Raw genomic sequence first — 144179 nt, 5'->3', positions numbered from 1 at the left:
TTACAGGTTCCAGGGAGTGAGACATGGGCATCCTTTGGTGGCCACACCTGGCTTTCATGACATTACTCTGTCCTAATCCAGTCTTCCCTCTTTCTTTCCTGCCTGCCTTCCTTTCTTCCATTAACTCTTTCTTCTAAACACACTATTGAGAGTCTGCTGCCACTATGTACTTATATGTATTAGCAGTACAAAGATGACGAAGGCAGAGCCCCTGTCCTCAAGTTACTATCTGCTGGTCTTCTCTGACTCTTCTGATCACTGCTTTTCAAAAATCATCCATCTTTCCGACCTCCTCACACATGGAGCCTGTCAGTGTCCTGTGCCTGGGATATCTCATTCAGTGCTGAGCTTTTTGAGATATGAGCCTATTAAAGTACATGAACCTTGATTCTTTTTCTTATTTTTGAATATTAAAAAATTTTCGCCATTGATTTGAGAGTGGGGGAGGCAGAGAGAGACAGAGAGAAAGAAACATCAACTCGTTGCTCTATTTATTTGTGCATTCATTGATTGCTTCTCATACATACTCTAACCAGGGGTCGAACCTGCAACCTCTGGTGCAGCGGGTTGACACTTTACCACTGAGCCACTCAGCCAGGTCTTCTTCTCTTTTTCAAACTCCTCTCCTAAATTCCAGTTGTACAGCTTCACATCAATATGTTAACTAATTTCATAATCGCCTCTAACTCAGTCAGGATGAACTCCAATATTCTCCCAATCACAAAGGTAGAAGACTTTGCAATCAACCTTGATTCCCTCTTTCCCCCCTTATTTTTAAATACATTTTGGAGAGAGGATATTAAACTGATGTGTGTTATTTCTAAGAATCCCTAATTCCTGGTTGTCCCAGAGCGTTCACATCCAAGTCTGGCCAACTTATAGAGTTTTCTCCATAGTATAAGGACACTTTCTTCTGCCTATAGAGGGGAGGCTTTGAAACTCTGCTGTAGGTAGAAAAGGGTTATGATGTATATGAAGTAAGAGAAAGAGGAAAGCCCTTTTAAAAGGCAGGATAATATCCCATTGTGTACACATATATATACAGCATGTTTTCTTTATTCCTCTGTCAATGAACATTTAGATTGTTTCCACATCTTGACTCTAAGTCTATTTTACCCTATTGCCATGATGTCACATGAGCCTTGCTAACAATGAGATGCCATCTTGGGGAGAAACAGGGAGACAATCTGAAGGATGAAGAAGCTTTCGAAAGAAGACTGATGGCCCTGGCTATTTGGCTTAGGAGAGTGTCGACCTGGCATGTAGATGTCCTAGGTTCAATTCCCGGTCAGGGCACACAGAAGAAACGACCATCTGCTTCTCCACTGCCCCCCCCCCTTCCCCTCTGCAGTATTTCTACACTGGTTTAAGCAAAGTTGGCCCCAGGTGCTGAGGGTGGCTCCATGTCCTGGCCTAAGGTGCTAAAATAGCTAAGTTACCAAGCAACAGAGCTGTGGCCCAGCAGGAAAGAGCATCACCAGGTAGGGGTTTGCTGGGTGACTCCTGGTTGGGGCTCATAAGGGAGTCTGTCTCTGCTGCCCTGCCTCTCACTTAATTAAAAAGAATTAAAGAGAGAGAGAGAGAGAGAGAGAGAGACTGAGTTACAGCAAAGTTACTTTAAAACAGGGAGACAAAGTTTTTTTGACCCCGGATTTATACTTAGGGCAGGAATCTCATGGGAAAGATAAGACTGGTTATAAAAAAATGAAGAAACAGAATTTTTTCCCTGCACATATAATCTGCAAGTTTGAAGTCTTGCTATATTTCTCCATCTGTGGAAAATAGCTTGAAAAGATGGCTCAAATTTTCCATCCCTCTTTGTATACACTTCCTTTGTAATGCAAAGTTACAGCCCCTTCCATCAGGAAGTAGAATCTATGTTTTAAATCTGGGCTGGACTTGTGACTTTCTTTATCCAAAGAACATGGGAGAAATGATGACATGCCAGCTTCAAGCCTAGGCCTCAAGGAGCCTTTCATTGCTTCTGTTCACTCTCCTGGGCTTCTACTGTCGTGCTGAGAACAATCCTGCCTAGCGTGCTGGGGAAGAAGAGCACATGTAGACTCAAGTCACCTCGGAAGATGTCATCCTACATCAGCCAGCCCCCAGCTGACATAGCAGATGACTCATAAGCGAGCCCAGCTGAGATCAGCCAAGTCTGGCCCAGCTGAGCAGAATCCTTCAGCCAACTCATAGATTCACAAGAAATACTATATTGCTATTTTCTGCCACTAGAATCTGGGCTATTTTGTTTTGCAGCAGTAGTTAACTGATACACCTTTAGGAGTAATGTGTCCTATTGCCTCTTTTCTTTCTGTCACCATGTCACAGTAACCACTTTATCTTCTTGCCTTTCAGCATTGTCCCTAACCCATCTTGTAAGTCTAAGCCAGATCAAGCCTTTTGTTCACTTCTTTTTTCCCCTGAATCCCAGGCATCAAAATAGTAGTGGGATTTCATACCAAGTCCCTCCCTGGTTTTATTTCCAGGGATGCAATTCCTTCTCCTCGCTGCAACCCTCACTACCTCCTGGCCTTCCTCAATCGTGTGGTAGCTTCCACCTCGCGGCTCTTCTGGGATCACCTTCCCCACTGCAGCCTGGGATGCAGGCTGCTGGTCCACCATCCTCTGTATGCTCTGTTCTCATCCCTCCCCCCCCAATCCTGTCTCCAAAGGGGAGGGTTTTTTTTAATGTTTATTTATTGATTTTAGTTGAGAGAGGAAGGGGGAGAGAGACAGAGACAGGGACATCAATCTGTTCCTGAATGTGCCCTGACCAGGATCAAACTGGCAACATCTGCTCTTCCAGATGATGCTCTAACCAACCGAGCTATCTGGTCAGGGCTGAAGGGGAGTTTCTTGACAGTCTTTTTTTTTTTTTTTTTTTACAGAGACAGAGAGTCAGATAGATAGAGACAAACAGACAGTAACAGAGAGAGATGAGAAGCATCAAGCATCAGTTTTTCATTGCGACACCTTAGTTGTTCATTGATTGCTTTCTCATATGTGCCTTGACTGCAGGCCTTCAGCAGACCGAGTAACCCTGTGCTCGCGCCAGCGACCTTGGGTCCAAGCTGGTGAGCTTTGCTCAAGCCAGATGAGCCCACGTGCTCAAGCTGGCAACCTCGGAGTCTCGAACCTGGGTCCTCCGCATCCCAGTCCGACGCTTTACCCACTGCGCCACCACCTGGTCAGGCTCTTGGTAGTCTTTATATCTACTCTTAGATATAGAAGACCTTTACAGGGTCTTCTCAGTGACTACAGCTAAACCTCCAGTAACTTGGCCTCCCCGTGACTATAGTACACTAAGGCCTTTGAAAGGATGCCTACACTTTTAGTCTCTAGCTTTAGTTATCAAGACAGTAGAAACAAGAAGGAAAGGCTTGATACAGTGAAATATTTCTCAGCCTTAAAAAGCAATGAATTTCTGACACATGTTATGACATGGATGAAACCTGGCATTACACTAAATGAAATAACCTAGACACAAAAGGACAAACATTTTATGATTCCATTTATATGAGGTATCTACAAAAGTCAAATACCTAGAGAGGGTGAGAAACAGTGATTGGCAGGAGTTGGGAGAAGAGGGGAAGGGTGGTTATTACTTAATGGGTAGAGAGTGTCAGTATGGGATGGTGAAGAAGTTCTGGAGGTCAATGGTTGTGATGGATGCACAACAAGGTGAATGTATGGAATGCCACCGAACTATTCACTTAAAATGATTAACATGGTAACTTTTAGGTTATGTATATATATTTGACTAAATAAAAATATTTTAAAACCCACAAGATGCCACTTCACATGCACTAAAATTGCTAACATAAAATATTTTTTAATGGAAATGGAAAAAAGCAGAAGGTCCCAGTGCAACCATCAAACTGGCCAAAAGTTGGCACAGGTCTCTAAGCTCTCCCCCTCACCCTTTGAGACTGTATTTCTCTTCCGTTCTTGAAATCTTACTCTGTGTTTTGATGCAAGTCCTCATTCCCAAAGCCTCTTTCTTGTTTGGGTATTTTTCCATCTCTTCTCCATTGAGTCAAAACCTTCCCATCTCTCAGGGTCCAGTTCAAATCCCACTACCTGTGTGAAACCTTTCCTTCTCACCACCCCAATCTTTCTTGCATTTGAACTACAACAGACCTTATTGTTCGTACAATTATTTAGCCCTTTCCGGAAACTGTTTCACATTATTAAAATATAGGGTGGGGCAAACATAGGTTTACAGTTGTGAGTAAATGAAAGTTTATTCTAGTATTATTATTTATTAGTTATTGTGTTATTTTCCATATAAAGGACTGTAAACCTACCCAAACAAACCTGTATTTTAAAAATTCTTTATATATTCAGATGTTGCTATCCATATCAGCAACTATTTATTCTGTGCTATATTCTCTTTATCCAACTAATCTAGACACACACCTTAAAAGAAGGAACCAGGCCTGACCTGTGCTGGCGAAGTGGACAAAGCATCAGTCTGGAATGCTGAAGTTGCTGGTTCGAAACCCTGGGCTTGCCTGGTCAAGGCACATATGGGAGTTGATGCTTCCTGCTCCCCCCTCCTCTGTTCCTCCTCTCTAAAATGAATAAATAAAATATAAAAAAAAGAAAAAGAAGAGACCACATTTTGTATCTCTTTGGTTCATATAGAATACTGCATATATTGTTCAATGTTGTTCAATAATTCTTGGTCAGTCATTTGATTCTGTGTTGTTACTGGTAACATAATCTTAATAGAGCTTTTTTGAGGAAAATGCCTGAACCCAGTGTTTCTCAACCTGTTGTTCATCGTTATACCCTCCTTCCCCCAGGATCCTTTGCATACAACTTTATTCCTAATCTCCTTCCCCATGAGATTTTATTTATTTATTTTTAAATATTTTATTTATTGATTTTTTTAGAGAGAGAGGAGTGAGAGAGAGAGACAGAGAGAGAGAGAGAAGGGGGAGGAGCAGGAAGCATCAACTCCCATATGTGCCTTGAGCAGGCAAGCCCAGGGTTTCGAACCGGTGACCTCAGTGTTCCAGTTCGACACTTTATCCCACTGCGCCACCACAGGTCAGGCCCCATGAAATTTTAATACCACAATCAGCAGAATACCTCTTTACAGAATACTTGTATATATACATATATCAATATATGTGTATATATTATATAACATATATTGTTTTCTTTTTCTGCCCCCAAGAACCAGTTTGTGCCCCCTTGGAGGCAATAGCACGCCCACTGAATATATCATCTTAGCCCAGAGAGGGGATGAACTTCCAGGGTTCTGCAGCAAGGCAGGGAAGAAGTTGTTGGTTCAGGTGGTTATTCAGGCATTTGAGGTTCCTCGAGCACAGCATCATGGGAAGGAAGTCCTTCTACCCCACACTCCGAGAACTTGCAAGCCCAGCCCTTTCCAGCCTGTGCGACAATGCTTTGCTGCTAGTCACCAGCATTCAGGGTTGAGGACCAAGCATGAAAATTATCTTCTCTGAAATGGACCGATTTCTCCAAATCTCAGAGTTGTTCAGTGACTAACATCTTCACTTATTTTAAGAAGTTATTATTTAATAAGTTATTAATTTAGCCATTCTTCCAAATGTCTGATTTGGGGTGGGGCGGGGAATAAGTTATATAGAGTTTACACAAGGAAATGCACAATGCTGCCTCCTCTCTTGCGGTGCATGGGCCGCATGCGACTGAGCACAGTGCCCGGGCTGGAAGGCTGCCACTAGCACATATAGTGCCTTGTTTGAGTCAGAGCAAGCAGCCCCTTCCCTCAGGTCCCCCAGCCCTGGCCGGCGCTCAGCCTGCTCACACCTGAGCCCCCTTGTGAGCGTATCCTCATGGAGGGCCCCGCCTGCACACCCTCCAACAGTAACACCCGAGAGGATCAACAGATGTAAATGTAGCAGTTAATATATTTAAAATACGTTTTAAATGCCGTGAAACAGTTTATGAGACGTGCTCTGTGCAGCCACAAGCTCCTTCTCCCCTCCTATGGACCGTGCAGAGTTTGGATTTCGGAAAGCCAAGCCAAGCTCTTGATTTCCTATCCCTTCTCTTTGCTCGGATGTGGTGCGCAGCTGGCCCGGGGCCACGGTGGAGTGTGGGAGCATCCGGAGGGAGAGTGTTTCCAAAGAGAACTCCAGACCAGTCCTCATGTAGAGCACGTATCTCCGGGGACGCCTTGCCCAGGGTTTTAATTGCTTTTTCCCCTTTAATCTGGGCTTTTCAACTATCAGTATATTAAATCTTAGTTTAGAGTAAGACATTCCATCGACTTCACTACCAACAACAAATTGTTAATTTGCAGAGACATTTTAATATAGCTAAACACAAAGTTGATTTCTTAATTTTATTTATTTATTTATTTATTTATTTTTTGAGTTAACAGTGATCAAAAAGTTCTTCTGTTTCTTTAAGCTTAAAGCTGGGATTTCCGCCAAATGTCTAATTTTCTATTGTTACCACATTTTGACCTCCAGTGGAAATAACCATCTACATTACAAATATTATTGCATTGTATAAATTAGAAAAAATTTGCATGGCTTCTGATAAAATAGAGGACTATAAGTCGTTTCTTTTGATTGCTCTGAAGTAGCCCACAGTAGAATTAACAAACTCTTGAAAGTTTGTTAGTTAACATGATTCCTAATGGAAAATATGTAAACTCTCTTTGTGAGTAAACATTTTACCTTATAAAATATAGACTCCACAGTATCAGTGGGTAAACAGTTTAGTTTATCAAATGGAGACTCCACAATATCAGTAGGTAAATATTTTACTTTATAAAATATAAATCCCACAATATCAGTATTTTCAGATTGCTTAACTTTTTCTGTCTTGTTGCTATAGAAGAAATAACAAAGATAACTGAACAATTATAAGCATATTTTGAAATTTATAAATCTCTGATTTATATATAATTCATGACAAGCAGAATAATTCTATTTTTGCTTCAGTATCAAAAGTTATTTTTAAAATTATTTCGATTATTTTAAAGTTTCATTTTATTTTTCCAGTATAAATATTTCTTTTTGAAGCTCCATTTTTACTTAAAAAGAGAAATGTATGTTCATTTTTTGAAATTTAAACCAATATATAAAGATCTGAACATAAAAAGCAACACAAAGAACAGATCCCAGTGTATATATAATGTTTCAGAGAAGTAAGTCTCTGTAGAGCATTTGAGATAGAGATTGATGCACCTTTTCACATCTTCTTGGTACATTCAGACAGGTAAACTTTTCTTGTCATTCAGTTCCGCATTGCACAGATACTGCTCAAGGAATTTGTCAGCTTGAATCATTCCCTTGGAAAGAGTTAGATTAGATGGAAAGAAAATAAGTTTTCTTTGGAGGGCATGAGGCGGGGAGAGAGAACATCTTCCTCTTGTATAGTGCAGTGCCCCCAGAAAGCTGGTGGCTTGCACACCACCTGGCCGGAACATCACGTCTGGGACCTCGAAGGCCTTTGCTCTCAGAATCTTCTGAATTCTCTGCATTGCTCTTGAACCTGGAATGTCTAGTGTGCTGAAATCATAGTGTGAGATGCTTTAGAACATGCTGTGAGATGAGTCTGATTTTGTGTTCTTGGGAGTCCAGTTGAGGAAGTGACCAAGTAGTTCTCCAGAGATGCATATGCCTGAAAAAAAAAAAGATAATTTTTTCTACAAGACACAGAATTCTGGTTGCATATGCTTTCCAAAGTTTCTGGGGGGGGGGGGGAATCGGGTTTGGAAGTATCAAAACCTAAAAAAGGTATAATCACCTTAATTCAATGAAACTGTACTTTGCAATATCCCATCTTTAGCTTCTTTACGGAATTGCAATCAGAGATAGAAACAGGAATTGAAATCACACATGTCTGTTAGCCCCCCAAAAACAGGAGATGATATAAAAATAATCCAGATACTTAAGATGGCTTCCGCTTTAGTGTGTGGCTGGCTTCTCATCGCCTTAATTTAAATAGTGACTTTGAAGAGTATAAAAAGGCCCCAAGAATTTGCATTAAATACAAGTCAGTTACCATAGGGGCTATTTACAAAAAATACATACAGTGCTACTTAGCCTTCATTAGGCATACAAAACATATTGTACAAAGCTAAGTTCAGAACATAAGCTCCAGCCTAAACATGTAGAAAAATTTAAATATCCAAAACATCATTATAGCTCAGTAATGAGGACTGTGTAAACAATGGGATAGTGTGCTCTGAGCTTCCAAATTGCCCACTGTATTAAATAAAAGCTACATTGTGAAACAGTGACATAGAGAATTCTGGGATTCTGCTGTAGCAATGGATGTGAGACACGTCACTAAATTAAACACTCCAAATCGGATATTAAAGATGAAATATTTAAAAATCATTTGAAAAAGAACTAATTCACTAAGTTAATATGGGCAGGTATGCTGCTTCAAAAGCGACAACCAGCCCTGTACACAACACTGTGTGGAGTGCTCAGGGCCAAGGAAAGAAGCTGTATTAGAAATACAAATGCAACCACTGCAGCCAGCTTATCTTAGGAATTATAATATGCCCTCATGCTGATAGTCTGAATTTGTCGGTTGGGCATAGATTTGATTTGAGGGAGAGCTGGGTTGAGGAGTTTTTTGTCTGTAAGTAGTATGGATTTAAAATTTTCTCTTGCTTTGAAAACTCAGTTTATATTATATTAAGACCACTGAGGTAGGCTAGCAAGAGTGACATCTAGTGGTCACCTCTCTCTCTCTCTCTCTCTCTCTCTCTCTTTCTATTTCTTTCTCCCTTCTTCCCTTTCCTTCCCTCCCACCCTAGCCCCTTCCTTTCTCTCTCCAAAGAAAGAGTGTTATTGGAGTTAAGCATTTAAAGTTGAATCTCTATTAATATCCACACTTAAATGGTCTTTCTGGGGCTCTAAGTTGCTTCAAATACATCTGTTGATGGATGAAGACTGAAATGTTTAACTTTGACTATTTCTCTGACTTGCATGAAAGTCACCTAGCAGTATAGCAAAGGAAGAATAATTGGGCTCAAATAGTTAAAAGGACAGGTTTGACAGCCCAAAGCGTTTGGTGATGGATAGAATGCTCACAGGTGCTCCCTGGGCCTCAGCCCTGCCCCCTCCCCCTTCACCCCATCCACGCAGGAGGCCGCCACCGCACTAATCTTCCCAAATTGTAACTCTCATCAATCCTTCAGTCGTCCCAGTTGTCCACCACAATGAATCCAAACGCCCATAAGAAGAGTTCACGTTCCTTACCTCTCATCGCTCGTCAACTCTCTATTCCAGCCAAGTCAGTTTCCTCTCTGTCATCTGGACCTACTATCTTCCTTTCTTCCATTCTCCTATGTTTTTCTCTTCCACTCTCCCTTTCTTTTCTTCTGCCCATTTTTTAAGGTTCACTGTAAGCCCATCTCTCTTTTTTTTTTCATATTGGACAGTGACTTTCATAAAAAAAAGTCCTATCTCAATACTTTATTTTTTTATTTTATTTTTTTATTTATTCATTTTAGAGAGGAGAGAGAGAGTGAGAGAAAGAGAGAGAAAGGGGGGAGGAGCATGAAGCATCAACTCCCATATGTGCCTTGACCAGACAAGTGCAGGGTTTTGAACCAGCAACCTCAGCATTCCAGGTCGACACTTTATCCACTGCGCCACCACAGGCCAGGCCAGCCCATCTCTTTATAAAGCCATCTCTTCTTTATTCTTTCGGTCTAGACTGACTTCCGATTTACTGTTTTATTTATAGAGTACCACACAGTAAAGCAATTAAGTGCATTTCTAGTATTTAATGTTTCTTTGTCTTGTCCTATCTGCTAGAGGTCAAACCTTGCAAAAGCAAGGGTTGATGCCTTTATGTCTTTTTGTATTTTCCTTAGGTATTTTTTGAGGGGTGTTACTAAATAACTTAATTTGACAGTAAGGTACAAATGAAAGAACTTAAGTGGATGTTTTGGTACAACCTTAGTTTTTTAACAGTGTCAAAAATGTAAAACCGGCCCTGGCTGGTTGGCTCAGCGGTAGAGCGTCGGCCTGGCGAGCGGCGGACCCGGGTTCGATTCCCGGCCAGGGCACATAGGAGAAGCGTCCATTTGCTTCTCCACCCCCACCCCCTCCTTCCTCTCTGTCTCTCTCTTCCCCTCCCGCAGCCAAGGCTCCATTGGAGCAAAGATGGCCCGGGCGCTGGGGATGGCTCCTTGGCCTCTGCCCCAGGCGCTGGAGTGGCTCTGGTCGCGGCAGAGCGACGCCCCGGAGGGGCAGAGCATCGCCCCCTGGTGGGCAGAGCGTCGCCCCTGGTGGGCGTGCCGGGTGGATCCCGGTCGGGCGCATGCGGAAGTCTGTCTGACTGTCTCTCCCTGTTTCCAGATTCAGAAAGAAAAAATAAAAATGTAAAACCTATATACTCTTCTAAACCATTCTTTAATCCTTCTCATGTTTTGGTGGAAAAACTCTGTCTCCTTTTATCCATCTAACTGCCTAATGGACTATAGTTTTTGGAAACTACTAGTATAGTGTTTAACTGTGGTGCAAATCAACAAAATAAGCCTGAGATTGACTTGGGTTGTTGTGAAAGCTTACCTACTCCCAAGAGAGTCTCAAGGCAACATAAACATAGAATAAATTCTTTTACAAATATTCAATTCTACACAGCAGAGCAGAATGACATAGGATTTTGTGGAAATATTTCTCAGCATTTGAAAAGCTCTATTTATTTTCCTTTAGGAAGCTCCTCTACTCCAAAAATGTTATCTTGTATCTCCGACTCAAGTTTTATTCACCATTGTTTGATATCTCATAGCTCTTCAAATACTCTGGTATACAATCCTGTGGACCATTTGAAGAATACTGAGTATCAAATTAAAATTTCTATTATTTTTTAAGTAAAAGAACTTCCATACCAGAATTTGGATACATAATATTTAAGGTTCTATTACACATTCACTAAGCATTGGCCAGGTTAAGACCATGTTAGTTAAGATTCAACCGGAGGATTGAATTCTCTCCTGGGCACCACGTTTTGAAAGAGACAGACAAATTGGAGAGAGTTCAGAGGGGAAGGACAAAAATGATCAAAGGTTTGGAAAATCAGCCCTGTGAGGAAAGGTTAAGAGAATCAGGCCTGTTTCGCCCAGAGAGAAGAGGGGCTGAAAAGGCCATAATAACTCTCCAAAATACATAAAAGGATGTTTTCAGGAGGAAAGGGACCAATTATCCTCATTAGTCAACAAGGACAGGACCAGGAGTAATGGGACTTAAGCTACAGCAAAGGGAGGAAAAAAAAAAAAAGATGAAATATTATGAAAACCTTCATTTCAAGGCTAGGCCTAATGCTGTTTCCGAGTCAGGAATAAAGAAATCAGTCCTGCTGTGATGGTAGTGGGGATATTAGAAAATTACCAGAGAAAACCTTAACAACTCAATAATTCTAAGGAAAAAAAAAAAAAAGGAGGGAATTTTGATGTTACTTTTAAAATTAACATATGTCCAACAGCCCAATGAGGGAGTCTCTTTTCACCAAAAGTCACATGAACACAGATATGCGCACACAAAGATACATCAAAATGGAAATCACAAAAGAGAAAAGACAATCTAATACCCATTCCTAATGCCGTTTGGGCTCATTCTTTCAGAGAATTAACACATAAGATATAAGTTCTATCTTAAAAGAATATACTTCAGTTCCCTTTGTTGCGGGGCATTGTTCCTATACAATATAATAATCATATTAAGTGGTGTTGGGCCTGATAGGACAGATAAATCAAGCATGAATACAATGATGATAGATTGGAAGGGAACCGAATAGAGCTGAAAAGAATCCAAATTTGTTTGCCCGTGATTTCTTTTTATTGCTTGCCACTTGCTCACCGTGTTTCTAACCTCCAGCCTGAGTGCTCTGTACACGTTCCATCCGCTGAACATCCACCTACGTCTCCTTTCTGTGCAGCTCCGGTTCTAATCTCCTTTTCTTCCTTCCTATCTTCTCTCAACCCATATGTATGGCATCTGCTTTACAGAAATTAAGAACTAGGTAAGTGCTTTTAGCCAATTTCATTCACTCACTCACTCGATCGCTGATTCAACAAATGTTTCCACATCCTGAGCCCTTTGCTGAGACTCTGGCTGTCACGAAGGACAAGACATAGCCTGTCCCCGCCCTCGTGGCGTGTGCAATCTAGGCGTAAACACATACACATCATGTGCGGTGAGGGTTGAAAAGGAGAACCGAAGTTAGTGGAGGTGAAAGGGCCTTCCCAAGAAAGTGAGATCTGAAAAACAAATAAAAGTCAGCAGGTAACTGTGGGAGGAAGAGGCTGCGCAAGTGTTCCGGTGGGCGGGGCGAGGGAAGAGCATGTGCAGAATTTCAGAAAGAGGAGAGAGAGCAGAGCAGTGATGTTTATGAATTTGTGTGTCTTATGAAACTACCTTAACGGGCCTTTCAGAAAAGCAAACTGGGAAGTACCTGCTTCTACACCACTTCTTACCCTTCATGAGAGTGGCCCCATGGACGCTTACTGACTTCCCAAAGAGAGATATTCACCTGTACGGAAAAATCTCATCTTTACATTCACCCACAAGTGTTATCTATTTGTCTTTTGAAAACCTTTTTATTATTGTATTACATCTGTAAATGGAGTGAGCTCAGTGCTATGAATTTCTCACCTAGTTTCATTGATGATCAACACATGGCCAAACATTTTATCTGTGTACCCCACTTCCTCCAATCAGCTTGGTGCTGTCATAATTGTTGTGAAGTAAATAAATGGCCTTGTTTTTAATATGAAATAATATTGTAAGTCTGTTGTAGAGCAGAGGTTATTTCGCAAAACATATTTTAGAAATGTTGAGTTTTCTCTAGCAACTAGCGAGAGAGGGTCTAAGGTGCCCTCTTTGACCTGAAAGAGGAGGAAATTAGAAAAAATTGTATGCATCAAGGAGAAACAGGTCCTCCAAAATATGGTAGAAAGTGGGGCCCAGGGAGAATACTGCCATCGCAGAAGTCTCTGGGGCTGGGGTGGCTAAGAATAGTTAAATTTGTGCTGACCTGTAATGTATCTCTGTTTTCCTCAAATTCTAATAAAAGCATGATTTTCCATAAAGCTTTGCATCAATGATGTTTGAGAAATGAAGATAGATAATAGTGCAGAAGTACTTGAGGACATGTAGAAAGCCCTGGCTGGTTGGCACAGTGGTAGAGCGTTGGCCTCGCATATGGAAGTCCTGTGCTTGATTCCCGGTCAGGGCACACAAGAGAAGCATCCACCTGCTTCTCCACCCCTCCCTCTCTAGCTTTTCTCTCTCTCTCTCTCTTACCCTCCTGCAGCCATGGTTCAATTGGAGCGAGTTGGCCCTGGGCACTGAGGTAGGCTCCATGGCCTTGCCTCAGGCCTAAGAAGAGTTCAGTTGCTGAGCAACAGAGCATCTCCCCAGATGGGAAGAGCATGCCCGCTAGTGGGCTTGCTGGGTGGATCCTGATTGAGGTGCATGTGGGAATGTCTCTCTGTCTCCCTGCCCCTCACTGAATAATAATAAATAAAAAAGTGCAGAAAAGGAGGGCAAGATGATGAATGTAGATCAAAAATAGAGCTAAGTGTCTGTTGATAGATGAGTGGATAAAGAAGATGTGGCACATACACATAGTGGAATATTATTCAGCCATAAAAAATGAAAGCTGATCATTTCCAACAATATGGAGGACAATTTTTTAAAAATGGTTTTTTTGCTCTATTCACAAAATGTATAGCATCTTAAAATGTCTACTTTAAATAATATTCTTTTGGATCTACACACTTGCTATTGCTTACTTTTCTTATTTTTTATTTTTATTTTATTAAGTGGGAGGCAGGGAGGCAGAGAGACTCCTGCATGTGCCCCACCAAGATCTACCTGGCAAGCCCACTAGGGGCGATGCTTTCCCCATCTGGGGCCACTGCTCCATTGCTCAGAACTGAGCCATTTCAGCACCTGAGGTGAGACCATGGAATCATCCTCAGTGTCTGGGGCCAAATTGCTTGAACCATTCGAGCCATGGCTGTGGGAGGGGATGGGAGGAGAGAAAGAGAGAGAGAAGGGGGCAAGGGTGGAGAAGCAGGTGGTCGCTTCTCCTGTGTGCCCTGACCAGGAGTTGAGCCCAGGACTTCCACATGCAGGGCCAATGCTCTACTGCTGAGCCAACCAGCCAGGACTATTGCTTAGTTTTCAAGTCTCGTTATTTTATGGTTAAATTTTGATATTACAAATAAACTGGAAAATGAAATAGTTACTTGTAAGTCTCCAGTGAAGAATTTTGTCTCTAGAGGAATTTTGTCTCTCAGAAGATCAATCATGGAAAGAGAGTTGATTGGGTAGCAACTGAGCAAAACATGACCACTGTTTTATTAACCCCAAGTCTTCCCCACCCCTCTCCATCCCAAGGCCCTGTGGTGACTTGACAGGAGGCAGTCAGACCCTTACTTATGGGAAGAGTTGTAAGAAGAAATCTTAGCACATTGAAACTACTGGAGATTAGTCAAGAATCCTCAGTTGTAGATATTATTAACATCAGTGAGACATGTGATTGAGTTGCCTCACTTTGGACTATAGCAAGTTCAATGACCACTCAAATGGGGTGTGTGTGTATGTGTGTGTGTGTTTGAAAAAAAACCTTGGGATATTCTTAGCAGTATCTTCTATCTAAAGAGACATACCTTGAAACCTATGTAATCTTATTAACCAATATCACCGCCAGTACATTTAATGAAATTAAAAAAGTAAAATGACATACAGAAAAAGGAGTGACCAGGACTACATGTGTCACAGATTTTCTCCTTTTTAATTATAGTATTTTATAACTTTGTTGTGAAATTAAGGTTACAGTACTATTTGGTATTATTTAGGTAAGTTAGCTTAGTATTTAGACTAAAAAGGTGCGGTAGCTGTATTAAGTAGAGTCCTCTGGTTGCAAGTAGCAAAAAAAAAATCAACTCGAGCAAATTTAAACAAAAAAGGAAGGGTCGTAGAAGGCTACTGTTACCAGAACTCAAAGAGCCTGGCCTCTGAAAGATGGGAATTCAAGTCGCCCCAGGAATATAGGTAGCAAGAATTAATGGAGTTTTCAAGATCACTGCCATCAGCATGAATAGACTCGGTTTTACTTTAGTCTTTGTTACTTGCTCAAGATTCAGATTCTAGGAAGAGACCTTCTGATTGGTCTAGCCTGGATCACATGCTCATTTCCTTGGTTTAAGTCCTATTAAGAAAATATCCAATGGGTGAGGCTTGGTCCCCCAAAGAACAGTTGCTGAATGCTGAGCAGGCAAAAACAATAGATGTGTCCTTCTCAAAATCATTTTCTCTTGCAAAAATATAAAGTGCCACATAAGTAGCATTTCTGCTGTATTGTGCACAGTGATTCTTGAGCTTGAAATATTGATTAAGATTTATGAATGTGAAACTATGATCTTTATGGGTTTTTTTTATCCATCAGAACTTAGGTCTAGGTTCAAATAAATATGGTCCAGAATGCATACACCCGAATGGAAGAGACACTTGTGTCAAACAATAGTCTTATATACGTGCAAGTCACATTCTTACCTTGCAGACTAGGGGGGGAAAAAGTGTCCAGTGTCACCTGCTAACATCTTTTTAAAAGATAAAGCAGTTTCATTCAAGTTACAAAAGGGGTTGGGAGGCGGAACCATGGTCTTTCAGGACTTGGAGGGAAACTTAGCAAGAAAGGAGGCAGAGATATGAATATAAGTGGAGAGTGCTGAAGCAGTCTTGATATGAGATCGTATCACTTTAGATTAGAGCGATTATGACAAAGATGATGACAAATATGTAGATTTGAGAGATTTTATGCAAGTGAGATTTATATGATTCTATGTTGTAAATGATTTTAGAAGTGAGAATCTGAAATGATGATAATAACACTACTAAGTATTTGCTTTTAAAGTCCTCCTTCCCGGTAGCCATAACATGCCCCTCTGAGTCTGAGCGGCGTTATTACTATTCCAACTCTGCAAGCACAGAAAGACTACCGGCACGTATTCAGTGACTTATCCGAGATGAAAAGCCGGTCCTTGTCACCCTGTTGATTCTCAACTTGTTTGATACTGTATTTTGGCATAGGCGGCACCTCATTTTTCTGCATTTTTCTTAAGTATAGGTTTTAAAGGCACTTCCAGGTACCCCATTATCTTTGAAATCAAGAGGCATGTGTTCATCCATCTGTCCAAAAGCCCCCATTTTTTATGCTCACGTTGGAATGGTCGACAACTGTATGTGTGTTTTAAATGAGGAAATGGACATCATATCACAGAAATCAAGACCTTTTCAGAAACCTACTTGGAAATTCTATTCCTTTTTTTTTTTTTACCTATTTTATTCATTCAGACAGAAGTTAAGATGATGGCAATTTTCATGAGAAGTGTTTGTTAGGGAAGAAAACAATCACGGTTCCTTTTTAGCACATCTACCACGCGCAGCCTACCGCTACAAAGACAGATGGCAAGCCCGTGTCTGCTCCACTGAAGACGTGAGGTTTCTTCGCATTTGTTTAATTAAATACGGCTGCTTCCACAGCTTCCGAACCGATGTTTTGGAGAAATAAAACTCTCTTGAAAGAAAAACTTATTCATTTCATTTTATTTGCACAGTTGCTGCCAAGTTCTCTAAGCAGCTCTCTTTCCAGAGCTATAATAATAGCCAGGAGAACTCAGGGAAGTATGTGGAAAATGGATTGACTATGGCGTGTTCAGAGGAAGGACTTGAGTTCAGCTCTGGATGCTCACTAGTTCTTGTTTAGCTCGGGCTGGTGGCATTTACAGTTTGCCTGATTTCTAGCCATTGGAATGCGCAGAAAACCCAGTTGCTGAGGGGTATGATGTTTCTTGGAGCGATTTAGTGGATTAGACTAGAGGAAACAGGATTTGGGTTTCTGGCTGTTTGTAATTGTCTGTGTGACTTCAGAGAACTTACTTGACTTCTTTGTGCATCCCCTGCCCCCACACTTTTATTTATTTATTTTTAGCAATGAAAGGGAGCCGTGAAAAATATAAAACTAACATACATTCCAGGTCTGACATAAATAAATCTGAATTAATGTTTTATGACATGTGGTCTCTTTGTGATTAAAATATAAGTGGAAAAGAGGATCATTAAGGAGACCGAATAACTAAGAAATAATTCCATGAGATGTGGTCATTCTGTTTACACATTCAGAGAAGCCTTTTATTGTATACTTTGCATTATTGAACTTGAAGATTTCAAAATTCATCTCAATCAGCTTCTTTTGCTGATTGAGATCTATTCACTTGAACCCTATAAGCTGAAAGGGTATCTCTTAAAAGAGATGCTTTTCCATTATTATTATTTTTTACAAAGTTTCCTATGACAGACTAATTTCACTCAGAGGAAAAGATCATAATGACTAATATGTCAAGAAGGTTTGTTTGGACATACATTAAGGATACAACTTGATTTTTTTTTTTTTATTCATTTTAGAGAGGAGAGAGAAAGGGAGAGAGAGAGAGAGAGAGAGAGAGAGGAGAGAGAGAAAGAGAGAGAAGGTGGGGAGGAGCTGGAAGCATCAACTTCCATATGTGCCTTGACCAGGCAAGCCCAGGGTTTCGAACCGGCGACCTCAGCATTTCCAGGTCAACGCCAACTTGATGTTTTTCATAAAACACTATGTACAATTGATCTAGTCTTGCTTTTAGCAGATTCTTAGTTCTAAAAGGGAGCATTAGTTTTTTGACTGTGGAAAGTTAAATACTTGATAATTGATCACTGGAAGTACATTTGGCTTTTGACTTTGTGATTACGCTGAATTGAAAGTGTGGAAATACACGTATACCGTATGCCATCATGTCTAAAGTTAGGGACCATGTAGTTTTCCTTGGTCCAGCTTAGGGACTTGTACTGAACAATGATGTTTCTTGCTCTCAGCTCAACTGGGCTGACTCTGTGCCCTGGTGTCATGGTTGGCATATGACCCAGGCCTCACAGATGAAGGTACTGCTCTATCCTTTGCCTGTGGTGACTGGTTTAGAAGTATGTGTGTTATTGTACTCAGGCCAGTTATGGTCAGTTTGGGAAAGAGAATTTCTCTTTGTTGGCGTTGCTATGCTGCCAGGGTGGAAGCCCAGAGTAATATTGCCCATCTTTGCCATTATAGCCTTTTCATTCTTGTAGAAGGACACCAAGACAGCCTGTTAAAGAGGTATTAAAAATGACTAGAAATAGTCTTATTAGCAATAAAAGCAAAGCAAATTAAAACAATGAGCTATGATTTACTTTTAAATTGGAAAATGACTACTTGATGCAGTAGATGATAAACCTAAGATTTGGAAAGAATGCTGTAAAGTGCTCAAGATTGTAGGGGTAGGAATTTTTATAACATTTTTTGAAAGCGATTTGAAAATATTTATCAATATTATAATTTTTATCCCAATAATTGGGAATCTAGCCTAAAGAAATAACCCTAAATCCAGAAGAATTTTGGGCACAAAACCGGAAAAAACTAATATCCAAAGATAAGAAAGTAGCAAGTAAATTAGAGCAGGCACAGTTGACAAGTGAAGAAAACAGAATACAAAATGGTCAGCTCGTAGTCCCTTAATGCTATCTAACTATAATACAATTATGAATGATTTATTGTAATGTGATTTGTCTCTATAATATTTCCCTTTAAAATATAAATATATACAGTGTGTCTGTAAAGTCATGGTGCACTTTTGACCGGTCACAGGAAAGCAACAAAAGACAATAGAAATGTGAAATCTGCACCAAATAAAAGGAAAACCCTCCCAGTGTGTCTGTAGGATGATGTGGCAGCATGTGCGCATGCACAGATGATGACATAACACCATGTATACAGCGGAGCAGCCCACGGCCGTGCCAGTCGAGATGTGGACGGTACAGAGGAAAGTTCAGTGTGTTCTGTGGCTCGCTAAATTCGAATCTGTGACCAGAGTGCAACGTGAATGTCGGTGTGTTTATAACGAAGTGCCACCACATAGGAATAACATTACTCGGTGGGATAAGCAGTTGAAGGAAACCGGCAGTTTGGTGGAGAAACCCCGTTCTGGTAGGCCATCAGTCAGTGACGAGTCTGTAGAGGCTATATGGGATAGCTACCTAAGGAGCCCTAAAAAATCTGTGCGTGAGCCCACATCGAACTTCACTGAATAGGTATGAAACTGGGAGAATTTTCCTTTTATTTGGTTCATATTTCACATTTCTATCATTTTTTGTTGTTTTCCTGTGACCGGTCAAAAGTGCACCATGACTTTACAGATACACTGTATTACGGAATGACTAGTGAGCACCTTTAATGTCTTTCCCCCGCCATGTGCCAAGGACAATTGTACTGTCTCACCAGTGACTCCCGGGCTGGGGGGGGGATAGTGAGCTCAGCCCCCCATTGTGAAGGTATGGCGCCACAGGGGCTGTTTATTCTTCCAGGGGCCCTCTTCCTGCCATTTACAATAGTTTGTACTTAGTGAGTAGTTTGGCCCCCATATAACTGATAAATGTGTGCACGTAGTTAGCGGAGCAACTGTTTCTGAGTATCAGTTATTAAAACTCAAGTTTTCTGGAAGTTTGAGGAGTCTTTAAGGACATGGTAGAGGCAATAATAAAGTAAAATAAATAAAAGAAGATTCAGAGATTAGGAATTAGGGTAATTCTTTTTTTGATTAATTTTAATGGGGTGACATTGATAAATCAGGGTACATATGTTCAGAGAAAACACCTCTAGGTTATTTTGCCATTTGCTTATGCTGCATTCCCATCACCCAAAGTCCAATTAGACAATTCTTTAACCTTCTGAAAATACATAAACATGGCTGCAACTCAGTAAACACTTTTTAAGCAGGAATTCTCCTTCTGTTTGTAGGAAAACAACTTTGTGACTACACAACTTGTAATTCACAATAAAAACGATAAAAAAAGTAATTTACATAACACATTCATCATCTAACATGTTACAGAAAGCATCCTCTGAGCACATCATGTGTCAGGCTCACTCCTGGACGCACAGGTGGAGCCCTTGTCTAGAAAGCAGGGAAGGTGCCCTTAAAGGGATGCGGGAGGCTTTTTCCTTTCGGTCGTCGTCTTTCTCTTGACCCTGCCAGTGTGTGGTTTTTTAAAAATTTGCTATTTAATGCCATTTTAAGTAAAGTAAAATCGAGATATTGAATGGTTAGCATGAATTTTCCTATTTTTATATTGTGCTATGCTGATTTTTAAATGCAAATATCAGAACCCCTTATAAAAATAAAGGGCAAGTTTCCTGCCTCCAGGACACCAGAAGGGACAAATCTAAGCCTACTCAGGCAGGGTGGAAGGAGGAAGAGAGGACACCCCCCACCTCCACCCTCCCCCACCAACCACCCACAGGGGCAGGGGCAGGGGCAGGGCAGACCCTCCCAGCTGCCCAGGGGTCTGCGTGCTGGTGGCCAGACAGGTTCTGTTTCTGCTCCTGTCAGCCACTGAGCCCAGGCAAGGTGCCGCAGCTGCAGGCACCACCCGGATCCACAGCAGATGGGTGACCCCAAAGGATCTTTAAACCTCAAGGCCAGAATGTGCTCAGGATCTGCACAGGGGCGGGGAGAGGCTCGCCCCCACCCAGATGAACGCACTCTCGTGCTGAGTGCCCAGGGCTGGGTGGTGGCTACCACTCATCCCACTCATCCCTCCTCCCCCACCCCAGGCTCAGGCCAACAGCAGCGAGCAGCAGTCGTCGTGGGGAGGGGGAGGGGGAGACTGGCTCATGTGTGGGTGCCCGAGAGTGGGGAGCAGGCCACTGAGAACACAACCTGGGAACATGAAGGGAGATGGAGGAAGAGGGGATCTCATGGGAACTGAGGGCCAAGATCCTGGCCCCTGCTCCATTACCCCATTACATTTCACTCACAACATGTAAGTCCAAAGGTGATATTATTAAGGATTTTAAGCAAGCCCAGAGCATTAAGCCCCAGTTGCGAGGTACTTCTGAGCACCTAGCCCTGTGTTACCACACTGGTTTCATTGATCCTATCTGTTTGAAGGAGGCCCCTGGGCTAGCTAAATTGTAGCAGTCTTCCAGTTTCAGGTTATGTGGTACTAGTCTAGGCCTCACTGTCTATAACACTAACATTAACATTAATCTGCTGCTCCTTGAAGGATAGACCAGCTGATCCCCCCCATTTATTCAGCGCATTTAACTCAACACCTTTGTGCTGAAAACCTATGCTGTGTTAAATACCATAGAGGACATAAAGATAATTAAACAAACAACAAAACAAAACACCTCATTTTCTTTTTTTTTAAAGAAAGTAGAATGTGTTTTTTTGTTTGTTTGTTTGTTTGTTTTTGTGTGTGTGGGAGAGAATGACAGACAGGAACAGACAGACAGGAAGGGATAGAGATGAGAAGCATCAATTCATAGTTGCAGTACCTTAGTTGGTCATTGATTGTTTTCTCATATTGCCTTGACTGGGGTCTCCAGCTGAACCAGTGACCCCTTGCTCAAGCCAGTGATCTTGGGCTTCAAGCCAGCAATCTTTAGGTTCAAGCCAGCGACCATAGGGTCACTTCTGTGATCCCACACTCAACCCAGTGATCCTGCGCCCAAGCTGGTGAGCCCGCGCTCAAGCTGGCAACCTCGGGGTTTCGAACGTGGGTCCTCCGTGTCCCAGGCTGATGCTCTATCCACTGCGCCACTGCCTGGTCAGGCACAGCCTCATTTTCAAGGAGCCCAGGAACAAGGAAAGGGGATTCCAGGTTTATTTGCTATTTTGTTTAATCCAGGCCACTGCTATCTCTTATTATGACTAATCAAAAGTTGAGACGTAAAAGAAAAAACAAACACCAGATGGGGAAGCTGGAGACATAGAATCTAGTTCTTACTCAGCTTTTAATTAGCTGTGTGACCTTGGGCAGGTCACTTAATCACACTGGATCTTCTTCTTTTTTTTTTAAATCTCTAAAATGAGAGGTTTAGATAGAAAATAATTTCAAAGCTCCCTTCAAAGTCTAAAATCCCAATTTATGATTACAATATATTTATGTGAGCTAAGCAATCATCTAATTCATTCCAGATTATGCCAAAATTAACTTATAATTAACCGATGTTAACCTCACTTTAATTCAGAGCACTGAATAAAATTGAAACTGCAAATTGAAGTAAAAATGAAACAAAGCTCTTAGTGTTGGTGATGTTGGCAAGAAAGTCCGTAGTTAAGGTTCAGATGACTACTATATATTCTTTTTGTTCAACTCTTGCCTAATCCATGGTTGCTGAGTGGAAAAGCCTTACTGTTTTGTGTCCCTTTTTTCTGATCTAAGGTACAGAGTGTACGCACACATGCACGCACACACACATAGGCACACATAAATTCTATTTAAGGACAGAGGAAGGTAAAAGAAGGTATTTTGACCCAGGGCTCACAATTCACCTAGTCTTTGCACCAAACGAGGGTTTCCTCTTTCAGCTGTGGTTAGTCTTGATTTCTGTGTGGAGCACCGGGCAGGGTGGCACATGTGTGTATACGACTTTGCCACAGAGCATGCCCAGAGCCCCAACAGCGAAAACCTGCACATTGGTGGTCCTGACGCTTGGAACCCGATTTGCAGGGTGCAGTAGGAGAACTCACATTCTTGTACGTGTCCTCAAGGTTGGTGGGTCCCCCCCCCCCTTTTTAACATTTCAGCATATCTTTGCTTTCCTTTGATTCTTCTGAGGTTTTGGGGTGGTCACTGGCAGAATTATACAAATAGAGTGTTCACAGCTCAGCAGTCCTTGGACCCACATTTGGAGCTCTACGTGGGTGGCACAGGAATAAATGCCAATAAGGAGCCGGGACAGATCTGTTACCAGAAGTTAAATGACTTAGGATGCAGCTCTGAAAGCTTCCATTAAAAGGTCTGAAACACTTAAAAATTATAATAGTAGAAAAAGAAAAAAAAAGAAAGTTTGATTTAAAAATTGCTTATAGTTGGACTCTTTTAATCTTTTAAAAATACATCTTTTTTTATGTCCAACAAATAATGTGTTTGATACCTTTAAAATTAGAGGCAAGGTAACTGTCAGAATCAAGATTTTATTTTCATATCAGATTTTTAAAAATTGAAGCCAGAAACAAAATATCTTCATTTTTCTCCTCTGGCCTGGGGTTGTGGGAAGCAGACTACAAGATGAGAAAACTATCACCCAAAACATAGCCCACGAAATGCAATCGATTCTTCTAAATTTATATCTTTCTGTGGGATGTGATCTTGATTCAATCAAAATCAATTTCACTACATTCAACAGACCAAGTCAATTAAATTTCCAGAATTCTAATTAGTGCAGTATCAATGATCTGTGCCCATCTTTCTTTTTTTCAAAAATATTGAGCTTGGCTGGCCTTATCATTAATGAATAACTTGCTCAAGATTTTTTGCTCAAAACTTGCAGTGACTGAATAATTCGTATTGCATATGTGTAAAAGTATGGACTTTTTTTTTCTTCAAAAAATAGTCTCAATTTTAGCTTATAGGGTTGGCAGCTATTTCAGGTTCTGCTTCTCTTTGGTCTGAAGCAGGATAAATACCTGAATATACAGTAAAGTAATCAATTTCCAATATTTTCTTTTAACCACTGGACATTGAAAGTAACGTAGGTTGAGATCTGTCCCACCTGGGTGTCAGGGTGCCCGTGTGAGCAGCCACAGAGCCTGGTTTCTATATCAAAGCAATATTTCTCTTGGGGAGTCACCCTACCTTGCAAGGACTGGCATTCAGTGATGGCCGCAGACAAGGTTTTCCCAGGACACAGCTAGGTGCTCTTCCCTGCCTCATTGCTAAGGTGATTATTTTCAGGGAAAAGCTATTTCCAAAGGGGTTGTAAGAGCCTTTCTGGCTGCCAGGGGAGAAATTTTGCAGAGAGGTGTGGTGCTGGAAGAAATGACCCTGACCACATAGGTTCCCTGAGATCTCACAGGGAGCAAAGTACATAAAAGAGGCCCTTTGGAGAGAAGGATGGCAAGCAGCAGTGCCCTCTGCGAATCGTGGAAGGGGCAGGGCCTTGCCGATTCTGCTGGAGCTTCACTAGAAGAAAGGCTACCCATCGAATTATTATATATTTCAAGCAGCTTTGACTTTTTTAAAGACCTTCATGGAGATATGCGGGCATGAAGAAATCAAGCCACAGGTGACATTTGCTGAACACTTTCCTTGGGGGAATTGTTCTTACTATGTCCTGTTGACCCTCGCAGCCTTCCTAAGAGCCACGTAGGCTCTTTGCGGATGTGGAATCTAAAAAGGGGGAGTGAGTTGCTTAAAGTAATTTCTTATAAGCATGTTGGTACAAGGGGTAAAGACTAAGCTCTTTACTCCAAAGCCTGGGGTCTGTATGCTAAAATTTTCAGGCAGCACTCTGGTCAGAAAGACCCCCTTTTCCCTCAGGGACCCAGCAAAACAGTGTAGTGGGCTCTGTATTTTGGGGCATTGTTCTTTGTTTTGTTTTGTTTTTAAGGTGAGGAAAGGGGAGATAGTGAGGCAGACTCTTGCACGCACCCTGACCAGAATCCACCCAGCAACTCCATCTGGGGCCGCTGCTGAGTACCAAGCTATTTTAGCACCTGAGGCTGATGTGTCCCAAGGACCTATCCTGAGCACCCAGGGCCACACTCAAACCAATAGAGCCACTGGCTGCAGGAGGGGAAGAAGGAAGAAAGGAGGAGAAGAAGAGGAAGAGAAGCAGATGGTCATTTCTCCTGAGTGCCTTGACCAGAAATCATACCCTGCGATGTCCATACACCAGGCCGATGCTCTATCCACTGAACCATCAGCCAGGGCCGGGGACTGTTTAATGATCTATTCTGTGTATTAAGCTACACCAAGACTAGCGGATAAAAGGAACGACATATTTTATGGTATTTCATGGTTTCTGTGGAATAACAATTCCAGAAGGGCTCAGCTGGGTAGGTCTGGCTCAGAATTTCTCATCTGACTAGTCAGATACTGACTGGAGCTAGTGCAGTAGGTGGCAGGAACATCTGGAGACTGACCAGTCATCTCTTTCCGGATACAGTCTCAGAGGCCTCTCCCTGCGGCCTCTGGGTGAAGTTCAGTCTGGGCTTCCACTCAGGACAGCAGGCCTCAGGGTAGGACTTGCTGACACGGCATCTCAGGTCCCCAGTGCAAATGTTTCAGCAAACTAGGTGGATGCCATCTGAGATCGAGAGGTAAGACATAGGCAGCTTCCGGCTTCTCTGACTAGAACGCCCTCCACTGGACTCTGGTCTTAAGACATACTGTGTTCTTGGAGAATATGTCATGTGGTAGACCTCTTAGACAAAATTGGTGCCTTGGACTGTTGGGACATTGGTGAAAGTCATCAAATGTATGCATTCATGTGGTAAAGGTGAAATCAAATTTCTGTTGGCAAAAGGAGACAAAATGAAAAGAGGCCAAATTGTGGGTACTTATCCTAGAGAACCCATACTCTGTACCTCAGATAAGGCTCCAGTGGGTGAAGGCAACACGTCCCGTCTATATTGTTACTATATCCTTACGCAGTGTTGTACATTCAAATGAGTCCAGACAGAAGGCAGATCCTGTGCAAAAGCTTCTGAAAAGTGAAGTGTATGGTGTAATCAAGGGTGAGCAGTTGCTCTTAAGGAGTCCTATTCATCTGGAAAATTTTCATACTAATTAGGGTGCAGGCTAAGTTACTCTTATAAAGAGATTTGAAAATACAGTTGTTCAAAGGAGATGACATTTTATATTTCCCCCATATGTCAGTCCAGAGTTAATTGGTAATTTAGGGTGTGTAGGTTGTTCTGTTTCATGAATTAATTCAGGGGCCAGGGTTTCTTCTACCTTGTTAGTATGATAACCTTTAGGGTGTTGTCATCTTCAAAGCTGGTTCACAGCTTTATGCTGTACATTTGAGCCCGGGCAAGGGAAAGAGAGATAGACTAAATAGAAAGGAATTCAAGTAGATTCTTTCTGTAGAGGATTTGACTCAAAACTTGCACACATTAATTTTGTTCACATCCCACTGGCTGGGCGTTAGTCATGCCTCTGCCTAGACACAAAGAAGGCAAGACAATATGATATCAGCTCGGCAGCCAGGTGTTGTTCAGTTAAAACGTGAGATTTCTATTTCTGTAAGGGCAAGTGAGGATAGTATCAGCAGACAATAAACAGTCTGTCACAAACTTATCATGGAGTTACAGAAGCTACTTAGAAATGCTAGTCGGAAGGATAATTATGCTAAAGATATCATACTCTCCTCACTCTCACTTTTCTCATCTGAGTCAGTGCAACCAATCTATCCTGACTATCATTGGAGAACACTTAGGGGTCCAGCTGAGGGCCCAAAAGGAATGGAGCCTGAGAGCTGATCAGCTCCAGGTTAATAAGGCAAATTTTTTACTTTGTTATATTTCTATGGGACAACTTTGTCACTGATAGTGTTGAATAACAAGTCAAGGAATGTATATCAGTTGATCACTTAACAATTGCAAAGCATCACCTTGGGAACTCTGAGAGACAGGGGAACGTTGAGATGATCTTGCCTCTTAAGAGCACAATGTCAACTTGGGTGGACACAACCTTGAAAAGTTCAAGAGCAATGAGATCATAACATAACAATTGAACATTTCTTGGATTAGTTGTTGTGTGCTCCATAACACAGGAGAACTCTGTGGCCCACTGAAGGTCCACCCAGGTTCTCTATTAGATGGACTGCCTTACACAGGCAGAAGATAAGGAAAGCCAAAATAGTCCTAAATGGAAAGTTGCTCCAAGAGTGTGTAGACAGGGACTGACAGACCCACCCAACCCAAACCATCTTCCCCCTTATGCCCATTCAAGGCCTAATGAGTTCTATTGAGAGAAGCACATGGAGTCCAAGGATGTAAGGCATTCTGGGGGTTGAAGTCCTCTTAGGCAGTTTTCCTAAAGAAATATATGCCACCTATCATTGAAGGATGGAGAAAAGAAAGGAGGGCTGTTGGGATAAAGAAACAAAAATGGGAAAGTGAGAGACATATTCTAGGACTAGCTAGTTAAGCCACTAGACTGGCCTGAAAGGTTGTGCAGAAACGAGAGTGGGGGGAACTAGGACAGGGGTCTGTGTTGGAAGGACCTTATATGCACAGCCAAGAAGTCTTTTAATGTGCTGTCTATTGCGGAAAGCAACAGGGTGGGCTTGGCAGCAGATGTTTCTAAATAACATGCTACACCTAGACAGTGAAGGAACACCACTCTGCTACATTAGAATTTAAATGATAGCTGGAAGTTGATAATGACAGTGGTTTCTCCTGGAGCTGGGGGCATACACAAAAGTCCCATTCTGAAGATCTATATTTAACCAGCTAAGCATCTTTTATAGGCTTTGGTCTCTGAGCGTTTGATCAGTCTTTGTTTATTCTGCTTGATGAGCCTGGTCTCACACAGTTTTCTTGGGGGCTTCCTAAGTATGAGTGTCTTCAAAGGGGAGACGAGTAGGGATTCACTGATGCCTCCCCAGGGTTGCCTCTGCCTTGGAGGAGTGTTGGGGCTGCTGTACTGTTTCCGGGTGTTGGCACGAAGCTACAAAAGAATGGACACGATGGCTGTAACTTTGTGTTTTCATGGTTGAAGGCTGTTGTGGTGTAATATCAGGTGACATTACTCTCACTAGAGATCAAAACAAAGTGATGAAAATCTTGCTTTTAGAAATTGTGCTCTCAGGGACATTAAGGAAAGGTGGAGAATAAGGAGAAATTTGGTGAAGGAGCAGGAGTAACAAGGAGCCTGCATTTCTAGCATCTGCCATAGGTCAATGAAGAACACTTGGCTAGATTATTTGTTTGATGAAAACACATATGCATCTATTAGTGCCAAGCGTAGGGCATGCCAAGCACAGGAGATCCCTAATAAATTGTACTGAATTAAGTAATTTATGTAAAATAGTTGTGGAACAAATATCAACAAGAAGAATTATTAATTATACTTCTGTTTGTAGTATAGTCCTTTTTGTTTGGTTGTGTTTTAAACGGCTCAAATTCTGACGTGAAGGGAAATGAAAAATAGTTAAAAGTCATCTCTAATTTCACTTTTCAGAGATAACCACTTCTAACACTTAGGTGTGTATTGCTTACAGTCATTTTTTTCTATGTATATCTTTGCTCACATATAAATTTAAAGTTATTTAATCCAAGTACACAACCTGGAAAACAGAAGCATAAAGACTACCTCATGGGCCCTGGCCGGTTGGCTCAGCGGTAGAGCGTCGGCCTAGCGTGCGGAAGACCCGGGTTCGATTCCCGGCCAGGGAACACAGGAGAAGCGCCCATTTGCTTCTCCACCCCTCCGCCGCGCTTTCCTCTCTGTCTCTCTCTTCCCCTCCCGCAGCCAAGGCTCCATTGGAGCAAAGATGGTCCGGGCGCTGGGGATGGCTCTGTGGCCTCTGCCTCAGGCGCTAGAGTGGCTCTGGTCGCAACATGGCAACGCCCAGGATGGGCAGAGCATCGCCCCCTGGTGGGCAAAGCATAGCCCCTGGTGGGCGTGCCAGGTGGATCCCGGTCGGGTGCATGCGGGAGTCTGTCTCTCCCTGTTTCCAGCTTCAAAAAAATGAAGGGGAAAAAAAAAAAAAAAAAAAAAGACTACCTCATGGGCTTACTAAGTTTCATTCCCTGGTATCGTCCTAAGACATGAGAAACGTGTGCGGATGTTTACCTGGACCTATGTGAGTCACCGTTATCTCAATCACACATATTGGGAGCCTGTTGTATTGACACACGCTTCATATTACACTTGTGCTCTTTTTTGCTCTTGATTTTTAGCACCATTAAATTAAAGTCTAACTCAGTGTTTTTTAACTGCTGGTCCATGGACCGGTCCCCCAGAAATTACACACTGGTCTGCAAAAGAGTTAGCCACCGTGATGTTGTATGAAGATGACAGACCCAATGATATTAGTTCAGTTCACTTGTGCTCAGGGTGATTTCTGCCTTAGCGGTCCCGAATAATGCTCCTATTTCGCTGGTCCCCAGGTATAAAAGGGTTGAAAACCACTGGTCTAATTAATATCAAACTAAAACAAAACAAAAGGGCAGGCAAAAACCTCACAAGGCCATTCAGCTCTCTAACTTAAATAGCCATTTAGCAGCACATGCCCATTAGTCAAACTGGCCTTCTGCACAGAGGGGGCCTTCTGCACAGAGGGGGCCTTCTGCATGGAGGGGCCTTCTGCACAGAGGGGGCCTTCTGCACGGAGGGACCTTCTGCACAGAGGGGGCCTTCTGCACGGAGGGGCCTTCTGCACCGAGGCTTCAAGAAGAAAGGGAGACGTTAGGGGCCTGTGTAGTCCTTGCCCCCATATTGGTTATTTTGCTAAGACACGATTGCGGCCTCTGAAGTTGGCTTTTAGAGGAGCCTGCAGTCCCGAGATCTATGGTGAAGATAGCACTCGGGCCAGCAAAATATTTTAATGCATTGGCATGGGACGCTATCCTTGTTTTTCATGAGCCTTGAAGGGCTGTCTACATACATACTTGAGGAGTTTTGAGTCTCCCCCGCTCTGTCAGTAAGCTAGGAAAGTAACGGGCTTTTCTTAAGCGTGCTATAAGGGGGTTTCTATGAAGGGCAGTCACTGTGTACTTGGGATGTTTCCTCCTCCTTTTTCTTTCGGTTTCCTATCTGCTGCACAGGAGGCGCGGTGCGGCGCCCAGGAGGGGCCGGGCGGCTGGTCTGAGCTCTCCCAAACCTTCACCACAAGCCCCGCTGCCTAAGCCAAAGCAGCCACACAGAGAGCAAAGGAAACTTTAAAAACTTAATTAAGGGAAAAAAAGCAAACAAAATAATATTATAGTGGATTTACTGAGTGCTGCAGCCTCGCCAGGGAAACCGCAGAGCCTGCATTTATATGTTTCTTATATAAGACATATCTAATTAAAACAGGAGACGGGACAGCAAGCTTTCTTCTAAGTTCATTTAAATACATGTTTATGTTGTGTTTCAATTCCCTGTGGGGTAATGTAACGCTGATCCAAAAAAGCATAGCAGCAATTTGATTAGGCGGCTGTAGGCCTCCTGAATACTTTTAGCCTTAAGTACTTAAGACTTAATCCGTCCCAGTACCGCACACAGCAGCTATGGGCTGAGGCAGGCAGGCCCCGGACCTGAAGAACTTCCCCTGCCGGCCGGTTCACCTTTGCCTTCGTCGTGTCCTTTCTCGCTGCCTGGGTCCTTGAGCTCAAAGACTATTACAGCCTAGCCTTCTCTGTGCTCTCGATAATTCATGTGATACTCTCAGGTGTTATATTTTTTTATTGAGGAGAGAGAGAGAGAAAGAGAGAGAGAGAAACACCAATCCATTCCTGTATGTGCTCTGACCGGGAATCGAACCAGTAACCTCTGAGCTTCGGTACCACACTCTAACCAACAGAGCTATCTGACCAGAGCTCAGGTGTTATTTTTATTTAAAGAATAGTAATTCTCCTTTCACTTCTCATATTGCTTCTTTTTTGACAGTCACGAACATATTTTAAATTGGACTTGAATTTTGAGAAATTTAAAAACATTTCCGAGTCACCTCGGAATAAGAAGTCATATCTGAATAAGAAGTTGGGGGAAGGAAAACGCTCCTCTCTGTTAGCTTGTGTACGGATTCTGTTTTACGACCCCGCTTCTTCAAGTGTGCTCTGCGGTCTGCGGCATCAGCGGCGCCTGGGAGCCGCTTAGAAGCAGAGGCTCAGGGCCCTCCCCCCAGACTGCCGGCGTCAGAATAGCAGATACCCAGATGACTGGTGAGCACATTACAGCTTAAGAAGCACCAATTTAGGATAAATTTTCCTTCTGGGCAAATCATTCTTAGATTTGAGGCCCATCTTCTCGAGACTGTATATAGGTTCTCCTGTAGGAAGGGTCCTTTCTTAGGCACCATCAGCTGCCTTTTATGGACTTATTAGGAGCCTGCTAAGTAGGATACAGATGAAGAATCACTGCATACATTTTTTAAGCCTGTCCTTTAATTTGGTCTAAATTTAATTTATAATGATTCTAGACTAAAACTAGATATCTTTAAAATGGATTTATTGTACATTAATGAACATTTTTCAATTGAATGTGAACAAAAAATTTTCTTTACTATCATACATCTTTATGTGGCAATGTAGATTCTCTACAGAATGTTTGTTCTGCCACGGTTCTTGAGAAAGTGTATATATAGACTAGATTTAAGTTCTTTTTAAAAAAAAAATGTATTGATTGATTTTAGAGAGAGAGGAAGAGAGAGAGACAGACACATCAATCTATTTCTGTGTGTGCCCTGACCAGGAATTGAACCCACAACCTTTGTGTATCAGGACGATGTTGTAACCAGCTAAGTGAACCAGCCAGAACTAGACTTAGTTCTTCTTTTTAAAAACTTGGCTGCATATGTTGTGACATTCTTGAGAAGAGCCTAATTTCATCATATATCCATTTTTTAAATAATCTCATCTGCTTAAGAACATTACTGTACTATCTAAGAGGCCATCTGGGGTTCAACTAAATAAAGTAATTTTAATTTATTTTAATTTACGATTTGCTCTAAAACTTGAGCCTAATTCTAAGACTGCTGTGACACTTGCTGTTACATTTTTAAAGAAATACTGTAACCATTCATTGCTAAAGTCTTATTTTATGAAAGAACAAATGCTCCTTTGTTTAAACACCCTTAAGGCAAACCTGAAAATAATTTTTAATAAGTTACTGGTTCAGAATAATGTAGTTTCCAGAATTATCCAGGCCCTACTTTTCATTCTGTAGATAAATGATCCTTCTTCCTCATCATCATAGCTATAGAATGGTAGACAGAGACTAAACACTAATTTTCATCTAATTTGTCAAAGTCATACTCAACCAGCATGAGTAATAGCAACTCAAGTGATTTCACAAGTCCAAGACTAAAACTTTCCTGTCATCGATACTGAGAGTCTAACAAATACTGTCAGATTTCTCTTTATTCCGTAAACTCCAGATTTACAAGGGATTATCATTTCAAGAACAACTTTCTGGTTGCTTAAAGGAAAGCCATCATGCTTATGTACAACAGAGGCTCAGGTATAAATTCTAGTTAAATTTAGGTAGTCACAGTGTATTCGCATTACATCATTTCAGTAAATTTAAGTTTCATACACCTAAGATTAATGGCATATTCTAAAGAAGAAAAGTTAAAAAACAATCTTATTTCTTAAAATAAGAAATGTAGTTTTTACAGATATCAATTTACATCATCATCATCATCATCATCATCATCGTTGCTAACACTAATCATCACTTCCTATGTGCTATAAGCCAGTATTTTTCAACTACTGGTCCATGGACCAGTTCCAGTCCACCAGAAATTTTGTGCCAATAGACCCAATAATCTTCATACAACATCAGTGCGGTTAACTCTTTTGCGATCAGCACAAGATTTCTAGTGGACTTGCAGCGGACCGTGGACCAGCAGTTGAAATCTATTGCTATAGACTTAACTAGTCTGAATCCTTTTTACATATTAAATCATTAAAATGAACAAGAAGCTTGCACCTGAAATCGATAATTTTGTTCACCAGTGTCACCCCAATAAATTCAGTAAGAAGGAAAAAAGAAGAAAACGAACAAGAAGCTTTTGAGGTACATAATATCATTCTCACTTTAAGAGGAGGAAACTTAAACCAGAGAGCTTAAACAACTACCCCAAGATCAAGCTGGAAAATGGCAGAACTAATCTGGCTAAATGTTAATATGATTTGGTCATCTTAAATTTGTGGGCATGAAGAACACATATCATGAACTTATTCTAATTTGGGAAGGAGGAGGGAGGACTTCCCTTATCAATTTTTTTTGCATTGTTTATATAAATATTTACCTACTTTTGCTTTCTGAGGGTTAAAAGTATAATGGCATCATGAAGTCGAAATATTTGTCTGAATTCACCATTTAGAATTTTCTCTTTAATTAAAACAGTGTGTAATATACAACTGTCACCTCCTTATAATATACAATTGTATATTATAATGAAAATATATTTTCATAAAAAAGTGATTTAATACTAGCTCAGCTGCAAAAGTCTTGTCTTTAGTTGTAATGGAAGTTTTTATCCAATTTTATATTCTGGGGAAACAGACTTTACCCTGAAGACAGTGTTTTGAAGAAAGGGAAAACAATCAGAGGACTGTTGTAATCATTTAAATGAGAAATACAGCCTGACCTGTGGTGGCGCAGTGGATAAAGCGTTGACCTGGAACGCTGAGGTCGCCGGTTCAAAACCCTGGGCTTGCCTGGTCAGGGCACATATGGGAGTTGATGCTTCCTGCTCCTCCTCCTCCTCTTTCTCTCTCTCTCTCTCTCCTCTAAAATGAATAAATAAATAAAAATAAATGAGGGATACAGTCTAGGCAGGTGGATACATGACATGGGGAAAAAGCGACTGATTTACAAAAGAAGTCTCAACAAGGATTTCTCAATAACAAGTTATATAATGAGAGTGGCAGATGGAATAAATGCCTCCTGAGTTGAGTCCAGGTCAGTTGAAGACCAGTGACGAGAGAAGGGTCTTTGGAGAAAAATGATGAGTTTAATGTGGGACATGAATTCTGAAGGGATGACAAGACATCCAATTTGAACTTATCCAGTGATTAGGTAGAGAGGAAGGCTGACACTTTAGAGAGGTCAGGAGCGTGTGGATTTGGTAACATGTCTTGGCACTTTTCCAGGTAAGGGCCTCTGAAGTGATTAGAATGGGCTCGGCCAGGTGGGGGCAGCAGAGCATCACCGATTGCTGGGGACAGCACACTAGGACAAGGGCACTGACAGAGAACGAACGTTTGGACTGAGCCTTTGGATGTGTTCACATTTGGGGGTGGGAAGAACTAAAGCCAGCTAAGGACACAGAGGTAATGGGACCCTAGAGGTGGGATCACCCGGACAGCACAAATGTAAGGAAGCCAAAACATGGAAAGATTTCTGGAGTAGATGAGTGAAACAGAAGCAAGTGATTAGTGACTTTGAAGAAAGTGACTTTAGAGGAGTAGTGAGGACAATAATAGCTTGAAAGAGCTTACGTGGAGAATGAGAATGGAGATGGAGAAATATATATATATATATATTTTCAAGTTTGTCATGGAAGAAAGCATAGTGCTAGGATGGTAGTTTGAGGGTTGGTAGAATAGATGGAGGAATTATTTTCACTGTGAATTATTCTTCTAAATATTGATGAGCCCAATGGAATCTTCTCATGAAGAGAATAACTGGAGGTGCCAGTAAGAGAAAAAAATGAGGGGACAATTGTGAAGCCACCTCTCGGAAGAGCTGGGATATAATCAAGAGTTCTGGTGGAAGGCTTGGGTTGAAGGAGGTTAGGGAGAAAGAAGATACAGATAATAGAGATTTTGTGGATCTTTATTAAGAGGCAAAGTCTGTATAAGTAGGCTGTGTCCTGAATGTTCCTTAGTTATTGGGAAAGCTGAAGCCATCCCCTCAGAGAGACACTGTACGTGTCGGAAGCAGGAGATTCCAGAAGGGGCTCTTCAGCCTGCCCTTCAGGTATGAATCACCCCCCACATTATAAATGTGGCTATAACCCAGAGTAATAGCCTTCCTCTGTCCACCGTTACATTCTCTTCCTCAGAGATAACTTTTACGATTTAGAATAGCATCGGCTATATAAAATTCTTTATCCTCATTGTTATAGGAACCCTTTAGTGTTGAAGATATTTAGGAACCAGTTTTTAACACAGTGCCTTGATATCTTGGGTACTTTTCCCAGAACCCAAGTGTCTCCAAGTTGGAAATTGAGACCACTGGCTCTCGATCCTGGCTGCACGTTAAGGATCACCTGGAAGAGCTTCTTCTAAGCAATACCAACGCCTCGCCCCATTCTCAGAGATTCTGATTCAAGTGGTTTGGAGTGGAACCTGATTAACAGTATTTTTTAAACCTGTTTCCCAGGGGATTCTAATATACAGCCTAGGCTGAGAACCACTGACGTAGACTAATAACAACTCACACTATTAGGCAACTTTTTAACACAATGTTTAGTGTAGAATGTCCCTTCTAACTCAGTACAACTGAAGTAAAATGCGTTTCCGAAAGCAGTATTTTCTCCTGACTTTTCTGTCTTTGTCAATTGCACCTCCAGCAGGGAAAGCATAGAGACCCCTTTGGTTCAGCCATTTCCCCCATTTCTGTTACTAAGTGTCCTTTACTAGAGTCTCAAGTCTGTGCTGCTCTCGGAGCTCTGTTTACCTCCAGGTCACCAACTTTAGGGACTCTCTTGCTCCCTTTTTTGACTCAAGTGCAGATAGTTGAGTTAGTCATATTCCTTTGTGCCTGGCACATTGTAGTCACGGTTTATCATTCTTGCCCAATTGAAGCTTTTATGCCAAATCTGGCCTATTTTGTCTGATCTTTCCCCATTAACTGTGATGCTGGCTTTTGTGTTAAGGAATCCATTGATTTCTACTTTAGTATTATTTTAAAATCAGAAATTAATGGTGAGTTTGTCTAATGATTTTCAGCTTCTGTGGCAATGGTCAGTATTCTTTTCCTTAGAAAAAAATATCACCAGTACTTTAAATGATCGAACATGACAATTTACCTGGACTTTGGGTGATTTTCTATTCTTGTTTATTGACAACAAGAAACATTTAAAACACCCCTTATAGTTGACTCTTTCTCTCCAGGTACAAATATGGTACAGTTAGTCCCTTGTTGACATTTATGTAACATGTTTCAGAAATTCATATATATACTGATTTTTCCAAATTGCCTCTCAAAAAATAGGCCTTCCACAGATTTATTTGCTTGAAATTCTGGATTTCAAGACTTATCTGTTTTCTTACCATTGCATTTCAATAATTCATATACCAAATAATTATGTTTAAAGAAGTCCCTCCTCTTTACAATCTCACCTCCACATAGTGATGTCCCTATTTGGGAATCCAAGGTAAGGTGGAAAATGATAGACCATCTCTGGTGTTGTTTTGGGGACGACACGTAATGACCATGGTTAAATCAGACTTGTTCATCTTTACAGGCATCTAAGCATGTGAAGGTTGTTTGGGTCAAAGACGTATCTTGTCCCAGGCTTTTTCTTTCATTATTCTCAGTGATTTAGAATTTGGATTTAGTAACCATAAATTCAAAGCTCAGCCACTAGTGCCACCAAAGCCAAGCCTGTGGGCTCATTGTTTCCATATCCAATGACATAAAGTAGTTTCCAAATCATCCACCCCAGCCTGTCCCACTTATCAATCCTTTCTTTGCTGGAGAGGGAAAAGCTATAGCATTATTTACAAGTAAAACTTACTTTCAACATAGGAATGCAAAGACTAGGGCATAATACAAAGTAACAATTAACTGTGCTTCCTGTCACTGTTTCCTTTTTCCTCCTTTCCGTTTATTTTTTCTTGTTCACTGATTTCTATCTCTTTTAACCTCAAAGTTCTCTCTCTGGTTGTTAAAAATTTCTCTAGCCGTCTCTTTCATCTCCATCTGTGCTGTTGCTGTGTTGATCTTCCCTATGGGCACGGGTATATTGTGGATGTTATATTTTGTGTACCCTGAAAGGCTTAGGTGATAAAGTTTTGAGAGATTTCCCCTTTCTTCTTTAACAAAAACATTTTCAAAGCAATTACTTCAGAGTTGATATGTATCTGTTCCTGCTGTTACAGAAAATTCTGAAGGGCATCTGGGGGAAATCATGATCAGACCGGTAGGGTTGGAAGACAGTGAGGATTGCCTAACCCAAGTTCTTGGATATGTGAGAAAATCTCCGCACAGGGTGGTTGAGTGACTTGTTGAATGACAGACACAAAGGAAGAGGAAAAGTGGGGAGGAGGGACAAAGGAAAGGCCTGCACAGAGTGTACTGTTTAGGATTAGTGTCAAGGAATCTAACTCAGATTTTATTTTCAGTTCATGGCTATTTTGACCACAAGAAGAAAACTGGTCTGCTTAAACTGGAAGGCCAATGGAAAGTTTTGACAAAGAGGAAGATTTGTCCACAAGACATAACTCACTGTTCAGCCCATTGAAAAAAAATAAATACAGGCCATCTATTATTATTTTCACTGCTATTGCTTGATTTCTCACCGCAAGGCTTCGGCACAGCACTATGTCTCGGCTTCTCTCTTACCCATCATTAGCCATTTCTGAGCAGCTGCCCAAAGCTCTGTGGACCATTTCTGCTCCCTTGCAGCTGAATTACTTCTTTTATTGTTACTTTCTTATTAATTTATTGGCAGAATGTTTTTTTCCACATTTTTATAAGAGTTCTGGCTCTAAAAGAAGAATTTATTAGACATGTACTTTAACCCCAAAGGAAACCAGAAAAAAAAAGTAAGCTGGAACAAGAAATTAATTTTCAATTTACAGGGATATTAAGAGATGAAGTATGGTTAGAAAAAATTTCCTGAAGTAAATAACCACGTTGTCATTCAAGCCTTGCCATTAATGTGGTTTGTCATAATACCAAATTAAATTCATTTTTTAAAAAATATTCTGTGTGCTTTTAAATAAATATTTTTTCTAAATTTAAGCAACATGAAAAAGTCCATTCAAGGTAATAAATATTAGAGTGTTTACTGTTTGTAAGGCTCTGTGGTAGGCCCTGATAGGATAATAAAATAAGTAAGTACCAGCCCTGGCTGGGTTGCCCAATGGATAAAGCATTGATTTGGTTGTGAGTTCAATTCAGAGCATGCAGGAGAAGCAATCCATACGTGCACGAAATGGAACAACAATCCCTCTCTCTCTCCCTCTCCCTCTCTCTCTCTCTCTCTCTCTCTCAAATCAATGGAAAATTTTAAAAATAAAATGAGTAAGTCTCTGCCCTTGGTAGCAGGGTATGTTTCTTTGTCTTTCAAAAAGTTTGCACAGACAAGAGTCTAGGGCAGGGGTCCCCAAACTTTTTAGACAGGGGGCCAGTTCACTGTCCCTCAGACCATTGGAGGGCCAGACTATAAAAAAAACTATGAACAAATCCCTATGCACACTGCACATATCTTATTTTAAAGTAAAAAAACAAAAAGAGAACAAATACAATATTTAAAATAAAGAACAAGTAAATTTAAATCAACAAACTGACCAGTATTTCAATGGGAACTATGCTCCTCTCACTGACCACCAATGAAAGAGGTGCCCCTTCCGGAAGTGCAGGGGGGGGGGGGCGGATAAATGGCCTCAGGGGGCCGCATGTGGCCCGCGGGCCGTAGTTTGGGAACCCCTGGTCTAGGGTCTGGGAGAGAATCTCCCAAATTCTCACATTCTTGTCCCTCCATTATCAATAGATTATGAGTCACTTGACATCCTTTAAGTCACAAAATTCCTGCCCTGGTGAAATTTTTTAAAAAATATTTTTTATTTATTCATTTTAGAGAGGAGAGAGAGAGAGACAGACAGACAGAAAGGAGGAGCAGGAAGCATTAACTCCCATATGTGCCCTGACCAGGCAAGCCCAGGGTTTTGAACCGGCAACCTCAGTGTTTCCAGGTCAACACTTTATCCATTGCGCTACCACAGGTCAGGTGAAATTCTTATTCTAGGGTCATGGCAGTGGGTGGGTGGGTGGGGAGACAACAGATAATAAGCAAATAAGCACAATATGTAAATATTATGGGAGAAAACTTAAGCAGAGACAGGGGTGGTTAAGGAGTTCTTGGCACCATGATGTTGCAATTTCAAATGCACTTGCCCGGAAGGTCTCCTCAGAAGGGTGCCTGAAGTAAGGAGCTGAGTGAAACGTGTCAGCCAAGCAGAACTATGTGGTAGAGCATCCCAAGCAGAGGGAACAGCCACCACCAAGGCCCTTGGTTGGGACTGTGCCTGGGCTGTGCCAAGATGAACTAGTAACTAGAAGGGCAGTGTGGCTAGAGCTGGCCAACTGGGGACAAAGCACTAGAAGTCAATTTAGAGAGCTGGAAGTGGAGAGACTTTGGGATTTACTCTGATGGGAACCACTGGAGGATTTTGTTGAGCAGAATGACATCTGATTTACAGTTTAGGTGGATAATGACCGAAGTTGGTCATAGCCGGAAATATCCAGCTAAAGCGAGACAGTTGTGGTGGAGGAAGTGATGAGAAATGGTCGAATTGTGCGTATATGTTGGTGGATTTGCCAAAGGACCAAAGAAAGGTGTGCCGGGGAAGAACTAGGCCACGTTGCTGTCAGCGTTGGAAACCGCTAACACTCTCATCACCTTTGCAGATTTGTAAACATCCTGCTTCTTTTTATCTCAGACTATTTAATCAGAATTTCCAGCATCTTGGCCCTAGAAACAATACTTCTAAAATGCTTCCTAATGATTTTTCTGCAGCTAATTTGACTTGAGCCAACAAAACTGGCTGAGGGCTCACTAGAAATTACACGAAAGAGGCTCCACCTTCGGGAGAGAAATTAGGAGCACGGCACTGTGCGAAGTACGTGCGTTGGTGGGCTCGCGGATAACCCCACCTGATCCCTCTCGCAGAACGCTGGAACACTAAGAAGCCTGAAGTGGGTCGAGCTAAGCATGGAGGGCTTCCTGGAGGAGACTGATTTCGGCGAAGGATTTCTCAGGCCTTTATTAGGAGGGAAGGGAAGAAGATGAATGTAAAGGATGATGGGGTGTGACTGGGGTGACGACCGGCCCGCGCCGGTCCTCGCCTCGGCTCGGCGCCGTCTCGGAACCGGGCGCAGCCTTCCCGCAGTGGCCGCGCTGCCGCGGCTCCACGAAAGCCCCGCCCCGCCCAGACCGCGACCGGCCCGTCTCCGCCCGCCGCCGCCGCCCCGGTTTCCGGATGGTCCTGATTTTAGGGCGGACCAGACCGGATGAAGGTCGCGCGCCCTCTTCCGCCCGGGTTTGGGCGCACTAACGCCTGGCCCGTGCTAGCACGCGCCGTCCCTCCGCGCAGGCGTGGCCTGCGGTCCACGCGCGGCGCTATGCCGGCCGCACACGTCTCGCGTGTCCGGGCCCTGTATCGGCGCATCCTGCTGCTGCACCGGGCTCTGCCCCCACACCTCAAAGCCCTTGGCGACCAGTACGTGAAGGACGAGTTTAGGAGACATAAGACGGTCGGTTCCGACGAGGCACGGCGTTTCTTGCAGGAGTGGGAGGCAAGTGACTGCCCCCTTTACATCGCCCCACACCCTAGGAGTCCCTAAGGTGTCCCGGTTTGTCCCCGTGAGAGACCGCCTGTCCCAGCTGGCTTTTCCGGGTCCCACGCAGCGGCAGCCTGTTTTGTTTGAATCAAACAGCGCAAAGCTGTTGGGACAGAACTTCCCTAAGTCACACTTCCAGCCCGTCTGTCCCGCGGGTTCCGCGCGGGGGCAGATCCCGCTCCACCAGCGCCTGCAATGCATGACATCTGTTCGCGCTCTTGCCCGTGCCAGGCGCTGGAGGGGGCAGGAGGGGAGGTGACAAAAGTGAATAAATCACCGTCAGGTGCGCAAAGAGCTTTTGTCCCTTCCAGTGCCTTGCACGGAGCCAGCGCCTGTTAGCAAACTAGTGGTTTTCTCCTTACCTCTAAGTTTTAAGACTTAAAGGCTTGTTTCCATATTTCCTTAACGGGTCTTAATAATGTTCTCAGTTGACTGATACAGAAATCAGGTTAAGCCTAGGGGACGGCAAGCGTTGAAGGAGAAAAATGCTGGTCAGTGAAGTCAGGTGAAAGTTGGTTTCTCCTGAGTCTTGTTACTTTGTTACATTGCCCTGCATCATTGCACTAAATTTAAAGCAGACACATGCATTAGAATTTAACCCCCTTTCTCCCTCCCTCCTTTTATTTAAGTGAAGGAAAGATATTCAGAGTATTTCGTGAGGTTGGGGGCCCTGCAGAATTGCCCCTAGTTCTCATTTGCAGATATCAGGAAGTGAATGGAACTGTAGACTAGAGCCACATCTCAGGTGTTTGAAAGCATGAAGTAGTGTTTGTACAAACACAGAAGTAAGCGATTCTTCAGCCTAAAATGTTGATGGCTTAAGAGGTGACTGAAGTCTGTTTTTAAAAAATCTTAAAAGTCAGGGTGAACACAGAACCTTGTCGCTGAAACCCAGAATTCCTGATTGTAGAATCATTGAAGCTTGTAAGAAGGACATTTAAGACAATGGTGAAATTTAGGACTTTCCTAAACATCATGTGTATTAGATGTAATTAGCCTGCCTGGAGCCAGGGAAGTTGAATATTTTTAAATGCAAACTGGTATCTTTTAATATGGTATCTTGGTCCTGGAATCAAGAACTGGATTCAAGTTCAGGGTTTGGCATTTATTAAATCTCAGATCACTTCATTTTTCTTTGTCTTTTTTCCCCCCTTATCTATGAAATAACAATACTTACAATACGCACCTCTAAATTTTCATATGTAAATGTACTTAAAAGCACTCTGTAAATTGTTACTTGGCAATGACACTATAAGATATTAAGGTGTTCAAGTGACATCTTTTAAGCCAGGCCAGTTTGTGGCAGGACAGTAAGGCGAGTCTAGCTCTGTGTTGGGAAGACATAAAGGCACTTTGAGAGGTCCTAAAGTATAAGAATTTGGAAGCTTTTTAGAGAAAAAATAGGAACTCAGTATAAATAGTAGGCTGGAGGAGAAAGAGGCATTAAAAAAATGGTTAAAAAATGTGTTGCTCTACCCAGGAGGCTTGGTATCAGGTATTCAGCTTATTTTTTTTCTCCCTTAACTCTTAAAATAATTTTAGACTTACAGAAGTTACAAAGACAGTGAAGAGTTCCCATACGTCCTACATTCCGCTTCTTCTTATATTAATATTTTATATAACCATTTACCAAGACTAAGAAATTAATATTGTTACAGTACTATTAACTACAGCCTTTATTACATTTTGCCTGTATTTCTACTGATGTTCTTAATGTAATCCAGGATCTTACATTGTTTTAGTCATACTGTCTCCTTAATCTCCTGACAGTTCCTCAGTCTCTTATATATCACGTTCTTGACACTTTTTTGAAAAGTATTGGTCAGTTATTTTGGAAAATGCCTCTCAATTTGGGTTTTCTGTTGTGTTCTCTTGATTAGGTTGGTGTTAAGCATTACTGGGAAGGATACCACAAGGGCGATGTGCCCTTCTCAATACATCATTTCAGAGGGCATATGATATCAATGACATTACTGGTGTTGTAATGTATCACGTGGCTAAGATCACTTGGCTAAGGTGATACCTTCCAGGTTTTTCCACTATAAAGCTGTTTTCCCTTTTGTAATTAATAAGGCAGCCCCTGGGTTATACATGATATCAATGACTTATCACTTGGTGAAGGCGATCTGTTCCAGGTTTTTTTCCACTATGAAGTTATTTTCCCTTTTGAAATTAGTATAGGCAGTCCCCAGGTTCAGAATGAGGTAGGATCTTTAGGCTTGTTCTTTAGTTGAATCTATTTGTGAGTTGAACAGTTACATTTACCTATCAAATACAACTTAGATGTTTGTCTTACCATAGTATTTATTTTTATATTTCTGTGCATATAAATACCTAACATTTTCAAATACAACCTTAAACAATCTTGGATGATGCAGAAGATGATGGACTTGTTGGAGAGGGTGGGAATGGTGTTAGAGTCAGGGTTTGATTCTATTGCTGGAGTCAGTTGCTTGAAGTAGGCATCAAGGGGGTTTGTACAGAGCTTTTCTTTTGCTTGTTATAAATGGCCCCGTAGCATCTCAGGCCTTCATTAACTGTACAGTAAACCTTGATGAACCTCTCAGTATCAGGATCTTGCTCCTCTAAGTTAGTTGTTCCTGCTTCAGTGAGACAAAAAGAATCCGTTAAATCTTTTGTAGAAAACTTTTTTGGTTTTAGAGTTTCTAGGTCCCTGTTTTCTTTCCTAAATGCTGTTATCTGGTTCATAGTCTTCATTGATTAGTTCTTTGTCATGGGGGTTGAGTAACTATATGAGATCATTTTCACTGATGTCCAGCTGCACCCCGACTGGGACCCATCCCACAAGCCCACTAGGGGGTGATGCTCTGCCCATCTGGGGCGTTGCTCCATTGTTCAGCAACTGAGCTCTTCTTAGTGCCTGAGGTGGAGGCCATGGAGCCATCCTCAGCACTGGGGCCAACTCACTCCAATGGGTCTAGGAGGGGCCTGGGGAGAGAAAGAGAGAGAAGTGAGAGGGGAAGGTGTAGAGAAGCAGATGGGCACTTCTCCTGTGTGCCCTGACTGGGAATTGAACCCAGGACATCCACATGCCAGGCCTGTGCTCTACCACTGAGCCAACTGGCCAGGGCCACTTATGGCATTTTAAAAGTTTAACTAGGCTCAGTTTTGAAGCCTAGTTGATTTAGGTAATGCTTTCTGTTCTTCTCTCTGTGTTTACCTGGTTGTGGAGAGAAGGAGTTCTCACCGCTTATTTTCTGGGAAGTCAGAATAAATGTTGAAAATTAAATAGCAAGTAAAAAACACATTTGTGACAGAATATGAGACACAGAGTAGAAAATGGTGAGCAGCTTTCTCTGAAGAGACTGTTTCATTCTCCCTTTTCTGTCCCATTTGTTTATGTCTATTGCTTTCTTAACTGGTTTCTGTTGTTTTTCTTAAGTAGCTGCTTTGCTCTGTGTCTGTTGGGGATGTTTGTAGTGGAAGTTCTGTTTCTGGAAAAAGCAAAAAGGCTTAAACATTCTATAAATAGTTATTGATCACTTATTGCCAGGTAAAGTGCAATGTATATGGGACACAAAATGGATAATAATTGTATTTTATTTTCATGATGTCTAAAATTTAGTAGACTATAATCCACAATTAATAGCATGAAAAGGTGTCTCTTAAATGCGAGGGTAGCAAGGAGGGAATGGAGGAAATTGAAGGCCACATATGATGTCAGAGCTGAGTCGTGAAAGTGTCAAGAAAAATACTTTTTAGAAAAAAGGAATAACTTATGCAGAGATATTGAGGTAAGATACAATATAATTTTTTCCCAGGATTTTCAGTGATGTGTTTGGAACTTATCGTGTATGGGACATTAGGAAAAGATAAAACTAAAGAGGGACATTAGGAAAGATAAAACAAAAGAGGTAGCAAGAGACAGGCTGTTCTGCTAAGGATTACGTTTTTATTTTGAATTGTTAAACGATTTTAAGCATTGGTGGAAATGATTCAAATTATATTCTAGAAAGATTACTTTCGCAGCAATATAAAGGAATGATTGAAAATGAGCCAGACTGAAGGTAGGGAGAACTGATAGAAGAGATGTAGTAATCCAAACTATATTTGTGCCTGAACCCAAGACAGGTGTTGAGACTAGAGAGAGTGGATGTAGGTGTCACCCTTTATAAAGCAGAACAGGACTTGTCTCGGTGACTGATAGAGGATTGGAAAGGAGGGAGGAAATAGAATGAATAGCTCAGGTTTTAGAACATACCATAATCAAAATAGGTACGTAGGAGGAGCAGGTGGGGAAGAGGTTCATTGTGGTACATCTTGTGTTAATTCTGGTGGAGCAGTCAAGTGGAGATGTTCTGAGCTCTACATTGGTCTGATATGAAAAGAGACAGATTGTGGCTGGAGATAGAGATTTGGAATTCCTTATCTGTAGTTGGTGGTCCGCAGGTGGTGGATGAACGTATCCAGGTTGGGTATTACATAGGGGAAGGTGGTCAAAGGCCACTAACATTTAGGAGTAAAAAAAATGAAGCTAGTACAATGCTGGTACTTGTCTATTCTCTTCTTCTGTATTTAGTTGTTTCTGACTACTTCTGCAAAGGAGCATACTTTTTTCCTTCTTGATAATGTTTAATTCTTTAGATTTGTGTGATAGTTTAGATCTCATAACATTTACTTTTTTGTTTTATTTTGTATTTGTTTTAGAGAGGAGGAAGTACTTCAGATTTAACATAATCACTTGTTTGTAACTCACATGGGACATCTTTTTCTTATTTATGACTTTGAAGTGGACCATCAGATAAAAAATGTATGATTAAGTTGCATGTCACCTATATTTAAAGGTTTTTTTAAACTGAGTATAATTATGGTTGGATAGGTATTTTGCAGTTTTTATAATTGTATGCCTCTCTTACCTAATTTGAGGACCTCATTTTGTTGCTTTTGAATATCCTGATTTGTAGTTTGTATTTTAGGTTGGGGGAGAAAAGGAATGAATTACCTCTCTGTTCAGTAAGACAGATTATGTGTGGGGGGATATATCCACCAACTATGAGCTAGTCATTTGGGACCTCTCAGTTGTACTGTTTATTCTGCATGTTAATCGGTGTGGTGTTTTTGTGATGGTTTATTGAATGGTGATGTGTCACACATGTATGTTTTCTGCATTACGCTTTACCTTTTAAAAAATTTTAGCCATGTTGTGGTCCTTAATCAATGATAGAAAAGGGATGAAGGAGAGCATATGAAACAGTGTATCCTTGGAACATAAAATGTTCTAATTTTCCCACTTCTGAAGCATTTAAATTGTTAGTGAAGATTTTAAGAACTTTTATTGGTGTCATGAGATATGTTATAATAATGTTTATGTATAAAGTAACTTAAGGTGTTTTAAAAAATGTTATCAATATTTGATTAATATTGCATATATAATTGACTTTGTACTGTGTTACTGGAACACAGAAGTATGTGCTTTTTTTTTAACTGATTTAAAATTTATTTGCATTTACAGATTTAAAATAATGGTAATAACATGATAATATAAATATGCTAATGATTATGTTCTAAAACAGGTCTGTATGCGTGTGTGTTGTATGTATGTATACATTGCATGTAGTTTTAAAATAAGTTTTTGCACAGAATTTAAGAAGATAAAGGATTATATATGCACAACATTAATTTTACTGGTTTTACTGTTTTATGAAATATGTTTTATGGTTGCATTATAATGTCTGAAATTTTAATAAGGAGTACTAGAATTGACTGAAAGAGAGATCCACATTGCTTTAGTAGACTCTTCATTTTCTATTTTCAGTTAATGCACTTAAACTTAAAAAAATCAAAGCTAATGTATGCGTGTGGTTAAAAAATTAGGGTAGGAGGGTTTATAAAGGGCAACATATTTTTTATTAATTTATCTCTTCTTCTGGGGACATTTAAAATTTTATTTTGGTCTCTTTTATGTATCAGATATCTTTTGAATTTGGTTATCTGTCCATGTTTACAAGCAAAGCAATAGAACTGACTGAGAACTCTGCATGTAGGTAGGCTTGTTGATTGGAACGTTGCCGTTTGGGTTACAGAGTTTCCGTTGATCTCCTCTGATTTCCTTACCTGCCTGGTGTTTGTGTTCAGTTGGTTTTGGCCACTTGGCTTTATCTTCAGCCATATTCTGTTTTATATTCTAAACTGTGGCTTCCTCTTTTTGAGCTGTTTTGTTAATTTCCTTTTTCCATCTTGAAAAATTTGTTGAATCTCTTGGCTGCTAATGGCTCCACTCTTGTTCTTTAGTCATTAGGGATTATTCTTTTAATTAATACATTTCTTTAGTATCAATTCAATGGGGTTTTGGAAGGAAGAGGAAGTAATGTGCTGTGATTTCTGCAGTCTGCCACTTTGGGCTGGAAATCTGCAGTTCTTTCATTTTAAGGATGAAGAAACTAAGGCCTATAAAATAAAATATTTAGTATCACACAGCTAGGTAGACAAAAGTCCTGTGCTCTTACCTCGTGAAATTCGAATTAAGGTTTTGGAAAATTATTTTCCAAAAGCTATTAAGCTTTCACAGTGTAAAATGATTATAGACTTTTCTCTTTGAATTTTACTTGTTTGCTTGTACAATTTATTTGTATATATGATTTTTTCTCTATTTTTTAATTTTCCTAAGGGAAAAGAAAGCTTAAGTTTTTCTAGCATTATAAATGTTTAAGTTGTGTTTAAGCCATGAGTTATTTTTGTTTATGACTCCAATGCTAATTACTACACATTCCTCTCACAAGGATATTTTTCAATAACAAGAATGGAAATTGCTGCTGTATAACAAGCTGTTTTACTAGTCAAGCACATATATTTTTCCTTTGTAATTTTTGGAAGGTTTCTTGGTGCCTCAGTTGTTTAAGTAGGGGAAATAATATTTTCCCCCTGATATTGGGGTGGACCAAAACATTCTCTTTACCTCTAAGATACAATTTTATTAGGAGATGGTTTAACCCACTTTATACTCCGCGTTAGCACCATTGATTTTTCTCTTTAACCTTTTCTCTTAGATTTAGAGCTCTAAGTTATTATAATAATAGAATGGATAATAAAAATACAGTATATTTTGTCATTGTAATAGTTATAATTAACACAAAATTTATAACTTATGGATTAAAAAATAGCTAAAATATAATGGCAAATAGAGTATATTTGGGATTAGTATTTTATGTGATTGATAGCATAAGTATAAAAAGTTTATTTTGCTTGGATAGGGAAAAACACAGCTTTAATAGAAGAACGGGCAGGCCCTGGCTGGTTGGCTCAGCGGTAGAGCGTCGGCCTGGCGTGCGGGGGACCCGGGTTCGATTCCCGGCCAGGGCACATAGGAGAAGCGCCCATTTGCTTCTCCACCCCCAACCCCTCCTTCCTCTCTGTCTCTCTCTTCCCCTCCCGCAGCCGAGGCTCCATTGGAGCAAAGGTGGCCCGGGTGCTGGGGATGGCTCCTTGGCCTCTGCCCCAGGCGCTAGAGTGGCTCTGGTCGTGGCAGAGCGACGCCCCGGAGGGGCAGAGCATCGCCCTCTGGTGGGCAGAGCGTCTCCCCTGGTGGGCGTGCCGGGTGGATCCTGGTCGGGCGCATGCGGGAGTCTGTCTGACTGTCTCTCCCCGTTTCCAGCTTCAGAAAAATACAAAAAAAAAAAAAAAAAAAAAAAAAAAAAGAAGAACGGGCAAAATGACCTCACATAAGAGGTCATTCTGTGGTTTATACACAAAGATATTAATTGCTGTGCTGCATGTATATGCTAGAAGTAAAACATTTAAAGCACTATAGATGTCCAGTGATGGAAGAAGAAAGAAATTATAGCATAGCCATATGATGGGTGGGTTAATATGCAGCTATTAGAAATGGTGTTTTAGGAGAATTCGTGATATGGAAAACTGCTCATGATATAATTAAGTGGAAACAATGTTTATTTTTGGGTGATACGATTAAAGATGTCATTTTCTTCCTTGTACCTCACATTTTCCAGGTACTCTGCAAAATTCCATGTGTACTTTAGTAATTATAAGAAAGCCAATAGACGTTATTTAAAAAATGCAGTTTAATATACTCAATATTTTTGTTACCAGTCTTGTGTCACAAAGCACTTGAGGCATCTGATACATTCAATGAATCCAATACTAGTACCTTATAAATACGTTTGCTAATTTTCCTTTTTAAATTTTGTAGGTTAAACTTAGACTTACTTATAAGTAATGTCAGCTATATATTTTATATAATTTCTTGCTGAATTTTATAAATGAATGAAATGAAAAAAGTAGAAATGTGTAGACATTTATTAAACTTTGTAAATGGTCACTGAAGTAAGGAAAAAGCAGTAAAAGGTATCCAGCTTGGAAAGAGAAATAAAACTGTCTTCATTGACAGAAACTATGATTAGCTATGTAGACAATCGAATGGAATTTCCCAAAGAAATCTGGAATAAGTCAGTTTAGCAAGGTTGTATGACACATAATCAATATATAAAAATTAACTATTGTGTACTTGCAGCGAAAACTGGGAAATTAAAACTTAAAAATACCACTTACCACAAAATCTATGAAGTACTTAGGGATAATTCAAAGGATGTATAAACCTGTACATTGAAAACTATAAAGAATGGCTGAAAAAAATGTGTAGACTCAAAACGAAACTACTCTTTTTACCTAACCTCTGGAAAACTTAGACTCTTAGGACTCTACACTGAGATCGCCAAAGAATCAGTGGGACCCTCCATCTGGCACTGGAGCATGAAGAATCTTCTCATGTTTCGTTTCTTAGGGGCCATACTTAAATACAGTTGATTGACTCTCTAATAACCTAATATGATAAAAATTAAGTTGCTACTTAATAACTGTTAAAAATCAATTGTATTTTCACTTTTCATCTTTTTCTAAGTCAGGGGTCCCCAAACTTTTTACACAGGGGGTCAGTTCACTGTCCCTCAGAACGTTGGAGGGCCGGAATATAAAAAAAACTATGAACAAATCCCCATGCACACTGCACATATCTTATTTTAAAGTAAAAAAACCAAAACGGGAATAAATACAATATTTAAAATAAAGAACAAGTAAATTTAAATCAACAAACTGACCAATATTTCAATGGGAACTATGCTCCTCTCACTGACCACCAATGAAAGAGGTGTCCCTTCCAGAAGTGCGATGGGGCGGGATAAATGGCCTCAGGGGCCCGCATGCGCTGGCGGGCCGTAGTTTGGGGACCCCTGTTCTAAGTATTGTAGAAGGTTGCCAGGCTGGCAGTGAGGTAGGATTGAAAGGGGAAATTGGTTAACTGTCGGTTTGTCTCCTGACAGGTCAGTCAGAGAGGATGGAAGACTGGTCAACAGGCTCACTTAGTGGCTTAGAAACCAGTAGTCTTCTGGAAGAAATTCTAGGTAGGCACGTGCCACTCGGGATCGTGATCATAAGTCCTGGGAATTGATCGTGTAGGCCTGCAATTAGACTTTACCAGTACACAGAGACAGTCAGATATTGGCATCAGATTCACACTCACTGAATGTATATAATATTGCAGTATAAACCGGAATGCTGATTTACCCATTTCTGTGGGTGGGGGATGGGCTGGAGTAGAGGGTTCTCCTTTTCTGGGAGTCAGAATCCTCACATGTAGATCTGGGAACTCTCATTCAGATGTCTCAAAATTCAGAATTTTTTAGATTTTAGAAAGATAGTAAGGCATATTACTGCATTTTAAGAAACGCCCAATGGAATCTGGGGTTGTCTACTTTGTAATAAAATATTTTCTATTTCTGCAATAAACATTTGACTCTTCATATTAAGAACAGTAAATAAAGGCTTTGTGTCTATTTTAGGTCAGGATTTGCTGCCAGGTAAGTTCTGAAAGAGCTTTTGGTTTTTTTGAAACTAATTTGACTTCAGAATTGCAAGTAAGGTATTGTGGACTACCATTAAGCCTTCTGGGAAACTGAATTGGTGTTTAGAGGGTTGCTGGGTAAAGCTAGAATTAAAACAACAGGAAACGGGTAGGCATGAGAGATTTTCATCCGGCCTTACTGCGTCTGCGCCTGCGCGGGAGAACACCACAGGCCTGCTCGCTGCTGCGTGTTCCCGGATAGCGCTGAGACATATTGGCAAGTTTGCCGTTCTACTACTTTATTTTAGGCACCTTCTTTCTATCAAACTATTAGTATTATTGTTATTAATGTGTTAAAGAATTACGCTACTTAATTTGTCCTCTGGACCTTAGAGAACTCAGATACTTTTCATTGTGTGTTGATTTAACTAGCTTAATTCCCAAGGGAGGATTATATTTCTCTTATTTACAAATTTTTGCTTTTTAACTATTAAATCACTAGAACTTAAAGCATTTCTAAAACTTGAATTTTCATTTTTAAGCTCTCAAACACTAAAATATTTATGCTTTATTTGGATAGATTTTACATATATACAAATGAATAGTTTATTTTCTTTAAAACATTTCATCATTATAAACATACAATATGCAACATTCTATTTTTTATTTTGTGTGTTTAAGTAGCAGAGGTTTCTGGACTTTGAAGCAGTGACTACTTTTCTGAAGAAAATGCTACTGAATAAGAAAATGCTACTGAATAAAAAAATTGTTTAAAAATGCTACTGAATAAAAAAATCTATACACGTCTCACAGGAATTCCCACCCACTTCTAAACAAGAGTGGCAGCAGATGGCATGGCAAATCTATGTATACACACGGACAAAACCACCACAACTTCAGCATGTCACTGGGCCTGGCTTCACAGCACCTTGTGTGAATCATGATTCTTCCAAAAAAGGCTTGTTCACTGCCTCACACTTCCCAGGTGGGGCTTTGGCAGTTTATCTGTTACTCATTCTATAAGCTATAGATATGTGCAATGGATAATTCAGGATTTCTAAGTAATAATCAGAGTTAACATCACTTTTAAAATATTTAATGAACATCTTTAAATGCCTTTACAAGGCTAAGAGCAAGATGAGCATGGAGTGAGAAACTTCTTTTAAATGGAAATATTTACAAGTGTGATATAGTTTCAGGATGCTTATGATATCTTTAGCTACTCATGTAATTCACTTCAGATTTCTCAGCTGCTTTTGGAAATTGTAATATGATTATATTCTAATTTTGTAATGAAATCTAGGGAAGTTAGAGACACCTCAAGGCGATATATCATGGTGCTTTCCCTACCCTGGAATTCATGTTGAGATAGATACTTAGTTTTATTTTTCCATCCTCCTGTCTTCCTTAACCCCCTCCCTCTCCTCTTCCTCATATCTGTCATCCTCTTATATTGTAAGGCTGCATTTTTGCCATCAGATTACTCCACCTCTATTCGGTCTTCAGTAGAGATGCAGGGTTTGTGAATTTGATCTTAGGCGGAACTCTGAACAGAACAGGAAGATGGCCACTTGGTGCCATTAGGATCCTTCCTGCTTCTTTTTGTTGGTCCAAAATACTCCAGTTCAGGATCATCAAATCTGGGTTTCCCTTCCCCAGACATTGTCTTCTGTATCTCAGAGCACTTCTCAGCAAACTGCGCAAGTAAAAAGCAGAAACAAACCCTGCAACACTGGTGGGGATCGCTGCACTTCTCTTCCTTTGTGCTCCTTGTCGCCGCGAAGGGGGTGCCGCGGGCTCTGCTCGCTGGTTCTCGGGTGTCGTGGTTATTAGGACAGGTAGAAAAGTACATATTTAAGGACAGCTATAATATACATTTTTATGCCATTTTCAGCTATTGTATTTAATCTATGAGTTTCACCTGCTAGGTTTGTCAAGCTGTTGGGACAAAGATTGTAAATAGTAGAACTTTTGAAACTTGATAGGTTTGTAACTGCTTTTATACTGAATGTGTTTCTGAAAAGCTGTTTATAAATCGATTTTTACATTTTTAACTATTTTAAGTTTTAGCAAGCTTACTATTTAAAGAAATTCTTTAGTGAATCCTTTTGTAAAGTGAATATTCAGCCCATAATTTGTTTCTTTGTGCAAACCTGTGTTTGCATACATCAGATATGTTTTAAATAGGGTGTATCTACAATTGTCAATGCATGTGTCTGCAAAGAAGATTTAATTTCTGTTTGATGTGAAGAACTAAATGCCGTAAAAATATGCTCTATACCCTAAATTAAGGGGTGGCAAAGGTTCTTATATTAAGGTTGAAGTATATTTTTAAACTGTATTTTCTTAAATAGTAACAGGGCTAGTGTGAAGTTATACAAAATTTAAACATTTAGTAGTTTTATCTTTTCTTCGCTAAAAGCATAACTGGAATACCAAATCTTAATTTGATTTTCTTTAAAATTTTTACTTTCTCTCTGTGTAGTTGTAGAAGTAGATATATATGTTGCTTTTAATGATGTGTTTGTTAGCTTTCTACTTACTGTACTTTGATTATATGATATATACCAATTTATTAAGCTCTGTTTAATACTGGGAAGATACTAATGATTATTCACTCTCCTTTTAGTTTGGATATTGTTAATTAGAACTAACCATAAACAGATATTTAGTTCATAATGTATCAAATATGGTAGATTTATAATGACAAAGGAAAATGTGATTGTCATTGTATAATATGTTAACTCCACTGTGGTTAAATAGACTTTTTTTTCTGCAGGGCTCTCAGGGAGCTAATTACTATTTGTTATATTGTTTCTCTGGAAAAGAATATACAAATTAAAGCTTACAGCATTAGGAACTTGACCTCATCTCTCAGACTTCCTGCACAGAGTACTGTCCTGGAGAGTCAGTCAAAGGAGAATCCGCTCATGATTTAACATGGGTGTTCTTAGATTCCACGGAAACTAGAGCCTTTCCTTGATAACTGAGGAGGAAGTCAGTGGGTTAGGGAACCCTTGGAATTGTACTGAGATTGTGTGTGTGTGTGCGCGCTCGTGCGCGTGCATATGTGTGTATGCATGCCCAGCCATTTGTCCATGGCCTTAACAAGTTCAGTGTCAGGACTAAGCCACAGGACATTATTAAGCAAGGAATCAGGAGCAGAGATTTCAGCAGCAAGTTCAAGGTGAGATGTGGAGATACTGCTCCACGTGTAGGCCTTGACCTGTGTGAGGATGTTGGTCACGCTATGTCAGGGATCAGCCCAGCTGAGTTTGTTCACTCATTTACTCAGTGCCTACTACTTTTCAGAGGATACAGAGATCAATACATGGTCGGTGCTGTTAAGAGTTTATAAGAGGGCTATAAGTCTGTATAAGGTAGAATGAGACTCGTACCCTAAAGAATAGCAGTTGAGAATGTGATCTATTGGCAGTGGGGAAATGATGAGTAGTGTGAGTACAGGAGGAAGACTTCTTTCCCTGAGCCATTGAATTTATGGTCCCGCAGTTCTCTACCTAATATAGCGACCCTGTCACCTGCCATTCCTTTTGAGGATCTTTTTAAAATAATCTCTGTGAGAGATTCCATTTTAAACTATTATCAGCTAACTCTTAAATATTTAGCTGACATTGGTTGATGGCCAGCCACTTACCATGTGACTTTGAGTGATTTGATTAACCATTTCAAGCATCAGTTTCCTTATCAGTAAAATGGGAATGAATACCAGCAATACTTTCCTCTAAGATTAAAGATTAAATAAAATAATACATGTGTAATAGTTGCCTTGCACATAATACATTCTCAATAAATGTTAGCTGTTTTAGCTCTAGTGTGAGAGAGGGGGGAGGCTGACAGGAAGGAGGAGGCAGGATTTCTAAGAAAGCTTTGAGGATGCTGAAAACAAAATGATAATTTCCTTATTCTTAATTCTGCCTTCACTTATGTCCCATATCCAAATAGTTACCCAATCCTGTTGATTGTTTCCTTTTACTGTATCAGAATCCTGACCCGATGTCTCCATTTTTATTACCTTTGGATGTTTGTAGTGATTTCATAAATAATCTTGCCTTTCGTCTGTTGTAACTGGCAGCTCATACCATACAGCTTTGCTCAAATCATTGCCCTGGTTCAAACCTTCATGGTTTTCCCATTGATTTGTCTTTAACCTGGAATTCAAAATTGTGCAAAATATGACTCAAATCTGTTTTTCCTATCCTACAGCTCCGTATTCCTGCACGTATTCTATGTTCAGTCATACTCATCTGAGCATTATTCTCTGAATGTGGCCTTACGTTATTTTGATTCTACTGTTTTTCTGTCTTTTTCTGTATAGCCAAATCCTAAAATGTCTTTCAAACAACTCTAAGCCTTTACTATCAACTCTTTCTTGATTAAGTCTTACAATAAAAAACAGAACTCTATGCCTTCTAATTTTCTAAAACATTCCTGTGTTTTTGTACTTAATGCTTTCTACAGTGTTATGGTCATTTGTATACATCCTTTTTGGCACTAGTAGATGGTGACTTCCTTGAGGACAAAAACTGTGTACTTAGAAGCTTCTAGGACAGTATTTTGTTTATAATAGATGTTGAGCAAATCTTTGTCTTTTTTCCTAAGGAAAAAAAAATTGTGTGATTAGTTTTCAGATAAAGACCAATCATACTAATGTCCACAGTTGGATAACCAGTCAAATGTCTTAATTATAGTCTTTTTTTTTTTTTTTTTTTTTTTTACAGGGACAGAGAGAGCTTCAGAGAGAGGGATAAATAGGGACAGACAGGAACGGAGAGAGATGAGAAGCATCAATCATCAGTTTTTCTTTGTGACACCTTACTTGTTCATTGATTGCTTTCTCATATGTGCCTTGACCGCATGCCTTCAGCAGACCAAGTAACCCCTTGCTCGAGCCAGCGACCTTGGGTCCAACCTAGTGAGCTTTTTGCTCAAGCCAGATGAGCCTGCGCTCAAGCTGGCGACCTCAGGGTCACGAACCTGGGTCCTCTGCATCCCAGTCTGACGCTGTATCCACTGCGCCACCTCCTGGTCAGGCTTAATATAGTCTTTATAAAGATGACTAGTTTAAGCAAAACCTTTACCCTGATTATGGAAATTCTTAAATTGTATTTCATAAATATATGATATTTTAGTATTGTATTTCATAGGGTACGAGGCTCATTCCAAACATTTTATTTCATGTTTTTATCTAGATATACTGTCAAGTCACTAGACATTTGAATGTATGAATAACTGTTCTGGTTTTTTATTATTATTTTACTATGTAGCTATTAGTAAGCTTTTGATCTTAGGAAAACTTATACCAGGCATCTGTGGTTCCTAATTATTCAAGACAAGTTGAAGTGCTTTAATATTATTGTTCTTTTTTTTTTTTTGGTTTAATAAACTGTTTAAAGAGCCTAAGGTAGGGGAGAGATAAGGGAACAGTATTAAAAAATTTTTAAGATCATGAACTGGCAGAAACCTAGAATAGTCGTAACTGCTTAGTCTTGAAAACAAGAAAGAAATTGAGTGTCATTCAGTTTCCTTAAGTTACAGTGAACACCAGTTTTCTCTTAGGAAGAGAAGAGAAACCAGGAACAATAGTGCATGATCACTTTCACTAAAGTCTAAGAATGTTTACCTTGTTTGCAACTGGAGTCATACTTTCTAATATAGGGAAGCACTCTCGTCAGGTACAGGAATTTGTGTAATTTCAAAAATTTCCACACGATGGCAGAAGATCCTTATATCTGGAAAGACGAAAGTCAAAACTATATTTCAGTTTTATCTGAAATAATATTTTTTTCATATTTCAGCTAGCAATCTTCATGTTTTTAATGTCTGATATATATTGTTGCCATTATAATATTTTAAATGTTTTTTACCAGTTTAAAAGTGGAACACATGTTTTTTCCTATTTTTTGTATTATAACCCTTTTTTTTTGAAGGTTTTATAAATTTCCCGAGGGGCGTTTTAAGTACTTTTTTGGTAAATGTGTATTTTTTCAAATAACTTAGTTTAGGGGAAATGGAGTGCAGTTATTTATTATATATAAATAAATGTATGAAGCCCAAAATGTGTACTTTTACTTGACCTTATTTTAGAAATTAAAGAATTGATTCAACATGCATTCTTTCGTGTTAATTTGCCTAGAATTTGAACGGCCATCTCTTGCTCTCTTGACTGTTTTGTTACTGTCTGCTTTATCACTGTCAAGTCTTCTCTGACATTTTCCATCTTAATTTAAGAAATTCCTTCATTCTGTAAATAATTATTAAATGCTTACCATGTTTTATGTACCACCCTAGACACTGATAATTTGTAATGGTAAAAAATTTCTCAAGATATAATCTTTGTTTTTTTGGAGTTCACGATCTTTTAAGACAGATAGCTACCAGATGCATTGTGTTTAATGTTTGTAGTTCTTATTAAAACATATATACTTTTCATGAAATTTTAAAGAATATGCAACTTCTACATAGGTACATTAGCTTTATTGTGAAAATATTAAATTATGTGAATGATAACCTGGAAAAGATCAAAATAGAAAAGATCAAAATAAAGATCTGAAATTTTGTGAAAAAAAAATTTAAGGTGGAAGGAGGGAGGGGAGATAATAAGGCAGACTCCCACACGTACCCCACCGGGATCCACCTGGCAACCAACCCCAGCTGGGGCTGAAGCTCCAGTACCAAGCTATTTTTAGCTCCGGAGGCTGCTGTGCTCCAAGGGAGCTATCCTCAGCGCCTGGGGCCACACCTGAACCAACGAGACCCTGGCTCCAGGAGGGGGAGAGAGAGAGAGAAGTGGGGGAAGCGGATGGTCGCTTCTCCTGTGTGCCCTGACCGGAAATTGAACCCAGGATGTTCATATGCTGGGCCAGTGCTCTATCCACTGAGCCACTGGCCGAGGCAAATTTTGTGAAAACTTAAATAGGCCAAGATAGGGGGAATAACATGACATTTTTAACTTTTGACTAGTGACATTTTGGCCCTTTCTAAGATGTACGTGATTTTTTGTTACATACTATTATATAGTTTGTATAATTTGTTGTCAAAACAGGGACACCAGCAAGTAAAGAAGTACTAAAATAAAATCATCTCACACATGTACTTGCAATTTATGTTTATTGACTTAGCTCTAGACCACTAGTCTCCAGTGTCAGACGGGAGCAGCTCAGGGATGCAGAAATTACTGGAGGCAGTCCACTGGAGCAGGGATAAAATACCAGCATTTTTTTTTTGTTTTTTACTTTAAAAAAATAAGAGGCGTTTTCTTTTACTGATACTTAAATTGCAGGTTGTCGCGGCCATCCTCAGTGTTGTGGAACACAGTGACAGTCGTGTAGGATTCAGGCAAGACGTACTGTAATACAAGGGTAGCTTCCCGGACCCCTGGCCACAGTACTGAAAGAGACCGCCGCGGTCACCCCAGGCGGCCTTTGGAGTACCGTGTCTGGATATGCTATTGTGTGAAACAATTATTTTGGGGACCACTAATGCTGAAATAACCCTGAGCATAAGCGAATTCAACGAAGATGATGGGGGTCTATAATCTTCATACAACATCAGGGGATTAACTTTTTTAGGACAACATGACAGTTCTGGTAGGCCAGCCTCAGTCCCGGGACCAGTGGTGGAAAAACACTGGTCTAGAAAAGTAGAAAAATTTTCAGAGATCATTTACTGCCTCCCTAAATTGATTCTTTTCTGTACTCTCCAAGCTTCCTCAAGTTATTATTCCTTTATGACAGTTCCCTTTTATTTCCTGATAACAAAACTGGCTGTATACTGGTTCCTACATCCACTTAGTAAGAACCTTGGAATCCATATACAAATCCAAGCCGTTGCTAGATTACTTGTCTTAAATTTTTTCTTGTGGGGGCTAGTTAACTATGACAGTGCTTCTAGGAGATTTAACATTTATATTCTCTTGCAATATAGAATTTGAGTGCTTTTATGCTTTTGAATTTTAAAAATAAATGTTTTCATCTTATAAACACCTTTCTAGTTTCCCTATATTTATGAATAATTATTTAAATTGAGAAGATACATGTGCTGTAATGCTAGAAAGAAATTATTAGAAAATAATATAGACCAGGATTATATTAAGGGAACCCAGTCTATAGAATATGAACCTAAACTGTGATTAATTAGGACTGATTATTTTGTTTCCAAAAGGAATTTTAAACATTAACAAAGTTTTTTAAAAATAAAGCCTTTCATTCTGTTTATTTACCATAATTTAGTGTATAAAAATTTGATTCATGAAACTTTTAAAATACTGTTTGTTATAAAGTGAGGCACATATACCTCTTTGGGCATTTCTGACAGGTTCTTATTGTTAATGTGTTATGTAATACAATATTATATGTTATATACATGTTTTATGTTAGATTTATACCAGGGGTCCCCAAACTTTTTACACAGGGGGCCAGTTCACTGTCCCTCAGACCATTGGAGGGCCAGACTATAAAAAAAACTATGAACAAATCCCTATGCACACTGCACAGATCTTATTTTAAAGTAAAAAAAACAAAACGGGAACAAATACAATATTTAAAATAAAGAACAAGTAAATTTAAATCAACCAACTGACCAGTATTTCAATGGGAACTATGCTCCTCTCACTGACCACCAATGAAAGAGGTGCCCCTTCCGGAAGTGCGGCGGGGGCCGGATAAATGGCCTCAGGGGGCCGCATGTGACCCGTGGGCTGTAGTTTGGGGACCCCTGATTTATACAGTGCATATTACATATTTCTGTGTTACTTTTATTTTAGCATTTATGGGCTATAAATCAGAAAATCGGTGTATATTAAAAATAGTAAAGGCTAAGTCTCTAAGAGTGGTAAATTGCAAAATTTAGTAACGCATTTGGATGCTACTGTGAGAAGAAATTTATGATAGTTTTAAGTATGGCATATGACAACATGCTCAAAGAAGGTATATTTTATGTCTATTTGTCATGTTTTGAGATACCTTTTCAATTTTTTTTTGGCTGTATGTTTTAGCTCATTTTGTGAAACTTGTTATTTTTTTGTTTAAAAATATGTATTCAAGATGAATTTAGGTTTAGGGCTATTCCAGTTAAACTTAACAATTGCATGTTTCTCCATTTGTTATTTTTCCTTCCCATTGTTTCAAATGATTCTTTTTGTATTATTCAGATCTATTTTCTTGTCAGAGATTCCTTATCTGCAGCATTATAATCCAGGGGAATAATTTCATGGTGTGGAATACAATATGAATAAATTTTTATTGACTGTTAACTTCATTTTTTTGCTTGAAAGTAATCCATACTTATTTTCATACTTAACTGCTCACAGATGTTAACTCAGATGAAATTTTCTTTTTTTTTCTTTTTTTATTTTTCTGATGTGAGAAGCGGGAAGGCAGAGAGACAGACTCCTGCATGCGCCCGACCGGGATCCACCTGGCATGCCGGTGGCGACACTCTGCCCATCTGGGCCGTTGACCATTGCAACTGGAGCCATTCTAGCACCTGAGGCAGAGGCCAGGGAGCCATCCTCAGCTTCCGGGCCAACTTTTCTCCAATGGAGCCTTGGCTGTGGGAGGGGAAGAGAGAGATACAGAAGAAGGAGAAGGGGAGGGGTGGAGCAGCAGATGAGCACTTCTCCTGTGCACCCTGCTGGGAATTGAACCCAGAACTGCTGACGCTCTACTGCTGAGCCAACCAGCCAGAGTGAAATTTTCCTTATTAGATAGCTGTATTGTAACAATTGATTGTATATAATTTCATTTATCTAATGATTTGTATTGTGAAATTTAAGATTTTGTGAGGGCTGGCCAACATATACATATACTTGCTCTAAATAACTTTTTGAACTATATGTATACATATGTAAATGGTGTATTTGTGTTTTTCTTTTCAATATTTTTGTTATTTACTTAATACAAAGAAAATTTATTTGCTGAGAGTAATTGAACAGAACATAGTATAAAGAAGTCATTTTTCGGCCCTGGCCGGTTGGCTCAGTGGTAGAGCGTCGGCCTGGCGTGCGGGGGACCCGGGTTCGATTCCCGGCCAGGGCACATAGGAGAAGCGCCCATTTGCTTCTCCACCCCCCCCCCTCCTTCCTCTCTGTCTCTCTCTTCCCCTCCCGCAGCCAAGGCTCCATTGGAACAAAGATGGCCCGGGCGCTGGGGATGGCTCCTTGGCCTCTGCCCCAGGCGCTAGAGTGGCTCTGGTCGCGGCAGAGCGACGCCCTGGAGGGGCAGAGCATCGCCCCCTGGTGGGCAGAGCATCGCCCCTGGTGGGCGTGCCGGGTGGATCCTGGTCGGGCGCATGCGGGAGTCTGTCTGACTGTCTCTCCCCGTTTCTAGCTTCAGAAAAAATAAATAAATAAATAAAAATCTGTTGTATTTCCTCTGATGCTGGGTACCTGTCCTGGAAACATGAGCTGGAGTCTTTAGAACCACTGCCCATCTGTAGATCGTGGGACAGGACCCGAGTGACTTAAAATGCCACAGAGCTCTCCGAGAGGCAGCTTTTTTCTTGACTAAATGTTTACCTAGTTGCTGCAAGCTTTCCATTGGTTTCCAGAGTTCTGAAAAAGTTGGTTTTGACAGTTCTTGCCAGTGTTGTGTTGCTTTGTGAAGAGCTGAACCATTGGGAGTTCCCTACTTCAATATTTTGCTGACATCTGATTCTAAAATTAAAAAAAATTTTTTTTCTATTGATTTGAGAAGGAGAGAGAGAGAGAGAGAGAAGCATCAACTCACTGTTTTCAGTTAGTTCATTTAGTTGTGCACTCATTGATTGCTTCCCATATGTGCCCTGACCCGGCATTGAACCTGTGACCTCTTGCATGCTGGGGAAACACTTTATCTACTGAGCCACCTGGCCAGGACTCTTAAAATGTTTAATGTTTGAGAATGATTTTATCCTGAGAACAGTGGGAAAGAGATGATAACAAGGACATGTTACCCATCGGATACTAGTAGAAGAGTATCAAATGGAGATGCAGTTGAAAATGCGGGACTGTAGTGAAAGGCAGAGCGTTCAGGGTTTGAGATTAGACTTTGGATTTGGTAACATTGAATCTTTAGAATTTAGAAGTGAATTTGTAGAAAGAATAGCAAAAGGCTGCTAAGACCTTAGGTTTGGAGAATAGTCTAGAGTTGTGTAAAAGGAAACGTGTGAAATTAGTGCAGTAGAACTTTCTTTTTCTTTTTTAAATGGGAAAATTATTTTTAGGGTTTAGTGTAAAGTAATACATCATTTGTGTCAATTGCTTTATCAGCTCTTAAAAAAATATGTTATAGTCTGTGGGACTCTATTTCACAATTGGTGGCTATTGGGTGGGAGTGGGAGAGGGAATGAATACAATAGCAGTGTTTCTCTGCTTAGTTTTTATCAGAGATTCATTAATTTGTACTAAAGGGAATAAAGACCTGAATACTCAGTGTCTTTTTTATTTTGTTACCATTTTTAACTTTGCCAATTTCTTTCCCCTCCCCAGACTCAGGTAGCTTATTTCTAGTTTCCATTGGACTAGAGCTTGAATTTCTGCTGAAGCAACTTGAACAGTAATTTCTTCTCATTCTCCCTTCCCTTTCAGTCTTGACTTCTCGCATATTTCCCACTGTTTATCGCAGGCCTGCAGCATCCATGAAAAGGACATGTAATGAAATTTATTAAAAAATTTCCAATTTCTAGGATGGAATACCAGAGGCTTTAATTATTTGGCACTGCCAAAAACCTCATTAAAATTTAAAAGTGTAGTTTATAAATATAATATAGACTGAATCATAGCTCTTAGGAATCTCAAAATAATTTCTCTCTAATGACTTACAAGTTATTTGTCTTTTAAAAGTCAATCCATAATTAGACTGGAAAAGAAAGGATATGATCATGGAAATTTTAATTGATCCCTAAGAGTATTTTACTAAAGTAGTAACTTTTTTTTAAATTGGAAAAGGGGAACACTCTACTGTAGGCTGTGTAATTGAAAGTAGAAACACGAAAATCATTTCCACTAGTGTATTAGTTTAGATGATGTAAACAATTTGTCTGTTTACTAATGAAGTGTAGAGACTTTTGAGGAGATTCTGTGTAGAGTTGAACATTCAATTTTGTGAATGTATTCTTCAAAACATTCTTGTTCTATTACTGTATGGGGATATAGTATAAAAACTTATATTACCTAAATGCACTGGAGATTACACACCTTGAGAGTGGTCTCATAACAGGGCCAGGGCCTGATTCCGTGAAATGGGGAACCTTGCTAAGGGATATAGGAGCATGAACCCTATCAAGTTCAGCATCCCCACTTCTCTGCATTTCCTTTTTTTTTTTTTTTTACAGAGACAGAGAGTCAGAGAGAGGGATAGACAGGGACAGAGAGACAGGAACGGAGAGATGAGAAGCATCAATCATTAGTTTTCGTTGCGACACCTTAGTTGTTCATTAATTGCTTTCTCATATGTGCCTTGACTGCAGGCCTTCAGCAGACTGAGGACCCCTTGCTCAGGCCAGTGACCTTGGGTCCAAGCTGGTGAGCTTTTGCTCAAACCAGATGAGCCCCCGCTTAAGCTGGCGACCTCGGGGTCTCAAACCTGGGTCCTTGGCATCCCAGTCCGATGCTCTGGACTGCGCCACCGCCTGGTCAGGCTCTGCATGTTCTTAATGTCTTCATATAACCTTACAAAACTGGGGCATGAGAAAGGTGAGAATTAAAGCATGGTGCTAGAGTTCCTCTTTGCTCAGTAGGCAGCATGAGAGAGACACAGCCTATGCAGTCACTGTCTCCTTCTCCTTGGAACCTGTAGTGACTAAGATTTTTAGCAGCTACAGTGGTTCTCATCTCAACTTGCTTAAAACTGTAGTCTGGTCGGTCAGACTACTTCTGGAAAAAGATCCTAAGGTCCACCTCAGCTGAGTGGAGTGTATATCATTTAACCATCTGTGACCTGTGTGTCTCTTCATTATTATGATAATTGAGAATGGTTTGCTACAGAAGTTAATTATTTATACATTTTATTGAGATTTTATAATTATATTTATGACCCCTTTAAGATAGGTTCCTAATTCTGTTTGAGAAGTTATTTCACTTATAAGAATTAGACTGTATGAAGTGACAGATTGGTTTTGTAAAAGGGAATTATTTTCCTTAAGCTGATTTTACTACAGTGTGCTACACCATTTATGAGAAATAAGCCAGAGCTTACAGTTGGGTTTGAGACCTGCTATATAGGCAGCTACATTATAAATGCTCAGAAATTATATTTTCATAGTTTTCATTTTGAGTTGTTTTAGGGATTGGCCATCATGGAAACGTGTCCAATTTTTAAAATTTTGATGAAAGATTAGAATTTTGACTTATAATGGTACAGTTATTCTATGTAACATAATATGCAACTCTTTGTTTCTAGTAAATCTAGCTCACGTTTATGACCATAATTCCCCAGAAACTTGACTGTGCTAGACTGTCTACTGTAAAACAATTTCCATAACAAACAGTTCTCAATCATCATAATAATGAAGACATACGGGTTACACATAGTTACATTAATTTTTTTAAAAAAATTTCTTGATTTTAGAGATAGAAAGGGAGAGAGTGAGACATCAATTTATTCCTGTATTTGATGTACACTCTACTCAGCTGAGCTGGACCTTAGGATCTTTTTCCAGAAGTAGTCTGACCGACCAGACTACAGCTTTAAGCAAGTTGAGATGAGAACCACTGTAGCTGCTAAAAATCTTAGTCACTGCAGGTTCCAAGGAGAAGGAGACAGTGACTGCATAGGCTGTGTCTCTCTCATGCTGCCTACTGAGCAAAGAGGAACCCTACCAGCATGCTTCAGTTCTTGAGTTATAACTGTAGGTCTATTTTTTTCATCCTGAGTTCATATTGAATACATTAAATTTCCATTTTAACATAATAAGTGAAGATTTTATTGAAGAAAGTAACCCTCCTTCAAGCCTTCTAGCCCTTTATATTATCTGAATATATATATATTTATATATATATATATATATTTTTTTTTACAGAGACAGAGAGTCAGAGAGAGGGATAGATAGGGACAGACAGACAGGAACGGAGAGATATGAGAAGCATCAATCATTAGTTTTTCATTGCGACACCTTAGTTGTTCATTGATTGCTTTCTCATATGTGCCTTGACTGTGGGGCTACAGCAGACCGAGTAACCCCTTGCTCGAGCCAGTGACCTTGGGTCCAGGCTGGTGAGCTTTAGCTCAAACTAGATGAGCCCGCGCTCAAGCTGGTGACCTCGGGGTCTCGAACCTGGGTCCTCTGCATCCCAGTCCGTTGCTCTGTCCACTGCGCCACCGCCTGGTCAGGCAGTATATTTTCATTTCTTTTAAGTTTTTAGAAATTTAAGATATTCCAAAGTTGAATAAAACTACATAAAAATCTTGCTAAGACACTAATCTTTATAGTCATTTTAATTTTATACTGATATTTTTTGAGAAAATGGAACTATAAATTATGATAACCCCTACTGAAATTTGCTTTGCTACTAAGCTAAGGTCCATTTAACCATATTGCTTCCTTCTCCAACAAACATTCAGTTGATTTCAGTAATCTTTCAGGGTCCATGTTAGCTTTTTATCTTTAGAATGAGAATTAATTTTTGCACATATTTACCTGTGTGAAATATTTAACACATACTATATGATATTAAAATATTAGCATTTTTATTTGAATCCTTTATTAAATCTTAAGCTGTCTTTCTGGGCTATTATAAAGTTGTTTAACCTTAAATTAAAAATAATCCTTAGAAGCTTTATTTTGATTAATTGGCATTTTTGGACATGTGCTACAGATGATGCTTTGTGGGTTTTTGTTTGTTAGTTTTGGTTGTAAGAATTAAGAGAGCATGAGTCAAGGCAGTCAAAAGTCTGTGACACAGTGGTACCTTGAGATATGAGTTTAATTTGTTCTGTAACCGAGCTCATAAGTCAATCAACTCGTATATCAAACAAATTTCTCCCATTTAAAATAACTGAACTAGATTTAATCCATTCCAACCCTGGTAAACATCTCCAAACCATCCTAAATTATGAAAAAAGACATGTTTTTAATTAACACACATGTATACTTTACCAGTGCATAACAAAATATATGAAATAAAAAAAAGTGTTATTTACTACTGTATTCTTACCTTGGAGACAGACTAGTGCGGCTAATGGAGGTGAATGGCGGAGGAGGAGGGAGGGAGGAAGGGATGCAGGCACTGTAGACACGTAAACTAAAACTGCACTTTCTTTACTTAAAATGAAACCACAAAAACTTAATTGTAAAAAAATGCACTTTCTTAACTTTAAACTTAACCTAAGCTTAACATTACATATTTTTCATTTAATCATCACCTGTTTTTGCCTTTTTGGCTGCACTTTCAGCACTTTCACTTGCAGGACTTTTGAATAAAAATCTATCCAAAGAGGTTTGCTTTTGCCTGCCTTTTAAAATGTTACGGAAATGTGACAAACAAGTGTCATTAAAAAGTGCTGAAGCACGACCAGTTGAAACTTTTTCTGGGTGTTTCTTTTCAATGAAACTTGAAAGCTTCTCCCACATTGCCAGCATGTCTTTAATTTCACTTGTAGAAATCAATTCCTCTGACTCTATCTCCTCCTCACTACTAATCTCTTGCAGAAGCTCCGTATGTTGCATCATCTGTAGCTCCTTCAACTCCTCAGTTGAGAGTTCCTCCTCATGTTCTTCAACGAGCTTGTTTACATCACCCTCATCTACCTCCAGACCCATCGACTTTCCGAGGGACACAGTCTCCTCCAATGCTTCTACCTCGGTCTTGGTCTCTGGTTCGAATCCTTCGAAGTCCCTGTCTGCAACAACATCAGGCCATTATTTTTTCCATGCCGAGTTCAAGGTTCTTTTTGTAACCTCTTGCCATGTCAAGTCAATAATGTGTAAACATATCATGCTGTTGTAGTGATCTTTCCAAAACTCTCGAAGTAAGGTTAGAATTGTATTCTCAGTCACCTCAAAGCAGCGGCAGAACAAGTGCTTTGTGTAAAACTTTTTAAAGTTGGAAATGACCTGCTGATGCATAGGTTGCAAGATTGAAGTCATGTTGGGTGGGAGGTAGAGGACTTTCACGAATTTGAACTCATCAAGAATGTCATCTTCAAGACCAGGTGGGTGGGCTGGAGCATTTTCAAGGATTAGTAATGCTTTCATTGGGAGTTTATTTTCTTGGAGATATTTCTTCACTGCAGGACTAAAGATGAGATTTACCCATTCAATAAAAAACTGCCACATAACCCATGCCCTAGCATTGGCACGCCACTTAACCTGCAGTTTTTCTTTAAGAATCTTGTGAGTCTTAAAGGTTCAACAATTTTACTTTACAGTCACCGCTAGCATTTGCACACATGCAAGGGTCAGACGGTCCTTCATGGGTTTATGGCCTGGCAGCTTCTTCTCCTCTGTGGTGATGAAAGTCCTCTGGGGCATTATTTTCCAAAACAATCCTGTTTCCTCACAGTTGAACACTTGTTGGGGGATGTAGCCTTCCTTTGTGATAAGCGCAGCAAAACGTGCGATGTACTCCTCAGCTGCCTTAACGTCAGCACTCACAGCTTCCCCATGCCTCACCACCGAGTGGGTGCCAGATCTCTTCTTGAAATTTTCAAACCAGCCATGACTTGCCTTAAACGTATCTTCTGCTGCCTCTTTTGAGGTTGATGGTTCTTTCTTCTTCAAGTCGCCATAAATAATACATGCCTTTTCACATATTACAGTCCCTGTCACTGTATCTCCTGCCAGCTCTTTCTCTTTCACCCACACCAGCAGAAGCTTCTCCATTTCTTCATGGATATTTGTCCTTAATCGGGACAGAATTGTAGTTCCTTTCACTGGATTTGCGCTTTTGATGGCATCCTTTTGTTTAAGGATGGTATAAATTGTAGATGTATTGCAGTCGTACAGCCTTTTTCTATTATTTCTTGCTTTACTTCTATCGACATCATTCTCTTCTTCTCACCACTGTCTTTTTTTTTGTTTTTTACAGAGACAGAGTCAGAGAGAGGGATAGATAGGGACAGACAAGAACGGAGTGAGATGAGAAGCATTGATCATCAGTTTTTTGTTGCAACACCTTAGTTGTTCATTGATTGCTTTCTTGTATGTGCCTTGACTGTGGGCCTTCAGCACCGAGTAACCCCTTGCTCAAGCCAGCAACATTGGGTCTAAGCTGGTGAGCCTTGCTCAAACCAGATGAGCCCGCGCTCAAGCTGGCGACCTCAGTGTCTCGAACCTGGGTCCTCCGCATCCAGTCTGATGCTCTATCCACTGTGCCACCGCCTGGTCAGGCTCACCACTGTCCTTTACACTCACTTTTTTTTGGTCCCATGATAGCACAGAAAGTTAGTAAAAAATGCAAAAGTGATGCAAGAACAGTACAGCGCACGAGATTTGACTTGATTCTGCGGGTAACACACGAGAAAGAACGAGATGCTGGTGTTGTGCTGTCGATACTGGACCCGTGCGCCAACTAGCAGCTTCCCGAATCACGACTCGTATCTCGGAATTTCGCTCTGATCTCGAACAAAAATATGGACTGCGTTGCAGCTCATACCTTAAAAATTTGCATGTTGGTCTGCTTGTATGTTAAGGTACCACTGTATTGTCAGTACAACCCAGTTTGCTATGTTATAGTGGTTGCTCTTTTTAACTTACAGTTAAGCAAGATTACTTTTATTTGGTGAACAGGATTCCAGGGCATCCCTTCCATACTATTTGTTTTTATTCAACACTTAAATTATTTCAAATTTATTATTAAACACCCATCAGTTCCTGGATATGAGAGGACAGAATGAAGAGCAGTGTTTGTAATAACTGGCCCCTTCTCCCGGTAGTTATGTTCAGCAGAACTGATCTGTATGGGCTGTGCACTTACTTACACATTCATTCGTTTGGAAATTGACAGGGTGCAGCCTTTGTGGAGGAAGGAGTCAGGAGAAGAGTGTGTTGAACCATAACAGTAATGGTTCCCAAAGTTCAGTGTAAATAAGAATCATCTGGAGGGTTTCTTAAGACACAGATTGCGGGATCCCACTTGAAGGTTCTGATTCTGTAGACCTGGGGCGAACCTGAGAATCTGCATATTGTACAAGGTCCCATATGTGCTGGCTGTGTTCTGTCTTAGAGACTGAAGACAGAGATAAGGCTGACAGGAGGAAGACTTCACTTTTGGAAAAAAGCAGATTAGAAATCTCAGAAGCCAGTGGGGACTAAAGTGGAGTTCAACCCCTGCACTACTTGCCAGAAAGACAGTCATTAAACATTAGTTTCTCAACGGTTTAAGTTTACAGACATTTCAAAGTCAAGTAATACCAAAACACTTATTATAAAGAAAGTCGTAATCCTGTCACGTTCCTCCTCATTCCTGCAGTTTTGTTTTCCAAAGGCAATCACTTTTAATTCTTCAGTCTTAAGTCACATGAAGAGATGTTAAGCTGATAGATCTACACAAAAATGCCTTTTCAGTATATGCATATTACCTATAACAAAGCAAAAAAAATTTGTAAGCATCTGGTTGAAGTACAGAAAAGGGAAAGCATAAAAATTTCTAATATGCGGCCCTGGCCAGTTGGCTCTGGTAGAGCACAGGCTGGAAGTCCTGGGTTCGATTCCCAGTCAGGGCACACAGGAGAAGTGCCCATCTGCTTCTCTCTCCTCCTCCTCCTCCTCCTCCTCCTCCTCCTTCTCCTCCTCCTCCTCTCCCCCCCCCCCCCCCATAGCCATGGCTGGAGTGATTTGAGCAAAGTTGGCTCAGGTGCTGAGGATGGCTCCATGGCCTCACCTCAGGTGCTAAAATAACTTGGTTGCTGAGGAATGGAGTCGTGGGCCAGACAGGCAGAGCATCGCCTGGTAGCAGGCTTGCCAGGTGGATTGGTCAGCATGCATGCCGGAGTCTATCACTGCCTCCATGCCTCTCACTTAATTTTAAAGAGAAATTCTAATATGCACATAAGTAGAATTGAATAATTTTGATATAGTATTTATAAAATATCATTGATATTGACCTTACTAAATTTGCTGTCTAGTATCTTTTTAAAATGTGAATCTCAAATTGTAAAGTTTTTATAGCTGCAGTTTCGATCTTAGTCTCTCAGTCTTCCTGTAAGGTTTTAGATTGATAATGAAAATAAGGGCATTTCAGGTGGAGAAAATAGTTGGGGTAGAGGTTCAGAGTTAGGACAAAGCAGGTACAGAGACAGATCTGATGGAAAGGGAATTTGGTGTTTACTTGCTTTGTTCATTGACTAAAACATCTTCCCTGCCACATAGGAGCTTTAGATATAGTGGCTGTGGTAGAAAAATAAATAAATGAAAAAGGCTACAAAACTGCTAAGTGTCAGAATAGAGTTGGTTATATATGTGGAGTAGGGAATACCTATTAAATTTAAATAGAATATAATCTTGGATTACCTAAATTTGGTTGAGAGAATTTAAATATCATCCAGTGGGAAATAGGACACGATTGTGGTTTCTAACATAAGAGAATGACTGCAAAATAATGTCATTGTTTCTTAATGTATGGTGGCAAGGTAATTATCCCCAGACTAAACGAAGGGTGTGTTGATTCATGGCTCTTTTATAAAGATATGACAGTTTTGATACTTACCATTCTTTGAGAAAACCTATGCATATGTAAAACAGCTACATTTTATCCTTTAAGTAGAAAGAACAAAAGCTAAAGGAAATTGGCATGGTAAGTTATTTACTACAGAACCTGTTATTTGGTGATGGAAGTTGTACATGTATGCAGAAGAAGGCATGAACAGCCTCGCAACTGCTTTTAGGTTGAGTTTTTAAGAGACCAGATTAAATTTGTATTTATATTCTGGCAAAACACATTTCTTGACTTTACATGAGGCTATTTGAAAGAAATTTACCTTGTCTTTGTTTTGTTGCTTGTTTGTTTTCATTTTAGTTATGTTAGTATTCCATTAGTGTGTTTTTAAAAAGTATTTCTTTGAAAATTAATATTTGATTTTCTTTTTTTATGGCTAGTTCAGCTGATTTTATTTTCAAATGGAATTTATTGGGGTGACACTAATTAACAAAATTAAACGGTTGCCCAGACTTGTACATAGCATGCTGACAGCGGTCAGGGGTGCGGGTGGAGGGATTGAGCAGCATGAGATGAAGAATTTACTGTGAAATGGATTAAAGGAGACTTTGCTGCCTTTTAAATAATTTTCTGATTGAAAAATTTAAATAAGCATAGGGGAGATTTTGTAAATAGTGTGAAGGAGAAATGAAAATCACTCTCAAAATCATGTCTATATTAATTTTCACTGAGTTAGCCTCATTTTATAGGGATAAATTAGGATCTGAACCCTGATGGTTAGATTTGCATTCAAATTTGTCAACCTCTGCGTGCTTTTGTGAAACATGAGAAGTAATCTGCAGGCTGCAATGCTAAATTGGCAATTTCCCTTGTGAAACATATTTTCAGGTGAACTGAAAACATGAGTTTTGGTTGGCCAGCACATTAGTCATTAGATATTAGACATCTTATTGGCTTTCCCCTCCCCTTTCTCTTCAATCAGTATATATTAACGCTGGGTAATACCAGACTCTGAAGGCATGTGAGTGGTGAGGCACTTTCCTTTGCCTGCTGGTCTTTGCCTTCAAAGTATAACATAAATAACCTGACTAGAGATGTGTGTTACAAGTAATGTGTACAGAATGCCAAGGGAGCACTAGAGGCAAACTTGGGGTGGGGGACAGGTGTCATGGAGAAGGTGCCATTGGAGCTGATTCTGAAAGTCTTATGCCATGAAGTGAATAGAATGTTTCCGGTAGAGGGCATGTATGCCTGCTGTTGATGCGTGTGAACGAGCATGGGATAAATATGGGGACTATGGGTAGTTTGTAATGAGCTTGGTGACATAAGCAGGGGCCAGAGGAAGGATTGTGTAGAAGAGTGAAGTAGTAGTCGTCATCCTTGCAATTTGAAGGACCAAATGCATGTCTAAAAGTTACTAGTTCAGCATACTCAGAGCAACATGTGAGGGCTTCTATGAGCATTTTTTTATTTTTTTATTCATTTTTTTTTTTTAGAGAGGAGAGAGAGAGGGAGAGAGAGAGACAGAGAGGGAGAGAGAGGAGAGAGAGACAGAGAGAGAGAAGGGGGGAGGAGCTGGAAGCATCAACTCCCATATGTGCCTTGACCAGGCAAGCCCAGGGTTTCGAACCAGTGACCTCAGCATTTCCAGGTCGACGCTTTATCCACTGCGCCACCACAGGTCAGGCTTCTATGAGCTTTTGTAGTTACGTACTGTTCTCCACTATAAGGTCATCATGCTTAGGGAGTCAAAGTGCCCCGGGACCTATCCAGACACTCTCTCACTTGAAAATGTATAACAACATTTTACAACATTGAGTGCCTTTTTTCATGTCGAGACACTTAGAGGAGTGTGTTGAGGATGGATTTATACTTTGGCATTGTTTCCCCATGTCTTTTATCGAGTTGCTCTATGAGTTTTTTCCCTCTTCCTATTATTTATTTTTGAACCTAAGAGTAAATATCTGAAATACATTTCTCATATGTTTAATCGTATAGTATCCTGTAATGATGGAGTGTTTTTTTAATTTTTGGTTGGTTATAGATATGTTTTTTCTGGGTAACTCATGTAATGCCGTTATGGTATTGCTACTGGACAGGGGACCTGGCCCTTTGGGTCTGCCTGCAGCCAGCTGGTGATGTGAATGAAGGTTTTCAACTTCGTGCTGGAAATGTTTCAGAACACGAGTCCTGGTGATTTTGAGAGAAAGTTTATTAAAGCTGGGACAGTAAAGCAAGGAAAGGCCTAGAACAGAAGAAGCAACAGGAGAGCCAGCCTCGGTGGGGCTGTTTTGGCTCACTGGGAAGTCAGAGAAAAGGGGGCCTTAGAGACAGGATCGGGGTTAGCCCCTCTGCTGCTCCCCTGGTTACCAGTCTCGTGAGGACCCTTAGAGTTTAGGAGACACGTGCCTGTGGGGGAAGAGAAGGGAAGGAGGAAGGGAAGGTTATGGGTGAGCTCCTAGGAGGGAGAGCATGCCAGGTCCTCCATCCGAAGGTCTTTAGGGTCATGGTCTCCACTGATCGGCGCCGGCAGGGCGTCATTAGCTAATGCAGCTGGTCCTGAGGTCAGCCTTGGCATTGCTGTCTGATTTTGCTGCTTTTCTGGGCCTGGCACTGAAACACAACTGAGGCCTAGATGTTATGCATAGGAGTGAATGAGCCCCCTTGTCTACTGTCCTGCTAAGGGGGTCTAAGCCACAATGACTAGCAGCATACCAAGGGAGGAAAGGTTAGGGAGGGCCTGAACTGCATGACCAGAGAGATGGGATCAGGGGGTCTAAACCGCATGACCAGCACTATGTCAGGGGAGGAAAGGTTAGGGAGGGCCTGAACTGCATGACCAGAGAGATGGGATCAGGGGGTCTAAACCGCATGACCAGCACTATGTCAGGGGAGGAAAGGTTACCCTGGGACAAGAGCCTTGTCTTCCCAGTTTTGCCCAATGCCAGACACCTGGGGCTTTCCACCCTGGTGACCTTCTGGGCCTGGCCTATAGTCCTTGCTCTGCTCATGTCTAACTGCCTACCACGTATGACAGTGGCACATACTCTCTCATTTGGTTTATTAGAATAATATTTAAATACAGAAAAGACATAGTCTATTTTAATTTTCTGTTAAATTTTGTCTTTCAGAATCAAAATAGTATTTAATAGTAGCTTGCTTTGGATCATGGCACACACTGCAAATTGAAATGTAAAAATAATGTCAACTCATATATGATTTAAAAAAATACGTTATTTGATATAGTAACTCATTTGACCTTTTAACAATTATTTTGGAGAGTGTCTTGAGAATTGTTAACTTGTTACACATTTTTATGCAAATCAGAATATAAATTAATTATTAGAAAATATACTGCTTGTTTTATTTTCTTGATAAATAAATAAACCTTTCTTGAAGGTTTTGTTTTAAATTTTATTTAGAAAATTAAACTGAATGAGGTGACACTGATCAATAAGAATACATAGGTTTCAGGTAAACATTTTTTTTTAAGAAAGTGGTTTCTTTTTTTAAACATTTTATTCATTGATTTTACGGGGGGCGGAGGAGGAACACAAGAAGTATCAACTCATAGTTGCTTCACTTTAGTCATTCATAGCTGGCTTGTTGTATGTGCCTTGACCAAGCAAGCGTATAGTTTCGAACCAGTGACCTCAGAATTCCATGTTTTTGCCCCATCCTCTGTGCCACTACAGACTAGGCATCAGGTAAACATTCTATAGCATTGGAACTGCTGATTGTGTTGTGTGCCCATCACCCAAAGTCAAATCATTTTCTGTCACAGTATATTTGTCCCTCTTTACTCCCAGTTCCCATCCCCCACCCCCCTTAACCACTCGACTTTTATCTATGTCCATGAGTCTCAGTTTTATATCCTACCTATGTGTGAAGTCATATATTTCAACGTATTAATTTGAGTGCATCATGTTTTTAAATTAACATAATTTCTCATTTTTTTTATTCTGGAAAGTAAAGCTCTTTTTAATTATAGTTGACATACAATATTATATTAGTTTGAAGTGTACTACATAGTGATTTGACAATTATATACCTTACAAAGTGACCGCCACGAGAAGTTTCATAACCATCTGTTACTGTACAAAGTTCTATGCTGTGCTTTATATCTCCCTGACTTATTTATGTTATATTATAAGTTTGTATCTCTTAATCTCATACCTTTTTGCCCATACCCCACTGCCCAACCCTCTGGCAGCTATCAGTTTGTTCTTTGTACTGATGAGTCTGTTTTCTTTTGTATAGTTTTTGGATTCCACTTGTAAGTGAAGTGATAGTGTTTGTTTCTCTCCAGCTTCGTTCCCTTAGCACCGTGCCCCTAGGTCCTCTCTACTGCTCTCTCCCTCCCTCCTGGGCCCAGGCCAGCGCTTTTCTCCGTGGGCTTATTGCTATCCCTATATTTTTGGTATATGTTCAAACCTTTTGTCCTCACACCTTTTTGTTGTTATTTGTTTCCTTATTATTGAGTTATAAGAATTCTTATATCTGGATACAAGTCCTTTGTCAGATACGTTTTGCGCATATATTTTCAGTCTGTGGCTTGCCTTTTCATTGTTTTAGGTGTTTTTATAAAAGCAAGTTTATTAAATCCAGTTTATAAATTTTTTTCTTATATGGATTGTTTTTATGTATATAAGAAAGTTTTGTATATCCTAAGGTCACAAATATGTTTCCCTGTGATTTTTCCCCCAGAAGTTATATAATTTACTTTTTAAAACTTGAGTATATGATCCATTTTGAGTTGATTTTTGTATATAGCGTGAGGTATAGGTTGAGTTTCACTTTTTTTGTGTATGACTGTTCAGTCATTTTAGCACTTTTTGTTGAAAAGATCCCTTTTCTTCATTGAATTGCCTTTGAACCTTTGTAAATACTCATTTGGCTGTGGGATCTCTTTCTGGGTTCACTATTCTGTTCTATTCAGTGTATCCTACCTCTACCACACTGTCTTAATGTAGCTTTATAGTAAGTCTCGAAATCATGTAAGTCTTCCAACTTTCTTCTTTCTCAAAACTGTTTTGATTATTGTTTATTTTAGTTCCTTTAACTTTCCATATGTTTAAAAATCAATTTCTACAAAAACCCTGCTGGAATTTTGATTCGTTTTGCATCGAATGAAACAGTTTGGGAAGAATTGACATGGATTTATCTCTCAATTTAAGTTGCCTTTGATTTGTGTGTTGTGTGTGTTGCTGTTAATTTTGGTAGTAACTCATACTGAATGCCCCTATTACTTCTAATGTTTTCAATCTTTTAAAGTTTTGATTGTTAACTATATTACATGTAAATCATTTTACTTCTTTTCCAAAAGTTTTATCTCATCTGTTTCATGTCTTACTGAGTTGGCCATATAGTTCTTTTCACACTTTTTTTATTTTTTTATTTTTCTGAAGTTGGAAACGGGGAGGCAGTCAGACAGACTCCCGCATGCACCTGACCGGGATCCACCCGGCACGCCCACCAGGGGGCGATGCTCTGCCCATCTGGGGCATCGCTCTGTTGTGACCAGAGCCATTCTAGTGCCTGAGGCAGAGGCCATGGAGCCATCCTCAGTGCCCGGGCCAAGTTTGCTCCAATGGATTTTTGGCTGCAGGAGGAGAAGAGAGAGACAGAGAGGAAGGAGAGGGGGAGGGGTGGAGAAGCAGATGGGCGCTTCTGTGTGCCCTGGCCGGGAATTGAACCCGGGACTCCTGCATGCCAGGCCGATGCTCTACCACTGAGCCAAGAGAAATTAGAAAGACTATGTCTTATTTTTGTGAAATTCTTATAGCAGTTAGATAATTGATAACTATAGTAAACATTAATGAAAGCAGAGTCAGAAGGGTGGCTTTTCTGTGAGAGAAGTTGGAATCTTCCTTTTAAACATGAAATTTTCTGGCTATAGTCATGTTTAAAGAGGTTCTATAGACATGTTTGGAACATTGTGTTAAACAGTTTTATAGTTTTCCTTTATTTCTCTTTTTTCACTGTGGTGCTTTTCAGACTTTAATATAATATATTAACAGATAGAATTAATCTGTAAGATGGGATATAGTATGCAGCATTTCCAAATACAAGAATTCTCTTTCCTAAGGAAGAGCGTGCAGTGGGCTTAGAGGGCTGCGAAGATACTTTGTGAACGACTGTGCTCTGGGTGTGCAGCTGTGTGTGCCACCCCAGTGGCTGTGGGACTGCTGGCCCCCGAGCACACACTGAGGTGCAGGCGGGACTCTCTTCCTCCCTGCCAGGCACTTAGCTGTTTTGTTTTTGTTTTGTTTTAAAGCCTATTTTAAGAATATGCTTAATGAAACAGCAAATGATGAATTTGATTAAATCTTGGCTTTTTTAGTACATGTCTTTTTAGTATTCTGTGTGAAGAAATGGGAAGTACTCATGAAGCACTGTGGCTTCATACCGAAGGGTAATGATTGCCTCGAGTAAAAGTGCCAATGCAGATATTTGAGTTGCAAACTTAGCCGTTTTATAAAAAGATTTATTGATTGATTTTACAGAGAGAGGAGACATAGGGGTGGGGAGCAAGAAGTATCAACTCATAGTTGCTTCACTTTAGTTGTTGCTTGCTTATCGTATGTGCCTTGACCGGGCAATCCCAGGGTTTTGAACCAGCGACCTAAATATTCCAGATCAATGCTCCAGGTCAATGCTCTCTCCGCTGTGCTACCACAGGCCAGGCAAAATCATCCAGTGTAAAAATTGTACACCATTTTTACCTAAAAAACCCGACAAGTAATTGTTATTTGGACTTTGATATTTATAGACATTTTCTCAAAAATAGGTGGGATAAGCTTGTCTCTTCACTGCAAATAACTGACATTTATTGCCAAAAATAAAGTTTGAGCTTTCAAGCAAAATTTAGAATTTTGGACAACTTATATTCACCATTGTCAGTTTTACAGTTTCAACACTTTAAAGATTTTCCTTATTTTATCAGTAATGATATTAACAAATGTAATTTTTAAATATTATATAATGTCAGCATTTGGAAGATTGGCATAACCCAAATAAGCTAGTATTTTTCATATTACCAATGCATGATGTTACAGAATTATGTGTAAAAAAAAATCACTCACAGGATGAACTAGAACAATAAATTTTAATGTCATAGAATAGGAAAAGTTCACTGATTTGCATTGCAGCTAACCTTTCAGAAACTACGACTTGTCCAGTTTTGGTGTAGTGTCAAAGAATAATATCCACGGTCATCAGAAAAAGTATTAAGATACTCCCTCCTTTTTTTTTTTATAGACATTTTTTTTTTTTTTGTATTTTTCTGAACCTGGAAACGGAGGCAGTCAGACAGACTCCCGCATGCGCCCGACCGGGATCCACCCGGCACGCCCACCAGGGGGCGATGCTCTGCCCATCTGGGGTGTCGCTCTGTCACTACCAGAGCCACTCTAGCGCCTGAGGCAGAGGCCAAGGAGCCATCCCCAGCGCCCGGGCCAAGATACTCCCTCCTTTTAAACTGTTATATCAGTGTGAGACTATCCTTTTTTCTTACACTTTATTTCCTCATGTATATGACGCACCCTTTTTTGAAAAATTTGAGGTCTAAAACTGGGTGCATCTTATACAGTGGTTGTAGTTTTTTTACTTGCATTTCCCACTTTTTTGCGGGAAAGAATTTTATGATGACTAAAACTTGAGTTTAACTACTTTATGTAGTACTTTTTCTCTCTCTAAATTTTGGACTCTAGAATTAGGTGCGTCTTATACATGGGGAAATACGGTACTTCAACCAAAATTATATATCACAACAGGTATGAGAATCCAGCTGTCTTTTTAGTAAGCCAGACATTAGATTTGCAGAGTTGTAAAACAATGCCACTATTAAAAAAAATTAATTTTTCAAATTAAATTTATTAGGGCAACATTAATAGAAATGTAATTCTATAAAACTTCACCTGTATATTGCATTATATACTCATCACCCAAAGTCTAGTCTCCATCTATTATCATACATTTGACCCCCTTAACCTTCTTCACCCATCCCTGTCCCTTCTCCTTCCCCCTTCCCCTCTGGTAACCACTATACTGTTGTCCGTGTCTATGAGTTTATTTTTTGTTTCTGTTTCATATCCCACATATGGGTCAAATTATATGGTTCTTCTCTTTTATTTTACTTAATAGAATACTCTCAAGGTCCATGTCACAAATGGTAATATTTTGTCATTTTTTTATAGCTGAGTAGTTTTCCATTGTATATGTGAACTAAATCTTTATCCAGTCATCTGTTGAAGGACATTTAAGGTGTTTCCATGTCTTGGTTACTGGGAATAATTGATGCAGTGAACATAGGAGTACATATACCTTTATGAATCAGTGTTTCAAATCTTTCAGGTAGATAACCAGAGGAGGGATGGCTGGGTCATATGGTAGCTCTAGTCCTAACTTTTTGAGGAACCTCCATACTGTTTTCCATAGAGCCTGCACCAACTTATGTTTTCATCTGCAGTGTGCAAGGGTAACCTTTTCTCCACATCTCCCCAACACTTGTTATTTTCTGTCTTATTGATAATAGCCATTCTCACAGATGTGAGGTGGTATTTTGATTTGAATTTCCCTTAGAGCTAGTGAAATTGAGCATCTTTTCATACATCTATTGCATGATGTAACCGTGTATATTATTGACACTACACCCAAACTGGACAACTGGTAGTTTCTAAAAGGTTAGCTGCAATGCATATCAGTGAACTTTTCCTATTCTATGACATTAAAATTTAAGACATCTGTATGTCTTCTTGGGAAAAGTGTTCAGGTTCTCTGCCCATTTTTTAATTGGATTTTTGTTGTTGAGTTTTATGAGTTCTTTATATATTTTAGATATTAGCCCATTATCAGAGGTATCCTTTACAAATATCTTCTCATTTACATAATTGGTTGGCTTTTTGTTTTGTTGGTTTCTTTTATGCAGAAGCTTTTTAATTTGATGTCCCGTTCATTTATTTTTGCTCTTCCCTTCAATGCCATTCTTATAAGAGGTTTTTTATTTTTGAAAACAAAGTTGTTTTTCATAAAGATGTGCTGTTACTTTGTGAATTTATCAATTTTATGAAGTCATGATAATACATATATTATCTTTAATGAATTATAATCTTAAAAATAAGTTTTAATTTCTAATAAGGTGAATGTTGGTAGATATAATCCACATAACAAAAACTTTTTTTTTAAGTATAAAAGAGTTCCGAGACCAAAGAGTTTAAAAACTACTGAGCAGAGATAACCTATGAAAATATCAATAAAAATAGAAGATATTGAAGAGAGCGTAGATGCTTTTGTAAAGTGAATATCAAATTTAAAATTATAAATCCTTTTAAAAAAAGTAGGTATATTTGAGGATTAGGCATTTGACATTGTACCATAGTAATACCCTGAAAGAATGGTTTTTAGTAGATGATTGGACATCTGCTTATTCATTATAAAGATCATGACTGAGTACTTTCTTTAAACCAGGCCTGTACTAGCTAGACGAAGGAAATTCAGGACTGAAAGGATACATGTGTCCCTGTGTCTCATGGTTTGTTTAGTAGGGAAATAAAATAATGTCAGATTAGGAAATTTAGGGCTATCTAGGTGAGTCAGACGGCCTTTCTAAAGAAGAGACCTTTAAACTGTGACCTCAAGGCCAAACCTGCCATGGGGACAACATTCCAGGCAAGAGTTCTCACAAAGAGCCACCAAGAGTATAATCTGCAGTCTTTCACAGCCTGTGTACAAATACCTTTTAAAAATACTGCTTATCATTTAATTCTCACAACAAACCTGTACTACACACATTTGGTAGGTCTAATAAAGATGTCCAGTTTATTATTTTTCATTATCCTGTGTAATGCATCATAGTATTACAGGTTTTATTCTATATCTATAATATAATGAAGTGTTGTAAAATTTATTAAGGCAAATTGTATCACAAAAGAATAAAGTTGCTATAATAAAGCATAAAATGTCCATAGAGTCCATTTACCTCCATGGTTTTTGAGATGATCAGGAAAACGTAGCTTTAAAATTACTTTTATGAATATATATATTTTTAGGTGGGGAAAAGTGCTGTAAGTATAAGTTACATAATATTATTTACTTTGAATACAGTGCTATTACGAAGCTTCTAAGAACTTTTGGATGGAACCCATACATAGGGATGTGTTAACTGCATTGGCTTCTCATTTCTGCTAGCATGACATACTTGATTTGTATGTGTCTCATGTCAAGGACATACAGAATTTATAGTGAATAAGTGTAAAAAGCATTTGTGAACCAGATCTTTTCTACATTTCCTTACTGCTTCCCTAACCAAGAATCCTTCATGTTCTTGCTTCTAGTCTCTCTCTCTCTTTCTCTCTCTCTTTTTGCATTGCTGTAAATAGCAACTAGCACCTTTGCTCATCCCAGAGTCACAGGTAAGTCCTGAGTCTGGCTTACTTCACTGGACAGAGGAACCTGGGGAACTTGATTCCAGAGAGGCCCAGCTTCATGGCCACCTGAGAAATACTGCTGACACTGGTGCTACTTTGTATTCGTTTGTTTTCTGTGAATCAGTGTTTATGGGCTAAGAAACAGCATAGGTTGTTCTTTGATGATATTTTTTTTACTTTAAAAATGGGTAATCTATCATCAATGACTTGAAAATCATGAGACTTGGTCAAAGAGAGCCAAGAAATTAAATTTATTATCATTGCCAACATAGATTCCTCTTTTCTGTAATATAAAATACATTAATGACTTGGGCAGCTCTACTTCAAGTCCCCACGCTGTCTTTGCATTTAGTTTCTGTAATTCCGGTCACTTCCAGGCTTTTTTACGGAGGGGGATGTTTCTGTTGTTTGTGTTCCTTGGGGATGCATGGCATTTTTAATCACTTCTCTAGGGACAGCTTGATTAAATGCTCCAAACTTAAGCTTGCTGGTTCGATGTTGCTAACACACCTTACAATAATTTTGGGAGAAAAGTAATTTTCTCCTTCTAGATCTAGTAGTTGTTCTTCTCTTTGTGAGTTCATATTGAAGAAATACAAGTAATTTAATTTGCCACAATTCAATTACCATTTTAGTTTCCCAGGAAATTACGGGCATGGCAGCATCATTGTGTGCCTGTCTTGTAAGGGAATTTATAATTTGATTTATGTAGTTCAAAAGGAGGAGACTCCTTAACCATTGAGCCTATGATAAATGCTTTTCTCAATACGAATATCCTTTTGTGAGTCAGTTACCTTTTTATTTACAGAGTTTGACAGTTTGGATTTTCATATATCATGATTTCTTATGGAATCAAAAATGTTTCTGATGGTACTTTTTTGTTATTTAGTTGCAGGTTTATTTTAAAGAACAAAGAATGGCAAATAGTAAATATGTGATTAAACGAAGTAATGAGAATTTGCATTTTCTTTTGTTAATCTTTACAGCCAGATTAATTAATTACAATTAGGTAAATTGATTTGGTCTCTCCTGGTAGGACCTGTCATACAATGAAAACCAGACCTATAACTTTTCTCCACTTCAGAATTTCTCCTGATAAGAGTCTCTCCTTGCTTTCTTTCTCTCCCATTTAATTACTTAAATATTAATTATTTACATATTATGATATCAAAACAATCCCAAGGTAAAATGTTCAAAACAAAGTGTTAAAGACTGCTCCCCAAACTTTTGTGGACATCCTTTTAGCTTCTCTATTTACATATAACTACACTGCTCACAAGAATTAGGGGATTATGGAACGTTCAGATACTCCAGTACTTTCAGCCTTTTGAATAGTGCATTTTCACCAAGGACGTAAGAGTTAGTTTCACATCTCATTTGCATAATCAAAAAACTTTCTTGGAATCATTTGCTTTTCTGATGATGTTCTTGTTTAATAAAGAAAAATCAAATGCTTTTTTTTTTATCGCTTCATACTCATTTTGAAATATCCCCTAATTTTGTAAGCAGTATATATAAACATTCTATTACATATATAAATTTGTATGTATTTTAAAAACATACAAATAGCATTGTATTTATAAATACAAGAGTTTCTCAGGTTATGACACAGTTCCATTCTTAAGCAATGTAACCCAAAATTTGGTGTAAGTCGAAACACACCCTGCCTGGCCTAAGTCACTTACCTATCCTAACACAGTTGTAAAATCATAATCTAGAACATAAAAATACAGCTGAGCCACAGAAAAAGGAAAAGGACATAAACATACTGCACTGTATATTGTACTGTAGTAACAGGAAAAATGACAAAAAATGAGTGTAAAAAAAATTCCTCACCACTGCATCTTCTTCTGCCGTGCGCAACCAAACTAGTTTACCCATGCAGTCCGTAAGTATAATGCTAACGGCGTAAGCTGAAACATGTCTTAATATTTTTAAGTTTTTATGGGAGTGAGCGTCATAAGCTTGAAATGTCAGGTTGAGACTGTCGTAACCCGGGGACACCCCTGTATTCTGCAGCTTGCTTTTTTCACTTGTCTTGGGGAATTCTATGTCCATGTTTGACTTGTTTCTTTTTAATTATTGCTTACTAACCTATAGTGTAGATGTACCATAGTTAATTTGAACAATTCTTTCTTTTCTTCTATATATACGTATTTCTTTAACATATGAATTTCAGCCCTGATATTCCTGTTACTTACATTTATAGTCTGAAAACTCTCTGAAATCCATAGATCTATTTTCTGTAAAATTTTTTATTTTATTTTAAAGATATTGATTTGTTGTTCCACTTATCTGTGCATTTGTTATTTGTCTCCTGTATGTGCCCTGATTGGGGATCGAACCCATAATCTTGGCATATTGGGACAATGCTCCAGCCAACGCCATAGATCTGTTTTCTTGATTTCTGACTTTCTGTGACTCACCGTCCTATGTTTAAATCCCATTCTCTTCATTCCTGACAACTCTACTCCTTATTGCCATGTTAAATAATTATGGCCCCAATTTGTTCATAAGAATTAATCAGTTTCAACTCTTGTGTGTCATGTGTATAAGGAATTTTATTTCACTTTGATGCTAGCGGGTGGGGAAGGTAGCACAAATCCAACAATTCACTCTATAAATACAAATGGTAACAATGATTAATGAATTTTATCAGAGTTCACAAGCATGTGCTAAAGTATCAATTCCAAATGGTGTTCTTTGGTGAGGACTGTGTTGCAAAACCTAGTGATTTTGGTGTGTTTTACTTAGACTTAAAATGTATATAGCTTAAAAAATTATGATATTGCTAAGGTATTTAAGAAATATTTCCAGAAACAGAAAAACTGCCGGTAGATGTAGGCATTTTTTTTTCTTTTTTTTTTTTTTTTTTGTATTTTTCTGAAGCTGGAAATGGGGAGAGACAGTCAGACAGACTCCCGCATGCGCCCGACCGGGATCCACCCGGCACGCCCACCAGGGGCGATGCTCTGCCCCTCCGGGGCTTCGCTCTGCCGCAACCAGAGCCACTCTAGCGCCTGGGGCAGAGGCCAAGGAGCCATCCCCAGCGCCCGGGCCATCTTTGCTCCAATGGAGCCTTGGCTGCGGGAGGGGAAGAGAGGGACAGAGAGGAAGGAGGGGGTGGGGGTGGAGAAGCAAATGAGCGCTTCTCCTATGTGTCCTGGCCGGGAATCGAACCCGGGTCCCCCGCACACCAGGCCGACACTCTACCGCTGAGCCAACCGGCCAGGGCCGATGTAGGCATTTTTAATGAAAGAACCTTATTGTGTTCTCAAATGAACATTTACTAAGGAGGAAAGAGAAACTTAAACACTTAATTGACAATAGGAGAGAGTGAGGATCAAACAAGATTAATTAATAGCAGGCACTAGAAGGAACAAAGCTTTGTTACCAATGTAATCATTATGACTTTATCGGAACTAAAGGTCTCAGGATTGGGAAAAGATACCCTTAAAGTGAACTAGTTTTTTTCTTTGAATTCTTACAAGAAGAAAATGTGAATGTTTTAGAAGTTGAGATGGCAAAGAACAAATAATATTTGAATCTGAATAAAATAGTTTGCTTTTTTTCTTTGCTCATTCACAAAAATTAAATATAGCGTTGATATCCCTCTCCCACTGAAACAAAGAATTGAGAACTCTGATTTTCGGTTTGAAAAGTTAAAGCACTATGAGAGGACTCTCTCTACAGTTACGGGATTGTGGTTAGAATAGCCAAACGGTGGCTTTTCAGTGCCTGGGAAGCTTTGTAAGTAAGTTAAATACAATATCCATAGCTGAAACTTAGAAGTGACTGAAATAGTTTTAGTTGAATGGTATTTGTACATAGTTAATTCTGTTTATTTAAATTTGCTGCTAATTTGCTTCTAATTTTATTTTTAAGTTACATGTTATATAAATGTGTATATGTGTATATTTTTTTTAGTTAATGGAAAAAATTTCAAACACATGCACATGAAGAGAGAACATAATGAACCATCAGGTACCCATCATTTGACTTCAGCATTTATCAACTTTAGCCAATCTTTTTCATCTGTACCCCCACGCTATCTCCTCTCACCTCCAAATTACTTTAAAGCAAATACAGCATACACATTTATTCACAAACACTCCAGTATTTATTTCTAAAAGGGACTCTTTAAAATCACGACCGTAATACCATTAGTATACTTTCAAAATCAGCAGTAATATTTTTAGGTTGAATGTGTTGGTTGATACTACTTGACATACTTACAGAGGTTTCAGGTGCCCAATTCTACAACAAATCTCTGTACACTATATTGTGTGTTCACCCCCCCCCCCCCCAACAATGATTCTTAGTGTCATCAAACATCCAATCATTGTTTAAGATTTCCTGACTGGCTTTCTTTTTTTTTTTTTTTTTTTTACAGAGACAGAGAGTCAGAGAGAGGGATAGATAGGGATAGACAGACAGGAACGGAGAGATGAGAAGCATCAATCATTAGTTTTTCGTTGCGCATTGCGACACCTTAGTTGTTCATATATTGCTTTCTCATATGTGCCTTGACTGCGAGCCTTCAGCAGACCGAGTAACCTCTTGCTCGAGCCAGCGACCTTGGGTCCAAGCTGGTGAGCTTTTGCTCTAACCAGATGAGCCCGAGCTCAAACTGGCGACCTCGGGGTCTCAAACCTGGGTCCTCCACATCCCAGTCCGACGCTCTATCCACTGTGCCACCGCCTTGTCAGGCCTGTCTTTTAAACAGTATTTTTGTTTAAGAATCCAAATAAATTGACATAGTTGTAATTAGTTGCCTGTTACATCTATTTGAAATTAAAAGAATTTTTAGCTTTTTACTTTGAGTTAATTTCAGATGTACAGAAAATAATACAGCTTTAACATCTTACATAATTATCAGTACTAAGAAATTGACAGTGGTGCAATATTAACAACTACTTTAGTACATTCCATTTTACCATTTTTTACACTAATGTTTTTTCTATTCTAGGGCCTGATTCAACAGTCCACATTTCATGGGATTGTTGTCTTAGTTTCCTCTAATTTGTTACACACTTCATTAGTCTTCCTTGTTTTTTGTGACATCAAAACTTTTGAAGACTACTGCTCAGTGATTTTGTAATGTCCTTTAATTGAGGTTTGTCTGGTGTTTTCTTATGATTTGAGGTGGGACATTTTTGGGAAAAGCACTGCAGAGGTGACATACCATTCCCCATGCATAATTATCAGGGAGTTGATGCTGTCGATATCCCTTATTACTGGTGAGGTTAGCCTTGGTCATTTGGTTAAGGTGCTGTCTTCTGGGTGTCAGCACTGTAAAGTTATTTTTCCCTTTGTTAGCGCTAAGACTGAGGTGGTTTTTTGTAGTTTTTCAGAGTTAGCATTTTGCTGATTGTATTCCCATAGTGAGATTTAACACATAGATGCTCCTTGACCCAATCAAACCATTGTTAAGTTGAAAATATCTTTATTGAAAATGCATTTATCCTACTGAACATCGTAGTGTAGCCTAGCCTATCTTAAATGGGCAGACACTTACATTAGCCTACAGTTGGGCAAAATCATTTCACACACAGTCTGTTTCATAATAAAGTGTTTAAATCTGCAATTTATGTAATTATGATTTGCTGCCTTCCTGCTGGGCAATTACTCTTGAGTTTCATCTGAAGAGTAATTGCCTTCCTCTTCTTACCAGAAGCAGGAGACACAGATGGGTGTTTTATACAGTAGACATGATAGAATGCAGAAACACAAAACATAGAATCCAAAAAAACAGTTTCATTCCTGCGACAAGGACATAACCCAAATTTTGGTAAAAATTGAAACACACCCTAGCCTAAGTCAGCTATCCTAACACAGTTCTAAAATCATAATCTAGAACATAAAAACACAACTAAGCCACAGGAAAAGGGAAAGGGCATAAATATAGTGCACTGTGTATACTTCCGTTGTGCGCAACCAAACGCGTCCGCCCATGTAGTACGTAAGTGCCATGCTAACTGTGTAAGCTGAAACACTCACGTCTCAATGGTTTAAAGTTTTTATGGGAGTGAGTGTCGTAAACTCAAAACATCATATGACCAGAGTGTTGTAACCTGAGGATCACCTGTACTTTAGAGGTCATTTTATTAGTTTATTTTTATCCTTTACATACATTAGAATATGTTAGAATAGAATATGACTTTATCTACTTTATTACCACAATTTAGTTGTATCAATTGGATTCAGACTATAAACAAGTTTAATACCCAAGTAGAAAATTTGCAAGTACAGTGAAGACAGAAGCAGTTTCCAAAATAGTTCTAGTTCATCTTTCACTTATAAACTGGTCCTTTTGGTTAAAAGACTTTACTAAAATTGTATTTCTGGGAGTGCTGTAACAAATTAGCACAACTTGGTAGTTCAAAACAACAGGAACTTCTTCTCTGACGGTTCTGGAGGCCAGATGTCTGAATCGAAGGGTTGGAGGCTCTGGGGGAGAGTCTGCGCCCTGCTTCTTCTGGTGGAGGCTGGCATTCCTTGACTTGTGGCCACATCACTCCAAACTTGTCTCCATCTTCGTATCATCTTCTCCTCCGGTGTCTAATTTCTCTTTCCTCTACGAACATTTGTGAGGGTATTTTGAGCACACCAGGATAATCTCATCTCAAGCTCCCTAACTTAAATACGTCTGCAAATCCCTTAACATATAAAGTAACTTCCACTGCTCCAGGGATTATTGGGACCTGATATCTTCAGGGGCCACCATTCAGCCCACTATACCTGCTCTCACCATACTCAGTGCCCCTCTCTTTGATGGCTTTCTGCTACATGAAGCAGCTACTAAACCAGAGGAAGCACTGTGCATTCTTTTTTTATTTTATTTTTCTGAAGCTGGAAACGGGGAGAGACAGTCAGACAGACTCCTGTATGCGCCTGACTGGGATCCACCCAGCACGCCCACCAGGGGGCGTCGCTCTGTCGTGACCAGAGCCACTCTAGCGCCTGGGGCAGAGGCCAAGGAGCCATCCCCAGCGCCCGGGCCACACTTGCTCCAATGGAGCCTCAGCTGTGGGAGGGGAAGAGAGAGACAGAGAGGAAGGAGAGGGGGAGGGGTGGAGAAGTAGATGGGTGCTTCTCCTGTGTGCCCTGGCCGGGAATCGAACCCGGGACTCCCGCACGCCAGGCCGACGCTCTACCACTGAGCCAACCTGTGCATTCTTTTTAGTTCAAGAAATCAGTCATAGGAGTCTTCTAACTTTAGGAGAATTCTGGGGCAGCTTTATTCTTACATGCTAGAATGATCAAAGCTTGAAACCAGAGGATGCTGTAGCTCACATGCTTTTTCTTTATTTTTTATTCTAAGTCCCCTTCCTCCCTCTGGGTACATTTCCATAGCAGAGTACTTAAATCGGAAAGTTTGTATTTTGCCTGACCAGGCGGTGGTGCAGTGGATAAAGCGTTGGACTGAGACATGGAGGACCCAGGTTCGAAATCCCGAGGTCACCAGCTCATCTGGTTTGAGCAAGGCTCACCAGCTTGGGCAAGGGGTCACTCACTGCTGTAGCCCCCCAGTCAGCACACATATGAGAAAGCCATCAATGAACAAGTAAGGTGCTATAATGAAGAACTGATGCTTCTCATCTCTCTCCCTTCCTGTCTGTCTGTCCCTATCTCTGACTCTGTCACCAAAAAAAAAAAAAAAAAAATTATTGCTGCTGCTTCCTGTATCTGGCCGCCTCAGGTACAGTCCTGCAGGTGGTATTCTCTGTGTTCCTGCACCCTGGCAGTACAGGAACGGGCAGGTACACGGGGCTGAGGAGCGGGCATGGAGTCCTGCAGGTGGTACTCTCTGTGTTCCTGCACCCTGGCAGTACAGGAACGGGAGGGCACACGGGGCTGAGGAGCGGGCATGGAGTCCTGCAGGTGGTACTCTCTGTGTTCCTGCCCCCTGGCAGTACAGGAACGGGAGGGTACACGGGGCTGAGGAGCGGGCATGGAGTCCTGCAGGTGGTACTCTCTGTGTCCCTGCACCCTGGCAGTACAGGAACGGGCATGGAGCCCTGCAGGTGGTATTCTCTGTGTTCTCACACCCTGGCAGTACAGGAACGGGCAGGTACACGGGGCTGAGGAGCGGGCATGGAGCCCTGCAGGTGGTATTCTCTGTGTTCCTGCCCCCTGGCAGTACAGGAACGGGAGGGCACACGGGGCTGAGGAGCGGGCATGGAGTCCTGCAGGTGGTATTCTCTGTGTTCTCACACCCTGGCAGTACAGGAACAGGCAGGTACACGGGGCTGAGGAGCGGGCATGGAGCCCTGCAGGTGGTATTCTCTGTGTTCCTGCCCCCTGGCAGTACAGGAACGGGAGGGTACACGGGGCTGAGGAGCGGGCATGGAGCCCTGCAGGTGGTATTCTCTGTGTTCCTGCCCCCTGGCAGTACAGGAACGGGAGGGCACACGGGGCTGAGGAGCGGGCATGGAGTCCTGCAGGTGGTATTCTCTGTGTTCCTGCACCCTGGCAGTACAGGAACGGGAGGGTACACGGGGCTGAGGAGCGGGCATGGAGTCCTGCAGGTGGTATTCTCTGTGTTCCTGCCCCCTGGCAGTACAGGAATGGGTGGGTACACGGGGCTGAGGAGCGGGCATGGAGTCCTGCAGGTGGTATTCTCTGTGTTCTCACACCCTGGCAGTACAGGAACGGGCGGGTACACGGGGCTGAGGAGCGGGCATGGGGTCCTGCAGGTGGTATTCTCTGTGTTCCTGCCCCCTGGCAGTACAGGAACGGGAGGGTACACGGGGCTGAGGAGCGGGCATGGAGGTGGCTGTTCTTTTTTCTTTTGGGGACAGTCTTTCCCTCTTAAGATATTCATTGATCATTCCTCACGGGCTTCTTTTCATCCTAGCCGCAGGCTGACTGGAACCGGGAGCTCACACGGCAGTGTGTCAAGTATGCAGATATACCTCTTTCAGGGGAAGACTGGGATGGGCACGTCTGTCTGCTCCGTCCTTGGTGTGAAGTTCTAGGGTGACAGCCGGTTAACTAACAACTATTTTCCTTTTGAACCCGTGAGTCTTGGCAGCAGCCACAAGATGCAGGACATCAAACATGTAGCTCCCGACACTGGGACACTGGCGGGGCTTTGGGAGAGGGCCAAGATGGCACCTACCAGCCACCCCGTCTCTGCAGAAGAGTGCAGTCAGCCCCTAGGTGTGTGTTAAATTAGAAGCCTGTCCCCTCGCGCCACAGCTTTTAAGACCTGCAGCTGGGTCTCTTTCGTGGAACTAAGTGGTGTCTCAGTTTGCTGTCTCTGGGCTGGGCCGTGGGGGATAGCCCAGGGAATCTGCACAAGCCTGTATGAACTGTTTCTGTGGGTCTCATGGACGTCAGCCCTGTTGGCTGACGGAGCTACTTGTTTTGGGCCCTGTCCCTCAGGTGGAAGTCTTAGTAGCGGTGGGTGCAAACCCTTTGTTCCTCAGGGAGAAGCTGGGAGTTGTGAGTTCCTGCCTGGTGAGGTGTTGCTGCATTGTGTTGCAGTGTGTGGCAAAATTGTGTCTCAGCCTCTCTTACCTGTTTTGATGGTTTTTTTCTCATTTCCCAATAGGTAGGAGTTGCTCAACTAGTTTATGGATTTCTTTAAGAGGGGATTTTTCATATGTGGCTGTAGATTCAGTGTGTCTGGGAAGAGGGAGCTCAGTAGCCTCCTGCATTGCCGTCCTCCACTGGAGTCTGCTCCTCACACGTCTGCACGAAATGTGTTTCTAGCTTCCTTAAGAAACACAAGTATTAGATTGTTACCTTATTATAAATTGTATCCTAATGAAAACTCTGAAATTATATATACTCAAATTTATAAGTGTAAAGTTAGGGAAAAAATTCATAAGAAACTTATGGATACACCATCCAAATATTAACATTTTACAGTATTTGCTTTAGATAATTTTTAAAAAATAAAAAATTAATGCCAGTATTACAGCTAACCCCATCTTTCCTTGTCATCAGAGGTCATTAGTACCTTGACATTGGTATCTGTTGTTTCCATGTTTGTTTTTATATTTTGCTCATGTATCTATATCCATAAATAATGTTAATTTTTAAATCTATACAAATTGGTCATATTGTTTATAAGTTTTTCTTAACATTTTTGCTTTTTGGCCCATTTCAGTAACTTTCCTAACATGCCTTGGCGTGTTTCTCTTGTGTGTGGCCAGTAGTCGCCGCCATCGCAGCCAGGCACATGCAGGTTCCCATTGAATTCGGGCAGACGGTAATGAAACAGTGGAGCCAAAAACTGGTGGGCCATCCCTTTATTCAAGCCCAGTGGTCGGCAAACTCATTAGTCAACAGAGCCAAATATCAACAGTACAACGATTGAAATTTCTTTTGAGAGCCAAATTTTTTTAACCTAAACTATATAGGTAGGTACATTGTTATTAACTTAATTAGGGTACTCCTAAGCTGGCCAAAGAGCCATGGTTTGCTGACCACTGTTCTAGCCTCACATCAAAACACACAGAGGGAAAACACTTCCCTTTCCCTCAGAGCTCACAAAGCTACTGACACATCCGGCTTTTCCTAGAATCAAAGGCCCACCAGTCTGTCAGCTCTGGTTCCCCATTGCACACCTCCCTGCTCCTCCTCTCCAGCACTCTGCAAAAATGGCTTCCTTCTTCTTAAGATTTTTGATGTGAAACCCCTCCTTCAGCAACATAAGCATAACAAAGCCCCTTCCCAAGCAGGAAGGTAATTAGCAGTTTCACCTGGCAGCACCATTTTTAACAATAAAAGTGAGCAAACTAAGAAAATACAGATTTTACAAATTCATTTGCCCAACATCTTGCTAGGTGCTTGCCAGTTAAGCTTTTTGAACCTATACATTTTTTTTTTCTGCCTAATTCTCTTTTTCTAGGATTCCTTTTAAACATATGATAGATGTTTTTAAGTTCATTTTTAATAGATTGTCCCTTTCAGATTGGATAATTTCTACTGATAGTTTCAAGTTCCTTGAATCTTTCAACTCCAATATGCTGTGAAGTTTTTTAATGCCAGTTACTGCATTTTAGAGTTCTAGAGCTTTCATTTGGTTCTTACAGTTTCCCATTCTCTAGTGAGATTTCTAGCTGCTTTAAAATCCCTGCTTTTGCTCATTTTAATGCATTGCCTTTTCTCTTTATTATGGGTTGCATTTACTGTTTTTTTATGTTTCTAGTAATTTTTGATTTTTCCCCTGCCCATTGTGAATAATAGATACATTGTAGAGACATTATTACACTCTGTTTTTCCAAAGTTTATAAATTTTATTATTTTATCAAGCTGTTAACTTAGATTCCAAACTCTGTGTGGCCTCTGACACAAAGCAGCTGAAATATCTGTTGTTATTTTTGCCTTACCTGGGCTACCTAAGTCTGTCCTGAGTCGTGACTAGTGCAGCGGTTAGCCAGAGACTTTGGCAGAGTTACTTTGTACAATTTGGGTTTCCCCTTCTGTAGCTAACTTCTCCCACCTCATCCTCCCCAACCCTGAGATTTCCCCCTTCTCACGTTCCGGGTTCTGTGCTGATTCATCAGTCAGTTACCACTCAGCACCAACTGAACTCTTCCCTCAGACAAAAAGACATAAAAATAGGCATCTAATCAGTGTTCTCTGAGAGTCAACACCTACTTTGGTCATTCTCCAGTACCTTGGGATTGTTGTTTGATTGTGTTTGGTCCAGAATTTGTACCCAAAACTTTTTCTTATCACCACATACATAAGAGCTAAAACCATAAAACAACTAAAAGAAAACAACAGTAAGTTCTTAGGGCCTTGGATTTGGCAATAGGGTCTTAGATATGACACTAAAAGCATGAGAAAAAAAAAACTACACAAACTGGGATTCTTCAAAATTTAAAACTTTTGTATATCAGAGGACACAAAGTGAAGACAAACTACAGAATAGGGGGAAAATGCAGACTCTGTATCTGACAAGGATTTTAATACCCGAACTACGTAAAGAACTCCTACAACTCAACAGCAGAGACAAACAACCCAACTTAGCGAATTTGAGACCCACTTTAAAACTAGACCCATGGCTAAGGAGAGCTTTGTGATGCTGCTGTACTTCAAATCTCGCATGTGGCCTCTGGGTGGTTGATACATGTTTCCAAAGTCCACCCATGGACCAGTCTCACCCTCCCCCACCTTTCCAGGTGAGATCTTTGCTAAGAAGTCTATTAAACTTATTAAAATGCTAAAAATAAGATACCTGAAATTATTACTGAGTGGTAAGTTACAGCTAATGTATCATTTGGATTTCTTTCATCCAAGGCAGTGGTGGAGAAGAATATAGGTACTGGGAATTAGACTTCTTCAAGTCCTCCAACATTAAGTGAGTGAATACAGATCTTATTTTAATTTTATATCTGTAACCTTCATTTTTCTCTTTTTACTAGGCGTATGCAGCAGTGCTATGGCAACAAGCTAAAGAAAACAGACAAAATTCAACTGAAAAAGGATGTTTTGGAATCGCGCTACCAGAAGAGAAACTTAATGACTTCCGTGATGAACAAATAGGACAGTTGCAGGAGCTGATGCAAGAAGCCACTAAGCCTAATAGGCAATTTAGTATTACTGAGTCCGGGAAGCCAAAAGTTTAGTCTACACAGTAAAGCTAACAAAGCATTTCAAGTTCAGAACCTCTATTTTAACTATCATTGGTTTTAAAATTTTATTTCTTCATCTTTTAGGCTTTGTTTTTAATGAAATATATTTGTTTTATTGGGGGGTGGGGTGAATGCTCTCTGCAAAGTATAGCTGAGGATCACCGGTGGCTAGAACTTTATGTTATTGAGGAAAGCAACAGCACTTGCTGGACGGATTTGAGTTTTGGTCTAAACCTAGAAGAACAACTCCAAACTGGACAAACTTGTGGAATTTGACCCAAAAATTTTAATGCTTTTTTTGTTCAAGTATTAGCCTCATGGTTTTAGTCTCATCAGGTAAATATATATATCATGATGCTATAGATGTGGAATTTCAACCAGGTTATAATTAAAATACATCATCATCCTGGAAGTTTCATTATGTTTACTTTCATAATACATATAATTATTCTTTTAAATGTCCCTTTTCCCTGATCATTGTTTACAATGAAAGGTTAAAAAGAACCTTTATGGTTCAGTGCTATACTATCATTTATATAATAGATTATACAACATATACTACATCTCTACAGTGTTTGTTAATAACTAATGACTCCTTAAATATATAATTCGTAGTTATCTTGAGAATCTCCTTTATTGCCTAATGATGAGGGAGTTAAAAACACTTATAAATTTTTCTTTCAATTTTATCAGTAAAGTGAAAAAAGTCAAATGATCCCATTCACGTCCTAAATTTGAAAAAAGATATATTACAAACTAAAACAACTTGTATTTTTAGTTCATGTTTACCCTGAGATCTGAAGTGATCATTTCTCCAGCAGGCAACTGCATTTATATCAGGCCTTCTATCCTGTTTTATTGAGAAACAGTTGGCACACGTCACTGTGTACGTTTAAGGTGTACAGCATATGTCAGCTCTTTAAAAGTTGATTTGTATTTGCCCCCGTGAGGCTTGATAGTATGAACTATTGTGTACAGCTTAATTCTCCTTTAGGTTATAATATTCTTATTTAAAAAATGTTCTCTAGGATTTTATCTTTTAGGAATCTTACTCCACACATTCCTTGCTTCAAACAGTAGCTATACTCTAAATCTATAACACTAACCTAAATCTCATTTCTGAATTTCAGATGTTTGAATTTCTGTTTGGATTTCAAACATTTAAAGTCAAGCTTACTCTTCTTCCCTTTTCAGTGAGTGCATAATGTTAACTTGGACCCAGTTCAGAATTCTGTAATTGAGCCTAGAGGTCACCATTTCCCTAGAGGCCTCCTCCTCATTATTCAGCAATTCTGACAACTCCATGTGGTGGACTACAAAATGGTCCTAGTTCTCTACCATTCCTGGGACCTGTGCCCTTTGCAGTGTTACTTTGCAGCTCCTCCCATCCACAATTCTATTTTTCAATTCTTCAAACCTGGACTGGCCTTGTTTCTTGATTTACTCAAAAGAACATGGGTAGCGACATTATGGAAGCTGGGAGTCTAGGCCTCAGAGCCTTGTACACTTCCAACTGGACTATTGGAAACTTAGCCAGTTGCCGTGTGAACAAACTCCGGAGAGTGCTAGGGTCACAATTTCCCTAGGAAGAGCATGCCTCAAGTTTAAATAAGAAAGGTGAGCACCAAGCCCTGGCCGGTTGGCTCAGCGGTAGAGCGTCGGCCTAGCGTGCGGAGGACCCGGGTTCGATTCCCGGCCAGGGCACACAGGAGAAGCGCCCATTTGCTTCTCCACCCCTCCGCCGCGCTTTCCTCTCTGTCTCTCTCTTCTCCTCCCGCAGCCAAGGCTCCATTGGAGCAAAGATGGCCCGGGCGCTGGGCATGGCTCTGTGGCCTCTGCCTCAGGCGCTAGAGTGGCTCTGGTCGCAACATGGCAACGCCCAGGATGGGCAGAGCATCGCCCCCTGGTGGGCAGAGCATCGCCCCTGTTGGGCGTGCCGGGTGGATCCCGGTCGGGCGCATGCGGGAGTCTGTCTGACTGTCTCTTCCTGTTTCCAGCTTCAGAAAAATGAAAAAAAAAAAAAAAAAAGGTGAGCACCAGAATGAAAGACCGCCAGCACCACCAGAAAAAAACTGTGAAATTAGCACATGCGTAATATAAAACATCCATGTTTAAAAAATAAAATTAGTTTGAAAATACCTATAGGAAACAAAGCATTATAAAAACTGACCTAGCATATTTGAAGTCCTAGAATAACTAAAAACAAATAAGTGAGCAGATTAGATGGGCCTGAAAGAATTGATGACTGCAAAATGGGACAGGAGAAATGATCTAGAATGGATGTACGAGCTGGAAAAATGCGAACGAGTAGAGGACAAAGCAAAAGTGTCTAATGTAGAACCAATAATGGATAATGGCGCAGAAGCAATATTTGAAGTGATAATTGCTGAGAGTTTTTCTAACCAATGAGAAAAGTGTCCAGATTTATCCCAAACAGAATAAATATGAAATCCTCACTTAGATAAAGCATAGTGAAATGGTACAATGCTAAAGATAAAAACTTGTAAAAGCAGCCAAAATAAAAATCACAGATAACCTCCAAAGCAGCATCAGCTAGACTTTTCTTTAGCTGACTTCTCGCCAGCAATGATGGGAACCAGTTGAATGACTATCTCTAATGTGTGAGAGGAAAAATAACTTCCAACTGAAAATTCTATACTCACCAAATGTATTTCAAGAATGACGGTGGAATAAACAGTTTCAGACAACAAATACGAGCTGGGTCACGATCTCCAGGTTCTTACTAAAGGACGTTCTAAAGGATGTGCTGGATGTAGTAGGAAGGTCATGAAAGAAAGAACCAAGATGCTTGTAAATATCCATCTTAGGGACATTTACCATATGGAACAATACAGTAATAGTTTTTCATGGGGTTAAACAAATGGATTGTAAAATCCAGAATAATGATATGGTTGCAATAAGTGCTCTAAATGTGGGTGGTCTGAGAAGAAGAAACTGATAAGCTTTATAAATGATTTCTAGTATAGGACTCCTTTCTATATAACAACCCCAAAAACGGTTGTTACATAAAAATGACTTTAAATTCCATGCTAGTCAAGGGGAAAAATGAAATAAGGGAAAAAATGATTGTTATAATAAAAGGAAAGGAAAGAGAAAAAGAAACATAAAGGGGGAAGGATAAATTTTAAAAAATGAGGTAATAGATATAACCCCATTATGTCAGAAATTACATGTAATGTAAATGAACTAAGTTATTCAGTTAAATGTAGATTGTTAAAATGGTCGTAAAATGAAAGCAATTATATACTGTTGTAAGAAACCACACCTAAAGCATATAATAAGGTCTGAAAGTGAAAAGATACCAACCAAAAGTAAGCTGATACTTTATCTCTAGCAGTATTTCTGATATTAATTTAACTTCATGTAATGAAAGGTTCAATTCACTAGGATCATTTTAGCTCCATTGGCTGGAGTATTGTTTTGATGTGCAGAGGTTGTTGGTTTGATCCCCAGTCATGGCACATACAGAAACAGATCAATGTTTCTGCCAATCTATCTTTCTCTCTATTTTCCCCTTCTCTATAAAAAGGGTCAATCAATAAAAAATTTGAAATTGTTATTGTGAAAGTGATTAAGCAGTCTGATATTTTAGGAAGTTAACACAGTTTCAAATAACTCCTGAATCAATCAAGAAATCCTAACGGATTCTAGAATATAAGTAGAGTCGAACACTAGTGAAATACTTAATAAAATTAATGGGTTGTAACTAAAACAGTAGTTGGGGAAATTGAGAGCCTTAGATGTGTCTAGCAGCAAGAAAGAAAGGCTGGATGTTAATGAGAAAAGCCATCTATCTTGAGAGCACAAAATCTCAAAGGAAATCAAGAGCAGAAAGTAATAAATCAAAGGTTTATTCTTGGAAAAAGACAACAGTAACAAACTTCTGGCAAAATTAGTTAAGAAAAGCAAGTACGTACCTTAACCATTGTCAGGAGTGAAAGAGGACAGAACTATTTCTGTTTGATGGTAGATATATTATGAACATCATAAAGCTAATAATTTTTTAATATGCACAAGAAATGGACAGCTTTTTAGGGACATGTTGCTTACCAAAGTAGACAAAAGAATGATTCTGTAGCCATTAAATTAATTGAATCAATACTACTAGAAAGAAAATTCCAGGCCTGAACAGCTTCTTTGGTGAGTACTGCCAAAGAGTTAAGAAATAATTCCACACTTAAGTCCTCGCAGTGAACAGAGACAGAGGGATAATCCCTAAGTCATTCGCTGAGACCAGCAAATACCTTATATACCAAATGCTACTATGAGAAAGGAAATTACAGGCAATTTCACTTAAAAACATAAACACAAAATCTTACATAATTAATAAGATAAATCTAGCAAAGGATGATTCATCATGACCTAGTCAGGTTTGTGTCAGGAATCTAAAGTTATTTTTATATTAGGAAAACTATGATTTATTACATAATCAAATTAAAGGGGAATTTAATCATAATCATCTCTTTAGATGTAGAAAAAAGCATTTGCTAAACATTCACTACCCATTCATGATAAAAGTCACTCTTAAACTAGGTATAAAGGGCACTTCAATTTAATTAAAGGGTTTCTACCAAACATCTGCAGCAAACAGTAATGAAAGCTTTCTCTGTGAGACAGAATAAGACAAAAATGTCTGTCATCACTGCTTTTCAAGTCAAAACTGTTAGACTCAGATAATATGTGTAGTAAATCTAAAGGAATCTACAAATTATTAGAATGAATAAGAATTTAATGTTTGCTAGATGCAAAAATTATACAAAAATCAACTGCATTTCTATATAGCAGCAATAAACAACATGAAAATTTATGAGTTAAAATAAACACTAAAAAGCAGTTTCACAAAAGATGCTGAAAATTCTGAAGAAAATTATGACAATTTAAAGACACTAAAGAAGACAAAGTGGTATTCTATGCTCCAAGATTGAAAGATTTAATAATGTAAATATCTTAATTATTCCCAACTGGTTTGTAATGTCAATGCAATCTTCATCAAAATTCCAAATGGCTTTATAATGGACAAGCATATTTTAGAGCAGGCACCCCCAAACTATGGCCCGCGGGCCACATGCGGGCCCCTGAGGCCATTTATCCAGCCCCCACTGCACTTCTGGAAGGGGCATCTCTTCATTTGGTGGTCAGTGAGAGGAGCACTGTATGTGGCAACCCCCCAACGATCTGAGGGACAGTGAACTGGCCCCCTGTGTAAAAAGTTTGGGGACCCCTGTTAGAGTTTATATGGAAATGCAAAGGACCAAGAACAGCCAAGGCACTCTAAGAGAATGATGTAGCAGGACCTATCCTGCCTGCCAGATATCAAAATATAACTATAGTTTTTAAGATAGTGTAGCCTATGGCAACAGTGGCACTGCCCTACTGTAGAGAAAGGACTGCTTTTCAATAAATGGTTCTAGAACAATTTGTGGGGTTTTTAAAAGAACTTTAGTGCCTATAATTTGTTGGTTTCTTAAAGATTGAAATGTTAAAGAAAAATTATAACAATATGATACATAAGAGTATGGAAAATAGCTTCAAAATATTGGGGTGGGAGCCCTGGCCAGTTGGCTAAGTGGTAGAGCATCAGCCCAGCATGTGGAAGTCTCAGGTTCAATTCCCGGTCAAGGCACACAGGAGAAGTGACCATCTGCTTCTCCACCACTCCTGCATCCATGGCTAGAATGGTTTGAGCAAAGTTGGCCCTGGGAGCTGAGGATGGCTCTATGGCCTTGCCTCAGGCGCTAAAATAGCTCAGTTGCTGAGCAACAGATTTAGATGGGCAGAGCATCGCCCCATAGGGGGCTTGCTGGGTAGGTCCCGGGATACATGTGGGAGTCTGTCTCTGCCTCCCCACCTCTCAATAAAAAAAATGTATATATTGAGTTGGGAGAAGAGTTTTTAAATAAGACAACTAGCTCTAGCTTCAAAGGAATAAAATAAACCTGAATATATTAACATTGCCTTTTCCATCAAAAGCGGTAAAGCGTGCAAACCCAACCTCAGAATGTGGAGAGTGGCACCACATATAATGGTCAAATAAATGGTATAGTCATCCCTCGGTATCTGTGGGAACTGGTTTCAGAATCCCCTGTGGCTACCGAACTTCACAGGTGCTCAAGTCCCTTACATAAAATGGCACAGTATTTGCATATAATCTACACACATCCTCCCATATGCTTTAAGTCATTTCTAAATTTTATTACCTAATAAAGTGTAAATGCAATATAAATCCTTTTACTGTATTGTTTAGAGAATGACAAGGAAAAAAGGTCTGTACATCTTCAGTACAGACATGACCACTGTAGGCCTAGCTACATAGTACACATCAGCAACAAACATAACCTTTTTTCCATATGATTTTTGATCTGCTGTTGGTTGAATCTGCAGATGCAGAACCCACAAAGGGCTGACTGCATTCAGAACATCTAAAGAATGCCTGTATATCAGTGAGAAAGATGTAAAGTCCAATAGAAAATAGGCAACAAACTTGAATAAGAAATTAACAAAGGAAATCTACTGATCAGTAAACAAACAAAATCCTTTGCCTCATTTGAAATAGAGAAATAAGAATATAGATCACAATGAGATTGCATTACACAGCTTCCAAATTGACTAAAATAAGGTGACAATAACAAGTGTTGACAAGATAGGAAGTAATGGAAACTTACCCTCCTAGTGGGAGTATAAATTAGTACATCATCTTTGGAAAACAGTTTGACAATCTCTAATATATTTGAAGATGATTCTACTCTATAAATACTATTGCTTTATGATGTGCTATTTGAGTACTGATTTTGCTCTCAACTACAGATCAATTTTATCACATAATGAAATCAATTTTACCATAGGCTAATCAACATAAACAAGACTTAAGTTTCTATGGCATGAAACAGCATTGTGAAACAATGTTATTCATGGACCTGCTGTTTATGGATTTGAATCTCATCTTCTTAGTTCTATGATGTTGAGTATGTCGCTTTAAACATCAAAAAAAGTAAGATTTAATCCCCCCAACCAAAAAAAAACAGTTTTTGCCCTCATAGGATTTTTGTGAGGATTAAATGCATCTACGTGAAATGCTCAGAACAGTACCTGGAACATAATAATCACTGTAAAGTATATGTTATTATCATTAACACAATCCATAAAGTTACTCCTACATATGTGTACTACAATCTTGTGAATGATTAGGCTACAAAAATGTTCATATAAGTTATTTTAGCAGCCCCAAACCAGAAACATCCTAATGTTTCTGCATAGAATAGATTAAAAACAAACAACCAAACAAAAACATTATGGTATAGTCCTATAGCAAGGACGATAAATGAACTGCAGCTTCTCATAACTAGTTCTGATCGAAAGAAAGAAATCAAACAAATACAATGTGAATCCACTCTACAAAGTTCAAAATCAGGCAAAATAAAACAATATTGTAAGGGATGCCGGTATTAGTCGTAAAAGCATAAAAGGAAATAACAGAAAAATTAGGATGGTTGCCAGTTGGTGAGTGAACAGGGTTGTGATTGAAAATGGACACTTGGGGAGTCTTCTGGGGTCCTGGGTGGCAATTTTTATATTTTAACCGGGTGAGATTTATAAGAATGTTTATCATTCTTCTTGACACCTCCCTGTTCACTGCACATCGGGGCTTACTGAGGAAGATAATTTCACTGTTGAGTATGATGTTGAATTTTGAAAAATACGTATTAATAAGTACCCACCCTAAATATCCAATAAATATCCAATAAAGTAGGGAAATAATTATCATCATAAGGATCAACCACAGGTTTTTTTTTTTCATTTACCATAATTAGCTCCTCTCTTTCCAACTGTCCACAATTTCTATCTATCCATAACATTTCATGAACTTGTTCAACATGTAATATGGGAACAAGGCTGAGAGGGAAAATAAAGGTAATGGTTACATTGGTGTTTGCACTTGTTGCTTTATTTTATAACACGATTATGTAACACTCTTTTCTTTCTAGTCCTTGCTACCATTTTATGTTGATACATTTCAAAGAAAATGGGTTTCTCAGAACAACACTGAAGGTTGTTTGCATTTTCTCCTTGGCCTCTGCTTTCCTCTTTGGGTAAGAGAGCTGACGGAGGAAAGACGAGAGGACCTTGGTAAGGTCAGCTAGCTTCAGATGAAACTACTGGGTTTCAGTAGGCAGGTGAGTTTAGCCTAACCACGTTTTTCATCTTTTCCTTTGCAGAACGTATTCGATGAAGCAATGCATCTTAACTCTCAAGATGAGTGAATTTGAAACACAAATGTGCTTATTCCTACTTGTGTTGTGTTCTACCTGTCTGAGTCTGACAGAAACAACCTGGCAATTACGGGCTTACATAAATTTATATTGTGATACAGATTTAAGATAACCTTGTGCAATTTTAGCAAAGAAGTAACAGTTCAATATGAGGTACCTGAAACAGTAGACCCTTTTCAGGGTTGCAGATCATCACAGTGCAGAACCTGGTAAGAGCTGAATGTTGAAGAATTGTTGCTAAGCAACTTGAAAAGAATATCTGCATAGTAATGACATACCTAGTGAATACTGCCACTCACATCAGATGACTGAAAAGAGACCAAGCACCAGCATAGAATAGTAAAATTTAAACTCAGAGCTCACTGGAGAAGTTGTGGTTGCAGCCCACGGGATAGCAGAGACGTTTGCCGTGTTGCCCAGACTGGAGCACATCTGTATTTGCTGGGCCAGCAGAAACTACCCTCTGGTGGGTACAGGGGGACTGGCAGGCAGGCCTGCGGGGGAGGTGGGAAGACTGGGTGCTGCTCTTCAGTGGGGCAGTTTGCAGCGTGGGAAGCAGTGTGCATGTCTGGAGGGCCTTCGGCAACTTACGGAGTGCGGGCAGGCCGGGGTTGGTGGCAAGCACACAGAGTGGGTCAGGGGTCCATGGGGCCCAGGATGCTTCGTGTCCGTGTTGGGAGGGTTATGTTATGATCACGAATCCAGGCTACAAGCCTGACAAGAGACTACATCCTGGACGTGCTGCTGGGGTGAGTACCACTGGCTATCCTAACACACGTGCCTGTGACAGCCACACAGCAGGAACAAGAAGCAAAGGTGACAGACAGCACACTGGAATCGGGACAAGAAAGCCCTCCTCCTGTAATAACCCTCTACTGACAAAGCTTAATACTGTGCTCACTGCCAAGGAGAAATAGTTAAACCCATTATCATACAGCTGGTCATGCAGGAGGACTTGGAGAGGGGAGGCAGTAACTGAGAGCACCTACAGCTAACAGAATGCTTATTCTATGCCAGGCACTGGGATGTATATGGATTCTTGCACTTAAACCTCAACCGCTCTATGATTTGGGATGATATATTTTCTCCATTTTATAGATGAATAATCTGATGTTTAGATAAATTAAGTAACTTGCTAGAGGCCAAATAGCTGACATTTAAGAGCTGGATGAACATTTTTAGTTTGCCTAGCACCTGTACCTTAACCACTACACTGTTCTGTGTTCTCCCAAAGGAAATGCAATTGCACTGGTGAAAGTGATGGATGGATCTCCTGTTGTGTCAACACCAACTGGTCCTGTACTCATCAAGTGGCCCTTTAGACACATGCTTTCCAGTGGCGTTACCCTCAGAGGGTCTCATGTTGCTCACAGGGTTCACAATTCTCAGACACCAGCAAGGTGTCCAAAACTTCAACCCAGTTCTGACACTATACCCATAGTGTTACATCCCACATGTAAGGCTTTTCAGTCCTATAAGACTCCTCCCACCACCATGTACACACTTCAAATGCCAGCCACAAACACATACCTGCTCCCAACCAATCAGCTACAGACGGGAACTTCTAATGACCCCACCTTGGGTTCAATCAATTTGCTAGAATGGCTCACAGAACTCAGAAGAACCTATTTTCTCACTAACTCACTGATTTATTACAAAGGATATAACTCAGGAACAGCCAGATGAAAGAGATGCATAGGGCAAGGTATGTGGCAGGGGGTGTGGAGCTTTCATGCCCTCCCAGGCTCACCACTCCCCCCATCTCTATGTGTTCACCAACCTGGAGCCCTCTGAACCCCCATCCATAGGTACTTCCAAAGGGCACCTCACTCACAAAGCAAAAGACACCTTTACCATTCTAAACCCACAGGAAATTCAACAGTTTGTGGAGCTATGAGCCAGGAACTATGGATTAAGACCAAATATATATGAGAAATATATTTTGGTCAACTAATAACCAAATATCTATTTCTCATAAATAAATCATAATATTGCACCTCCACAAGAAAGAAATTCCCTTCCCTACTTCCCCAGCTCCATACAACCTATCAAGAAGTCCTGTTGATTCTATTTAATAGCCCTTCCATTCATTTTTTCTACCAACGCTTTTATTTCTTCAGTTCAAGTCACCATCTCATCTGTATTTCTACAACACCTCCCAACTGCTTCTAGTATTGACCCTTTCAGCCCGTTCTCCGGAGTGCAGCTAGGCTAATTTTTCTCAAGTCCAAACCTGGTTAGGTCACTTTTCTGCTTTAAAATCCCTTCAATGTCATTTTATTGAGGATAAGTCCAAAATAACAGGTATTAATGCTTTATGATCCAGCCTATGTGTCAGTCAGGGCCAGTCAGGGGTCAGAAACCACACCAGTCATTTTCCTTGAATTTAAAGTATTGTTAACTATTTATTGAAGAATTGATAAAAGCAAAACAAGAACATTAAGGTATCACACACACACAAGGAAAGATATTGCAGAGGCAGGAATTGCAAGAAGCAGCTATCAATTTTATTAAGTGTTAAAGCTTGGAGGTGGTACCCAGAGCAGTTGACACTTAGACCTCTGAGGAGAGGGCTGTGGTGTCTGACAGGAACAGAGGGCAAACAAGAAGCAAACAGTTAAGGCAAGGGAAGGAGCCAGCCTCTTCTTCCCCCGCCTGTTTAGTAGTAGTAGTTTCCCTCTAGTGTCACCTAGTGTGATTTGTAGTCCCAGCTCTAACATCACAAAGTGGAATTCAGAAGAGTGGGTTTGAAGTTAGAAGACAATGACCTATAACTGCAAAATTCATCCCATTGGCTACTTAGCACACACCGATCCTTTCTATTACTATTTGTTTCCCAAACAATGACAAAAACAACTATATTTTTGCTCAGAAATGCAGCTATTCTATGTGCTAACGAAGATGTTCTCATCCTTTTCTCATAATGAGAAGCCCAAAGTCTCAACACCAAATGCATTCACCTTCATTAGTAGTCGCACTACTAATGGGCTATAACAATTAGCTAAATTCAGTCACAGTTCCATCCAAATATTTGGTCACCTAAAGACTAAACTGTAAACTATCAATAAAACGTATAAAATAATGAAGGGAAGAATATAAGGGAAAAGTAAATTTGTACTTACAAATATACAGAGACACACCCATTCATACTACAAGCAAAGAAAAATGAGTTCCCTGATTAGAAGCAATATTTGCATAAATCCATGATGATAAATGAAGCATTCCAGAGGCTCACAAATTGTGGAGCTGCAGGGTAGTATAAATAGGGAAGGCCAAGTCATATCCAGAATGTGCATCTATTTCAATGAAGATAAATCCCTCCTCCATGCAGGGAAGAGACCGATGCAATCAGCCTGCCAGTAGGTATCGATTTGGTCCCCTTGGGGAATACGGGCATGCCAGCGGGCTCAGTGTGGACGTCTGATGTTGGCAAATGAGGCATTCAACCATAGCGGTCGCCAGGTCAGTGCTGGTGAGGAAAGTCGATGTTACTGAGCTCAGCTGTAGGTAGGTGGTCATTGGATAGGCATTGGGTGCTCGGGGAAAGGTTGAGTGACATCCATATACCGTGTCCATTTGTTCAGCTGATTATTGAGGACCTCCTCTCCAGCAGATGCTTTTTGATGACCAATCACACGGGATACACATTTTCACACTCTGTGCCCATTCTGGGACTCATCTTCACATTTTTCCCCAGACCACCCTGTCTGGTCTCTCTTCCAATATTGTTCTCTCCAAGCCCCTGATCATCCAGCTCAACTGTTACCAACTGCCTATAAGTCAATAGAGTTACACATTTGGGTCTGTCTACTGGTGCAAAGTGAACAATCAAACTGTTTGCAGTTGGCCCGCGTGGATAAGTTCTCTTTACTGCTGCCCTCCCTTGCCAGCCCTGGGATGTCATGCTGCAGCCATCTGCTTCTGGCTGGTGCTAGAATAGAATATTGTCTAGACACATCTGTAAACCAGGACTGCGTCTTTTCCTCTTCAATCAACTAGACATAGAAAGTCCCATAGAGCCACGCATGGACAGAGAGGGAAAAGAGGTAATGCAAGCAAAGGAGTTGTCACAGACATCGAGTTATCTGGCTGTGGGACTCTCCAATGGACTCCTGCTGTATACACTTAGCACCCGGTTTGTTAAGACTGGCCCAGGTCACATGGCTGGTCACCTAATATCTCATGGTTAGGCATTTAATCGCTACCAATACTGATATCAGTAACATCAGCACACCAAAACTATTTCTCAAAAACAGTTTTCTGCAAAAGAGTGAGTTTGCTTGAAACCTGCTAGGCCCTGGCCAGGTGGCTCAGTGGATCAAGTGTCGACCCGGATCACCAGATGTTGCAGGTTCGATCTCTGGTCAGGGCATGTATAAGAAGCAATCAATGAGTGCACAGCTAAATGGAACAACTAATTGAGGCAACAAGTTGATGCTTCTCTCTCTCTCTCTCTCTCTCTCTCTCCTCACCCTTCCCCTCTCTCAAATCAATGGAAAAATGAAAAAACAAAAACAAAAAAACCTCTAGCTCCTTGTCAGAGGCTCATACATCCCACTGTAGTCACAGACATTTGGGTCCTGTGGGATCTGTGGAGTCACAGGCCCCGTGGAAGAGCCGCTAGCACTGAAGTCGTGACCTGTGGTGGAGCCGTCCACTGCTTGGACTCCACTGAAAAGTGGCAGTCACATGGGTTACGTGGTAACGGGTAAGAATAGAAACTTTATCTGACCCTGTCCCCTTTCAAACTGGACCTTTCTGGGGACGCTCGGGAACCTGGCGTGGTTACTCGTGTGCCGAGCTTGCTTTCTGAGCCCAGGCCTTCACGGGGAATGCTCATCTCGCTGGGAGACCTCGCTGCCCTCCCCTGGCCCTTCCTTGCCTGTGGCCTCAGCCAGGTTGCCTGCTGGGCAGTCTTCCTGCGTCCCTAAACCCAGGTTAGAGGTCCCTTCTCGGTGTTCTCACAGCCCATGTGGCTTACCTTGTCACAACATTTATCACATTGTGCTGATTTCTTGTTAAATATTGGTATTTGTCAGGCCTTTTTTATTGTCACATAACAAAGGAGCCTTTCTAGACATTTTGTTCCTGATCACCACGACCCCCGTGAAATTTTAGCACCACAGACACTGCATGTCTGTTTATGTACTGCACACACAAGATGTGCATGGACACAGGGTGTGAACATACTTGTAACCCATGGGTTACCCATCAAAAACTACCTATATGTTTTAAAAAGTAAGACTTCTCCCCCACCCCGCAAGAATAAAATTCTCAGCCCCTCAAGTGTGGTGTTCCCTCTTCCTCCCCCATTAGCCTTTTTGAGAACACTGGGTCAATAGTTACCCCCAGGCAAAGGCTGTGTCTCGTTCTTTGTTGAATTGCCAGAACTGAACATGGTACTGGCTTTGTAGTAAAGATTCAAGAAACATTGTGTAATGAGTGAGCAAATGAGTGTGACAACCTACAAAGGAGATGGGAGATCACAGGTCAAAGCAGACTGCTATTCCTTGCTGTGTCTCAGCTTTGATTCACTCTTACCCAATTGGCTAGGCTGTAATTTTTACTCCTTTATTATAATTGTTGATATTTCCTTTTTCCTTCCCTAATTGTAAGCTTCTTTAAGTCCGGGACTATTCTTCAGCCATTCATCAACAGCGTGGGAAAAGATGGAGCCTTGTGCTCTACACAGAAAGTAGTCAACGAATGGTAGTTGTGGTGCTAGCAGTCAATAAGCTGAGAAAGTTAAACTCGTTGAAAGCACGGGCCGCCAATTAAACCCGGGGAATGGGTGAAGGAGGAGGGGTCGGGGATTTCACTGGGACTCTGGCTTACAGACTTTCCACACGCTGCTGCCTATTCGGGTGCTTCTCCCTCCGGGCTCCCTGAGCATCGTTTATTTGTAGTTACTGCGTGTCCGTTCCCAGGTGGAGTGGGACTTCCCCGCGGCAAGGACTACTTCTCACTCAGTCTCGTGTGGCCTGCCCCTCACGTGGAATCAGACACTAAAGGAAGCCATAGGGACATCTCCATGTTTGACTTCCCCCTTTGTCTCTGGCCAGCTTTGCAATCTTAGGTAAATTATTTAAATTCTTAGTTCTCCATGTTATCATACGATAAATGAGAGTAACACTAGTAACTACCTGAAAGGAACCAAGGTCTCCTTCCACAGGTGGAGCGCACGCCCACACTCCTTCTGGGCCCGGCCCAGGACAGACCGGCTGAAAAGGCAGCGGGGAGAACTAACATTCTGTTCGCTAAGGATGCAGTCAGTTCTACTAAGGGAGGGTCAACGAAGTCTGAAGTCTACCCGGAGTGTTCATCCTCAGTCTGGTCCTCCGCACACAGAATCGTAGGATTCTGCTCCAGCCCTTTTCCTTTATGTTCAGAATTTCCCCGCTTCCCCATGTTAATCCTTCCCTTTAAGCAAGTAGGTCCGCTCGCTCAGAGTCCCCTTAGCCCCTTCCTCCCCTGCTCAGAGGCCCTTCGCTTGATGCCATTTTGGCCCCAGCCCTGACCCAGGCGTCCTCCTCTTACTCGGTTCTGACTCTGCCAAAGGGGGAGCACAGGGCGCAGGGAAGGGGCGGGTGCCGAGCACCAGGGCCAGAGCCTGAAGGAAGTGGAACTCCGGGGGAGAGGAGACAAGAGATGAACAGACGGAGCGGACCCGGGCGAGGGAGACAAGGAAAAGGAGGGATTTCTGTTGCTCACATAAGAGAACTGTTAAGTGACTAACGGCACGCAGACATTATCTTTCCTTCTTCCTCGGGCTCAGAAATGAGCTTCACTGTGAGGCTGTGGTGCTTGTGATTCGCTTATTCATTTGTAGCGGACTCTCTCTGCCCTTAACACACGTAAAGGCCGCAGGGTGGTGAGGACTAAATGAGATGTGTTGTGTCGGTTAGGGATTGAAGTCAGCGCAAACACGCTGAGTAGGCATTTGTTTACCTTGTGTAACAAGGAAGAGAGGTGGGCAGAAAGGCCTGACACACCGCCTTGCCTTGTCATCGAGACCCAGGCTTCCTGTCCGCCATCAGCAGGACTTGGAACTTATCCTCATGCCAACATAACTCAGCAGGAGAGGTCCCACAAACATCATGTTTCAGGAAGCAGAAAGAGGAAGGGACGAGGTCTGAGCCTACATCCCGTTTGAGGGGCTTTTCCCAGAAGTCCTGTATCCAGCTACTCCTGCCCAGAACTGTGTCCACACCCGCATCCGCAAAGGAGGCTGGGAGATACTGTCTCTCAGCTGGACTTATTGTCACCCCCAGAACAAAGGCATGAGAACAAAGGGAGGCAATGATCTGCCTGCCACAAACATGGATGCATTCAACCAGACACATGTAAGTGCTCTTGCAAGGTGCATGTAATTAGTAATTACTATTATTATCGGGTAGTTAGTGCTTATTAAATAAATGAACAAATGGATGGAAACATTCTTATATAGACAAGTGGCAGAAAGAGCCAGTATTCACTTTCTTCATTCAAGGACTTAGAGCCTGAGGTCATGTAGCTGCATCCACACAATGTGAGTCCTAAGCACAGAGACCCACAGGAGGCAGTGGCCCCGTGAGCAGAAGCTTACACGGTCTGCCTTGCTGTTTTTCTCTACCTGACGACAGGACAATGGCGGAACTCAAGACTGAGGACTCTGTTCAAGCCTCCTCCCTGTACTCTCCAAAGGAACGTATTTTTTCTGCGATGTCCATGTAATCATCTCCCCCGAATCAAAGTCAGTCCTCTCACTAGCAATTCTCTCTCCATTTCTACTTCCCCGTGACTCTGTTCAGTGCACTTCTCCCCAGCTCCTTCTCTCCTCTTCTCTCAAATGATGCCTCTTCGCCTGAGCAGGTGGTGGTACAGTAGATAGAGCATCAGACTGGGATGTGGAGGATCCAGGTTCGAGACCCTGAGGTCACCAGCTTGAGCGCGGGCTCATCTGGTTTGAGCAAAGCTCACCAGCTTGAGCCCAAGGTCGCTGGCTGGAGCAAGGGATCACTCGCTTTGCTGTAGCCACCCCCCCTTCAAAGGCACATGAGAAAATGATCAATGAACAACTAAGGAACCGCAACAAAGAATTGATGTTTCTCATCTCTTTCCCTTACTGTCTGTCTGTCCCTCTAACAAAAAACAAAAAACCAAAAAAACCAAACTACAACTCCCCCCCCCCCAAAAAAAAAAAAAAACGATGCCTCTTCGTTTCTAGAGACCTTCACCTTCAGGGTCCCATCCGTCCCCCTTTCTCTGGCTCAGCAGTCTCCATACCAATCCCTCTCCCTCCTGGGAATTCCTCTAGCAGTCTCCATACCAATCCTTCTCCCTCCTGGGAATTCCTCTAGCAGCACCAAATGCATAAAAAGAGACTGATTTTTCTTTTTATATAAGCTCTCTGTGACCAAGAATAGGTCTTGCCCTGGCTGAATAGCTCAATTGGTTAGAGTGTCATCCCAAAGTGTCAAGGTTACCAGTTCAATCCCCAGTCAGGGCACATACAAGAATGAATTGGTGTTCCCCTCTCTCTCCTCCCTTCTTTCTCACTAAAAATCAATAAATTTAAAAAAAATTGAAAAAATAAAAAAGGAATCGTGTCTTTCTCATTATTTTCTCTTTGCAACTTTCACGATGTCTCAATATCTACTAATGCCCAATGAACAAATTTTGCTGAGCGTCCCGCTGACTACGGACGCCCGAGCATTGCTGTGTGTGATGGGTGGCGGTCAACAAGTCAGAGTGAAAGTCAGGGTGAAGCACTTTACCTGGCAAGGCAGGTGAGGACCGCCCTATGCCCGGCTTCTCCTGCCTCCCCTGTCCTGAGAGCAATGCAGGCTCCTGGTGCAACTTCCTGTTCCGAAGCTCCCTCATCCTTGGCTGTTTGTATTAAGGTTCACGAGGCCAAAGAGGCCTCCCAGATTATCCCTGACTCTCACGGCAATGGCAACCTGAGCAGAATTGACCACGGGTCCGGGTTCCAGTGTGACTGACCGACCACGGGTCCGGGTTCCAGTGTGACTGACCGGGAAACCTAGGTGAGTGGTCAGGGCGTCATAACCACCTCCTAGGCAGCACTGTGGGATTCTGAGCTTTAGGCAAACGCCCGCAGAAACAAATCTTGCTCCTCAGAGTCTGTAGATGAACAGCATTAATTCAGATCAGGGTTTTACCCAGCAGTTAAAGCCAAACTAAAGTAAAATGTTCAGCTCAATCCCTTCAATGCAAAAGGAAGAACACCCTAACTCTATAGGTGAGGGTTCTAAATGGCAGAAAACCATCGCCTCTCCCCGGTAGAAAGGTGCATATTGAAGGGTTTGGCTGCCCACAGAATCTGCACAGCCAGGAGCGAGTCAGGAACTACATCCCACACAGTACCTGAGTTGGTTACCATGGAAAAGTCCCTGCTACTGTAGCTTGCTGCTCACATCTATGATGCTGGTGTCTGAACAACAGCAAGACACTGGTCTTGCCCCAGAAAAACCAGATATTTCTGCTCTTGTGCCTGCCAGAGGCTTTGCTGGCTGTGCACATGGCCACATCACCTGGTGCTCACTTCTGTCTCCAAGTCACACGTGAATATATTGATCGGCAGAACTCAGGTCACCAGAGTGGGTTTCCCATTTGGATAGTCATTCAAGTTTTCAAGGCACAACAGGCTTAGCTAGCACAATGTTTACTTAGCCTTGAGGGAACCGGAAGAGGGAGGAGCACCGCAGAGGCCGTGGATTGCAGCTTCTGACGTCCCCAATCACAGGCACTGGGTACGCTTTGGTCACAGGAAATGAAAAGACGCGGAAGTGAATGTGATCGCGTGAGCAGAGGGGAGACACAGGGGGGAGGACCCCTGAGCCTAAACACTTTGCTAATTACCTAGCGCCTCAAAGGTCGTGTGCCGAACTCACACTTTTTATTGCAGCTGCAGTCCCTAAGTTACAGGTTCTGTAACAATCTCAGCCACCAGGGACAGCATACTTGGGAACATCTGTGGTTCTCTCATTTAACCACATGGATATTTCAAAAAATTTCACTAAAGATCAATCTCTGATACCATGTCAAGTTAGCAACCTGCCAGAGCTGAAGGTGGACATTCATCCTCTGTCACCCTGTCCATTCAGTTCACGATGGACAGCTTGCACCTTTAAAGAAGCCTTCTGAGACGAGATTGGCCTAAAGCTTGGATGCAAAACATTGCACAACTAAATGTGCATTGCTACTAAAATATTCAGTGATGATGGCAAGCAGCCATTGGAATGTATGTTGGCTCAAAACTAGCTTTTACAAATTCTGCCTGGAGACAAAATTCTCGGTGAAATGCTTGAGCAAATTAAGTACTAAGTTTAAATTTTTTTGGAAAAAAATTAGAAAATGAAAATAAATAAAGATCAAACTCTGCTCAAGCATCCCTGAGGCTGGAATAGGATTCGCAGTCCAGCCATTCATCCTTTCCTTTCACCAGGCTACGTGCAGAGTTCTGGCTGAAAGGGAGCCTGGGAAATGCAGTTTTTAGCCACTTCAGCATCCATGGTCCAGCCAAGAATGTTGGAACAGATGCTGTGTGGAGCAGAACAGCATTACTCCACTGTCCTACTGCATAAAGGGAGTCTGGTGATGAGCTTCTAAAACCACCTATTCTAAGTTGCGGCTTTGGACAAATCATAAACCCAATTTGGTTTTCACCTTTCTTTCATCCATAGCAATTAGTCTAGTTGTAACATTATGTAATTCCATAAGTTAGGGCAAGTCTATTCCACATTCACTGAGCTCTGGCACCACGGAGGACACATACATAGATAGGCTGTGTGGTGCTGATTCCTTTAAATTGAAAATGCATCCCACGTTAGAACTTGAGCTCTTCGGTATCTTTGTGCTATTTTCTGATTTGGGAAGTATTTTTCCTGCTCTTATGCTAATGAGACTTGTATAAAAGTCAATGGACTTTATTTATTTATTTTTTTAAAGGTTTTCTTTATTCATTTTAGATATGAGGGTGAAAGAGAGGAGAGAGAGAGAGAGAGAGAGAGAGAGAGAGAGAGAGAAGGGGGAGGAGCAGGAAGCATCAACTCCCATATGTGTCTTGACCAAGCAAGCCCAGGGTTTCGAACTGGTGACATCAGCATTCCAGGTCAACACTTTACCCACTGTGCCATCACAGGTCAGGTTAAAAGTCAATGGACTTTAATTCACATCCATAGTAGTCAATTTTACAAGCTTAAAATCTCTATGCATATGTTTAATAATCTGGATATACTTACTTTCTGGAATAATAATAAGTTTGATAAAGAAAATAATGCTACATCCAAAAAATTATTGTCCCAGGTGGCATTTATCAACTTGTGAGGTCAAAGTGAGACTGGGACCTCAACAGGACCCAAAGCCTGCTAAGGAAAGCTGTCAGCCCTCTACTCTAAGTCACATCCCTAAGGGAACTCTGGTATACGAACAAACAAAAATCAGTGGTCGCATACCAATGATGTCCACATATCACCATTTATTTACTACCTTGGGATCTTTCTATCTGGTTTAGTTTTCCTTGCGTTTCTTGATGCTTTGAATAAATTAATCAGAAATAAAAAATCTCAATGGTCACCACAAAGCAAACAAAAAAAAAGCAAGTAGTTTAAGCCTTTTTTTTTCCCCCAATAAACTTAATGGACCAAAATCTAACTGCATCAAGCCATTTGGTTCAGATTATAGGGATAACTAAGAAGAGATAAAAAAAAAACATAAACAAACTTTGGCAACATTCTTTTTGGGTATTTTTCAGAGACAGTTTACTTCCTGAGATAGATTTTGGAGAACAGTCAAGTGTAGCCAATACAGTGAGTGAGTGATGTGGTGATATACGTGCTTATCATCCACAATGCGCACGCCAGGCAGATGGACTGCTGGCAGGTGGCACTGGACCTGGGACCGGTTAAGACTCACAGCATTTCTGTTCCGGTCCTTGCTTTCACAGTTCTTGACATGCGCTCCTCATTCCCAACCCTCTCAGCCTTGAGACTAATAAACTAGGTTCTAAGTCTTGAATTAGTTCGTTCTCAAAATGACCTCTAGTTCCTTTGGCTTTTCCCTCTTTGTTTTATAGCAATGCCATGATAGGACAGACCTGCATATGCCTTCACCTGAGACAGTCTGAGAGCCGTCCCTGGCTGATGGAGAGGATGCCGGGAGGCTAGAGTCCCCAAAGCTCAGAAGAGCTGTTTGAAACCTTTACGACCTCTGGGGAGAATAATTACAAAATGAGTCCCTTCATTTGTTGACCTCCATGACTTAAAAACAAACCAGCAAACCTTCCTGAGGTCTATCGGTCTGTTCCTCCCACACTCAGAAAAGGCTCACGGGTCCCAGTGGGAGGGCTTCCTCCAGTCTGGGGCTGAGCAAATAATTCGTATTTTATGACTTTGGCTCTAAAGCTGTTGAAACAAAAATGATCCTAATATATAAAAGGGGGTATTTCAAGGTTGCATAAAATAAAGAGTGGGGTGAGTAGCAGCAAAAAAATAAGGCAAAATAAATAAAGTTTGGGCAAGACTTGAAAGAGAAGAGGTTGTGCCTGGGAAGACGACGGTGCCAAGGAAGTGTTCACGGGAAGTGTCCCTTTGTCAGCTTCTTCCTCTTTGCGGACTGTCCCCGTGTTTGCCTTGGTGACAGGGGAAAGACAGAAGGGAGGTCTACTATTACTACTATGCCAGGAAACAAGTGACAGGACATTTCATCTGTCAACTACAGAGTTAGAGTACAAATAGGAACACGAACTCGAGATAGTGAGTCCACGTGGGAAGGGACAGAGAGCAGGTCCCAGGTAGAAATAAGAGACCTGACCTCCGGGGTGAGAGTGGGGCATCTGGGAAGGTATCTTAGAGGCAGGGCTGCCAAATATGACTGGGTTAAACTTGAATTTCAGATAAACAAAAAACTCTGTAGTATTTTTAGTGAGTCTCAGTGGACATATACTAAATGAATACAATGAACAGACTCAATTCCAATGTAACTGGGTATCGTGTATTTTATTCCAAAGAAACCCAGCCAGTCCCTAGGAGAGTGCTGGACTGTGGCAGGAACCCGACAGGATGGTACTATTCTGGGAAGAGAAGGGGCAGCAGTGGAGAGAGACAAGAAGAGGAGAATGGGCGCCCTTGGGACATGCCAGGTGTCCTGCATGCTAAGTGCCTCGCTCTCCTTGTAGTAGTCAGTCCCCCACCTGGCTGGACGCACAGAGGACAAAGCTGCGGGAGGAAGGAGTTCTGTGTCAAGAGTCTCAAACTCAAAAAATAATTGGAACTGGCCTCAACAAACACAGATCGAGCTACAAGTCTCTCATCTGCTTTTCTGGAAACAGGAAGCTTTTTCTGGTCTTTCATGTTCTCATTTCTGATGGAGACTTGAGTACCAAAAAAGTTTTTCTTTCATAAGAAAAGCCACAGAATACCCCAAAACCTCAGAAACATTGATACGTAAAGACACATGTAGCCCCATGTTCATTGCAGCACTGTTCACAGTGGCCAAGACATGGAAACAACCAAAAAGCCTTCAATAGAAGACTGGATAAAGAAGATGTGGCACATATACACTATGGAATACTACTCAGCCATAAGAAATGATGACATCGGATCATTTACAACAAAATGGTGGTATCTTGATAACATTATACGGAGTGAAATAAGTAAATCAGAAAAAAACCAAGAACTACATGATTCCATACATTGGTGGGACATAAAAACGAGACTAAGAGACATGGACAAGAGTGTGGTGGTTACCAGGGGTGGGGGGAGGGAGGACGCGGGAGGGAAGGAGGAGAGGGGAAGGGGGAGGGGGAGGGGCACAAAGAAAACTAGATAGAGGGTGATGGAGGACAATCTGACTCTGGGCAATGGGTATGCAACATAATTGAATGACAAGATAACCTGGACATGTTTTCTTTGAATATATGTGCCCTGATTTATTAATGTCACCCCATTAACATTAATAAAAATTTATTAAAAAAAAAAAAGAAAGAAAAGCCACAGAGCACACATGATGATAAATGGCAACTGCTGGAGAGACAGAAGGACATGGTGAGGACCGTGGGGATCTCCTGCATGTGGGTCCTGTCGGAAAGGGCAGGATCAAAAACCACAGAGCGCACAGCTGAAAGACTGAGCCCTAACATAAACAACGGGCTTCAGCTAGTACTAACGAGATCAATGCTGGCTTACCACGTGTACCGAATGCCCCCCACTAGTGCAAGACGTCAATAACAGAGCGAACTAAGCGTGTGGGGAGAAAGTGTATGTGGGAACTCTGTACATTCTCGGAACTTTTTTCCCGTAAAATAGAAACTGTTCTAAAATGTAAAGTGAATAAGTTTTTAAAACTATATTTTGCTGCTCTAAAAACTTTAAAATTCAGGGTTTTTTCCCCTTTTTTTTAAATTTTGGTGAGACTAGAAACTATCTGAAAGTTTTAAATTGAACATGTGATTTCACCATTTATTTTTACTTTTCACATTTAGAGGAATGGGATTCCCACTTTCCTAAAATAATAGATCATAATGCCAGTAAGTGGCCAAACCTTGCTGCTCAAAAGGTGGTCCACTGACCAGCATAACCTGTGCTCACTAGAAATGCAGAATCACAGGCCCTCACTGTGTGTTTTGACCTGGGATCCACATTTTTAACCAGCTCCTCCAGTGGTTTCTATGCATGTGAGGTTTAAGAAGCACTAGTTTAGGTCCTGGCTGGGTAGTTCAGTTGGTTAGAGCAGGGGTAGTCAACCTTTTTATACCTACCGCCCACTTTTGTATCTCTGTTAGTAGTAAAATTTTCTAACCGCCCACCGGTTCCACAGTAATGGTGATTTATAAAGTAGGAAAGTAACTTTACTTTATAAAATTTCTAAAGCAGAGTTACAGTAAGTTAAAGCTGTAAGTTTTAAGTAATAATAATTACTTACCAAGTACTTTATGTCGGATTTTCACTGTTTGCCAGAATGAATCTTTATAAAACAACTTACTATAGTTAAATCTATCCTTTTATTTATACTTTGGTTGCTCCGCTACTGCCCACCATGAAAGCTGGAACGCCCACTAGTGGGCAGTAGGGACCAGGTTGACTACCACTGGGTTAGAGCATTGTCCTGACATGCCGAGGTAGCAGGTTCAATTCCCAATCAGGGCACATACAAGAAACAATGAATGACTGCATGAATGAGTAGAACAACAAGTCAGTGTTTCTTTGTGTGTGTGTTTCTCTCCCCTCCTCTCTCTCTAAAAAACAAAAAAATACTTTAAAAAAATTAAGAAGCACTAGTACAGTGGTTAGAAATACAGGTTATGACATCAGGTGGACTTGGTTGTAAGTCCTCCCTGTCATGTTCTTTCATCTATCTGGGCTCCTGTGGACAAGTTACCTAACAGTTCAGTTTTTAAAATTTCAACACGATGGAGTGAGAATACCTACCTCAAGAGTTTTAGGAGGATGAAATAAGGTCATGCTTGTAAAGCTCTTAGCATGGCACTTGGCAAATAGAAAGTAATCAATAAAAGTTAAGGTTGATAGCTGGGTCAAACTTTTAGGAATATACCCCAAGGACACCATAGAACGTCTCGAAAAGGAGAAATGCATCCGCATGTTTGTGGCAGCATTGTTCACAATAGCGAACATCTGGAAACAGCCCAAGTGTCTGTCAGAGGACGAGTGGATTAAAAAGCTTTGGTACATATATACTATGGAGTACTACTAAGCCATAAGAAATGATGACATCGGATCATTTACAATAACATGGATGGACCTTGACAACATTATACGGAGTGAAATAAGTAAATCAGAAAAAAAACTAAGATGAATCCATACATAGAAGGGACATAAAAATGAGACTCAGAGACATGAACAAGAATGTGATGGCAACAGGGGTGGGGGGTTGGGGGAGGGGGGATGGGGTGAAGAAGGAGAGAGGAGTTAGGGGAGGGGAGGGGCACAAAGAAAACCAGATAGAAGGTGACAGAAGACAATTTAACTTTGGGGGAGGGGTATACAGCACAATCAAATGTCAAAATAATCTAGAGATATTTTCTCTCAACATATGTACCCTGATTTATCAATGTCACTGCATTAAATTTAATTAAAAAAAAAAAGTTAAGGTTGATGTTTCTAACAATTCTAACAACAGCTATGCTAGCATAGCAAACACCTAGAAAGAATTTGGACTTTCTACGTTAGAGTTTTGCCTTTTTAACTTCCAAGATCCTCTTTCTTTTCCCCTAAGGAAGGAAGGAAGAAAAGAAGGAAGAAAGGAGGAAATAATAAATAAAGGAAAGAAAGAAGGAAGGATTTATTTCTTGAATGAATAAGCATGCCAAAATCATTCCTCAGAGAGCTGGATTATTCCTTTCTATTTGTGGAAATACCTAGCATTGTTCTCTTTGAACAATAAACGCAATAAACCCACATACAACCCAGATGAATCAATCTGCAGCAGACTGACACCACATAAATGGTCTCATTTAGTCCAGATGACTTTGTTAGCCACTCACTCCAGCTTTTTTTTTTCACACAGGAAGAAATACAGTGTCTTCATTTAGTTCTATCAGCAGCAAACATCCCAGTGTCTCAGCGCTGGAACCTGTCGCCTGGCGCTGGGGTGTTTTGGACCCTATTAGCCCTAGAAGACATTTCATGCTAAAAAATGTCTTTAAGGAGGGCAGTTTAGGAAGCAGAACTACACCTTATCTACACTGGACTCAATGATAAGAAGGGTGTTTGTATTAATCATGCCTTTTTTGTTTTCTGTATTTTTAAGTAGAATTCTTCGGGGTGACACTGGTTAACATAATTACTCAGGTTTCAGGTGCACAATTCTATAACATATCTCTGTACATCATGTACATCATCCTGTGTTTACTGCCCCCTCCCACCCAATATTTTCTATCTTTCTGAAACTTTAATATCTGAGATCCCTTCCAGGGCCAGCCAATTCCTGCAGACAGGAGACAGTACCCAGGGGTGTGCCTTTCATTCAGCACCACGCCCACACCCTAATCTCCTCCTCCGTCTGGCTTACCCCATAGCCAGGTGCTAGACTATGAGGAACAGCGAATACACCTCAGCCCACTGAAATTATTCAAACTCGCCAATCCTAAACCTGTGTCTCTTGCCTTGCCTGTTCCTTCCCACAGAAACCACAACAAAGGCCTTTGTCCATGTTTTTCTCCTGCTTCCTCAGCCTTCTGCCCAAGCCTGGTGCTTCGCTGCGTGACCCCCGCGTGGCCCCCACAGTGTGGTGCGCCCACTCTTCCTGGGAATGTAACAAACCATGTATATGATGGTAATCATCTCCTGGTCTGTTGGCCTCACCATACCTGAATAATTATAACACCTACATTTTATAACAGTGTTTTAAAAGGCGTTTTACAGATGAGTCTATTTAACAAAGGAGTCATCTGTTCTGAGCCGTCAAACAAGTGGATGCCTTTGAGTAACTCCCTGTGGTATCAGATGTCAGGGGAAAGGCTTTCTAAACTTCACAGACTAGATTAGACGATGAGGCCCATCGGAGAGAATACGGAGCCGAGAGGTCCTGTAATCCAGCGCATACTGTGGCGGAGCTGGCTCTGACACTAACCTCAAGCCAGGCCAAAGGAAAGTCACAGGAACCCCGAAACTGCCACGAGACAGGCCAACAGTCCTGCCCTTAACAACAGCGCGATGCTGACGGGTGGCCAAGGCTGTGCTCGGGGAAGTCTACTATAGATCTCTGTCAAAGCTCTGAGAACTGGGATTCTCCCCTCTTGAAATCTTCTCTTATGATGTGTGAAAAAGTGAAAATTTAGGTCTCTTGAACACGAGATGACGCTTATCGTTTTCTTTTTTTTCTCTTAACATATCTAAAATACTCAAAACAGATGAAACCTTCAACCCCGAGCTGAGGCTGTATTTGGGAGGTGATGGAGGAAGCATGGCGAGGGGTACGGCAGGGTGGGGGAGGGGTGCAGCAGGGAGGGGTAGGGGTGCGGCAGGGTGGGGTGCAGCAGGGAGGGTGTGGGGTGCAGCAGGGTCGGGTAGGGGTCAGCAGGGAGGGGTGCGGCAGGGAGGGTGTGGGGTGCAGCAGGGTCGGGTAAGGGTGCGGCAGGGAGGGGTGCGGCAGGGTGGGGGAGGGGTGCAGCAGGGAGGGGTAGGGTTGCGGCAGGGTGGGGTAGGGGTGCCGCAGGGAGGGGTGTAGCAGGGAGGGTGTGGGGTGCAGCAGGGTCGGGTAGGGGTCGGCAGGGAGGGGTGCGGCAGGGAGGGGTGCGGCAGGGAGGGTGTGGGGTGCAGCAGGGTCGGGTAGGGGTGCGGCAGGGAGGGGTGCGGCAGGGTGGGGGAGGGGTGCAGCAGGGAGGGGTAGGGTTGCGGCAGGGAGGGCAGGTGGGGAAGGGGTGCGGCAGGGAGGGATAGGGGTGCGGCAGGGAGAGTGGGGCAGGGAGGGGGGGTGCGGCAGAGAGGGGGAGGAAAGGGACGCTACAGCGCACTGAGGAGAGCTCTGCTAAGGACAGCCGCCATTGCCTGGGACTTCTGAGAGAGCTGAGACTGTCTCTCCCAGGGTTGAGGAAGCAGGTGTTTTTTCTCATTAACATCCTATTTCCATTGTCCGATGGGTGCTGCAGGGCCCTTCTGGGCACATTTGTGCTCTCCCTGTGCAGGCTGAGGAACATATTTTTGCCACCAGAAAAAGCTGTCAGTTACAGAGACAGAGAGGACAGTGGGGTGCCAGGGAACTGTCCGAAGGGGACTTCCTGAAGGGCCCAGCCTGTGAGGATAAAACGGGCTCAAGACTCACCTTTAAAGTGTAAATTAATGTACACACAGTTTTGAACAATTATGGTACTTTCTCTTATTAGAAAGTAAATAATCATTTTTTTTTAATGAGAGAGAGAGAGAGAGAGGAGAGAGAGAGACGGACAGACAGGAAGGGAGAGAGAGGAGAAGCATCAACTCATAGCTGTGGCACCTTAGTTGCTTATTGATTGCTTCTCATATGTGACCTGACCGGGGGGCTCAAGCTGAGCCAGTGACCCCTTTGCTCAAGCCAGCGACCTTGGGCTCAAGCCAGTGACCATGAGTCATGTCTATGATCCCATACTCAAGCCAGCCACCCCATGCTTAAGCTGGATGAACCCGCGCTCAACCTGGGTCCTCAGCATCCAAAGTTGATGCTCTATCCGCTGCTTACCACCTGGTCAGGTAGAAAGTAAATACTCGTTTTATTTGTACACATAGATACACACACCACACAGTACTGTACATCTTCACCTACTTTTTAAACCTGATGTGTTGCCATTCAGAACTCTACTGTAGACTCAAACATTATTGAAAACCACTGACCTCAAGACGAGCAGCCAAACACGTCCCTCATGTGCACCCCTCTTTGTCTCTCCCTGTGTGTGCATGACCCAACATGACAAACCCTTCGAGTGTGGCTTCATGCTCCTCGGCCTGTGACATGCTGGCTCTTCGCCCTAGACTGTATTTTTCTGCTTTGCTGACTTCATCCTTCCTTCAAAGCCCAATGCAGTCGCCTTATCTTTCAGGCAATCCTCCCCAGCTGTCCCCCTCCCTACAGTCACTCCCTATTTTGACTACAACAACATCTTGAATGCACTTTTTGGGGAATATTTCTCATTGTTCAATAACTACTGATTTATATACACTTCCCCCATGAGACTGCGTGATTATCCGTGTTTCATATGACTTACATCCCCATTACCTACCATGAACTTGACACATTATAGGTATTTAATGAGTATTATTTAACAAAATTAAATTATGTTTCCTGGCTCTACATTGCCAGAGAGCTGGGTAGGTAAATTCATTCAGGCTTATAAAGCCAAGGTCAAAAGAAATAAAAAAAAGCAAGCAAATCTCCCCCCAACCCCCACCGCCATTGTGGTAAAGAGTTTGGCTTTTATTCTAAAAGCAAAGAAAAGACATTGAAGGGATTTAAACAGAGGAGTCACATGATCCAATTTGCATGTTAAATATATCACTCTGGTATGCTCTCATTTTGATATTAAGGAAAGCTTTGTTCATGGTTACTGAACCATTTATACCGCACACATTAGGCAAAAACAAGAAGTCCATATTATTGAAATCTGCAAGGAAGATTAGAAAGAACAATTTATAAGTGGCAAGTCAGACAAAGAAATGGTCCTGCCACCTTCCTATTCTCCCATATGGGAATCTTCTGTTTGGAACTCATAACCCTCTCAAAACAATATTTCAGCTAAAACACAGAAGTATGTTCTTTAAATCTTTGGCAGAAAACCTAATGGCAGTTGACAAGGTGAAAAGTCTACAGTGTTCTAACAATAAACTTGTTGGAAGTTTACAAAATGGTCAGGGTTCTTTTTGTTGTGTGTTATCTTCAGGGCCTCTGGCAGGTTCTACTAGCGGGGGAGGAGCCAGTGGAATGATGGTCTGGTCCGTTCTTCCCACCCTCAGGAAGGTGGGCCTCCATAGTGTTCCCAAAGCCAGATAGAACCTCTTGACGCTCCATGTCTAATGTCAACTAACATTCCCACCCTGTTAGACCACCTTTGAGTGGACACCCACCTTGGCCTCCTGTCCCCTAGCAGTCACCTGGGCTTAGACCTTCTACTACAACTATGCCTGAAACACCTGACATTGACTGGGATTTCAGAATGGGAACCAGTCTTCAAGGAAAACTGAACATAAATAGTGAAACTTGAATACGTTTTACTACATCATTCACGTGTTTGTATTTCCCTAATTTCAGGTGTTTTGTTTGGTAGTGATCTAAAAGAAGGACCATAGAGAGCAAGGGCGCAGTCAGACCTGCTGCGGTGTGATATTGGCCATGTTTAAGCTCCCTGCCCCCAGGTCTGTCATTTACACCGTGACAGTGGTAATTCCGGCTGGGCAGGGTTATTAGAAAGTGAGGGATGGTGCATGTACAGAACTCGGTAGGCAGTAGGTGCTAAACTAATGACAGCTTTTATTGCCATTATATTGGCTAACTGTGCCTCTCTGTGCAGTTAATACTACCTTTGTAATTATAAATACGTTAGAGTTACTATCTCTTTTTTTTTCTTCCCCTGTGCTTTAGTCTGTTACCCACTTAGTTATATTGCTTCTTTCCTTTTCCCACAACATGTCATCCCTCCTCAAGGGAGATGTCAGAACTCAAGCTCCAGGCAGTCCTTGCAGCTCAAAGATGTATTGATTAGGACTCTGTAAACAGGGCTTCCATTTTCTTTCTTCCTTTATTTTTATTTTATTTTTTTTTCTGATACAGAGGGCGGGAATGGTAATGACTCCCATTTTTGCAAGATTGAGTTTGTGAGGCAGAAGCAGCCTTGGTGATAGAACGACAAGTGGTTATAGTCAAGTCCATTTCCTGGGATCAGTGAAGTCTGAGGGTGCAATTTGAGGCTTTGCTCCTCAGCCTTAAGGATCCTTCACCTGACATTCTATATTAGGCCCACCGTTTTGCTTTATCTAGCCAGAATAGATTCCAGTGGATTCTATTTTTTCCTTTTGTTTTGTTATGTTTTCAAATAACCTTTCATTTGGAATAATTGTGAATTTACTAAAAAGTCGCAAGCCAAATTACAAAGCTAGGAAATAGTCCACAAGCTCTCGCTTACTTCTTACACCCGTTACAAGTTCAGGGGTCCCTAAGACCACCATCTCATTTGACAATTCACTAGAAGGACTCCCTGAATTCTGTCATACTCGTGGCTACAGTTTCTTATAGCAAAAGGACACAGACTAAAATCAGCCAAGGGAAGAGACGCATGCCACAGAGTCCAGAAAAGTTCACAGCATGGGGCTTCCAAGTGTCCTCTCATGGAGTCTTAGACAGCATCACCTTAACTGGCAACTATGTGTGACAGAAGCTAGGAAGCTTCTCTGAGCCTTGGTGTCCAGGGGTTTTATGGGTTACATGGACCTGGTTAACTGTCCACGTGGCCTTAGTCTCTACATCCTTGGGAGACTGTGCTGATACTGTGTGACCTAAAGCCTCCACCCCAAAACACATCGTTAGACTATCTGTGTGTCCCAAAGCCCCCAGGTAATTAGGCAGGACATTCTCCAGACCTCTTTGGGCAAGGCTAAGTTCTTTACAACACACAAGTCCAAATAAAAGTTTATACTGCATATCAGTACTGACAGGAAGCTGCTCTTTGGTTACTGTAGCTGCCATTTAAGTATCTTATATATTCCAGGCCATTTACAAACATGACTTCCAATTGTTGCAGCAATGTTTTAAAGTAGCTGTTAGGATGTTTTATAGATGAAGTAACTGGGATATTTTATAGAAAAGAAGTGTGAATATGCCAAAGTCACCAAGATAATAAAGACAAAGAGTCACATTGCAGAACTAGCCCTGATAGCAAAGACCATGCTCTTTTCACTTCCTGCCCAAACTCCTGCAAGGCACTTGTCTTACTGTGTGGCAGAAGCATTTACCCCGGGCTCTGCAAAGTACACTCAGGACTACTGCCCACTCCAATATACCCTGGTTAGACGTGCACCTATTTTGGGTCAGTCTTCAAATTTGTATCATTTACATGCATGTGAGCATTTTTTATTGTTGCAACACCTTAGTTGTTCATTGATTGCTTTCTCATATGTGCCTTGACCGTGGGCCTTCAGCAGACCGAGTAACCCCTTGTTCAAGCCAGTGACCTTGGGTCCAAGCTGGTGAGCCTTGCTCAAACCAGATGAGCCCACACTCAAACTGGCAACCTCAGGATCTCAAACCTGGGTCCTCCGCATCCCAGTTTGATGCTCTATCCACTGCGCCACTGCCCGATCAGGCCATGTGAGCATTTTTTGAAAGAAAAAGTAGTTAACATGTTGACACAAACAACACTATTCCAATGCAAAGTTCCTATCTCTGTAATTTTTGCTCTAACTTTTCTTAGACCTATTTGTATCTCATGCCTTTCTCCCTTTACAAACTTGAGTTAAGTGCTTGTTGTTAAGATTTAAATTGCTTTATGTTCATCTTTTGTCAATAATTAAATCTGATTTTCCATCTCCTTAGGGAAGAACGTCAACTTCTCTTTGTGCTTGTTTGGTATTTGTGTTAAGTTCAGGGTTCATTTTTAACTCTCATTTTATTACTCAGAAAGCCAAAGGTTGGCTCCCCTGGTGTCAGGAGCCATAAGTCTAACCTATGCCATTCACTCAAAGGTGGAGCTGACGATTGGCGCCTCGAAAGCCACACTCCAGCTGTGGTGTCTCAGTGTTAGGAGGGTTAATTAATAAGTGCTGAGCACTGGGTGCTGCAGGGAGCTGGTAATGAGATGAAACTAGTACCAGGTCAGACAAGAACTATATATATTCTCAACAATTAAAATGGATTTAAATAAACCTAACCCAGGAAGGCTGACAGAAAAAAAATCGACATGCCTACATTTCTTAAGGAGCTAGCAATTAATTAACTCCTGCCCACAGCACGTGAAGATCAGGAAAAAGGAGCATGATGATGTTAGGTAGAAATATTAATAACAGCAGTATCAACTTCTCCTACTTATTAAGAGGTTCCTGGGAAATGCAGGGGCTGCATGAAATAGGGCACATCATTTACTTCTTCCAATAATCCCAAGATAGGAATGATAATAGCCTTTCTATATAAATTGAGGACTGAACTTTGTAGAGGTTAAGTAACTCGCCCAAAGTTACACAATTGTGAATGATGGAAAAAGGATTTGAGTCAAGGAGTTTATGTCCAAACTCTTCCCTTTAACCACAAGGTTCTAGTTTGATAAGAAATCCATGGCAAATAATAGAATCATAAGGAGAATTCATCCTTCCACTCTTACAACTCCATAGAAACCAATATGCCTATGCCTGATCATTAATTGCCTTCATATTGCATTAGAAAGAGCTAAGTTGTCAGTGAAGAGTTGGGACAACTAGTAATCTTCATGAAATTCTTATGAGAAATGGATGGGGAGAAAGTATATTTCCTGGCTCTCCAGCCAAGCCTTCCATCTTCCACCATTTGTCTTCTGCCAATCCTGTGCCCCCAGAATAATAATGACCTTGAATGTCCCTAAGCAAATGAACACCCTCAGACTGATTTCCCCCCTCCTCTCCCGCCTCTCTGGCCTTAAAAGCCTCTGACTGGTTCTGGTTCAGGTTATAGCAGGTATAAGCGAGATTGGAGGTGAAAAGTGAGGTCAACAAGGAACAATAAATGTATCTTCCTGTACAACCCTATTCCCAGCCTCGTGAAGTGTAAATAAGAGAGAAATATATACCACATTGTATATTTTAAAAAATAGAATGAATTAAATGGAAGATGAAAAGTTTTAAAGTTCATATATGGATATGCCACAGGGGACTTCTCCGTTATGGCCTGTGGGGCTTCAAACTTAACCACGGGCTTTCAATGCAAGGGCAGTTCTATAAAAAGAAGCAAGGCATCATAAGAAGTACAGTTTGTGAAATGGTTTAACAGTGATGAATTATATACACCGAATGATGAAGCAGCTAAGTGTGCAAAAGCACAAGCTGCCATCAGCAAGTGGGACTACATCAAACTAAAAAGCTTCTTCATAGCAAAAGAACATTAAAAAAATGAAAAGGCAACCTACAGAATGGGAGAAAATATTTGCAAACTGTGTGTCAGATAAAGGATTAGTAACCAAAATATATGAAGAACTCATACAACTCAACAAGAAAAAACAACAATCCTATTTAAAAATCAGCAGAGAAACTAAATAGACATTTTTCAAAGAAAACATCCAAATGGTCAACAGGTAGATAAAAAGATGCTCAATGTTGTTAATCATCAGGGAAATGCAAATCAAAACCACAATGATATATCCCCTCGCACCCATTAGAATGGTCATTATCAAGAAGAGCTAATAAGCAGTCCAGAGGATGTAGAGAAAAGGAAATATTGTACTGTGTTAGTGGGATTATAAATTGGTACAGCTACCATCTACCATGAAAAACACTACAAAGTTTCATCAAAAAAATAAAAAATAGGACTACCATGTAATTCAACAATTCCAGTTCTGGGTATATGTCCAAAGGAAATGAAAACAGGATAGCGAAGAGATATCTGACTCCCATGTTCACTGCAGCCTTATTCACAATAGACAAGATATGGAAATAACCTAAGTGTCTGTCATGGATAAAGAAGATGTGGAGATCACACACACACAGGAATATTATTCAGCCACTTGTGACAAGGTTTCCTGATGACAACCTGAACGGACCTTCATTATCCTAAGTGAGAGAAGTCAGATAGACAAAGACACATACTACAGGATACCCCTTATATATGAAACCTGAAAAAGCCAAACTGGTAAAAATAGAGTAGTTACCAGTGGGTGGGGAGAGGGCATGGGGGGGGGGGGAGTCTTGGGAGAAGGTGTTAAGGGTATAAACTTGAAACCAATAGATAGATACATCCTGAAGATACAGTAGAATGTGCACTGTAGTGGCTATATTCAACAACAGTGTATGATAAACTTTAGATATTCAATGTTTACACTTCAAATATTTTAAAGTTGTTTAGAGACTAGATCTTAATTGTTCCCACCACAAAAAAAGATATGGCAATTGTGTGATGTGATAGAGGTGTTAGCTGAGGCCACAGTGGTAATCACATTGCAATACACAAATGTGTCAAATGAACACATTATACACCTTAAACTTATACAATATATCTCAATAAAATACACTAAAAACTAAAAACAAAAAGGAAGATGCAACAAGTCAGAGTGCATTTTTATCTAAGTTAGAAGTAGAAAGTAAAAAATACTTTAGGAAAAGGACATTTTCTGACACACTGACAGGGAATTGGGGTAGAGGAAGACAAGGATTTTTTTACCCACCTACCCTTTTGCCCCACCAAATACTAACATATTATATTACATAATCTTTGTAAGAGATTAAAAAGATTCAGAAGTCTATAATGTGAATCGTAAACATGCCCTGTAATACAATTCCTTCACAATGTTGCAGGCTCTGTTCTGTGGTCATTTTGTTTCCTTTTCTCGCTAATTAAGAAGTCTGAGACCATTCTAATTTCTGACACTTTGTGAATACTGAGGATGATGAAGATGTTTAAAAGCAACAACATGCATTGGCTGGATGATCGTGATACAGTGTACTTCCTCTTAGGCCTGTGATGCCCTGCAATGCCCATCGATAATTTCCTGAGTTGTATTGACAGGAAAATGTGGAGAGAAGTTGAACCCACACTGTCATTTATATCACAAATTGGAAGAGAACTTAGTTAATGAAAGAAGACCCATAAATATAATTCTGATTTTTATAAATTGCTTTCTTTATTATCTCTTGCACATGTCATTCCATCTTTCAAGCCCAGGTCAAATGCTACCCATTTGATTATTTTTCAAAGAACACCTATCAAGTGCCAAGGTATCTTCCTGACGCTGAAGATGCAACAGAAAACAGGAAGTAGGATTTAAGTGGTCTCCCTATCCTTACAGAACTTATCATCTTTTATCTGTATTTCTCTGATGGCACTCATAATGTTCTTGTCATTTGTGAACATTTCATTCTCCTCTTAGACAGTGAGGTGTTTGATACTAGCTTCATTTTTCAATTTATCAGTGTTTCCCTGTCACTCACTTCAGTGCTCAACACTACAAATGGTCAATCAACACGTGTTGAATCAATGAATGACTTTTTCCAGCAAGCTTTGGTGGAGTAATGCAACAAGTTTCTTTCCTACTGAATGGTAGAAACAATCATAATTATGATGTCTTGGAGTCATATTAAGAAGCTGGCACCTAACAAACTATTAAAATGGCATGCCAATATAAAAGTCAGCCTTAGCATTTTTCCCTCGGAATTATAAAACACATTATATTGCTCAATATTAGTGAACTGTGTTTATAAGAAATGATTATAAATGCAGAATAGTATATGCAAAAGGTTTAATTTCTATTTAGAATGCCTTGTCATGTACTAGGAAAAAATATTATTTTATAATAGTAGTGTAGAGAAAGTTAAAAAAATGTTCTAAGTATGTGCCTAGATGGGGGAATGCTTTGAAATGATCTCTTTCTCTGATTTATTTTATAAAGTTGTTTTCATCTTTTGTGGACATAAAACTCAAAAGGTGGGAATTTTGAAGAATTAAAGTTTATAGCTTCAAATTTAGAGTTTGCTGATAATTGTGTTCTGTCCTGGTACTTTCCTCAGAGCTATTAATTTGAAAAAGTTCATTGCTCTTTTTTTCTATATAGCTTACCCCGAAACTTCATTTTCATTGTCTCTTTTATCCAAAATCATATTGACTTTGTATAAGTTATTTTCATTAATAACTTATACAAAAATAATCTTGAAAATAAACCTGAAGTCACTCAGTAGATCTACTAATCAGGTTTCTCATAAGAGGTATTTCATTGAACTCTGAATTTTGTCAACTGTTATTTAGTTTCTAAGGCATGGGGCCAGGAGACAAAGCATTTTAACAGTTTCAGAATTTTCTAGAATTTGAGGGTGTATCAAGCTGTAACCTGTAAAACAGATAGACAGCTCTTCACATACTCAAGTATCCCACTGCTTTCTGGAACTGAGGTGTCTGTTAGAACAAGACAAATATCGGGTCATAGACATACTTAGCTGCCAGTTTGCCAGAATGTTATCTGAAGGGAAAGCTGAGAAAGATGCAATTACTGGAGGCTTTATCTTAAATCCATTTGAAATGTAGAAAAGAACGGCTCTTAGCATAAGTACCTTTTAGCAGAACTTACTTTCTCTAAAACAAAGAGACTTTTAGCAAAACTTACTTTTTCTAACAGACTCCCTACCCCTGGCCTTGGGGCTAGTTTTGCAAAGTTGCAGATGTTCCCAGAATGTTTCTCCCTGAAGTAATCCTATAGATAAACATTGTAAATGAGTTTGTTTCACTGCTTTGTTTTACTGCTAGGCTTCCCCTCCTCTCTATACCCTGGCCAGAATATAATTTTGCCTTTAAAATCTTGCTCCTGAGTATGTTTGAGGCTGCGAATTTTTAGAATGGTAGTTCCCTCATTGGTCGCCGGCGTTTTGCAATAAAGCCTCCTTAATTTGACTACTTAATTGTGTGGCAAACATCTGTTTCTCGCTGTTCCAATATAACAGTCTTGGACGAACAATCACCTGAATGATTGGTAAAAACATACCAACGACCAGGCCCCATCTCCAGAGATGCTGACTGCATTGGACTGGGATGATTCCCAGACATTTAGATTGTTGCAGCCGGGCTTGAGGAACCCGTCCTAGGATTTCACTTCAGTTCCTGAAAACTAGGAGTGGGCATCACTGACTCCATAGCTTTGCCTCCCAAGGGTGTCCTTCATGGCAATAAATCATGACTCTGAGGTCTCCTGATGTATACTAAACAATAATTGCCACCAAACTGCTTTGCTCTGATTCTGTGGAAGCCATCTTCTTTTGAGCAATCCAAGTGCATTGCTTCTGGGACCAAATTATGCAGTCACTGGCAAGAGACCTGCGTAGCAAAGCTAATGAAAACGTAATTTAGCAAGTTTCCCTCTGCTGTGCCATTTGAAGGGTCCTTATAATTTTTAAATAATAAAATAGTAAGATAACAAATTAAGAAAATGATTGTTTAAATTGCATGTTAGGCTTTTCAATTAAACTCAAATTATACCTCTAATGAAGTGGATCATTAGTGATAATTTCAAATTATAAAGCAAGACTGAGGGGACAGAGCATGGGCTTTGAAGTTGGAAAACAAGTTCCAAAACCTGACTTTGTAGAAGGAGATGGATAACGAGGGAGAGTACATGCCACTTGCCTGAGCCTAGGTCCCTAATTTATAAGATGAGAACAATGACCCATGCAATGGTGTGCTGGCAAGTGCATGACAACCGGCTCTCTGGAGGCAAGGTTGATTGGCGGCATTTGCCAATTCCTGACATGTAAATACTCCCATCGTGGCAGATTCAAATGACCAGAACCGCCTCACAAATTTCCTGAAAATGTAACCATGGGCTTTCAGGAGTACCACTGCTTCCTGGGACATCCCAGTGACAAACTGAGGCAACGTGTCAAAGATCTCAGTGGCTGGCCCAGAATGACCCAATATGTAGAATGTTCCCTAATTCTACAGTTTACAAAAATTTCAAATGTTTATTCTACTAAAGATACAACTGCTAGCCATTTGAAAAATAAGATATTTTACTCGTGGCAAAAGTGCAATACTGTTTTGGAAACCTCAGCCTGAAATAGATTGATGTTCTTCCAAGCTGGGTTTGTCCTACATTCACTGTGTCTCCCATTATGAGTCCTGGAAAATCTCAAATTTACATATTTGAGATTTATTAGATATGTGTAGAGATTTGATTCACAAGAATTTATTAAGTACATTCTGAATTCTTAGCACTATGCTGTAAATATATACATATATATGTACACAAATATATACACATATATACATACACACACACATATATATATGTAATGGGGAATGCCAGTAACTTCCTCACAAGGCCAGATCTGCATGTGTGAAAGTCTGATTATCTTTAACATCTACTTCTCTTCCCAAAGACCTCCTCTCCATTCTGGGCATCCAGTGCCTCTCTGCCTCCTCCCTGGTCTCCAATCAGTTTCCTTCCAGGTTTGTTTTGTGTTTTTTTTTCAAACTAAAGGCACCACTGAAAATATAAATACAATAGTCAAATCTGAGAGGATGAGAACGGAGAAGTGGCTGGGGGTGCCAGATAACCGGCAGCACCCCAGAGCGGCTGACTCTATACACTCTCCTGTGTGGTGCCAGTGGATGACACCAGTGAAGGCCTTTCAAAGCTCTTTCCTACCAAAGCACCCAGGTTCCTCCCTATCTCCTGAGTCCTAATGTTAATGGTCATCACCTTTGTTTTCTTCCTTGTATAGGCCTCTCACCCTGCACTGACTCCCACAGATCTTGCCATATACTCGGAATTGAACCGGACTCCTACCAAGGCCCAAATAGCCCTGCATGATCTAGACCAGGGGTCTCAAACTCGCGGCCCGCGGGTCGCATGCGGCCCGCCGAACAATTTTGTGCGGCCCGCAGACTAATCCACGAAGTTCAAAATATTTTGGATAAAATTAAGTAAGCCTAGGGGCCTACTTGTATTTTTCATTTCTCTAGCATCCTAGCTAGATATCAGCTTAGTTAACAGCAGTTGTGATGCGAACTACAGTTTCTGGTCGTTTTGTGACACTGAGTAAACTGCATGTACGATTGTGCTTGTTGTACTGATTTTTTTTTGTTTTCAACTGCAGTGAGAAAAGTGTTGCGTAACAGTTGCCTTTTGTAGACCTAGTGCGGCCCGCCGGAACGGCTGTGATCTTGCTCTGCGGCCCACATGCTGAGTTGAGTTTGAGACCCCTGATCTAGACTCTGCCTACAGCTCCAATAGCCTCAACCTGCATTACTGACTGCTCCCTCTGAGCCAGGCATTGCCCTAAGCACTGACTGGAAATCAGTCACCTAATTCTTAGCACAGATCACTGGGGTATTAACCCTGATGCACAGGTGAGGAAACTGAGGCCTTCGTTTAAATCTTGTGTCTGAGGTCACACAAGCCCAATGTGGCAGGGTGGGATTTAAATGGGGGTGGCTGAGTGGGGACTTCTTTCTTAAAGATCATGCTGTAAGGCTGAACTCTGAGCAGGGGCAGACCTGCCATCCCAAGAGGCCAGAGCATAGTCGTCCAGTGCGGAGGGGCCCTGGGGCAGGGAGGAGAGACGAACATGGACTTTGTTTGTGCCACGGTTATAGAAGACAACACAGAACCACGCCACACATGCTTGTCTGCATCCCCATCACTATCCATTTGCAAATTAACTTTTGAATTGACATACACATTCAGAAAACTGCTCAGACTGTTAGTGCGCAGCTTGACTAATGAACTTGAAACAGACCCATGTAACCAGCACCCAGACCAGACACTGGACAACCGCCAACACCCCTGGCAGGTCTCCTCATTTGTTTACACAGGCCTCCTCAAAGATCAGCAGCCTGGCCTTTCTCACCTTAGGCTGGTTTTCTTCTCTGTTCGAACTTTATATAAATGGAATCATACATATTTACTCCTGTTTGTTTTGTTTTGTTTTGGCTTCTGTTGATTAGTCTTTTGTTCCTGAGCGTCATTCATGCTGCTTTCTGTAGCAGAATTCATTTGTGCTTATTAGTTAGTATCCCCTTGTTTAATATATACTATCATTTACTTATAAATATGTGGTGACTTATCTGTTGTATTGCTGATGGACATTTGGATTGCTTCTGATTTGGGCTACTATGAATTACGCCTCTACGAACCCTGTACATGTCCTTTGGTGCCTATATGTATGCTTTTTTCTTGAGTGTAGAGAAAGAAGTGAAGCTGCTGGGCCACAGGATATGCATATGTTTAGCTTTAGTAGATAATGACAAATACGTTACAAAAGTGGTTATACCAAGTTAAACACCCGCCAGAGTTCCAGCTGGTGTATGGTGGTGTTCTAATTCTTTTTCAACTGGTGGGTGTGTTTTGGTCTTTTGTGACAGTTTTAATTTGCAGTTTTCATAAGTAATGTTGTTGAGCACCATTATTTATTGGTTATTCGAATATCCACTTTTGTGAAGTGGCTGTTCAAGCTTTTGTCCCATTTGTAATTGGATTATCTTTTTCCTATTGATTTGTAGGAATTTTGAAAATGCAGCTCAACAGTCTATTTTGGAAGGATTTAAATATCTGCATGTCATTAGCCTTCATATCCAAAGTTTAGAATAGTATTTAATATTGTGTTAATTAAAAAAGTAGCCAATTATTTAGCAATTTGGTTCCACATTAGTTTTTTTTTAATAGATATGCATTTCTCTACTCAATGATGACAATGTGGTTATTTTACAAAAAAGCTCCTTCCTCCCTTCTTCTTTTCCTTCCTTCCTCCCTCCCTTCCTTCCTTCCTTCCTTCCTTCCTTCCTTCCTTCCTTCCTTCCTTTCTTCCTTCCTTCCTTTCTTCCTTCCTTCCTTCTTTCCTTTCTTCCTCCTTCTCTCTCTCCCCTCTTATTCCATCCCTCTCTTCTTCTTTCATTCCCACTCTTTTTTTCTTCCTTCCCACAACAATTTTCATTTATGTCAAAACTGTATTCCGAGTTTCTTTTAGAGAGTTTGTTCTTAGCCTATAGTCTCCAGCTTCTTTTCTGAGAACACTGTCTAAACAACAGCGGTGTAAATTTATGTAAATAGCCATATTAGAGTTACCTTATGATGTTGCTTTCTGTGTATTATATTTCATGAGTCATTTAAAACTGCTTTTAAAACTCATTTGAAAGATAGAAACTCCCAAATACCTACTCATTATACATTTTCAAGTGAATCATATTGTACAAAAAGAACATCTACGAAACCACGCACTAACAAATAACACTGTCCTTCCTACACAGGTGCACATGGTAAAGCACATGTGATCCACGAGCATTTGCAGCTGCACAAAAGATAAATGCATTCATTACCAAAGCATCTTCTAGATTACAAAGGGAGCCACAATAATTCACATAATGCTCTTTTGCTCCTCTATGTTCTTTTTGCTCATTCTGTTTCATCGGTCTTTTTTACTCAGCAAGCTCCTCAACTATGCATAAAACAGAATTTATTTACAGAAAATGATTTATATATAAACTTCACAGCAAAATATGGCATCAGGTAGGCTCTGTCTGTAGAAAAAGAACACTTCGCAGACATCACTGGGAGAAAAACTTCCTTTAAGTGCATTCTCTCTTGTGGCAACAGTTTCCCACTGATTGCTCCATATTCGCAACTCTGGTGTCCCGCAATATGAGCAAACTGGCAGAGGGTGGCCAAGAAATCAATAGACTTTTCTGTCCCTTCCGAGGTGGAATTCATACCTTTTTACTGCTCAATTCGAATTTAATATGAAAAAATAACAAAACAACCCAGCTATATTTGAAATGAAAATTACAAGACTACTTAATCTGTTCAAAGAAATGGCCTGAGGTAAAAGGTGTTGAGGGTGTCTTCATGGTTTGAAAGCTCGGAACCCAGGAGGAAATTCAAAGGATTCCTGAATGCCAGGGCGAATACATGACTCATTTGCTCTAAACGGGAACAGAAATTCGGTGTATGCAGTAGGTTGAGGGAAATGCAGAGTCAAACAGAATTATGTTAAGATGGGAGAAATAACAGCGGATTTGTTTGTTGATGGGAATGACCCAACGGAGAGGAGGAAGTTGATGATAAGAGAGAGACAGGAAAGAATTGCTGGAGTGTCCTCCTTTGGAAGTGGGAGGACATGGACTTCTGCGCGCAGGCGCAGGAGAGCACCTGTTCAAAACAGATTGAGGGAATGAACGACCTCGCACGTGGGGATTCATTTTCACTGTTACATACATATTTGTATTAAATGGGACCTCAATGTGGTATAGTGATTGAAAGCAGAGAACTTGAAGCTGTCGTGACCCTGCGATGTCTTGGGCAATTCCTTTCACTCTAACACAGCGTATGTGCTCATCAAGTAGAGGTAAGAGCAGTACCTCCCTCTAGAGTTCTCAGCTCTAGTAAATGCGACACAGTATGGGAATTGCCTAGCAAAGAGCCTGGCACATGCATAGGGCCCCGAAAGAGGTACCTTGTACTGTTCGCCCTGCCTCTGTCTTGGAGCAGCAGCTGGGCCCCCAGGTAGGTAGGTGCCCAGGGTGAATGACACAGGAAGCCCACGTGCACCCTGGGAGGAGCATCGCTCCCCCTCCCCCTCCCCGTCCCCCTCCGGCAGCTCAGGCCGCAATACTGCAGAACACCTGTTCTCTGTCTCAGCATTACAACCACACGCTAGCCTGAAAATCTGAAGGGGCGGGGGCGGTTCAGATCGAGACTCCCTCTCCTGGTGCAGCCTTTCCTAGAGCAGAGCAGAGGGCGGGACTCAGGGGAACTGGCACAGGACCAGTCAGCTGGGGAGAGGAGAGAGGCGACTACTTCTCTACAAAGGTAACCAAGACTGCCTTGAGCAGGTGCTCAGTAAACACCACAATGACCGCTTCCCAAGGAATCTGAAAGCCCGTGCAAGGGAGGCTATACACCTGAGAATTGGTTCACAATATTACGACAGACAGGCCAGTTTTAGTCTATTAGTATAACAATTAAATAAATACTTGTAATTTGCCGAAGTCTATCTCCTACCTTGTCAATCATTCCTCATAAATGGTTGTTGGAGATTTTATTTTCAGTCTGTGCAGGATCGGGATCATCCAAAGCACTAATCTGGCTGTGACCAACCCTTCATAGGCGATAACTGGGTTGCTTCGGGGCAGCAGTGGGATTCAGCCAGTTCTCACTGGTGTGGCACAACCAATATCTAATTTTTTGTTGGGTTGCAGCCTGGTTGTTAAAATGGCACTTGTAATCAGGGTACTAAGGTGGGCACCTGGGCTGCTGCCCAATGTGGAAATACAAATTTACATTCCTTACTCTTTTTTTAATGTTCATCTGTGCAACAGCGTATTCTAAGCAACCGTAGCAATGTTCGTTATGTCCAGAGGTGAAAACAATTTGATGGAACTATGCTTATAATATTTGTTTATTCATTCCATAAAACTCATTATGCCTTTGGTGAAATATTACATTTTAATTCCCTCACGTTTGTTACTTCAGTAAACAAACATATAACGTAAAGAGAAAAAGTGCCAAACAGCCAGGGGGTGAACAAGCTGTCATTACAAATATCTTCAATAACAGTTTTATTGTTTTTTGTCAAGTATTATTTAATATGTTTTTCATTAATATTTTAAAACTCTTTCTTATAATATAATCTAGTTTTGTGTACCTTTTCTATTGTTCTTATTTAAGTATTCAATGCATAAAAAAATAAACTATCTTTCAGTATATCAGTTTCTTAAAAGGCATTAGAGCAGAGAACCAGTTGTTAAATTATTTAAATTCCGCCACTGCTTTGGGGGTAATGTTAGGGAAAAAACGAGTTATGATTGTTCTGAGTCCGTGTTGAACAAGTTAAATATAAGGCTCACATTTGGGGGAAATATTGATGATGAAAGGGACCCAGCATAGCATAACTGAAGAAGAGAGAAAAATATGGCCTTTCTTAAATTGGGGGGAAGAAAAACCCAGTATATGCAGGAGTCACTGAGAATTAAATGACTTCATACCATTTCCTTGACTATATCCTGTGGGCTAAAGTCCAGTAATATAATTAATTGAATATGTTACTATTATATTGTCAGCTAGAATTGTATCAAATTTATCATTGCTGGCTTTTGTACTGAGTGTACTGCCTGCCAGTCAAAGATAATGTCCCTTGATTTGGTAACTGTGACTAGTGCCTTGCAATGACAGATAATAGTATTTCATGTCTTTAATTTACCAGAGGCCTCATTTTCAGTCAATATCTTCATCAGTTACTGTCATAATCAAGTCATAGAATATTTCTTGCACTAATGAAATTTTTTTTGTATTTGACTTATAATTATCACAATTTTTTTGTTACTCTTTTCTGGGTTTGGTCTTTAGCTGTGATATAATTGTCTTGGTTCTTTTCTATTCCTCTCTATTTTGTCATAAAACATGAAAAGATAATTACTAAAGATAATTTTCAAGGCTGAAGGTCTTCTACTCATTACTACGTCTTACATGTCTTGATCCTTGCTAAAGTATCCTAGGTTGGCCAATTATTGAAAGGTCAAAGAAAAAGTCATAAACGAGGAGTGTGGCATCCCTGATGGGTTTACTATGTCCCCTGAACCTAGTTCCTGGACTGCCTTTAATACTATACCACGAGGTGACATGACATGTGCCTTCCAGCTCTAGAGTGGACATATGTGTACTGTGCAAAATTAGGGGCTTTCCCGCATGTTATTTAATCCTCTTAACGACCCCATAAAGTCAGTCTGATCATCTCAATTTTAATGAATTAACAAGTGAGGGAAAAGGCTCAGAGAATTTAAGTGCAAGGTTTGCCCACAAAACTGGACAAATTGGGACACAAACTTCTATTCTCTCACTTCAGATCCAGCAGTCTATCACTTCAGCCCCAAGACTCACTTTTGCTCTTGGGGGACAGTGTTTCATATCTTCTGTCCTGCCTTTGGCTCTGGATTAATTCTTTCATTCATTCTTTTCTCTCTTTTTTTGTATTTTTCTGAAGCTAGAAACGGGGAGAGACCGTCGAACAGACTCCCGCATGCGCCCGACAGGGATCCACCCGGCACGCCCACCAGGGGGCCACGCTCTGCCCATCAGGGGGCGATGCTCTGCCCCTCTGGGGGGTCGCTCTGTCGCTCTAGCCACTCTAGCTCCTGGGGCAGAGGCCAAGGAGCCATCCCCAGCGCTCGGGCCATCTTTGCTCCAATGGAGCCTCGGCTGCGGGAGGGGAAGAGAGAGACAGAGAGGAAGGAGGGGGGAGGCGGGGTGGAGAAGCAGATGGGCGCCTCTCCTGTGTGCCCTGGCCGGGAATCGAACCTGGGACTTCTGCACGCCAGGCCGACGCTCTACCACTGAGCCAACTGGCCAGGGCCACTTTCATTCATTCTTTCATTCATTCTTCCCTTCATTCATTCAGAAATGTATACTGAGTAACTACTAGGTTCTAGGCACTCTGCTATCCACTGGGAATGCAATGAAGACTAACAGATATATGGTTCTTGCCTTTGTGGAGTTTATTTTCTACTGGGGATCGATCACTCAGGAAAAAAAAGAAATTTCATGTGAGATGTGTGTTACCATGACATTGGCGGAGGGGGGGAGATTCTGTAATTTAACCTGCCCAGGTCATCTTTGAGATGCAGTTTGAAGGAAAAAAAGCATGTGCCAAGATCCTAGGGGCCTTGGGACTTCCTAAGTGATGGGAGGACCTTGTTATGCTAACAAGGTGATTCATGCTGAGCCTCTAGGTAGCTTCCGGATGAAGGGGAGTCGTGAGAAAGACCAACTACATGATTAGAGAGTTTGAACTTAGGGCCGGCACAACCTCCAGGGAACGGAAGAGGGCTGGAAATTGCATTTTACTGCATTGCCAATGATTTAATCAACCATGCCTACCTGATGAAAAGTAATGAAAGTCCCGGTAAAAACTCTGGACACCAAGGCTTGGCGAAGCGTCCTGCTAGGTGAACACACTGATGTGCTGGGAGGGTGATGGGTCTGACTCCACAGGAGAGAGCATGGGAGCTCTGCATCCTGGACCTTCCCAAACTGGCCTCAGTGCGTCCACTATAATCAAACCAGCCGTAAGCATATTGCTTCTCCGACTTCTTTTTTTTTTTTTTAAGATTCTATTTATTGGCCCTGGCCGGTTGGCTCAGTGGTAGAGTGTCGGCCTGGCGTGCAGAATTCCCAGGTTCGATTCCCGGCCAGGGTACACAGGAGAAGCACCCATCTGCTTCTCCACCCCTCCCCCCCCTTCCTCTCTGTCTCTCTCTTCCCCTCCCGCAGCCGAGGCTCCATTGGAGCAAAGATGGCCCGGGCGCTGGGGATGGCTCCTTAGCCTCTGCCCCAGGCGCTAGAGTGGCTCTGGTCGCAACAGAGCGCGCCCCGGAGGGGCAGAGCATCGCCCCCTGGTGGGCAGAGTGTCGCCCCCTGGTGGGCGTGCCGGGTGGATCCTGGTCGGGCGCATGCGGGAGTCTGTCTGACTGTCTCTCCCTGTTTCCAGCTTCAGAAAAATAAATTAAAAAAAAATTCTATTTATTCATTTTAGGGAGAGGATAGAGAGAAGGGGTAGGCAGGAGCAGGATGCATCAATTCATAGCTGCTTTCCATATGTGCCCTGACCAGGTAAGCCCAGGGATTTGAACCAGCGACCCTAGCATTCCAGGCCGGTGCTCCATCCACCGTACCACCACAGGTCAGGCTTCCCTGACTCCTAAGAAGTGTTCTAGCAAATTGAGAGTTCAGGAGAACCCTCAAATTTGTCGCCAACTCGGTTGGCAGTGTGGGTGGCCTGGAGACTCCTGGGACTCGGGACTGGCACCTGAAGTCAGGGCAGTGTTGTAGAGCAGTAGTCCCCAACCTTTTCTGGGCCACGGACCGGTTTAATGTCAGAAAATATTTTCACGGACTGGCCTTTAGGGTGGGATGGATAAATGCACAAAATAAAATTATGCGACCGGTGTAAAAACTGTGGTATTTTTAAATATAATTGTCGAACTTATGAGACAAGCATCAAGAGTGAGTCTTAGATGGATGTAACAGAGGGAATCTGGTCATTTTTTAAAAATAAAACATCATTCAGACTTAAATATAAATAAAACGGAAATAATGTAAGTTATTTATTCTTCCTCTGCAGACCGGTACCAAATGGCCCACAGACCGGTACTGGTCTGCGGCCCAGGGGTTGGGGACCACTGTTGTGGAGGACTTTGCCCTTAAATCCATGGATCTGAACTCTGGGTGGTGTCAGAACTGAATTGGCGTAAACCCATTCAGGGTGGAAATGGAGCGGAGGCCGTGGAAATGGCTGTTGCAATGAGAGAATAGTCAGGAAGACTATTTACACCCAAAGGACCGACAACCTTCTCTGTGAAAAGCCCTGGCTCTCTTTTACCAACTCCGCTGCCACCAGGCCTGAGTCGGGGTGGGAAGGAACATTCCCTTGGGGACAGGCTGGTTCTGCTGCTTTTATAGACATTACCCAGGTGTGACCCTGTGTCTTGTAACACAATCACTGGGCTCCTTTTAGTGTCTGCATCTCAGGTGCTTTGCTTCTGTTTGTGAAGATGCCAAAACTGTGGGTTATTTACTTTTTATTTTGTTCTCTCAGCATTCAGTTTGCTGCTGGCATGAACTGCCTGCCCTGTGCATTTGAGGGGATAATTGTGGGAGGGGGTAGCTGCAGGAGGGGTAGTTGCAGGAGGGGGTAGCTGTGGGAGGGAGTAGCTTCAGGAGGGGGTAGCTGTGTGAGGGGGTAGCTGTGGGGAGGGGTAGTTGCGGGAGGGGGTAGCTGTGGGAGGGAGTAGCTTCAGGAGGGGGTAGCTGTGTGAGGGGGTAGCTGTGGGGAGGGGTAGTTGCAGGAAGGGGGTAGCTGTAGGAGGGGGTAGTTGCAGGAGGGATTAGCTGTGGGGAGAGGTAGTTCTAAGGGGGTAGCTGTGAGAGGGAGTAGCTGTGGGAGGGAGTAGCTGTGGGAGGGGGTAATTGCAGGAGGGATTAGCTGTGGGGAGAGGTAGTTCTAAGGAGGTAGCTGTGAGAGGGAGTAGCTGTGGGAGGGGTAGCTGTGGGAGGGGGTAGTTGCAGGAGGGATTAGCTGTGGGGAGAGGTAGTTGTAAGGGGGTGGCTGTGGGAGGGAGCAGTTGCGGGAGGGGTAGCTGTGGGGAGAGGTAGTTGCAGGAGGGGGTAGCTGTGGGAGGGAGTAGCTGTGGGAGGGAGTAGTTGTGGGAAAGGGTAGCTGTGGGGAGAGGTAGCTGTGGGAGGTGGTGGTTGACAGGACAGGTAGTGGGGGCTGTGGGTTACATTACTTACTGAACTCCTGCCTCACAAAACAGCTTTTCTGAGCAAATGTAGAATCCATTTTCTCTGCTAATTAAGCCAAATGCATAGTAAACAAGCTGTGGGCTTTCCTGGAGTCATCCGGGGCTCGCACTCAGCCTCTGAATCTGGGGAAGTTACCGTGAATAATTCAGCATCTTGTAACGGTACCTGAGAACTAGGACTCTGGGCTACTCATTAGCCACCCAGAGCCAAGAATCTTTTTGTATTGTTTTTGCTATTTTCATAAAACCATAAGCTTGTGAGACTATTTCCCTGAGGAATAAACACCTTTAGCCATATTTTGTGATATTTCTTGCAGGCTTTCGCACATAAACAGCCGAGAGGCAAGAGATATTTTGATGCAGAATTGACCACACAATAGAAAGTTTAGAGAAGAATGTGTGTGGGGCTGTTAGACATTCTGAAAGATTCTGCAGTCAGAAGAGGAACTAAACTCTTAGGTTAAAGGGCAGTCACAGACCGAATCTTAATAAACCACTGGGAAATCGGAATTGCGTGATCTGAAGAGCCTTCCCGGCTCTAACCAGGTTGGTGCCCTTTGTCCCTGCTTGTCTGCCTGGCCATCCTGAGGCGCTCAGGCATCTTGAGACTAAATACTGGCTGGCAGCAAGCAGACGTGGTATCTCAGCTCCTCGCTAGCTCTGGACCCAGAGAAAGTCACCACCCCAGACAACTAACTGCTCATTCATGTTCCTCTAACCTCGACCCTGCCTTCCCATACAACCCCTGTCAACGATCCTCTAGATTTCTGATGTTGGTGGGAGAAAGGGAAGTGGTCCACAGATATATCTGAGTTCAAATTCTGGCTATTACTCACTAGCATCTGACGCAATTTCTCTGAACTGCGGATCTCTCTCTCTCTAAAAGTCAGTAAGAAAGTCCTCCACGATTGTTGTGAGAATTACAATAATGTATATAAAGCTCTTAGCACAGAGCCTAACACATACTAAGTACTGGTAAATAGTAGCTAATAACATTATTTATCATGTTTATGAATGAGCCATCAGTAAATAATTTTACTCAGAAGGCTACGTGATTCTTGAAGAAGGTGATTTATAGAATGTAGTTGAATTACTTGCAGTGCTTAAAAGGACAAAAAAGATGTTTGTTTCCTGTTCCACGGTAGCCATAGACTTCTCTTTCTGGCCATTCAGACTGGCACTGTGTGAATAAAAATTCACATCTGAGAGCAAGCCCGTACGCCTTCTAGAAAATTCATTCCTAACATACAGTTCATTGGCTAGTGAGGTAAGTTTTAAACATACAGAATTTTTTTTTTCTTGAAATATCTTGCCATCACAAACTAGAAATAGGTCTCAGTACTCTCTTTTTCTCAGCCTCTGTGGAGGCATTCTTAGTTGCAAGGACAAGAGTCTCAGGGCACCTCAAGCAAAGATTCATAAGGTAACAGGAGGGAAATCTGAAAGCAGACCGAAGTGCGGCAGCTTCAGAGAGACGGGCCTCTGAGCCGTCAGGATTCATTGAAGCCCTACACACTCCTGCCCCTCCCGTTAATGTAATTCCACTCATCTCCCCCTTTCTTCTACTTCTACAGTTGCCAGTTGTTCAAATCTTTCTGATTTCCCTAATTTGAATTCCCAAAGATAAAGTCCAATTTGTCTAATGGTCATTATCCCCGTATGCGGAAAGCCCCTCATGGTTAGCTGTGGACACGGCATCTAACTAAGAAGCAGGAGCCCCTATTCTCCGAGTCAGCCTTGGGTTAGCTAAAGGCAGCAAGTCCCATTCAACAGTAGAACAAAGACCCTTGAAAGACAGAGTGGAGGCTTGGGTGCTCTGTCTTTCTCAAAGCGCTAGTGTTTCCGTCTCCTTTAAAGTGAGGAAAGAAGTCTGGAGTTTGTTTATACACCATCGACCGTAAAGACTTTCAGAGATATAAACACGGGGCTGGTTAGAAGGAAGATGCTTTCTTGTTTGGTTCACATCTTTTCTGTTTCTTTTCATCGTGGAACAAGTGCTGGCTAGTTTATTTGCAAGAAATCTCCTGTGAGACTCTACTTTAACTACAACGGTTTATTGTCATTCACGCAGCCCTGAACCTTGAGTGTATGATGTTGTTAACTTACCAGATGTGGGAAACTGGTTACTCCTTGTATGTTTGTCATGGGAAATTATATTTAAATTTACTCACTGACCTTGCATTAGTTAACCCTCTGACAATTCCTTTATGATCATATTATAATTAATTCAATCAATAAGCCTATTCAGATTCTCTTGGAGTTGGCGTGGGGGTGGGGAACAATACCCATTTTCTTCTCTGTTGGATTATGGTGTGATTGCAAATAAATGGCGTGTTTGACGGAGCACCCTTGACACTTACAGCACTACCGCTTTCGCTACCATCCTGGTCCAATTTGCATCATTTTGGGATAGGTTTTTGCAAAAACCTTATAGCTAATCTCTGGGTTTCTGCCCTTGCCTTCCTGTAGTCTATACTCAATACAAAACTCAGATGGACATGTAAAATAAGTCTGCTCTGACTCTTTTGCTGGTGTCCCATGTTTTCAAAGCAAAACCTAAGTCCCTATGTCTCCCATGTGACCCTGATCTTGACTTCTCTAACCTCCTCTCCCACTTCTCTCCCGGTTCACGCTGTTCCAGCCACACTGGCCTCCTCATGGTTCCTCAGACACAATAGAACACTCCTGCCTCAGGGCCCTTGCACCTCTGTTCTTGCTTCAGGGAATGCTCCCTGCCCAGAAAACTATATGGCTCCCTTCTTCCCTTCTTCAGGTCTTTACTCAAAGGTCTTCTTTTCAGTGTGACCTTCCCTTGGCCATGTCATTTAAAATGTACTAATACTCGCCTCATGTTTTCCAAGACAAAAATAATTTTACCCTTCTCTGCTTTATTTTTTCATAGCTATTGTCACCAACTAATGTATATATACAGGGTGGGGCAAAAGTAGGTTTATAGCTGTGAGTATACAACATACAGTTTATTCTTGTATTATTTTCCATATGAATAACTGTAAGCCTACTTTTGCCCCACCCTGGTATTTTGCTTGTTTATTCTGTTGTCATCTGTTTCCCCTCAGTAGATGGGGGTTCTAGTAAAGCAGGGATATTTTCTCTCCAGCCCCTGCCCTATACTGCTCAATTCCTAGCACCTAGAACAATTCCTAACACGTAGTAGGCTCTCAATAAGTATTCGTTCAATGAATAAATGAAAGAAATACACATTTCAGCATTTTTCTTAATAGAGGTTACTGGGCTCCCTACTGTTTGGTTGGTCTTATGGTTGGGCACCCCATAAGGTCTGTGATAGGCTAGTTTGTCTAACAAAAAAATGTGGTTGTGCCAGGACTTGTTTCAGTCGCCCAGTTCCTTTGGCCAAAGATAACAGTTTACATCATGATTAAGGTAGAGGTGAGGGAAACCTATACTTCTCAGAGAGAGAGAGAGAGAATGTTGGGAGTGTCCTGGGGAACGTGGCAGCATCTAGGGCCCCTTAATGAGATGGAGCTAGGGGCCCACTGTTGGCCTTACAGATGACCATGGCTGATGACAAACTTGATCACCAAGACAGGAGCCGGGTCAAGAGCTCAAGGCGCTTCTGATTCTAAGTCTGGAGCAGAGTCCTGGCTCTCTGGCCAATCTGGAAGTTTCCAAAGAGGAACTTTTTGAAGGAGTAAAAGAGATCCTATTGCTCAAAATATACTCATTCCATCTCAACCTTCAAAGCAACTAAAATTCTACCATTAGGAATCTATCCCCATTAGACCTGGAGTCTGCTGTTGTTCTAGCAAGTATTTTCTTAAGATGCTCTTGTGCCCAGAGCAGGTAATACATAAACTCATGCTTTATGGAATATCTCCATTCTTAATAGCTAGCTTTTAGGAGAAATGCAGAAATCGATCATTGGTTAATTACCTAGAAAGAGGAAAGAAAGAGTAGGAGGTAAAAATAAAAAAATCAG

General features: G+C 41.1%; 1 protein-coding gene across 1 annotated transcript; it reads left to right on the top strand.

Annotated features, from left to right (window-relative positions):
- The first annotated feature begins 39749 nt into the window (after positions 1–39749).
- SDHAF3 (succinate dehydrogenase complex assembly factor 3) lies at positions 39750–92905 on the top strand. Its single transcript, XM_066353890.1, has 2 exons — positions 39750–40031; positions 92295–92905. The coding sequence occupies exons 1-2, from the start codon at positions 39858–39860 to the stop codon at positions 92496–92498; spliced, it is 378 nt and encodes a 125-aa protein (XP_066209987.1). The 5' UTR covers positions 39750–39857; the 3' UTR covers positions 92499–92905.
- The last annotated feature ends 51274 nt before the right edge of the window (positions 92906–144179 follow it).

Source organism: Saccopteryx leptura, chromosome 12 (assembly GCF_036850995.1).
Source record: "Saccopteryx leptura isolate mSacLep1 chromosome 12, mSacLep1_pri_phased_curated, whole genome shotgun sequence".
Lineage (NCBI taxonomy): Eukaryota > Metazoa > Chordata > Mammalia > Chiroptera > Emballonuridae > Saccopteryx > Saccopteryx leptura.
The sequence above is the reverse complement of the archived record's forward strand: the minus strand, read 5'-3'. Positions and strand labels throughout refer to the sequence as shown.

Coding starts and splice junctions, on each gene's coding strand:
- SDHAF3 (XM_066353890.1), top strand. CDS start 39,858: ATGCCGGCCGCACACGTCTCGCGTGTCCGGGCCCTGTATCGGCGCATC. Junction 40,032..92,294: donor GTTTCTTGCAGGAGTGGGAG/GCAAGTGACTGC, acceptor TCTTTTTACTAG/GCGTATGCAGCAGTGCTATG.